This window comes from Erythrolamprus reginae, chromosome 1, assembly GCF_031021105.1.
Source record: "Erythrolamprus reginae isolate rEryReg1 chromosome 1, rEryReg1.hap1, whole genome shotgun sequence".
In the NCBI taxonomy this organism is placed as follows: Eukaryota; Metazoa; Chordata; class Lepidosauria; order Squamata; family Dipsadidae; genus Erythrolamprus; species Erythrolamprus reginae.
Genome location: NC_091950.1, coordinates 182314373 through 182434097, shown reverse-complemented (window position 1 = coordinate 182434097; position 119725 = coordinate 182314373). Strand labels below are relative to the sequence as shown.

The 119725-nt window shown below is 42.2% G+C and overlaps 1 protein-coding gene across 1 annotated transcript; it reads left to right on the top strand.

The window, feature by feature from the left end:
- The first annotated feature begins 664 nt into the window (after positions 1-664).
- On the top strand, positions 665-104809 carry LY75 (lymphocyte antigen 75). The gene is made up of 35 exons (XM_070731605.1): positions 665-875; positions 23763-24134; positions 31326-31499; positions 32076-32240; positions 35879-35989; positions 37150-37293; positions 39167-39355; positions 40313-40470; positions 41719-41829; positions 45043-45131; positions 47053-47222; positions 47329-47525; positions 48569-48711; positions 51479-51557; positions 52186-52257; positions 53837-53960; positions 57006-57041; positions 58082-58257; positions 60069-60133; positions 61974-62044; positions 63620-63756; positions 64574-64679; positions 69620-69780; positions 74873-74999; positions 75816-76042; positions 79378-79546; positions 82924-83091; positions 84885-85007; positions 85493-85690; positions 85786-86006; positions 88699-88873; positions 96383-96547; positions 96681-96797; positions 100405-100572; positions 101093-104809. Exons 1-35 carry the CDS (start codon positions 779-781, stop codon positions 101275-101277), a joined length of 5190 nt encoding a protein of 1729 aa, XP_070587706.1. The 5' UTR covers positions 665-778; the 3' UTR covers positions 101278-104809.
- Positions 104810-119725: the final 14916 nt, after the last annotated feature.

Genomic DNA, 119725 nt, shown 5'->3' with positions numbered 1-119725 from the left:
AGCCAGCAGATTGCCCCACAATCCGTGTCCTCATTTAACCCACCTTGGAAGGATGGACGGCTGAGTCAAGTTAAGTTTGAGTTAAGTTAAATTAGTTGAAAGCAACAAAGAATACCCTTGAGCAACTTTTAGGATAGGTGGACTACACCTGACAGGGGGAATTGTGGGAGTGGATTCAGTGGAAGTTCACACACCTCAAAAGCGGCTGAGGCAAGAACCGCCGTTCTAACGAATTCCACAGTTTCCTTCCTGTCTTAAAAATTTCCGGGGCCGGTTGCCCTGTTTTTAAATGCTGTTTTACCGCCCCTTGAAAAGGAGCACAAATGGTAACCTAAAGAGTGCAATTGCCTCAAGAAATACGAGACGTGACTTATTCCGGGGGGAAATTCTACTTCGGGGTTATTCTACCTCGGTGGGAAAAAAAGTCCCGTCCCCCCCGCTGGTTCAAAAGGTCGCAGCCACACCGGGCGTGTTTCTCTTTCGTTTTCTCTCTCGCCCTTCGCACCACTTTCTTCCTCGGGATTTCCCAGCCCGCGCCTGCTTTCTCCCAACCAGAACCGCCCGTCAGAGAGACAGGAGAGGCGGAAAAAACCCGGATTGGCCTGTCGCCTCCGCCAATCTTCGCCCGACGACCCAGAAGCTCAGCCAGCGGGGAATGTAACTCAGAGTTCGGGAAGCGCCCGCGGGGGACACTTTGCCCCGGGAGAAGTGAAAAGTAGCTGCCGCCGTCGCCTTCCCATTCGCGCCTGCCATTGAAGCCCACCTGCTCTTCTTCAGAATGAAGGGGCTGCTCCCAGGCTCCGTTTCCACCTGCGGGGCGATTCTCCTGACGGTCGCCGTCCTGTGCTGCTGCGCTAAGGGAGCGGCTTCTTTAGGTAAACCAACCTGGGCGGGTCGCTGCGCCCCTCCACCAGCTCTTTCCCCACAAGGGAGAGGCGGCTGAAGGAACAACCTTCGGTCTTAAACGGCCGAGCCGCCGCGCAAGCCGGGAGGGTCTCTGGCGTCGATTGCACACCCAAAGGGGAGAGGGTTTTTGTGGGGGTTAGGGAAATAATGGGAAATGCCCGTTGAAACACGGTTGGTCTGAAGGTGAGCGGAACTCCGTGGAGGATGCTCCCACACCTCTCGCTTCTCTGGGTGGGTGTTCAGGACGGGGGCTGCCCGGGGACAGGTGGGAACTGCGCCGCAAAACTCTCGAGCTTGCAAATTTTCCCTTGCCGGCATTGCGCGCGCGCAAAAGAGCTCTCCAGGTCTCCGGTGTGCGCCAAGGCCCCGGGTTTAGAGGCGTGACTTGACAACGGTTGTGTTTTGAGCCTCCGGCGCTTTGGTTATTCCAGAGACTTTAACCTGAAAGGCCATAGTAGGAATAACCTCGGAATAGCCGTTTCCGCCGACGAAGTAGTCGACGGGGGGCCACAGCCCTTAGAAACCCCGACCTAATTTCCCACCGAGCGGCGCCTTCGATGACTATTTATGTACGCTGTTTGCAAGCCGCGCTCTGGGAATGAGCTTCTGTCTGAGGCAGAACCGGCGGCGTTGGCTCTTCGCCCGCGCTTCCTCCACCAGGCTCCTTTCGCTTTCCCAGTTATTTATAGCAGTTTCCCAACCTTGGCCAATTGAAGATGTCTGGACTTCAACTCCCAGAATTCCCCAGCCAGCGAACTCTGGGTGGGGAATTCTGGGAGTTAAAGTCCAGATATCTTCAAGTGGCCAAGGTTGGGAAACACTGATTTATACTGATAGATTCCTTACGTGCTTTGATTATTTTTTTTAGGAGTTAAAAACTTGGCTTCAGTGTAAAGCAGAAATGAAGGCGGGGATTTTGGAGCTAGGTGAGGAACCGGAGCAAGGAGACTTTTGGTTTTCTATTTGAGACAGGGCCTGCTCTTTTCTCCTGCTCCAGCTCTGGTGGCAACTCTTCTTATTTCTTTCCAATTTGACTGGTGAACTTGAAAAAAAAATGTACACCAAAACGTGACACGACATAAAATACAGGGTTAGGAATCTTAGTTCCTATCTTAGTTATAGCTCAAGATCAGTCCACAAAATTTTTATTTACACTGCTCAAGAAAATAAAGGGAACACTTAAACAACGCAATATAACTCCAAGTAAATCAAACTTCTGTGAAATCAAACTGTCCACTTAGGAAGCAACACTGATTGACAATCAACTTCACATGCTGTTGTGCACATTCAACTTTGTACAGAACAAAGTATTCAATGAGAATATTTCATCCATTCAGATCTAGGATGTGTTATTTTGAGTGTTCCCTTTTTTGAGCAGTATACATATAATATAAATATTTTCAAGTATGTTTGTCATTCTTTTCTATATCTATTCCGTATGCATGTATGTATAACATTTTTGCTGATAATGAAAATGAAGGGAGACTAGTATAGATCTACTGTATTTTTCAGCGTATCAAACGCACCAGAATATAAGATGCACCTTAATTTGGGGGGAGGAAAATGAGGGGAAAAAAATTCTGTCTCTACCTACCTGCATTGGGATTAGTTGAAGTTAATTAATGAATCCGCCTTTCATTGTTACTCTTTCTGAATAAGGTTTTTTTTAACCCCTAATCAGGGGATAATGTGCTTAAGGTGACCAAACTAAGGACGCTAGCCAGATGAATACCCGATAGGCAGATTTTCCTCCCCCAAAACTAATGTGCACCTTATACTCAGGTATATTTTATACTCTGAAAAATGTGGTATTATCTCTTCTTTTCCAATATATATATTCATTTACATATATGTCTGTTCCATTTTGTTTTATTATATAGTGGTACCTCTACTTAAGAACTTAATTTGTTCCGTAACCAGGTTCTTAAGTAGAAACGTTCTTAAGTAGAAGCAATTTTTCCCATAGGAATCAATGTAAAAGCAAATAATGCGTGAATCCAAAATTTTAAGGCTGAAAAAAAAAAGAAGAGGAACTCTGAGGCCGTGAAGAGGAGCATGCGTCTCCCATACACCCGGCGCGATGCAGCCTCCCATACACTGTGCCAGAGAGAGAAACCCAGGCAGGCAAGAGGGGGGAAGCTCCCGCTCCTTTGACCAAAATGTGGCGGCTGCTGCTACCTGCTTCCTTTTCCTTCCCATGCTGAAGGGCTCCCCTCTCTCTTGCTCACTCACTTTGTAGCCTGCGCCTTTCCTTCACTGTGGTGACTCCTCGGTTTGGCTGAAACCAAGTTGATTCGGCCGGGGCGAAGCGCCCCTTTTGCGTTTCTGCGCCCAGACGCTCCAGAAGACAACCTCATGCCAGATGTATGGCAGGCACCGCGAAGGAGTCACCACAGCGGTTTATTCCTTCTCCAGGGGCCCAGAGAAAGGAAAACGCTTTGTTCGCTCTGGACTGCCAAAGCCTCCTTAAGCACCACCTAAAGGCTCCTCTAGCAGCCCAGAAAAGCCCGAGATTGCTGGGATTAAAGGGGGAATGGTAGGAAACTGGCCGGGCCTTCGTGCCACCCTCAGATTTCCTGGGAATTTTTTCCAGGCTCGGGTTCTTAAGTAGAAAATGATTTTTAAGAGGCAAAAAAATCTTGAACACCCAGTTCTTATTTAGAAAAGTTCTTAAGTAGTGGCGTTCTTGGGTAAAAGTACCACTGTATCCCTATTTTTTAACCTTTCATAAAATCTGTTTCAAGTTAGATAGTATTCTGTTTCTTCCTTATTCGGTAGTTCTTTATTCATCTTATCCATTTCAGCACAGTCAAAGATCTTACAATTTCATCTTCATTTTAACGCATATACAATCCTGGCTGCTGTCACGATGTAAATTCTTAAATAATTTACAGTACATCTTTTACGTAGTTTCCCGATATAATTCCTAATTTTAAAAAATCTGGTTGTCAATCAATGTGTTCTTTTATTATTTCTTCTATTATTTTCCTAATCCTAGTCCAATTTTTTTTTGTTTTTTCACATGGCCACCATTGGTGATAATATGTGCCATATGCTTTTTGACATTTCCAACCAACACACTGACGATATTTTTTTGACATTTTTGCAAGCTGTGCTGGGGGAAGATGTCTGTAAAACATCTTGCATTGATTTTTTCTATATGTCGTGGCTACAGTTAATTTCAAATTTCTCTTCCACATTTTTTCCCATTTAACTAATTTGATATTGTAACCAGTGTTCTCTCTAAATTTTTTTTGGGGTGGGCGGAAAAGTATAGTGTCTGAGCGGCAGTCCCTTCGGGACTGGGCGACACAGTAATAATAATAAAATTTCCCTCTCGGCTTCTGGGCAGGTTTGGAAAACTCTGAGTTGATGATGATTTTTAAGTGAGCGATTGCTCACCTGCTCAGCTTAGAGGGAACTATGATTGTAACCCAAATTTTGTGCCCATCTATTCAAGGTTTCTTTCACTGTTTCTTCTTCCAATTCAAAACACAATACACATTTATAAAATGTACTGATTAATTTATAATTCCCCGATATCATAATCTTGTTCAATTCTTGGTGCTCTGTTTGGAATTCATATTGTTTCTTATCCATATTGTATCTTTTTTGAATCTGGGTGTATGTATACTATTCTAAAATTATATCTTGTTATAATTGTTGCCTAGTTTTTAATGCTCCCTCCTGCATTAATAGATCTTTGTATCTTGTAATATTTGCTAGGGTTGTTAATGTTGGATTTTTTATTGCTTCAGTGGAATTTTTGTGCAATGTTTTCTTTTTGATTTTTGTCCATGTTTGTAGTAGGGCTTTCCTTATTAAGTGACTTTGAAAGTATTTATGAGCTTTGTATTTGTCGTCCCGGATTATGGCATGCCATCCTACTTTTATATCATGTCTTTAAAGAGTTAATATTCTTTTGCCTTCTAGCATTATCCATGCTTTTATCCATGTCATTATTATTGCCTAATCATACAATTCCCAATTAGGTAATGCAAAACCACCTCTTTCTTTTAAGTCTTGTAGGGACTTTAATTTGATCCTAGGTTTCTTTCCTTGCCAGATAAAATTTGACATTGATTTATTTAAATTTTGAAAGAATGACTTTTCTAAACTTATTGGGGGCCACCTGAAACAAGAATAAAATTTTGGGTAGTATAGTCATTTTTATAACCAAAATCCATCCCCTTAGTGAAATTTGAAGTTTATTCCAATTTAGAAAATTAATTAATTATCCTCTTTTATTGAATAGTACTTTGCTGTCAACCATATCTCTAGATCTTTTATCTTTTTAACTGTTTGCATATTTGTTGATTGTTCTAATTCTTGTTTTTAGTCATATTTTTAGTAATTATTTTTGTCCTGCTACATTACCAAATTCTTCAATTGTTTTAATTAAATTTGATCCGAACTCTAAAGGCTCGTCTAAAATGTATACCAGGTCATCGGAAAATGCTTGTAATTTGTATTCTTCTCCTGGTGGACTTTCTAAATTGTATACATGCGCGCATGTGCAATATTGAAAAGTGTTGAAGTTCTGGCAGAACAAAAACTAGCAACCAAATCATCCTGATGAATTGAAATTTCAGTTTGATTTCACAGATTTGTTTATCTGAAACCTTTAAGACTGTTAAGGTATTTTGCAGGTCCGTGCAAGATTATACTGGGCTCTGCTGATAAGGATTTATTGGTGTTTTTCTTTTAAGTTTTTAAAATTGCTTTAAAAGAGATTGTGAGTTGAAATTTGGACCTACATTAATTCTTAATTACTGTTTAGATATCACAAAGTCTTTGGGCTTAAACATTTGAAGGGAAAAATTAAATTGTTATTTCATGTGGATTAAATTGTTATATGCTAATGTTTGAAAACTTTCCTGTTTACCACTTTCACTGGAACTATATGAAAATACTTTCAAGCACAACTGTTCAATAGTTCACAAGCTCTTTTATGTATAAACAGTGTAACTAAGGTTTACCTAATTTACTTTTACATACATTATTCTATAATTGTTTACGAGAGATTGTGTGAGTCTGTGTATATAGTACAGTCTTGCATTACGGTATTTACAAAAGAGCTTCTCTCAAAGCAGATTATTTCCATTGCTAATGCAATTATTCTAAAACTTTCCCATACACCCTATTACTGGAATATATGTAAATACTTTCAAGCCTGACAGTTCAACATCCTCTTATGTGTAAACAGAGTAACTAGGATTTATCTGACATTGACTCACATACATTATAATTGCTACTTGTGTGTGAAAGATTGAGTGAGTGTGTGTGTGTGTGTAGTTTTATATTATGTAGAAAGGACTTCTTTCTAACTACAGGTAATCCTTAAGTTATGACAGTTCACTTAGTAACTGTTCAAAGTTGAGACATCCCCTCCCCCCACTTTCTTGCCAGAAAAGGCTTTTTGCAAAAACAACTTGAACCTACAGCAATGTTCCTGTAGGCTTTGGCAAGGCTTTGCCAGCAAGAATGGAGCCTGAGAGGGGCTGACGCATCCCTCCCAAACTCTGTTCTTGCCAGCAAAGTCCAGCAAAGTGTTTGCAAGCCGATGGGAGGCTTTGAGACAGCACAATTTCACTGCCCCAGATCCTCCCATCAGCTTGCAAACAGAACAGAAACTCCTGGGGGCTATGATGTTGCTTAACTTCAGGCATTTGTCTGCTTTTGCAGAGAAGGAGTGCATGAAGTCACATGAGATCACAGCCCCCAGAAGCTTCTAGTCTCGGTATCCGAATTGTTTGCAAGCCGATCGGATGCTTCACACTGCTTGAAAATCTCCCATCAGCATGCAGACGTTTTGTGCGCTGATACTGGAAGTTCTGTGATCTTGCTCAGTAGAGAGGCTGGAGGGAGACAGTTCACTAGATCTTCTCAAAGTAAGTAACCCAATACAGCAGGAAATGGGGGTTGAAGCAATTGTGTGGAGCATGAGGCGTCTTAGTGGGTCAGGGGAGGCCTTGGGTGATATTAAGCTGGTGGCCTATTCCATCACTAGGGAGTTCTCATGCTCGTTTTACGTGATTCACTCCAGCGAATCCTCGAGTTACAAATGTCATTGGCAGGCTCCATTACATTCCTAACTCGAGGACTCCCTGTAGTGTATTATTTCTCTTGCTAATTGTTTATGGAGATTTTCTATTAAGTTTTATTTCTATTCAGTTCATTTCTAAACTGAACTGAAAAAGTTTCTTGGATGAAAAGCGAAACATTCAGTGGCTATTAAAAAAGTGTCATGACTATTTTTCAGGCATAGGACAATTGAAACATCCCCATGGTCAGTCTCATGATCAGTATTTGGATGTTTGACAACTGTGTTATGATATTGCACTGTCCCGAGGTCATGTGTGATCATAATTTGTAACCTTCCCAACCAGCTTTCCACAAGCAAAGTCAATGATGGAAGCCAGATTCACTTAATGACCACATCACTCACTTAACAACTGCAGAGATTTACTTACCAACTGTATCAAAAAGGTCGTAAAATGGGGCAAAACTCACTTAACAATTGGCTTGCTTAGCAATGGTCGTAAGTCAAGGACCTAGACTCCCAACAGTTTGTTTTAAAGCAGAATAATGTCTTTACGGTTAAGGGATACAGACTCATGAGAAGTAAACTGAAAGCAGGAAAGATTAGGTTATAACTCATTTGCATGGGTATAATTTATTTGGCTTTTCTGAATTATTCTATACAATAACCCTGTGATTTAGTTCTGACAGATAAGTTGCTAGTAGATAATTATGGACCACTTGAGCTAAAGAGTATTCCACTCAGAATTGCTCTGCAGGTGAGATAGGCATTCTCTAAATTAGACAGAGAGAGAGACACACACACACACATACACCTAAAATGTAATTTTATCCTGTTGATAAATTGGTACTTTCAGTGGCTTTTTCTTTATAGAGATACAGGGAAATGCTATTTAACTGGATTCTGTGAAAGTGTCATACTTTTTGGCAGACCATCATGAGAGTTTTAGGATGATTTCACTGGTTTTTAATGAAAGAGAAGCTGTGGATTGACAAATTCAGAGAAGGAACGAAGAGTGCAACACATTTTGCCAACACTCATGGTGGCTGCTTAGCTCCAACAACTGCTTCCTATTGGGGCTCTAAGGAGCCCAGGCAGACAGGTGAGGAGTGGCCGTGATGGGAGGGGCGAGATTGGCAAGACTCCCCTTGATGTGAGTGACATCAAGTTGGTCACACCCACCCAATCAAATGACCACCAAGCCATGCCCATCAAGGCAGTAATTAGTCAGATCATATTAGTGGTCCGTGGGATTTAAAATTGTGAATTTAGTGGTCCCTGAGTTTCAAAAGGTTGGGGACCCCTCTTCTAGATGTTTGATAGATGCAATGGATGTACAGTGCATTCAGAAAATATTCACAACCCCCTTCACCTTTGTCAATTTTGTTATGTTGCAACCTGATTCTACAGTTGTTGAAATTCATTTTTTTCTCATTAATCGACACTCAGTACCCCATAGGGACAAAATGAAAATAGAATATTGTCCTATAATTGAAGGAGGTCTGAATATTTTCTGAATGCACTGTAAGCTAGAAGACTAATAAAATTTTTATATTAAAGAATAACAATGAACCAATGTGCTACAATGGTTAAGTAGTTCCATCTTCCGCTTGTATTTCTAGTCTCCAGATCCTCTACAGGTTATAACCAGAGTCCTCAACCACAGACTTGTAAGAAAGTGACTGTGCATTTCTTTTACCAACCAGGATCTGAGAGGTACAATGTGGTTAAACAGGTGCAACTTGGAAGAAACGGAATCGCAGTAAAGAATTTTTCCCCTGGTTTTTAAAAAAATGTCATTTATTGCAATGGTCCCTAATCCTTTGGGTGCCATGAACCAGTTCCATGGAAAAAGGTGTTTCTGCGGACCAGTGAGGGTGTGGTTTTGCATGCTGCTTCCCTCCCTGAAATGGAGTTTTGTGCAGCCCAGTTGCTAGCTTGCCGTGGACCAGTGTTGTTCCATGGACTGAGTGTTGGGGGACCCCTGATCTAGTGGTCAGCCAGATATTTGAAGCTCAGAAATTAGTATTGGAAGTAGTATTGGAAGACTTTAAAAGTCAACAATGGTGAGAGGAGGTTTTTATTTTTATCTTTTTTTAAAAAGCTTGATACATAGTTGTACAAAAGCGAACCTTACAAAGAGATGTAGCATCTTATGTACAGTGTGTGTTAGGATACGCAGAAGCTTGAAATGAAAACTCATATATTTCACCCTCAGAAAATTTCTTTTGGCTAGAATTGATTCCCACATTTGCAGAACACTTCAGCTAGAATGGAATAGAATGGAATAAGAAGAATTAGAATAGAATAGAATTCTTTATTGGCCAAATGTGACTGGACACCACAAGGAATTTGTCTTCGATGCGTAAACTTTCAGTGCACATAAGCGCTATAATTGTTAAATCATGATCATTGTTATCATAAGGGTACAGTCATACCTCGTCTTACGAACCTAATTGGTTCCAGGGGGAGGTTCGTAAGACGAACGGTTCGTAAGACGAAACATTGTTTCCCATAGGAAACAATGTAAAGTCAATTAATCCGTGCAACCAAAAAAACCCCCCGCAAAAAAACCGCTGCCGCCCGGCCGTCACCTTTTAAAACAGCCTGGGGGCTTCTCAGCGACCTCCCGAACGCCGAACGCCAAACCCGAACTTATGCGTTCGGCGTTCGGAGACAGCTGGGAAACCACGTGGCTGTTTTAAAAGGTCACAGCCGGGCTGGGGGGCTTCCCAGCACCCCCCAACCCCGAACCCGGAAGTTCGGCAAAAGTTCGGGGTTCGGGGGGGTGCTGGGAAGCCCCCCAGCCCGGCTGTGACCTTTTAAAACAGCCGCGTGGCTTCCCAGCTGTCTCCCGAAGCTGAACGCCAAACCCGAACTTCGGCGTTCGGAGACAGCTGGGAAGCTGCGCGGCTGTTTTAAAAGGTCACAGCCGGGCTGGGGGGCTTCCCAGCACCCCCGCCGAACCTGGAAGTTCGGCAAAAGTTCGTGGTTCGGGGGGGGTGCTGGGAAGCCCCCCAGCCCGGCTGTGACCTTTGAAAACAGCCGTGCGGCTTCCCAGCTGTCTCCCGAAGCCGAACGCCAAACCCGAACTTCCGCGTTCGGCGTTCGGAGACAGCTGGGAAGCCGCGCGGCTGTTTTAAAAGGTCACAGCCGGGCTGGGGGGGCTTCCCAGCACCCCTGAACCCCGAACCCGGAAGTTCGGCAAAAGTTCGGGGTTCGGGAGGTTGCTGGGAAGCCCCCCAGCCCGGCTGTGACCTTTTAAAACAGCCGCGCGGCTTCCCAGCTGTCTCCCGAAGCCGAACGCCAAACCCGAACTTCCGCATTCGGCGTTCGGAGACAGCTGGGAAGCCGCGCGGCTGTTTTAAAAGGTCACAGCCGGGCTGGGGGGCTTCCCAGCACCCCCCGAACCCTGAACCCGGAAGTTCGGCAAAAGTTCGGGGTTCGGGAGGTTGCTTGGAAGCCCCCCAGCCCGGCTGTGACCTTTTAAAACAGCCGCGCGGCTTCCCAGCAGCTTCCCGAAGCCGAACGCCAAACCCAAACTTCCGCGTTCGCCGTTCGGAGAAGGCTGGGAAGCCGCGCGGCTGTTTTAAAAGGTCACAGCCGGGCTGGGGCGCTTCCCAGCAACCTCCTGAACCGAACCCGGGGTTCAGAAAAATTTTGCCTCTTCTTACGAACTTTTTTCGAGTTACGAACCGGCGTTCGGGAGGCTGCTGGGAAGCCCCGCCACCCGGCTGTCACCTTTTAAAACAGCCGGGGGGCTTCCCAGCAGCCTCCCGAATGCCGGTTGGTAACTCGAAAAAAGTTCATAAGAAGAGGCAAAATTTTTCTGAACCCCGGGTTCGTATCACAAGTTGTTCGTAAGACGAGGGGTTCGTATCTTGAGGTACCACGTACATTCATCATAAATCATAAGATAGACACTTAGCACTTTTTATTAGCTGCTGCGGACCGGATTTCCTAAATGAACTGAATTATTCATTTTTACCTATATTTGTATTTTCTACATTCTTTATTTTTATATTTAGCTTTAATGGTGTTTTAATATTGATATTTCTAATTTTTAATATATTTTTTATACTTTTATATTAACTTATTAGTCTAATTAATCTATTTTAAATCAACTGGGGGGGGTTAAATTGATGTATAACTGGGGTGGGTGCAACAATGTGTATGGGAGGAGTGATTGGTATGAGTGGGATGATTGGAGTGGGTGGGGTTATGGGATGAATGGGAATAGTATGAATGATTTATTTGGCCCACCTGACGCTGGAGAGGCGGGAGGGAAGGGGGCATCGATCTCTGGGGTGGCAGAGGGTCGGAATATCCCGGTGTTGCTGGGGAGAGGTAGATATGGCGGGAGCCACGGAGTTAGCCGTTCCAGGGGAACGAGGGATCGCTGTTTAATAACTATTCCTTGTTCCGGCTCCGTGAGCTCAACCCAGGGCACTGGTGATGAGTGTAACTCTGGCCCTGGGCTCAGGTTGCTGCTGCTCAATGCCAGGTCGGTGGTAAATAAAGCTCTCCTCATCCGGGATTTAATCCTGGATGAGGAGGCCGACCTGGCATGTGTAACCGAAACCTGGCTGGGCCCGGAGGGAGGAGTTCCTCTCTCGGAAATCTGCCCAGCTGGGTTTCAGATATGGCATCAACCTCGACCCCAGGGAAGGGGGGGAGGAGTGGCTATTGTAGCCAGGGAGAGCCTTGGCCTGCGTGGGCTCGTTGCTCCGGAGATTGCGGGTTGCGAGTCCCTCCTTGTGAAGTTGGACTTAGGGGTTCAGGTGGGCTTGTTTCTCACGTACCTGCCTCCCAGCTGCGTGTCAAAAGCCCTGCCTGTGCTGCTCGAGGAGGTAGCCGGGTTGGCGGTGGAGTTCCCCGGACTCATCGTCCTGGGGGACTTCAACCTGCCGTCGCTCGGCGAAACCTCTGGGTTGGCACAGGAGTTCATGGCCACCATGACAGCCATGGACCTGACTCAAGTAGTACAGGGTCCGACTCACGAGGGAGGGCACGCACCTGACATGGTATTCCTTTCCGAGCAATTGAGTAATGGTCTGAGACTAAGGGGCTTAGAAGTGTTGCCTTTGTCATGGTCAGACCATTTCCTACTACGGCTTGACTTCCTGGCTCCAATCCTTCCCCGCAGGGATGCGGAACCAATTAAGATGTTCCGCCCCAGACGCCTGATGGACCCAGAGGGCTTTCAGATGGCGCTTGGGGTTATTCCAGAGGCACTCGTCCACAGTTCGGCGGAGTCTCTTGCGGAGGCCTGGAACAAGGCTGCAGCGGAGGCTCTTGACCGGATTGCGCCTTTGCGACCTCTCCGTGGCGCTAGACCCCGTAGAGCTCCATGGTTCAACGAGGAGCTCCGGGAGTTGAAACGCCAGAAGAGACGTCTAGAGAAGCGATGGAGGAAGAGTAACTCTGAATCTGATCGAACACTTGTAAGAGCTTTTATTAAGACTTACAAAGTGGCGCTCAAGGCGGCAAGATGCGCGTACCATGCCGCCTTGATTGCATCAGCGGAATCCCGCCCGGCCGCTCTGTTTAGGGTGACCCGCTCCCTTCTTAACCAGGGGGGAGTTGGGGAGCCCTTGCAGAGCAGTGCCGAGGATTTTAACACGTTTTTCGCTGATAAAATCGCCCAGATCCGGGCTGACCTTGACTCCAATTGGAAAACAGAGTTGACTGACAATGAGTCAGTCGAGGTGACTGGGGCACGTACTTGTCCACCTGTCTGGGAAGAGTTTGATCTGGTGACACCTGATGAAGTGGACAAGGCCATTGGAGCTGTGAGTTCCGCCACCTGCTTACTGGATCCGTGTCCCTCCTGGCTGATCTCGGCCAGCAGGGAGGTGACACGGAGCTGGGTCCAGGAGATTACCAACGCTTCCTTGGGGAGGGGAGTTTTTCCATCACTCTATAAAGAAGCGCTTGTGCGCCCCCTCCTCAAGAAGCCTTCCCTGGACCCAGCCGTACTTAACAACTATCGTCCAGTCTCCAACCTTCCCTTTATGGGGAAGGTTGTCGAGAAGGTGGTGGCACTCCAGCTCCAACGGTCCTTGGAAGAAGCTGATTATCTAGGTCCCCAGCAGTCGGGTTTCAGGCCCGGTTACAGCACGGAAACTGCTTTGGTCGCGTTGATGGATGATCTCTGGCGGGCCCGGGACAGGGGTTTATCCTCTGTCCTGGTGCTTCTTGACCTCTCAGCGGCTTTCGATACCATCGACCATGGTATCCTTCTGCACCGGCTGGGGGGGTTGGGGGTGGGAGGCACTGTTCTCCAGTGGTTCTCCTCCTACCTCTCCGGTCGGTCACAGTCGGTGTTAGTGGGGGGTCAGAGGTCGACTCCGAGGTTTCTCCCTTGTGGGATGCCTCAGGGGTCGGTCCTCTCCCCCCTGCTATTTAATATCTACATGAAACCGCTGGGTGAGATCATCCAAGGGCATGGGGTGAGGTATCATCAGTACGCTGATGATACCCAGCTTTACATCTCCACCCCATGTCCAGTCAATGAAGCAGTGGAAGTGATGTGCCGGTGTCTGGAGGCTGTTGGGGCCTGGATGGGTGTCAACAGACTCAAACTCAACCCGGATAAGACGGAGTGGCTGTGGGTTTTGCCTCCCAAGGACAATTCCATCTGTCCGTCCATTACCCTGGGGGGGGAATCATTGACCCCCTCGGAGAGGGTCCGCAACTTGGGCGTCCTCCTCGATGCACAGCTCACATTAGAGAACCATCTTTCAGCTGTGGCGAGGGGGGCGTTTGCCCAGGTTCGCCTGGTGCACCAGTTGCGGCCCTATCTGGACCGGGACTCATTGCTCACAGTCACTCATGCCCTCATCACCTCGAGGTTCGACTACTGTAATGCTCTCTACATGGGGCTACCTTTGAAAAGTGTTCGGAAACTTCAGATCGTGCAGAATGCAGCTGCGAGAGCAGTCATGGGCCTACCTAGGTATGCCCATGTTTCAACATCACTCCGCAGCTTGCATTGGCTGCCGATTAATTTCCGGTCACAATTCAAAGTGTTGGTCATGACCTTTAAAGCCCTTCATGGCACTGGACCAGAATATCTCCGAGACCGCCTTCTACCGCACGAATCCCAGCGACCAATTAGGTCCCACAGAGTGGGCCTTCTCCGGGTCCCGTCAACTAAACAATGTCGGTTGGCGGGCCCCAGGGGAAGAGCCTTCTCTGTGGCGGCCCCGACCCTCTGGAACCAACTCCCCCCGAAGATTAGAACTGCCCCTACTCTCCCTGCCTTCCGTAAACTTCTTAAAACCCACCTCTGTCGTCAGGCATGGGGGAACTGAAACACCTCCCCCGGGCATGCACATTTTATGTATGGGATGTTTGAGTGTATGCTTGTTAACAAAATGGGGTTCTTTTAAATGTTTTAAATTATATTTGGATTTGTTACAAACTGTTGTGTTGTGCTGTGAGCCGCCCCGAGTCTGCATAAATAAAGCCGCCCCGAGTCTAAATAAATAAATAAATAAATAAATAAATAGTGATAGTCATACTAGGAAACTAAATAAAATAATATAAATTGTAAAGATTACAAGCAACAAAGTTATAGTCATAAGGAGATCAGTAATAGGAAAGATGAGAAGAATGTAATACAGCCTTACTAAATACAGTATTGTGGGAATTAGTTGTTTAGCAGAGTGATAACATGGGGGGGGAACTGCCCTTGTGTCTAATCGTTCTGATGTGCAATGCCCTAAACCCGTGATGGCCATATCGTAGGGCACACTAGACTTTGCCATGTTTCAGCTTCAGCGCGCCTTAGGAAAGGCCGTTTCATCCTCTGGACGCTTCAGGCAAGCTTCCCAAAAGCCCCGGAAGCAAAATAATCCCCCACAGGGGGGGTGCACATGTAGGGATGGATGGGGGGTGTTGAGGGCATGTGCACACATGCTAGTACACCCACCCACACCCCTTTTGGCATGCAAACCAAAAAAGATTTCCCATCACTCCCCTATGTTATCGTTTTGAGAGTAGAAGTTTAAACAATTTATGTCCAAGATGTAAGGGGTCTGTAAATATTTTCACAGCACTTTTTTTACTTGTGCAGTATACAGGTTCTCAGTAGAAGGCAGGTTGGTAGCAATTGTTTTTTCTGCAGTTCTGATTATCCATTGAAGTCTGTGTCTTGTTTGGTTGCAGAGCCAAATCAGACAAAATTTATCTTAGGACACATCCCACATCTGTCTGGAAAGATTGAGGCATGTGATGAATGTTCCTGTTGAACTGAAATTAGATACTATATATAAAAAGAAGTCTCCCTAATTAGACTTCAGTTTTCTTCTGCTTTTTGCAATAGTGTCTACGGTCTGTGGAATGCCTTCATTCATTCTGTTACCCCTGCTGTCTTTCCTGAAGCTACTACCACACTTTATTTGATAGTTTTGCAAATAACTTTTGCATTCAATATCTTTTGTAAGCTGAAAAGTAACTGTCTCATAAAAGAACAAAACTACTGTAGGGTACAGGCATATAATAATATTTATTGCATTTCCCCAAAGAACAAAAAATGGCAATCAACATTAACTAAGGCTAAGACAGTCCTATCACAATGTTTAGGACTTTTTAGGATCCCTTCTGAGCAGTGATTGACTGCTACTGGAATGGTAAGGTGCTATTTCCGGTAGCGATTTTCAGGATTTGTGCACAGCTGTGCGCTCCTGACGTGTGCACGCATACCCCCCGCATGAGTTTTGGTGTCTGCGCATGCACAGCAAGTGAAATTTTGTGTAAAAACGCTCGCGCGAGCAAGATTTTAGCAGCTTTTGCTGATTTTTTGCTTCTGTGCATGCAGAACATTGCCAAAATCTTGCCCACACATCCTAACAAGATTTCGCTTGCTGTGACGGCCTTGGAGGGCGCACCAGTAGCGCCGAAGGTGGCAAGCCTTCACTGCTTCTGACCCTTTTGAAATAAAATACTTTTACAATGCTAAAAGGAAGTACTAATTGAAATCCGGAAAAAAATAGAACAAATAAATGCAAAAACAAAAGTGAAAAGTAATACAAAGTACATTTAAAGAAATACCTTTCTTTTTGGGAGTATAAGACGCATTTAAATTTTAGAAGAGGAAAACAAGAAAAAAAATATTCTGAACCAAATGGTGTAGTAATATATTATTTAATGAAATACCAGTGTGGCAGAGTACTTTTTACTATCATGTACATTTTTTACAACCATGTACATTTTTTACAAACTCCAAACTTGACAGCTTTAAGACTAGTGGACTGCAGTTCCCAGAATTCCTCCTCCAGTCATGCTAGATGGGGTTATCACAAGGATCGACAAACCCAGGCGCCTGGTCGCCAGTGGCGCCTAGAAAATGTTGTCTGGCGCCTAGAAAATGTTGCCTGCTGTACTGTATGTATACAGCAGTGTTTTTCAACCAGTGTGCCGCGAGACATGGCCAGGTGTGCCGCGAGGTGGCTCCTGCAAGTGGGAGCTCCAGGGCTGAGGCTTCAGCCCTGGAGCTCCCACTTGCAGAAGCCGCCCCCCGGCTATTGCCCCGCCGCCGCCGCTACCCGCGCACCCCAAAATACCCCCCCTGCGTGCCCTTTTCCATGGGCGCGCAGTCCCCATTCCCCTGCCTGCCTGGGGGGGGGGGCGGGGAGGCGCCGGCAGTAGAAGGCGCAGCCCCCGCCCGCCCGATCCGCTCCCTCTCCTCCTCTTCCGCTGAAAGAAACGCGCGGAAGCTGCCTGCTTGAGCCTCGCGTTGCTCCACCCCGCTTCATCCTGCTTGTCATCCTCCGTTGCCAGGAAAGCCGGGTTTGTTTTCCGTGAAAGCAGCGCGCCTTTTAACACGCTGCTTTCCTGCACCAGCGACGTTTGGCTGCCGGGGGGGGGCGGGGAGGAGAAAATCCTCCCCCCCCCAGGAGCAGCAAAAGCCTAAGCGGCGGGGTGCGCCGTTTGCCTTCCGGCTCAGTCGCAGAGGCTTTTGCTGCTTGTGGAGGGGGGGGGGTTGGCGGTGCCGATGCCAAATGCTTTCCCTCCGCGGTGGGGGGTGCAGGGCAGGCGCAGTCAGCCCCAGGAGACAAAGATGGAATGAGAGAAAGGAAAGAGAGAGAAAGGGAGGGAGAGAAAGAAAAAGTGAGAGATAGAAAGGAGAGAGAGAAAGGGAATGAGAGAAAGGAAAGAGAGAGAAAGAGAGGGGGAGAAGGAAAGAGTGAGAGATAGAAAGGATAGAGAGAAAGAGGGAATGGAAAGAGAGAGAAAGGGAGGGAGAGAAGGAAAGAGTGAGAGATAGAAAGGATAGAGAGAAAGAGGGAATGAGAGAAAGGAAAGAGAGAGAGAGAAAATAAGAGAGAGAGAGCAGCAGAGAGAGAAAGAACAAGAGAGAGAAAGCATGAGAGAGAGAAAGAACAAGAGAGAGAGAGAAAATAAGAGAACAAGAGAGAGAAAAAGATAGCAAGAGAGAGAGAAAGCAAGACAGATAGGGAGAGGAAAGGAGAGTGAGAGAAATGAGAACAAAAAGGGGAGAAAAAAGGAGAAATGAGAAAATGATTGAGGCAGAGAATGAGAGGAGAGTGAAACAAAAGAGAGAGAGAGGTGATTCTTGAAGCATATGGTAAAAAGCACCCAAATAATAAGAAAACCCCCCCAGCCCACACCTGTTTTTAAAAAGGATAAAAGAGAAAAAAACCCCAGCCCTCAACTGGTTTTGGAAATGGTTGGAGTGTGTATACATACACACACATAAGGGGGGGAGAGAGACAGGGATGGAAAAAGAGGAGAAGTGAGAGGGAGAAGGAATGAGGGAAAAAGGGAGGAAGAGAGAGAAATGAGAAACACGAGAGAGAAAAGGGGGAAAGACAGGAGAAGTACCCAGAAATGAGACAGTGGTATAAATTTCAGGAGGGATGATTGATGATTGACTGTATTTATAAGGGGATGTTACATGGGATTGTATATATGAGGGGGTTATTTATGTATGTATGTATGTATGTATGTATGTATGTATGTATGTATGTATTTATTTATTATTTATTTATTTATTAGATTTGTGTCATTTTGGTTGGTGGTGTGCCCCAGGATTTTGTAAATGTAAAAAATGTGCCGCGGCTCAAAAAAGGTTGAAAATCACTGGTATACAGTATATTTTTCCCGCCTTGTGTTTACGCCCAGAAATGGTACATCTTGGCTTCCGTAGCTCCGCCCATCAACCTCGGAGCGAGCTGCTTTCCCAGCGTCCCCTGCGCTTGCGTGCGTCTCTCCCTCCCCCCCTTGCCTCCATTCCGCCTCCTACTCGAACCCCTTCACTCCCCCCCACCGCACACAGACGCTCCGATCTTGGCCGCTCACCCGCCTTCGGAGAGAAGCGGAAGCCCCTCCCCTCCCGGCGTGAGGTTTTGTTCATTCCTCCTCCGGCCGCGTGCGCGGTGACTTCCGACCAGTAACCCCTCCTCCCCCCTCCCCCCCTCACCCGCGTCCCCGGCCCGGTCTCCCTTTCCTTCTTCTCTGTTTCGGTTTCTGACTAACGGTCTCCCCTCGGATCCCGACGGGAGTACAGCAGAGCCGGCTCGGCGGAGCCAGGCCTGCGCCGGGGGGGAGGGGGTGAAAGCGATGTCAGGTGGAGACTCGGCAAAAAACCAAGTTTGCTTAAAAAAAATTCTGGCTCCTAAATTTTTTGGCTGGCTCCTAGATTCTGAACAACTTTGTCGACCCCTGGGTTATCAGAAGGCAAAAACACCTCTATTTTTGCAAAAAGTGGCCTGTTTTTCGCCGTTTTTTTGTTTTTGTTTTTTTGCATAAACGGGACATGCAGAGGGTTTGGGAAGCCTACAGAGCGCTCCTGTGGGGGAAGGCAAAAACACCCTCTGCATGTCCCGTTTTGCAAAAAATGGTCCATTTTTTGCACTTTAAAAAAAAATCGGGGTGTTTTTGCCTTCCCCCACCCCCTAGGAGCACTCTGCAGGCTTCCCAAACCCTCTGTGCACCCCAAAATGGGACACGTGTGGGGCTATGGGAGGCCAAAAATGGCTGTATAAGACCATCTTTTGGGGAGCAAAAGGATGCGTTTTATACTCTGAAAAATACGATAAATCCAGATATTTCTTGTTACAAATACAGATAGTTCTCGACCATTCAAAGTTACTCATCATTGAAAAAAATGACTTATGACTGTTTTTCACATTTACAACCAACATAGCATCCCCATGGTCATGTGATAAAAATTCAGACTGCTGGCACTGACTCATTTTTATGACGTTTGCAGTATCCCAGAGTCTAGTGATCACCTTTTGCAACCCTCTGACAAAGAAAGTCAATGGGGAAGCCAGATTCACTTAACAACCATGTTACTAATTTAAGAAGTGCAATAATTTATTTAACCACCATGGCAAGAAAGGTCGTTAAATGGGGTCAAACTTAAAAAAATGTCTTACTTAGCAACATAAATTTTGAGCTCAATTGTGGTCATAGATCAAGGATTACTGGTATAAGCAACTTTTTCCACCCCATATCAGATTACATACAATGTTTATTTCTTATCATAAACCCCTTCCCATTATCCATTCACAAATCCAAAACTTGTCATTAGTATCTACATATTGGCAAAAAGTCCATAAATGGTTTCCAGTAGTTTTTAAAAATATTCCATATTTTAGCCCTAATTAATCCGGCCAGCTTTACATTCCTCTCTTTCACTTCTATCAATTTTAATCTTTAGTTCATGAAATTGCTATGGTAGGAACTCTTTGACCCCAAGCACTGTTCTCGGAGATTGTACATTGGACTTAGGTGAAGGCATACTGGTAATTTGTTCAGCACCATCGTAACTTTAAATGGGCACTGACTGAATGGTCATAGGTTGAGAACTACCTATTTAGTAAACACTTGTTGGAGATGGAAAAACATTAACATAAAAAATAAGCAAAACTACTTAGCACTTATTTTCACTCAGCACTTATTTTCACTTAGTGTTTTTCAGTAAAATGTGTACTTCCAGACAACTATGAAATGTAAGATGAAAGCACAAAATTAAAGTTAGGATTAATAGATACTTCCTGATCATGTTTCTATTTCCTCTGAAAAAGTTGTCATTTCCAAGGCCAAATTAGTGGCCTTCTAGGATAGTGATGGATTGGGCATGAAGGATTCTGTTGAATGAATGAAATGCTAAACTGGAGGCTCAATATTATTATTTATATTTTCAAAAAGTAGAGAAAGGATGATCTAGGAACTAGATACTGAAACTTAAGATTTTACAGCAGTTATTCAAGTTACTGATCTATAAATAGTTGGGAAATAATGTCAATTACCAGAAGTCAGTATGGTTTTCTCAAGAACAAATAATTCCAGATTAATTTCATTTCTTTAATTCATACGTAGTTTCCTTAATAGTTTATGGGAAAGCTACAGACATGCAGTAATTTTAGAAAACATTTGACATGCGATATTCTGATTGGAAATCTGGATTACAGGAATATTGAATGAGTAGAAAGCTATCCTGAAAGCCATGGAAAGGAATGTGACTTTTTTTAAAATAAAAAAAATATTTTTGGGCCTTTACTTTCCAGCATTTTATTTATGATTTGTAAGAAGTCATGGAATGAATCATAACAAAGTGTGCATAATGGATGTATGGAATTTGGTGGGATTACCTTGTAGAGAGAAAGAATTCAACCCTATCTTAAGAAATTAAAGCAATTTAACTGTTATTAAAACAAAATACAATTTAACAGAGAGGCAAATTTCTTCACTTAAGCCAATAAAAATCAACTGTACAGACACAGCAGGGCATAGTTGGATTAACCATTGTGTTTGTGAAAAACATTTTAGAAATATTGATTACCAACTGAGTCAGAAATATGAGTCATTGCAAACACTATTTTAAGCTGCATTAATAGCATGGTTTTCAATTTGTGAGAAGTGATGGTTACTCTTTGATTTGGATCAGTCAAACCTCACTTAAAGTATTGTGATCAATTTGAAAACATTTAAGGAAAATTTAGTTTTGCTTCCTGATCTGATCTTCTTCAAAAGGCTGATTACAGTACTGTATATGCATCTCAAGAATCTTTAGAAGTGTTAATGAAATTCACTACCTGTATTTCTGACTCATTTATCGAAAACTGTTATAAATAACTTGCACCACAAAATTTATAATTCACACTTGTGTGATGTTCTGTTCATTAATTGGGAAAATTATTGGTTTAGTTCATATTTTACTTCTAGCAACCAGTAATCAAATACATAAAAGGAGCAGTCTATTTGTTGCCTCATCCTGCTACAAATTTTCTGTAGTGATCTGTTTCTCAGAACCTTTTTCTAAATTCATAGAGATTTAGAATTCATTGTGATTATTATATTTTTAACATTTTCAACATTTGACTTGAAATAGAGCATCTGTTGGTGGTAAGGGGAGCAAATGACAAGCGTTGAATTGTCACAACATGGATACAAGGGTGAAATGTACAAATTTTCCTTACCGGTTCTGGGGGCGTGGCTTGGTGGGGGTCATGTGACTGGGTGGACGTGGCCAACTTGACATCACTCACGTCACTTACCGTTGGAGCCAGAAGCTTCACATTCTGAAGCACATTCTGCCCTTCTGAAGCCCCCAACGCTTTAAGTTTCCCTCCACCATCTAGCTTGACTGCCCAAGCGAACCTCAGAACATTTTCTTGACCCGCTCTCCATCCCGGAAGGCCACACATAGCCCCCCCCCTGCCAATCCTCTATACAAATTGCTCACCCCATTTCTGCACAGGCAGAGCTCTCCCTGCAGGGTGATCTAAAGAGGGGAGGGGGATGCTGTACAAACCCATGCCTCCCGTGCTGGCTCCAAGAGCTGTTAACATATATTATTAACATTGTCAGCTATATAAAAGGTAGTAATTCTAAATGGATTTGCAAGATGAATCCAAACTAAAAGCTCAAGCACCAGAAAAGAAACCCCATCTGCAAGACTACATTTCAGGTTTCAATTCACAAAATCAAAGCAATGAAGCTGGAACAAGACACAGGACAGCACAAAACACTAGACAGAATCGCAACAATTTTTCATTTAAAAGGAGCTCTACTTCCGCTGATAGACCCTCCCGCCACAGTCATCCTCCTGCAGAAAACAGTTGTTCTCTGAGCTAAGATGGCAAGAAGCTGTATCTCGGCTCACCCAATTCCCAGGACTACCCTGAATGGTCCCAATTCGGTGTGGAGAGGGTGGCTCCCCCTGGCAATCAGATGTTTCAATATTTCTATTGAAGATCTATTTACATAGCAGTAATACCTGTTGGTTCAATGGAACAAGCTTCTAATTAATGGGTTAGACTGCAAATACTGTATTTAGGATAATAGCCATAAAGATTGACTAAAGACTAATAAATTGTGGATTAATCTAAACAGTACTGGGAATGCAATAAAAGATTAATAATAAAATAAAAACAGTATTGGGCATTAAACTAGAAAAGTTCACGAGTTCTTCATTGTACTACTATGAAGAAAATCAAATTGACACATACATCAATGAATTCACCTAAACTAAAAAGCAGGGTGAAATGCTACCAGTTCAGCTTGGTTCTCCTGAACTGGTAGTAACAAATGCTTCTGGTTCAACGAACCTGTAGTAAAAAATACTTTTAAAAAGTAAAAAAAAGATTCCGAAAATTGGGCGGCACAGCTGATTGTTAAAGCATTTTTCACTGGCGCTCACATGACTACAGAATATTGCAAAGTCATAATTGAAAGCTGATTGTCTGGATTGTGACTACGTGAATGCTCGTTCAGCAAAATTATGAATTTGAAAAGTCAATTGAACGAGGTGTTGTTAAATGAGGACCACCTGTTTAGCTTTATCTAATCATCTTTATTAGCTTCCACTCCATTTTTGGATTTTCATAAAATGCTCCATTCAACTGATGTTGGGGTAGATACAGTGGTGGGCTGCTGCCGGAATGGCTAATTGCAAACAGCTCCACGACTCTGGTGCGCGAATGCGGGATCAAGCGCAATTTTGCTTCCTGCACCTGTGCAGGTAGCAAAATCTCGCATGGGGACCTTTCGGCAAGGTTTTTTGCTTCCCCACAAGCAAAATACCTCGCTGAAATGCACACGCTCGTGCGTCCCTGTGCAAAATTCTGCTACATGCACAGATGAGGGAAGCAAAATTGCGCTCGATCCTGCACTTGCGCACCAGAGCTGCAGAGCTACGCACAATTAGCCATTCCAGCACCAACCCACTAATGGGATAGTACACAAGATTCTACCAATTTTAGCCTTCAAATATCCAGGTTACCTCTAGTGGGGAAATAGCTAAAATGCCACTTTACTTCCATCTATTGATGGATGGATGAATTTTTGCAAGGGAAAAGGGCAGAGGCATTAGCCCATTTATGAAACACCTTTCAGGGAGATGCTAATATTATTCTTATTATCTTGTTGTTGTTGTTGTTAATGATGATGATGAAGTTGTTATTCCATGCCTCCTAAACATTGAGCATTCAGTGATACTATAATTGATGCTGCCTGTCTTTAAATATTGCTTTATTTGCTTCTAAGCTCATGTTGCTCTTTTAATCTTCCAGAAACTATATGTAATGCTGCTGTGGCTTAGAGAATGCTGTTTCTAAAGTATATAGACAGCCACAGGTATTTTCAGTAATAATTAAGATGTTCTGTCATTGAATGTTAACAGTGTTTTCCAGTGATACAACATAATCTAGCCGCTCAGAGTCCTTTTGGAGTGAGTGGCATATAAATACAATAAATAAAATCTTTCAGTATTATCGTTGTTTCTATTGAAAGTTAGAGCAGATAAATCACTAAAATATGTTTTTTCTCCATACAGATAACAATCTTTTCACCATCCGGCATGAAAACTCTAATAAGTGCATCCAAGTTAAAAACCAGCGCCTAATATTAGGAGATTGTAAGGAGACAGATGAGAACTTATGGACCTGGGTCTCTGAACATCGCCTTTTTAATTTGGGATCCCAAAAGTGCCTTGGACTCGAGACTGTGAAGTCTACAAATACCTTAAAAATGTTTGCTTGTGACTCGAATATCAATCTGTGGTGGCGCTGTGTTGGCGATTCCATTCTTTCCACATCTCAGAACAAACTAGCATTAAAGAATGAAATCCTCGTTGTAAGCCTAAACTCTTCTGATGCTTGGAGAAGAAGCAATTCCAGCGATACAATTTGTAAATTTCCATATAGTGGTATGTATTTCCTTTGATTTATAGAAAGGGAAAGAAGGGTTTCAGCCGGAATATGGTTAAATGCTGACTTCTAAGGCATTCAAAAGAAAGGGAGCATTTCCAGTTGAATGTGGCATCAAATGATGATTAGTCACCAGTAATCTTAATTAACACTCATGTGATGAACTCGAATTCAGACAATCCTGTGTATGATCTAACTTACATTGTTTCCAGATATAGGGACTGCAAGTACCAGCATTCTCAGTTTGCTGAGACTATGCTGGTTTAAATTTTGGGAAGTTGAAATCCATACTTGGGGATAGCCAATGGTGGGATCCTGCCCTGCTAGGTGACCGGCTAGGTGGACGGTCAGGCAGCACTCAGTCTCCTACACATTCCTGGCTGTGAGGGAGGAATATGCTACCCTGTGCTTCATTTTAGGCCTAGTAGGCCTCCCTGCAGCCTCCTGGGAGCGAAAACAGGCTTCAGGGGGCCATGCCATACATCCACACACCATTTTGAACCCAGGTGGCCTCCCTGCAGCCTCCTGGGAGTGAAAATGGGCTGGAGGGGGGCTTCGCTGCACCACTGCATGCCCCATTTTGGGCTAGGAGGCTTCCCTGCACTTATCTGGGAGCCTAAATGAGGTGTGTGGGGACTCCTGGAAGGAGTGGGGGGCAGCCAGCAATTTTAACTTCTGGCTCAAACCGGCTGAATCCCACCACTGGGAATATCTAATACAGTAGAATGTTAATTTGGAGGATGCCAGAATGTATTTTGGAATGCATTTGGAGGAGCACTAAGACCATTAATGTAGTGATTAAGGTGCTGACCCAGAAACCAGGAGGCTGTGGGTTTTAGCCCCATTTTAGGCATGAAGGCTAGTTGGATGATTTTGAGCCAGTCACCCTCAAGGTGGTTGTGGGGAGAATAGGAGGAGGAAGGAATATTTGACATGTTCACCTCCTTTGAGTTATTAATAAAGCAAAAAAGGCAGGATAAAAAAAATTCTAAATGAATAAATAAAATCTTTAATAAATAAATTAAGGAAAAAAGCATTGCAAATAACTGATGTTCCTTTTGGAAAACATGCAGAATTCCCATGATTTTAAAAAGGGCTCAGATTATTATGGTGATGATTTTGCAGGATGAAACAGTTTATTTCCAGAAGAAAATATTATGTGGAAAAATCAGTGAAATATTAGACATTATGCTGGATTTGGAGGTGGAGAGACATACAATTGTTTGATAATGGTCTTTGCATTTAAATCTTTATACATTTGGCATTTATAAATAATACATAATTTATTTCCTCTGTAGTGGACTGTTGATATTACATTAAATCATGTTTTAGCATAAGGGTAGATTATCCATAGGTTCAAGTGCTCCCCTGCACAATTTCTCTACTTCTCAAGATCCTTCACATTCATGTAGTTAATTTATAAAAGTAAAGTGCTGGTTTTCAATGGTGGGTTGGTTTATTTTTGCCCTTTTATTGTATAGAATAAGCCCTAAAAATATATTAAAACCTCTACTTTGACTAAGTTGTTTCCTCCCCCAAAATCAGACCCTGAGGTTTGCTTCCTCAATGTCCTTTTAGAGAGGAAAAAAAGTCATGTATGGTGGGGAGAACAAAATTGTAGTTCTTTTTTTATCGACCAGGTGAAATGGTCGTAGTGTTGGGCGAACCGAACCTGCACAATTCGGGTCCGTACCAAATTTTGTGGTGTTTGGCATGCCGGACCCGAACTCGATTTTTTTAAAAAAATCGTGCTTTGGTTCCATGGAATCCAGGAAGTGATCACCTTGGCGTCCTTAGCAACCTGCTAATGGAGGGATTCCCAGCTCCTTCAAAGGGAGGTCTTTTCATGTAAATTTTTTAAAAAATTTTACGAGAAAGGACACCACAGCAGCGCTGCAAGCAAAGGGAGGTCTTTTCACGTAAAAATAAAAAAAAATATTTTTATGTGAAAGGACCTTCCTTTGCTTGCGCCGCCGCTGCGGCATCTATTTCGTAAAAATAAAACTAAATAAAAATAAAAAATCTGTTAAAATAAAAAACGATGGGATTCCGGGGGTGGAGCTGTGGTGCCATGGACTGTTCGGGTTCGCCCGAACTTGCCGAACCCGAACACCGTTGGGTTTGCCCATCACTAGTCAGAGGTTGATTTCTCCTGGTTCTGACCAGTTTGCCCGAACCTGGTAGCAAACTGCTGGTGATGTCATGATGATGTCACAGAACCGATTCGGTCGGTGCCAGTCTGTGGGTGCCACCATCTTTTTGTGTTTGTGTGTGAATTTTTTGGGTGATTTTTTTCCCTTCTACACATGCACAAAGCCAGGTTTCCAGCACTGCACATGCGTCACCATATTGGTTTTGGATTTTTGGGGGAGGGGATGACTTTTTTTGGCACTGTGCATAGGCACACAAAGCAAGCGTGCACCCACAAGGCATCACCACGCGGCACAGTAGGAAGCGAACCAGCAGTGAGGCAATTTAGAACCCACCCCTCCCTGAAAATGGTGACGTAAGAGGCCAGAGTTAATCCAGGGTTAAGTGAAAGAAGTGAAAGTTTCTGAACTTCTCTTTTGATTAAACTGGTGGATTTTTTTTTTCCAGTTTTGGAGTAGGCTTTGAACTTCAATCATTTTTAAGAAATGGGGAATTGGCCAAAACAATGAAACCAGTGCTCGCGCTGCCTCTAATTTGAATGCCAATACAGTATTTTCAAATTGAAAGAACTCTGGGGAAGTCCTACAAACTCATTTTTAACTATCCTTTTCCTGTGGTTACTGCATAGAAAACAGGGAGCTCCAGTAGCACAAAACCATTCTGCCTTCTACTCGCTCTACTAAATATTGGGCATGTCTAAACAAGCAAATGGAAATTATCTCAAGGCATTTCTGCCTTGTTCTGTGGAGCTACTTGAGCGAGGTTTTATCGCTGTATCACACAGTTGTTTCTAGCCAGATTTGTGTTTACATAATTATGAATGAACGTATTTCTTTTTCTCTTTTTCCTTTCTTCCACCTCGCCCTGTAGACCTTTATTATAAAGTTTATAAAATTATAAGATCACGGACAGGAACTGTCTTGTTTTTTTATTTCTGTTTAACAGATCTAAATAGATTTAAACAGCTATACAAATTAATTATAATTATTACAACAAAGTCACCAGAGATCCCATATTCACAGGCCTTTTCTCCTGATCTAACCTAACCCTCAGCCAGTTCAGGCTATTTTTATCTACAGGGGCTGAAGTCCTCTTAGTACAATTACTTAGTACAATATTCTTCCTGGTTCCTTTCTGAGCTTTCAAAACCAGCCCCAATGTCTTCTCAGCAAGGCAGTGGAGTAATGTATTTATTTTACTTGTGTTTATTAAATGTGTTGCGGTACATCTAGCCGAGGTATTATTAATAATCTCTGTTGGGATTATCAGAGCACAGTCTTTAATTTCTCAGGGATTTGGTTTGTTCGTTCACTTCATATGAGAAGATTGTGCAATCTTTCACTGCTGGTATGAAGAGACGCCTGTTCTCCAACCCAACAAAGGCAGCTTTCATCAGTATCATGTGCAGCCTTTGGAGTCAGAAAGTTTGCCCTGTATCTGCTCAATATTCACAACAGTAATAGCAAAAGAATCAGGGACAATTAAAATACTAATAACCACACACATAATTTTGAATTGTCATATACAGTACCTCCTATATTTTGTATTTAATCATTCTGGAGATTGCCCTTCTTCTATTAGAAAGCCAGCAAGGATAACCAAACAAATCTTGAAACATTCAGTTTTATTTTGACTATGTCCTTTGAAAGCTATTTTGCTGAAAATTATGATGATATCTCATTAGCCAACTTGGTTGTTTAATGCAGTGTTTTTCAACCAGTGTGCCGCGGCACACTAGTGTGCCGTGAGACATGGTCAGGTATGTCGCAAAGATCAGAGAGAGAAAAAAAAACAAGAGAGAGAGAAAGAAAGCAAGAGAGAAAGAATGAGAGAGAAAGAGAGAAAGAAAGAGCAAGAGAAAGAAAGCAAGCAAGCGAGAGAAAGAGAGAGAGAGAAAGAGAGAGAGAGAAAGAAAGCAAGAGAGAGAGAGAAAGAAAGAAAGGGAGAGAAAAAGAAAGAGAACGAGAGAGAGAAAGAAAGCAAGAGAGAGAAAGAGAACAAGAGAGAGAAAGCAAGCAAGAGAGAGAGAAAGAAAGAAAGAGAGAGAGAAAGAGAGGGAGGAAAGGTGGGAGAGAGAAAGACAGAGGGAGGTAGGGAGGGAGACAGAAAGAGCAAAAAAGAGGAAGGAAGAAAGAGAAAGAAAGAGGGATGGAGAGAGAAAAAAAGGAAGGGAGAGAAAGAGGGAGGGAGAGAGAAATAGAGCGAAAGGAAGGAAAAGAGAGAGAGATTTTTTTTTGTCCAAACTTTTTTTAGCTGCCCCCCCTCCTCACTCAATGTGCCCCATGGTTTTGTAAATGTAAAAAATGTGCCGCGGCTCAAAAAAGGTTGAAAATCACTGGTTTAATGGCCCTCCTGTCAACAATTGCTTCAACCACAACAACACACAAGCACACAATCGATACAAACTAAAAGTAAACCTCTCCAAACTCGACTGCAGGAAATACGACTTTAATAACCGAGTAGTTAATGAATGGAACTCACTACCTGACTCTGTAGTATCATCTCCTAACCCCCCAAAACTTTACCCTTAGACTATCCACTGTTGACCTCTCCCAATTCCTAAGAGGTCAGTAAGGGGTGTGCATAAGTGCACCAGTGTGCCTTCCGTCCCCTGTCCTAATCTCTCTCTCTCTTACTAGTATCATATGTATAAACATCATTATATCTTTGTATACTACCAATACATACTAGAGAGAGAGAGAGAGAGAGAGAGAGAGAGAGAGAGAGAGAGAGAGAGATGTCAACTGTAAAAGCTGAAACTTAAAGGGAACTTAAGATCCTCCAGATTACCTATCATCATCTAGTGATAGTGTTTCCTAGCTATCCAGTACTTTGGAAGTTACCTACTATCTAGTGATCAGATTTATATACTGTAGTTGTCCAGCTGTCATGACAATCATTAAGTGTTGTACCTTATGATTCTTGACAAATGTATCTTTTCTTTTATGTACACTGACAGCAAATACACCAATGACAAATAGCTTGTATGTCCAATCACGCTTGGCCAATAAAGAATTCTATGCTATTCCATTCCATTCTATTCTATTCAGTGAATTCCAAGCAGTGAACACAAGAAAGAACATAATATACAAATCAATTAAGATGTAGCTGAATTAGCTTCTGTTGCTGGATCTGTAGTTTAGCAGCATCTGAAGAGACTCAGGTTGCTCTCCCAGTGCTATGATTTTGAAATCACTTTTTTTCTTGGCAAGAATTTTTTTTCACTCTCTGCATGGGTGAGAAATGTGGCTACATGTTTTTACTTATTACTTATATTACTTTGAATATTACTTTGAGCAAAGTAGATACAGAAAAAAATAAATGAATTTATATCTGAATGTATTGACCACATTGAAAACAAGCAACCTCATTTTTCCATTTTTTAATAAAAAGAATTTCCAGCACAAAATTTTCATTTCAATAACAGGTAGCTCTTTAAAATATATCAGTATATGCTAATTAGCATGAGAACAGTTTTGAAAGCTTGGTACGCAAGTAAGTTATGAAAGCTGTGCAGGCAAGATGTTTGTTTCAACATATTGCTTTGGCATTAAAAATGTGGAGACAACTTGCTTTTGCTAGTAATTTCGAAGCCAGGTTTTTTTTCTTTCTACTTTCCCTTGTGGGTAAGGCATATTCTCTTTGCAAAGTCAATCTACTAGCTTATGCATTGACTGTTATAAAAATCCTCTTCCAAACTTGAAGCAAGATCCTTTTAAAACCAGAAATTCAAACATCTGTAGAAAATGACAGGTTGAAACACTTAATCTAAGACAAGAAATCATGCACCCAAGTTTCATACCATAGATCGGCAGCCCCCAATCTTTTGGGAATCAGGAGCCGTTTCAGCGGGGAAAGGGTTTTCTGTGAACCCGAGGGGGCAGAGTTTCTCATGCTGCCTGCATCCCACAGAAGAGGTTCACCTGTTTCCGTGGACTAGTTGCTGCCATGCTATGGACCGGTGCCAGTCCACGGACCAGGGGCTGGGAAACTCTGCCCTAGATCAAGGATGAACCACTTATGGTTCATGGAAGTCCTGTTTTCACAATACAGCCACTACAATACAATGCTACCCAGCTATTTGAGCCATTTGAAGCTATTTAGGAAGATGATAATGTTTCCTTTGGAAAAACCATGAGAAAGCCTCTTCTGTAAACACTCTGATACTCGATTGAAAAGCCTGCTGGTCTCTAGAAAGCCTGTTGTAGCATGTCCTACTACTTTTCACTGAAGACTCAGTCCTACTTTGGCCTTTTGTATTGTTCTTTATATTGTGTAGGTCAGATAATCATCTTGTGATTTTGATACTAGGTTGTTTTTTTGTTAACCATATATGACCTCTGACTCTATTGTTGGCTCTGCCCAATGTAACGTACGATATGTGCGTGCATCATTCTTCCTGCAGTCATACCATTGCATTGGTTGCCGATCAGTTTCCGGTCACAATTCAAAGTGTTGGTTATGACCTTCATGGCACCGGACCAGAATATCTCCGGGACCGCCTTCTGACGCACGAATCCCAGTGACTGGTTAGGTCCCACAGAGTTGGCCTTCTCCGGGTCCCGTCGACTAAACAATGTCGTCTGGCGGGACCCAGGGGAAGAGCCTTCTCTGTGGTGGCTCCAACCCCCTGGAACCCCCAGAGATTAGGATTGCCCCCACCCTCCTTGCCTTTCGTAAACTCCTTAAAACCCACCTCTGCCGTCAGGCATGGGGGAATTGAAACATCTCCCCCTTGCCAATGTTGTTTTGGTGTATGAATGATTGTGTGCTTGTTTTTTATATATATTGGGGTTGCTATTATGAATTTTTTAACCTAAAACTGTAATTAGATTGGTAAATATTAGATTTGTCACTATGTACTGTTTTTGCCATTGTTGTGAGGCGCCCCGCGTCTGCGGAGAGGGGCGGCATATAAATCCAATAAATCTAATCTAATCATACAGGTCTTAAAGTAATATTTTAAAAATATGTTTATTTTACACCAAATAAACTCATTTCCGTATTTTTTCAATCCCTTTTTGGTTTCTTTTATGCAGAAAGTTATACCAGGGAAGGTAATGCCAATGGAAAACCTTGTGTGTTTCCTTTCTTACTTAATAATACATGGTATCATGATTGTATTCACATTGAGAAGCATGCAGGAAGTAAATGGTGTTCCACAACCACTTACTTCAATCAAGACGGACAATGGGGCTTGTGCTTACAAAGAGGCAAGTGACTTTCCTAAAATAGTATCCTGAAAAATTAATGTTGCATTAATGCATATTGTATACTTTGGTATTTCACGAGAAAAGGGATGAACAGAGCTTCACATCTCATAATAGCTTTCTACTGACTAAACAGTGTTGTTGTATCATAACCAATTAGAATTTTCTATAAATTAAGGTATTAAAATTTATTTGCCTGAGGTTCTAGTTTGTGTTATAAAAACCTGTTCAAAAAATGTAGTTTCATCTTAAACCTAGAACCTAATTGATATATGTTTGTTCCTTGTGAATTCTTGTCCTCACAATTTTAGTGGATCCTGGTTTTTCTCACTTGTTCTACAAACATGTTACAGGCAGCACAAGGAGAAATATGGGGTAGGCGGGGGATTGGAAGACTAGACCTAGATCCCAGTCTCTCTCTTTTGGAGTCTGGATGGCAAAGATGATGGAAATTGAATGGAGATGAAGATAATATGTGTATATGTATGTTTGCTCTCATATTAAGGCAACATATTCACGAATTCTATATTATGGTTATGATACCTGTAAATCTCAGATATGAATACTTGTCTTCCACAGAGGATGGCTGTCAAAACACATGGGAACAGTTTAACGATACTGGAAATTGTTACCAGTTCAATTCACAGTCTGCCCTTTCTTGGAAAGCAGCATATCTCTCATGTAAGAAGCAAGGCAGTGATTTGATCAGCATCGCAAGTGCATCTGAATTAAATGATATCAAAGGTAAGTAAAACTTTATACTGCATTCTAGAGGAAAGCTGTCAGTGGCTAATGAGAAGTAAGTGGATTGATTACAAGATAGATGCTGCTGACTCAGTTAAAACAAGCCCATGCAGAGACAATTGCCACTTAAAAGCAGATGATAGTGCCAGAGAGGTAGATCCTAATTTGGAACCTAAAAAGAGAGTGAGGAACAAGCTAAGAGATCTAAGTCTATATCCAAAGGACTGTGCAGTCAGCTTCTATTGTGAAAGGTAGTTGGTTGATCTGCAAAAGTTGAATGGCTCCTATCCACAAGAGTCTTTTAAATCGAATGCTTTCATTCAAACATCCTACTATTGTCAGCATGTTGTTCAAAATAAACCCTTTTTTGAGCAGATTTGAGATTTTCCCATTATACAGTGAGGGGTGGGGGAAGTATTTAGTCAGACACCAATTGTGCAAGTTCTCCCACTTAAAAAGATGAGAGAGGCCTGTAAATGACATCATAGGTAGACCTCAACCATGAGAGACAACATGAGAAAACACATCCAGAAAATCACATTGTCTGATTTTTAATGAATTTATTTGCAAATTATGGTGGAAAATAAGTATTTGGTCACCTACAAACAAGCAAGATTTCTGGCTCTCACAGACCTGTAACTTCTTTAAGAGGCTCCTCTGTCCTCCACTCATTATCTGTAGTAATGGCACCTGTTTGAATTTGTTATCAGTATAAAAGACACCAGTCCAGAACCTCCAAACTCCACTATGGTGAAGACCAAAGAGCTGTCAAAGGGCACCAGAAACAAAATTGTAGCCCTGCACCAGGCTGGGAAGACTGAATCTGCAATAGGCAAGCGGGTTGGTGTGAAGAAATAAACTCTGGGAGCAATAATTAGAAAATAAAAGACATATAAGACCACTGATAATCTTCCTCAATCTGGAGCTCCACGCAACATCTCATCCTGTGGGGTCAAAATGATCACAAGAACGGTGAGCAGAAATCCCAGACCCACACAGGGGAACCTAGTGAATGACCTTCAGAGAGCTGGGACCAACATAACAAAGGCTGCCATCAGTAACACATTACGCCGCCAGGGACTCAAGATTCTGCAGTGCCAGACATGTCCCCCTGCTTAAGCCAGTACATGTCCAGGCCCATCTGAAGTTTTCTGAAGATCATTTGGATGATCCAGAAGAGTATTGGGAGAATGTCATATGGTCAGATGAAACCAAAGTAGAACTGTTTGGTAGAAACACAACATGTCGTGTTTGGAGGAGGAAGAATGCTGAGTTGCATCCAAAGAGCACCATACCTACTGTGAAGCATGGGGGTGGCAACATCATGTTTTGGGGTGGTTTCTCTGCAAAGGGACCAGGACGACTGATCCGTGTACATGAAAGAATAAATGGGGCCATGTATTGTGAGATTTTGAGTGCAAACCTCCTTCCATCAGCAAGGGCACTGAAGATGAAACGTGGCTGGATTTTTCAGCATGACAATGTTCCCAAATACACTGCCAGGGCAACGAAGGAGTGCCTTCGTAAGAAGCATTTTAAGGTCCTAGAATGGCCTAGCCAGTCTCCAGATCTCAACCTTATAAAAAACTTGAAGGGAGTTGAAAGTCTGTGTTGCCCAGCAACAGCCCCAAGACATCACTGCTCTTGAGGAGATCTGCATGGAGGAATGGGTCAACATACCAGCCACAGTGTGTGCCAACCTTGTGAGGACCTACAGAAAATGTTTGACCTCTATCATTGCCAACAAAGGATATATAACAGTATTGAGATGAACTTTTGTTAATTGACCAAATACTTATTTTCCACCATAATTTGGAAATAAATTCGTTAAAATCAGAGTCATGTTGTCTCTTATGGTTGAGGTCTACTTATGATGTCAATTAAAGGCCTCTCTCACCTTTTTAAGTGGGAGAACTTGCACAATTGGTGTCTGACTAAATACTTTTTTTCTCCACTGCATATGCTTCATACAAAGGGAGTTAGCCCATTAAATAACTTCATCTTGGCAGTAGGAGAGCTTTTACTTTAAAATTAATTATAGCATAAAAGTTGGTAACTCCAAGGACTTTTTATCACAGTCCCTGAGAAGAGAGAGCCTAAATAAATAATCTGTACCTCCCATATCAAGTCAGTTTTCTGAAGACGCTTTAGAGATAAATTTGATTAACACATTAAAAGCAGCACGTTGAACCATTTCCTGCCCTACCCCACATACTTCATTATCTAGAAAGGATGTTTAAGCAAACTACAAATTTGCAAAGAATAACAGTAGTGCAAAGGTTGAGTAGATATTAAATCTACAAAATGCAGCATTGGAAAAGGCCATTTAAGATTTGAGTCCAGCTGTGGTCAGTCCATGAATCCTAATTAAAGCATTCTAGACAAATGGCTGTCCAACCCCTGCTTGAACCTGTTTGCTGAAGCAAAGCCCATCATATCTCTGCCAAACTGCTCCCACAATTAGAAAGATTTCTCCCCCCTAAAATTCCTCTAGAATGTGTCTTACTGTAACTTTAAATCCATTCTGCACTATGGAATGGTAAACAGCAGATCATAACCTTTTACTGTCTTGGAGGTAGTTGAAAAATATTATTATATCTTCCTTCCCCGGTCTCTGCGAAATTAAATATCCCCAGTCCCCCTTTGTAAGAAATTTGCTTTTAGTTCCTTGATTGTTCCCTTTTCTTTCTCTGAAAAAATAATATGTTATAAAAAGAAAATGTCATTTAAAATAAGTCTTCAAAATGTAGTATCTGGACCATTACAGTTCTATTATTTCCACTGGACATTAATCCCCACTAAGATCACACTGGAGACATACATGGTACTGATTATATTTAAATAAAATTAACATTGTTTGCATACCATATAACCATGTTGGCAAACGTATGGCACGTGTGTCAGAGGTAGCACGCAGAACCCTCTGTGTGTGCACACGGGCCGTTATCAGCTGCTCTTCTGGATTCCGGCGTGCATGTACATACTGATCTTTGCACATGCCAGAGCACCGGAAACCCGAAGAGCAGCTTGCCTAGGTGCACGCGAATGGTTTCCGGGTTTCCGGCATGCGCTAAGACAAGCTGACCACCATGCATGTGCGCACCAGAAACCAGGTGGCTGGCATGCACATGTGGCCAGCTGGTCTTTCGTTTTCCAGGACTCTTGCACGCATATGTGTGCACACCAGCACACACGTTCCAGTTTGGACACTTGGTGCCTAAAACGTTCACCATCACTGCCATATAACAAGCTGTGTTAAGCAAGTTATTTGCAATTTTAGACATTCATTCTAAGCCAAAAAACAAGTGAGCTGCATTTTATTGTAGTTTTCGGGGATGTGAAATTTTTTTAAAGTGGTGTTTTTAATCTTTTTTTAAAATAGAAACATATACATTTGCTTGTTTGTGCAAGCACATTCTACATACCATACACAAACAATGAAAATATAGGTTGTTGTCTTGAAGCATAATATTGCAATTGAATGCTAAAATATTACAGATGACCTCAAAGGATAAAGATTTATTTGGTTTGGTTTTTGTCTGGTTTTACTGTAGTAGATAAATCCCAGCTATGTATTGATTGAATTGAATGGAAAATGTTCTGTTCTATTGTCATCATCTTTATTTAAAACTCTCTAGTTAAACGTGGTATTGCAGAAATATTTTGGATTGGATTAAATCAGTTGGATGTTTCTGGAGGCTGGCAGTGGTCAGATCATACTCCATTGAACTTTGTGAACTGGAATTCAGGTAATTGCATTTTTCTTTCTCTTCTTCTTTCTCAAAATATTCCTTAGTTTGTTAATTTTTTTCAATCCAGGAGTCCAGGTTTCACCCTTGGTGCTCTGTGGCCAAATTGCCCAGGTGCTATGAATTATCCCTTAAAGAATGAAAGACTCTTCTGGCATGGAGTACCTTCCAATGTTCTTGTTTGTTGGGATGGCAGGCTTCCATGTATCTGCTTCTACCAACTGAACCTCTGCTGTCTTGGTATTCATTTGTCCACTTTTCCTGGAGAGCTTTAGTTGTCCTGTCCAGGAAATCTTGTCTCTTCTCAAGGCCTTTTATTTTTTAAAGTTTGTTCATAATTCACAGTCTAGAACAGATATGTCAAACTGGATTTCTTCAAGAGCCAGATCAGCATTGTAGTTCTCTGCTGGGGAGCGGGGGCGGTGGATGCCTCCTGCATACCCTGCTAGCCAAAATGGGGTGTGGGGGCCCCTGCATGCAGTCCCCTGTTGCCTGTTTTAGGCTTGGACAGCCTCCTGCAGCACCCTACTGGCCAAAACGGCATGGGGGATTATGTGCAGGTTCTCCCGTACCCCATTTCCGTCCTGGATGGCCTCCTGCACCACTTTGCCAGCCAAAGCGGCATGCCTTATTTTGTCCAGGCCGACAACGGGGGTTGGGGAATCTTGTTTTTTCCAGGCTGGCACTGCGACCTAGATTTAAGCACCCTGGGGGCTGCATCCAGCCCACGGCCCTTGAGTTTGACATCCCTGATCTAAAACAACGGTCTCTAATCCCTCCAACTTTGTGGACCAATGAGGGGAAGAGGAGATGGTTCCAGGCGATCAGCTGTGAGGGGGGGGAGCGCACACACAATTCCATTTGCACAAGCAGCTGCCTCTTACATAAATTAAGCTGCATGGGTGCTCACCCATCTGCTCCATGCATAAGTAGAGCTGCACCTCTGTGCTCATCTGTTGTTTCTGCGGCCCAGCTCTGAACAGGCCCCCTGGTCTAGAATGCAGTGTAAAATCAACAATGGAACTGACTGTGTTGAAATTTTTGAAATAAAAAGAATACTAATTCTATGATTTTAATCTCGGGCTTTGCATTCCAATGCCTATTATAATCCATGATATGATGTATTATTAGCCTAATAACGAATCATTACTCTTCCGCAGAGATGCAGGATATAACGCCACTAGAGGGTACTGATTGTGCAGCGATGAATGCTGACACAGGTGATTGGAAGAGTTATCCATGTGATACTCCACTTCCTTATGTCTGCATGAAACAAGTTAATGACAGTCAATTAGATTTCCCAGGTGAGTCTGAAATGCATTGTGAATTTAATTGTGGTTTGGTTTTTGCAGCTAAAATGCCAAATCTTTACATAATGGCAAATGCAGTGATACCTCGTCTTACAAACCCCTCATCATACAAACTTTTCGAGATACAAACCCGGGGTTTAAGATTTTTTTGCCTCTTCTTCCAAACTATTTTCACCTTATAAATCCAAGCCACCGCCACTGGGATGCCCCGCCTCCGGACTTCTGTTGCCAGCAAAGCGCCCATTTTTGCGCTGCTGGGATTCCCCTGAGGCTCCCCTCCATGGGAAACACCACCTCCGGACTTCCGTGTTTTTGCGATGCTGCAATTTCGCTGAGGCTTCCCTCGCTGGGAAACCCCACCTCCGGACGTCCCTTGCCAGCGAAGCAACCATTTATGCGCTGCTGGGATTCCCCTGCAGCATCACAAAAACACGGAAGTCCGGAGGTGGTATTTCCCATGGAGGGGAGCCTCAGGGGAATCCCTGCAGCACCGCAAAAACGGGTGCTTCGTCTAGCAAAAGGGGTGAGTTTTGGGCTTGCACTCATTAATCGCTTTTCAATTGATTCCTATGGGAAACATTGTTTCGTCTTAAAAACTTTTCACCTTACAAACCTCGTCCCGGAACCAATTAAGTTCGTAAGACGAAGTATCACTGTATATCAACTTCAGAACTATTATAGACTTTCCAAATACTTAGTTATGTTTACACCAGTGTTTTTCAACCAGTGTGCCGCGGCACACTAGTGTGCCGCGAGACATGGTCAGGTGTGCCGTGGGGAAATTAAACATGGGTCCCCAAACTACCATTCCTGCCAGGATATCCCTTTTGTGTTCATTAAAACAGGCCCAGGTTTCACACTAAGTGAGTATAAATATATTTAGAAACTATATTATTAACTATATGTATGATATGTACTGCGTCAGAGTGTCATTTTGTGTAATTTTGGTTGGTGGTGTGCCCCAGGATTTTGTAAGTGTAAAAAATATACCGCGGCTCAAAAAAGGTTGAAAATCACTGGTTTACACAACATACCTAAAGTGATTACTACATTGAACCTTTATTAGGGCTCACACTATACTCTGAAGCATAAGAGCTAGTTCAGAATGTTTGTAAACTTTATATAATTTTTTCCTCAGATTAAAACTACAAGTTAAGCATAGGTTCAGCCATTAATTTTTATTTAAATACTTAAAGCCGCCCAAAGTTACCTTATTTAATAAATAAATGAATAAATAAATATGCTTATGAACACAAGCATATATGCTTTTAGAGAGTAATGTGTACTAGAATTTGGACTGAATTACATTTCAGGTACAAAAATAAAGTTTTGCAGAAAAATAATAATTTTCTTTAATTACACATAGAAGGTTTCAGGGATTTTTTTTTATAATTTCCACTCAAAAGGATCTCAGCAAAAAAATAATTTAAGGGTTCAATTAAACTTGTTCCCTGTGTAAATATGGTGCTTGCAGGGTTTTTTTTTTCTGATTTGAATGTGAGTAGGGGCAGTTGCAGAAGTAATCAAGAATATAAAACCATTCTGGCATTAAAAGAATTTATTCTGCATCATTTTAAAAAATATCTTGAAAGCAAATGCTGTAAGAAGGACAATTCATGCAGGCTAATTGTGTCTTCTATTAGCTGAGCCCTTTGGTCCACCTGATTCAGTATTGTGTACTGTGACAACTCTGATTATTATTATTTTTAACCAGAGATGCCAATATTTGAACTTTAAATCTATTTCATCCAAACTTTGTTCCTTTTGAACTATGATCCTTTTCCTATGGTATCAGTTCTGTATCATTGCTTTTAGAAATTATCCTGTTTTCTAGCAAAATCTTTTCAAGGTCTTTTTTTTTTTTAAGATATTCAGAACAATGTTGAGACTCAGTGTGAATCTGGCTGGTATGCGAACAATGGATTTTGCTATATGCTGAAGAACAACATTGCTTCGTTGAATGATTCATATCAGTTATGCAATGAACTCAATAGTAGCCTGATCAGTATACACTCCTTAGCAGATGTTGAATTAGTTATTACAAAACTCCATAATGGTAAGTTGGAATAAACCTGGATAAGAGTTGCTCCTGTTTTTCTGTTTAAACATTACTCTCAATTTGAGGTTGGAATGTACAGTAAAAATTATTTGGCTAAAGATTAATTTAAATATTTGATATTACTACATCTGTAACCACATGTTCATTAACTTAGAGATAGATGTTGCTTAATGACCACAATTGGGAACCAGCAACTCAGTCGCTAAGCAACATGGTTGTTAAGCAAAATATTCCATGACCATGATAGACTTCAACTGAGTCTCACTTCCACTACAGTCACTAAGCAAATCAACCATAGTTGTTAAGCAAGACTTCATATGACTTTGACTTGCAGTTTTATGTCTGACTTCTCCATTTACTCTGCTGGTCAGAAGCCAGCTGTGAATTAAATGGCTTTTGTGTGATTGCAGTGATACTGCAACCGTTGCAAGTGTGAAAATCCAAAATTTTCAGAACAATCATAACTTTGAACAATTGTTAAATTGTTAAGTGAGGACTATCTGTCCTATTTGCTCTTTAGTGTGGTGAATACAGCAACCAAAAACCCCCCAGTATATGCTGTTACTCTGGGTAAAAGTCTGTCTGCTAGCCAAACCTCTTTAATTCCATTATTATTATGACATGAATGAAAAGTGGCTACAGAAAAAGTCCTATTTTTTCTTAGTTGGCTTCTATTTTATCAGAGAGAGGCTGGTTCAAGGGGAGGAGTCAAGCAAGGAATTAGTTTGGAATCCTTAGGTAGGCATAAGACGGCAAGGTCTGCCACCTTCTTGAATGCGTTGAATCTTATCTAATCTGGTCCATGTGCAAATTGTCAGTCTGGGAAGATTTCTATGAAATAGGCATGAATAACAAAGTGGCTAATTAAACTCCATACATGTGGCTCTGGTTGTCCGTGTCTAATACTTTTGCCTCATGATTTTTGAACTGCTTGAATTTGTGCTTTCTTTGTAGATACAAAAGACCAAGTATGGATAGGTTTAATAAATAAAGACATTCCAGCCTCGTTTAAGTGGTCAGATGATTCCAAAGTAGTATTTACGTACTGGGAGCAGAATGAGCCAAAGGTTTCCTTCAAAAGCCTTCCAAACTGTGTCTCCTATTCTGGAAAAGTAAGGATCTTTTAGGATGTTTTTTATTATTTGACTTAAAGTGTTTCATAAACATCATAATGGGCAAAGTATATGACTCATTTTATCAAAGAAAGCTAGTATTTCTTTGCACTGAAAATTTAATAATTACAATTAATTAATTAATTAAACCGAGGCTGCAAAGTTCTGAAAGATGATGTGATGGTGAACTTGAGGTTGTTAACATACCGTATTTTTCAAAGTATAAGACGCACCTTTTTTCTCCCTAAAAGAAGCTGATTGTTTTGGTGTGTCATATACTCTGAATGTAGCTTTTTTTTCTAGCCCTAACTAGCTGCTAATGATCTTCCCAGCTCTTACCTTGCAGACTCTTTCATTGTTTCTCTCTGCGAATAATGTTTTCCAAACTCTAAGTCTTTGCAGGGTTTTTTTCATTGCTTCAACTTGCTCCAAATAAGTTTCTTTCCAGCCCTAACCAGGTGCTAATGTTCCCAGCTCTTACCCACTTGCAAGCTCTTTCATTGTTACTCTCTCTGGAAAAAAAATTTTTAAGCTCTTAACCAGGGGATAAAATAAAGTGCGGAAATTGACCAGACTAAGGACGCTAGCTAGATGAATACCCGGTAGGCAGATTCTTTTCCCTATTTTCCTCCCCAAAAACCAAGGTGTGTCTTATACTCCGGTGCATCTTATACTCTGAAAAATACGGTATATTCTTTGGCTATTTGTAATCGAGTGCGATGATGTAACTTTCCACTTACTGGAATTTCACCAAAATGATTTACTTCTTTGAAAGAAATTTCAGATTCAAATGATCTTTTATGAGATTGAATGAAAAGTGTTTAAAAACTGCAGGTGGGGTTTTTTTCTGTTTAGCAATCCTAGCCATGTTCACTCAGAATTAAACCTCTCTGATTTCAACGGAACTTAACATTCATTATTGCATATTTAAATTTGGTGCCATTTTCCAGTCCAGAAAAAGAGGTGAGATTTTCTATAACTCTTGTTCACAGGAGTAAGCAGAAGAAATAATTAAGTTCAATTATATATTAACCTCAGTTATGCTATCTTATTTTAATTCAAAGTTCTATGAGATATATAAAATACAGTTACATTGCAAGAATTTTAGTATGGAAATAGTTCTTTACTATGTATTTTTATAACTTATGAAAAATAAGTGCAAATGTACATGAACAATTGAAAAATAATTCATGCTGATGATTATATCTTGGAGAATTCTAAAATTATTTGGTTTCCTTTTCTTTATAGTTTGGCCGATGGAGCATTCAACCTTGTAACAATAAACTTAAGTTTGTGTGTATGAAAAAAGGAAAAGTGTTAGAGGAACAAATATCTGATAAAGGCTGTTCCACAAGTAAGGTAAGGACAGAACAAAAAATTATGTTCTAAATGAAAGTCAGCATACTGCCCTCAACAATCTGTGTCCTCATTTTGCCAAGCTCTTAAGCATCTACCTTTGAAAAGTGTTCGGAAACTTCAGATCATGCAGAATGCAGCTGCGAGAGCAATCATGGGCTTCCCAAGGTATGCCCATGTTACACCAACACTCCGCAGTCTGCAATGGTTGCCGATCAATTTCCGGTCACAATTCAAAGTGTTGGTTTTGGCCTATAAAGCCCTTCATGGCATCGGACCAGAATATATCCGGGACCGCCTTCTGCCGCACGAATCCCAGCGACCGATTAGGTCCCACAGAGTGGGCCTTCTCCGGGTCCCGTCGACTAAACAATGTTGTTTGGCGGATCCCAGGGGAAGAGCCTTCTCTGTGGCGGCCCCGACCCTCTGGAACCAGCTCCCCCCTGAGATTAGAACTGCCCCCACCCTCCTTGCCTTTTATAAACTCCTTAAAACCCACCTCTGCCGTCAGGCATGGGGGAACTGAGATAACTTCCTCAGGCCTATACTGTTTATGTATGGTATGTTGTGTGCATGTTTTTTAAATTATGGGTTTTTAGCTTTTTAATTATTGAATTTGTATTATATATTGTTTTCTGTTGTTGTGAGCCGCCCCGAGTCTGCAGAGAGGGGCGACATACAAATTTAATAAATAATAATAATAATAATAATCTGAGAATCAAATTGCCGAACTGCTGGCGAGTGGCAGTCAGCAGAAGTAGCCTGCGGTACTGTATTCCAATCACTGCACCACCGTGGCTGTTATATATACAACTCAGATATTTCAGAGAAAATATTATTTGGCAGCCAAATTCCTCCAATAGAAAATTATTTTCTTTCTGTATTAAATCTCATGTATTTTTTTAACATGGATTTTATATGCAGATAATTCCCCAAAGCCTTAGAATATTTTCAACAACTATTTTATTGTATTTCATGGTTCTGTGATATTTTTTTTTTACTCTCATTAGTTTTTGTAGGTGTTCATGTTTTGACTTGGATATCACTAGTTTAGAAACCTACAGGAGGATTCAGGAAATGGGTATTACACACAGATGTAGCCATAGCACCATTGGAAGACTTAAAGGATCAAATTAGGGACAGATCATCCGGGAGGAAAGCTATCTCTCTGGTCACTCAGAGTTGATACCAACTTTACCATTCACAACCAATCAATGTTGATACTGCCAAAAAAAAAAAGAATCTACAAAGCTAGGAGGATAACCATCCTCTGACAATTTTTTCAATTATCTTTCTATATTTGAAAAAGCATTGTACCACTGGAAATTCCAGTTGAAAGTCTGTCTTGAAATTTTTCTTGTGTTTATTATCGAAGAACCTCACAGCTCAGGGCATAACTATTGCAGGAGATAGAGAAGTTTGGCAAAATTGCTGGTTTAAAGATAAACAAAGACAAAACAATAACAAAAAATCTTACACAACAACAGGAGAAGAAACTAGAAAACATATTGGGAATTCAAGTAGCAAAAAAAGTTAAATAATAGGAATATGGATGACAGCAAAATGCTCTTTGATAAAAGATGGCAATTATACTAAATTGATAAAAAAATTCAGATTTGGAAAATTGGACTAAATTACATATTTCTTTAATTGGGAGAATAGCTACTATAAAAAGGAATGTACTGTACTACCAAAGATTCTTTACTTATTTCAAACGGCTCCAATAAAATTAGGGGGGGAAATTTATACAGATTTAAATAAAACAATTTTGAAAATTATTTGGAATGGGAAGCAGACAAGGATAAAAATAAGACTAAATAAAAAAAGTAGAGTTTGGATTACAGACTGGAAATTATACCAGCCGCCCTGAGTACTTCAGAATTGGGAAGCATAGAGTTCAAATTAATTAATTAATTAAATAAATAAATAAATAAAGGCAGCGGCGGTAACATGGCTAAAGGAATAGATAATGCTTACTAATAAAATATTATTAACCATAGAAGGCCATGACTTGCGAGCAGGCTGTAATAATTTCATCTGGGATGGGATACATAAAACGTATAAGTATTTTTGTAGACGCAATGTGAAGGGAACACTATTAGAAGATTGGGTGGAGATTAGGAAAAAATATTACATTAAAAAATCCCCAAATGGATATCTCCTGTGGAAGCGACAAAAGAACACAAAGAACTGGACAAAATTCTACTGGGAAATAAAGAGAAAATGATAACATAAACATAGAATTGTCTATTAAATGTCAAAATATTTGATAAAGATTCAGATATGGCTAGAAGAAATCATAGAACAACAATTAGAATTAAAACCGGAATTGTTTTTGTTAGAAATCATAAAGGAAAAGATAAAACAATCAATATCTTATATTGCATATAACGGCAGCAATTAGTTACACCCAACGTTGGAAAGCAGAAATAGGCTCGGTAAGCATAATGGTAATTCAAAAGATATTAGAATGTGCTGAAATGAATAAGCTAACTATGGAAATACACTTCAGAGAAGAAACAGAATTCTACAAAATATGGAACAAATGATACAATTACCTGGAACAAGAAAGCAAAATTAAATAGCTAAATATATGAAAATAAATAAAATAAAAACAGATATGGATAAATGTATTATGAAACCAGACATATAGAAACAAGATGTTAGATAGATAGAGTCAGGTAAGATGTTAGACATTAAGAAGAATGCAATAGGTTGGAATTAGGAAGTATATGATAATATATAAATTAATGACTAAGAGATATAAAAGTAGTCATTCTGTACAAATGAATATTTTGTGCTATATGGTGTTATGTTTTGTGATTTTATGTTATGTAATGTTTGTGTTATGTTGTGTTATGTTATTTTGGAACGTGTGGTTTCTATGTTTGTATATTTGTATTGAAATGTTTAATAAAAATATTTTTAAATGAAAGTCTCTTGCAATTTAGGCTGCATAATAAAGTGTATGTGTTTTAATTTTACATTTAGTTTTTGTTTTAAGTAAACTGTTAAGTAAAATTTATATTTTAATAATATGGCTCTATGACAGGATCTTAAAATGAGTTAAATTGCAAGCTGCCTGTGAAAAGTAAGAGGGCAGAAGCAGGTTGACTGTTTACACTAGCTTGCTATTCCCATTTTAGGATTAATGTAATCACTTTATTCACCTGTTGCCTTTACCTTTGAATAAATGATTATCATCCTTTAAATTAGGAATGGAAGAAACATGGAGATTATTGCTATAGGATTGACAAGCATGAAGTCTTCTTTGGAAATGTGTGCAATCTTACTATAGCAAACAGGTATTGTACAGTGTTACTCTTTGAATGCATAAAATTGTTCAGATTATGGCTGATTTGCCAAATATTTCTTATAATAATAATAAAATTTTATTTATGGTCAAATACCATCAATATAATATTAATAATAATTAAAAGGAAAAAGAACAGAAAACAGGACTTTTGGTTGAACAACCAAGATTGACCCATTGTAACTATACAAGAGATATACATATCTCGCTATGAAGGCACACATTTGCGACGAATTCCCGCTGCTGCTGCTGCGCAGAATCTGTCCACCTGTGCCGTAATCCTGGCCTGCTCATCCCCAAGCAACCACCGGAGATAGGCAACGTCCGAGCTGCCAGGAAATCCCTCAATAAGTGGTAGAATATGCTTTCTCCTAATGTCAGTGTAAAAGGAGCATCTCGGGAGCATGTGTCCCTCAGTCTCCACCTCTCCTGAGCCACAAGGGCAAAATCTTTCAGTGGCTGGAGTTCCCTTGTACTTGCCGTACAAAATGGTGGATGGAAGTGCACGGCACCGTACAAGAGCAAATGCCTTTCAATGGCTTGCTGACTCTAGCTGTCCCAGGTATCTTGCAGGAGCCACAACATATCTAGTGGCATCTGGGGCCAGAAACAGCGGAGCTCTACCCAAGTCCTCCTACCTCTTGATGTCCTCCACCCTTTGTCGCAAGGTCTGTCCTGCTAGATCATAGTTCATCTCAAGTATTAAATCTGGGGAGAAGCCTAATTTGTTAAGATTGAACTCGATGGCCTTAATCCATGAGGAAAAATCATCATGAAGGATTAATGGAGCAAGACCTTGCGGAAAAAAATTAAGCTTTAACAACATATTTAGAGACATTGTACAGATTCTTGCTTCGACTTTTATCAGTCCAGTCTCCAGGCACAGAAGTGCATTTGAGACGCAACGTGGCATCTGGAGAATTGCTCTAATAAATTTGGATTGAACTAATTCTAGTGATGTAAAGTGTAAAGCTGAAGCTGGCGGTCCAAGCAAGGACCCACAAAGCAGCTGAGCTAGCGACTTGGCCTTAAAAAGCTTGATAGCAGCAGGAACATAATAACCTCCCTTTGTGCAGAAAAAATTGAGAATGACACTCGCTGATCTTTGGCCCAAGGCAGCTGCATATTCTCCATGTGCTTTCCTTGAGCCATTGGCCTGAAAGACCACCCCCAGGTATTTAAAGGTGGTTACCTGCTCAATTTTGTGCCCATCAAGATACCATGAGTAAATTTTTGGCCTTTTTGCAAAGGCCATGATCTTTGCTTTTTCATAATTTATACTCAGGTTATTGTTATTACAGTACTGAAGAAGGGCTCGCAAGGCTCTTTTAAGGCCTACTGGCGTCCTGGAGAGGATCACGGCATCATCTACATAGAGCAAAAGGGCGATGTTTCGGTCGCCTATTTTGAGGGGGTGGAGATTTGGTTTGTTCAACCATTTTGCCATATCATTTATATAAAAGTTGAAAACTAGGGGGGCCAGGATGCACCCCTGTTTAACCCCTCTTTCAGTTTTAACTGGCTTTGAGAGGGACCCTTGCGTATTAAACCTCACCTTAAGGGACGTCTTGGTATGTAGGGCACGTAGTAAATGAAGAAGCCTTTGATCAATGGAGGCAGCGTCCAACTTCTCCCATAATTTAGTCCTAGTTACTGAATCAAAGGCTGCCTTGAGATCTATAAAGCCAGCATATATACAGGACTATTTGAGATGTATTTTTCTATAAGATGGCGGAGGACTAAGCACTGATCAATAGTGCCCCTTCCCTCTCTAAAGCCGGTTTGCTCTTCAGTTTCTTAAATTTTAAAATATTGTACTATATTTTGTAAAAATGTTCTCTTTAATCCTAGCTAAATACGTTTTATACATCTGATGGTAATTATTCTTTATATTGAATCTCTGACCTTTACAGATTTGAACAAGAATTTATAAATAATTTAATCAGAATGCATAATAAAATGGAAGAAAAGTACTTCTGGACTGGCTTACATGATATCAGCTCATCGGGAGAGTATAGATGGGGAAGTGTGGATGGAAATAATGACCTACTAACATACACAAATTGGGGTTTCTTTCAACCAGGTAAAATACTGAACTTAGTGAAGTGCTAATACTTCTTACATAATACAGCCTTCGGTGACGGTTCTCTTAAAATATCATATAAATAATTGAAACATCAACTTTTTAGAATTCCGTGGAGGATGTGTGGCGATGTCAGGTGGAAGATATCTTGGAAAGTGGGAAGTCAAGAATTGCCAAACATTTAAAGCTTATTCTATTTGCAAGAAATACATTGGACCAAAGAGAGAAGCAGAGATAGTGCCGAAAACCACTGACCCTTGCCCACAAGGGTGGTCTAGAGGTTCAGGTCTTGCTTGTTATAAGGTATTATATTAAGTCTATTAAATTATTATATCCTTTCTGTTGAATTACATTCTCTCGGATCTTAAGAAAATGTACTCTTGTGCTCTCCTTAATATATAAGATCCATTATATATTAATCAAAATAATATATATTTCCCTCCTTCTTTTCTTCTCTCACACTCTCTGTCTCAGATGGAAAAATGTTCACTAGTTGGACAGAAATGTTGGATATGGGATCAATTTTGTGATCCAATATTAACTCCGATGAATGTTTTTCTTAAAAAAGACTATTATTTTCTACATATTTTCCCAAACCATTTGGACCATAATTTGGCAATAAATTTGTTAAAAATCAGACAATGTGATTTTCTCGATATGTTTTCTCGTGTCTCTCATGGTTGAGGTCTACCTATGATGTCAATTACAGGCCTCTCTCATCTTTTTAAGCGGGTGAACTTGCACAATTGGTGTCTGACTAAATACTTTTTTTCCCCACTGTATTTTCTGTAAGCAAATAATTTTTGTGTTTATGGATCTTTGAGCAAAGGAAAATAGATGCTGGTGGGCTTTATTCATTGCTACCCTTTCCACTGCAACACAATCTATTATATCAAATGTTGTGAATATGCCCTAATTCAGATCCATGTTGAATTCCTTGGGCAACTTTAATCTTGAATTATTTTGAGATGCTCCGAGCAGTTCTGTTGGCATAAGTTGAAGAAAATCTATGGAGTTCCCATTTTTCTTGAAGCTGCCTCTCCCATTCCTTATGTTGGATTCTTCAGAGATCAAAGAAGCTGCATGAAAAAAAGAAATAAATCAAAAACCATTTCCTTCAGTTAGAACTTCAAATGAATGGAATATCAGTCTTGGGTCTTGATAACCAACCAAAGAAATGAAATGATTAAGTTTTGATAAATTTGAAATGAAACAAAATAGAAATGTAATAACTAGATTGGAAAGTTCGTTAATCTGTAAAAGTAGTAATCGTATATGTCTGAAAAAAATGAAATAGTAATATTGTACAGAGATAAAATGTTTTCTCCCCCTATTTTCTTACCAAGTTTTTTCATAAGGAAAGAGTGCTAAGAACCAGAACTTGGGAAGAAGCTGAGAGATTTTGTGAAGCTCTTGGAGGACATCTTCCTAGTTTTAGCCACTTAGAAGAAATTAAGGAACTCCATACAATACTGAGGGAGATCATCAGGTGACGTTCTAAAGAGTCTAGTATTTTAGTGAATTCAATTGATGTCTAAATATATCTTCATGTATTTTACCACAGCAGATGTGAAAGATAAAGTACCATTATAGCTTCTAAAATACTTGAATAGTCAAGCAATCTTAACCAGTCTCTTAAGAGCATCTTGAGAGGGAGGCAAATGGTTTCTATGTAATCCCTCTCATTGTGAAGGAAAAGATCCTCTGCTTTATTTTCCTCCTAATAAATTAATGTACTACAGTGTGGTTTCATTCCACTTCTGTTATAAACCAGAGAAAACTGTTTCAAGGATCAATTAAAGGAACTCTCAAGATTTTAATCTTTCCAACATTTATATATCGTCTCTTTTATATGCTGATTACCATTAGGAGTATGTGTGTCACCATCACCATCATTAAATCTTTCATGTAGTGGAAGACCAGCATAAGGAGATTGTGTGTATTTGAGATTACCGTATTTTTTGGAGTATAAAATGCATCAGAATATAAAACACACCTAGATTTTAGAGGTGCAAAGCAAAGAAAAAAGTATTCTGAACCAAATGGTGTAGTAATATATTATTTAATAAAATACCAGTGTAGCAGAATACTTTTTACAAACATGTATACTTTTAGAACCATGGACAATTTTACAAACTTTAAACTTGACAGCCTTAAGACCTGTGGACCAACTCCCAGAATTCCTCCTCCAGTCATGCTAGCTCAAGAATGGGAGTTGCAGTCCACAAGTCTTAAAGTTGCCAGATTTGGAGACCTTAATCCCTAACCCAGGTGTCTTCAAATTTGGCAACTTTAAGACTTGTGGACTTCAATTCCCAGAATCCTCCTCCAGTTATGATAGCTCAGGAATGGGAGTTGAAGTTCATTAGTCTTAAAGTTGTCAAGTTTGAAGAGCCCTGGGTTAGGGATTAGGGTGCACTGCAAGGGTATTCAAACTTCCTGAGCTTGTCCACCTTTTTAAACTTTCTAGATCTATTTACAAAGAGCCATAAAGATTATCACCAGAGATTCAGGAAGTGCAAGGGACAGTCTTTTGAGAAGGAGGGAGGGAAAGAGGAGCTGCTTATCTCAAACACCCCCCCCCCCCCACTTGCAGAAAAGGAAAAGATCGAAAATGATCTAACAGAAAGTGAAAAGAATCTCCTTCTGCAGTCAGGGCAAGGCTGGAGGTTGCTTTAGTCCAATCTCACCCTGGGAAAGGGAGACTGGAGTCCACATCGACCAGAGAGGTTGGTGAAAGAAACCACGTTGAATTCAGGTTTCTTTCCGTGTGATAACTGGAAAGGGAGGTGAAGTTTCTGTGCACACACGTTGTGTCTCTCTTTTCATTCTGCTTTGAGCAGCCAGAAACGTGGGCGGGGGAGGCTAGTCAGTGAGACAAATGAAGAGGGAAACGATGGAAATTTGCATTAGCTACCGTAGAAGGAGGCTTCTCAGAAGCACTGAGCAATTTTGCATGATACAAATTCTTCTTCTATCTTTCTCTTCTCTCTCACACACACATGCACACACACATACGGCAGTGTCTGGCACTCGGGTCATGCAGGGAGAGCACAGGGAGAGAAGCTTCTCCCGCCCTTCCAGAAAGCGTCTCTGCTGATTGGCTGCTTGGGAGCGTGGGGGTGGGGAGCATTCCCCAAAAGCCTTTCGTTGCAGCTGAGTGGCCTTTGAGGCTGCCTGCTTTCCTTCTCCACCTTGGGGGGTGCTTCCCCCACCCCCACTGCTCCTCCGTGTTGCTGTCATCAGAGGCTGATTAGAGCACACTAACCTCCACCCTAGGCACTGGAAATAGAGCCTTGCGTTTTCTCCAGTGAAGCTGCCATTTCAATCGCTTCTGCTCTGCCGATTCCAATAGGCGAAAGAAGTACTGTAACTTCGTTATCTCCCCCTTTGTTCTTCTTTTCTGATTGGCGGTTGGATCAATCTCCTGGAATACCGCCAATCAGCTGTCTCTTGCCACCAATTGTGGCTATTACCGTTGTCCCGCCAACTCCCTCCCCCCTCCCTGGATGCAGCATTCGGTGTATAAGACGCAGCCAGTTTTTGACCCTCTTTTGGGGGGTAAAAAGATGCATCTTATACTCCGAAAAATATGGTATTTCTAGAAGAAATAAAGAGTGTTAGAAACAATGATGATCTGACAGAAACTGATATACTTTGTGGCATAGAGGGAAGAGAGCAAACAACGTTGAGGGATAAGACTACAGATATTTCTGGAATGTCCCTGTTGCAGGTTGTTGCAGGTTTTTCAACAAGGCCAGACAAGTTAGTGGACATTTGTCTCTGTTGAGCCCAACTCAAGGGCAGCTGATTAACCAATCTGCTAAACAAAAGATTTGTGACTGCCAAAGGACATGCTGAGTTACTGTATTTTTTATTTACTGTATATACTTTGGATAAGCCAAAAATTGTAGGTGTCAAAATACATGCCAAAAATCAGGCTTGGCTTTTCTATAGATGGGCTCATCTAAGAATATACAGTATACATAATACTTTTTTTAAGTACTCCCAATTCCATATATTCTCCTGGATAACTCCATCTGTGAATAAATAGACCCACAAAATGTTTTTTTTAAATTGAAAAAAATGCAGGTTGTCTATCAGCAGAGAGCACATTTTTTATGGTATTTTGGTTAAAAATTCCAGGGTTGGTTATTACAGATAGATTTATTTGCAGGTATATATAGTACAGTACAGTATTTATTTATTTACTAGCATTCATTCATTCATTCATTCATTCATTCATTTATTTACAGTGATGACAGATGGGTCTGGATTGGGCTAAATAAGAGGAATCCTGATCTGGGTTCATGGCAATGGAGTGATGATAAGCCGGTAAGTTAAGCTGACCATACTACGATTGGACTATAAATGGTCCAATTGTAGCTGGAAGAATATGGGTGAAATTCTGACATTGAAAAGCTTTTAAAGAATCTTTTGCGCAGGAATAGTAAAAGAGGCTTTGAATAATAACTTTAAATAATGTACAATAGCTTAAATTGGCTATGAAAATGTTCAGAAAATCAAAGCCTGTGTCATTAGACTATTATTTTATATGAAAATTACTGGATGATTTGCTTTATTTAGACACAATTACATACATGGAAGTCCTCATTTAGTGATGTTGCTATGGTCATTTCCGAGGGAAGAAGGGAGAAAGGGAGGGAGGGAGGAGAAATACCTATATAGATTCAGGCTTTCATAGAATGAATATAACATTCTGGATTATGATCAATAACCAACTCATAATGTGACCTTTAACAAATTAGCAATGGCCTTGTCATGAAATTTCAAAAGATATCTGGTTTAGTTTGCTAAAAATATATATGTACTCCTGAAAGTACTCTTTCATTTTTTTTCAAGATTTGTGTTCCTATAGTACTGAGATATTGCAGTTATTGTTACTAAAGTATACAAATTAAAATTAATAACATACAGCTTTAAAACCATTCTTCCTCCGTAGGTCTCTACTGTTGTTATGCCCCTGGAATTTAGAGAAGATGACTATGATCTTCGAGATTGTGCAGCTTTCAAGGTGCATTGTGGCATTTTTTTATTACTAACCGCCTAAGGAGAAGGAAATACTGGAAGAATCTATGTTATTTTTTCTAAAATAACTCTGTTGACCTAATGCTTGCCAATACGTCTTGCAATTTATAAATTTGGACTGTCCTAAGGGATTTTTTTTTAGCCTGTGCTCTATTAAATTTTCTTTTTCCTGCGGAATTGCTTCATCATATTTAGCAGGAAATCAGATCTTACTGTCCAATCCTAAAAAATAAAAAGTGTGTGTGAGGGAATACTGTACTGCTTCCATAACCTAGGAGAAATATGTAGGAGGCGAGCTTGCATTAACTCATTCAGGACCTTCATGTTTTCTCACACACGGTCACCTTGATTTTGAATGGAGGAAATTAATATATCAGTTCCAGATGGAGCCAGAAATAGTCCTGGAATTTTTAAACGGAATGAATCCAAGGTTGCCTTTGTGGCTTTACTGTCTCATTCCCAGAACACCCTAATCTTATTTGTGTCAGGAACATAGATATAACTAAAATCTCCTGAATGCTTGCAGCCTTCTTGCAAATGCCCTGGCATGGCCATCTTATTCATCTCCCTATCTATCTAATTGGTTAGAGTTGCTGTCCTAACTTCAGAATAACACCACCTTTTTCAACTGTGTTAGTATGTCAATATTACATTGGAATGCAGTAATATACATAATATAATTTGTCTTGGAATGTATAGTAGCAGTGATCCTTTCAACAGGTTGTTTTGATTAGTTGGAAAAAGATTTTTTTTAAAGTAGATGTGTGCAGTTTTTGACAAATATTTCAAATACATTTCCTTATAAACATATCAAGCCTAGCATGGCAATTTCATACTTCAGTTCTGAGTAAGTACTGAATTGGCAATAGTGCAATTCTGTAAAAAGTAAATCCCGCTGGCTTTAGTGGGAAAATAGCTAAGGAAAACAAACATTTAGCCCTTATCTTTTTCTACTTCTGCAGTTACCATTTCATTTATTTTTTATTTTATTAATTGGATTTATATGCCGCCCCTCTCCGAGCATCCTTTTCTACTTCTCTCAAGATCAATTTATCTGTATCCTGCTTTTACCTATTGGAAATCCAGATATATGCCTGGAATATTGATTACCAGCTGAAAATAATATATTTCAAAACTTGTTTTTCCTCATCAAGTATTAAATAGAAGTATACTTCTGTAACAACAGTATTTGTTGTGGTGGTAGTGCAGAATAACTCTGCCCACTACCAGTTCAAGGTTGGCTCAACCTTCCATTCTTCCAAGGTCAGTAAACTATGGATCCAGATTGTTAGGGGCAAGATGCTGACTCTGTACACTGCTATAAAGCACAGTAAAGTGTCATATAAGTTTAATTGGCATTGTTATTTTTTTAGCTTGCAGCTAGAATTCCTTTTATATTTAAAAGAAAGTTTCATGGAACACAGATTTATTTCTAATAATTAAACGAGCTGATAAGGAAGGAAATCTTTTTAACAGAATTTAATTATGGACACTTACTTCATTGAGAGTTACTACAAAGAGAAATAATGCATATTATCATTGCTTTTTTTTTTGTAATTATATAGACTCTTGAACGAAAACGTCGGATGATGTGGCATAGGTACCTCTATGAAGATAGAGAAGATGATTTTTACTTAAAGCCATTCCAATGTGATGTAAAACTTGAATGGGTATGCCAGATCAGCAAAGGTAAGTTTGGGTTTCAACCACATATTGTTTCATTGTGTTGTGTGTGTGTGTTTTTAAAAAGAGATCTATTGTATTCAGCATGCCTCATTCCAGATAAAAATCTGCAGGATAAAAACATTAAAATTGGGATTTTCCTTCATTTTATTCAATATGCCAGCATTATGATTGGCCAATTTTTTGTAACTAAAAAAAATCTGAATCCTGAAAATGTTATCAGTTTTCACCCCCAAATGTTAAGTTATTTTTCATCTGACTATGGGTTGAATCAAATGTCGAAGTCCCATCTTTGGCATACATTATTTCAAGAATGTGTGTGTTACATAAAAGTATTTTCTTTCTTTTTCTGTCCTACTGTTAACCAGTATCCGTATCCCCAAACTAGAATTTGGCAATGCATCCCAGACTTCATGATTTTCCATGAGTAATCTTATTTCCTAGGCAAAGCTTGGCATAAGCCAGTTTGGTAAACCCAATTTGGCTGAATAAGAATCTTCAGTGCCAGCAACAACAAAACCAAACAAATATAGATAGAAAAGTACAGATGCCCCTCATTATTGTGGTAGTTCAGATCCAAGGCTTTTTCTTCCTACAAATTAACGAACTCGTAAGGTATCTTTGAAGCAGGGCAATTATTGAATATGTGCTTAATTGCCAACTCTTGATTTGAGAACCACGGGCTCACCGTATATACTTTCCAAATGTAAAACTACTGTTTGACTTTCCATCCAATTTAACAATGCTGTTAAACTAAACAAAAGCATAGCAAAATATGGATTTCGCTCAAGTTCAGAATTCAAAGACTATTTATTTATTTGTCTGTTTTGTCAAGTACATATTGGAGGTATGTAAAGATATAATAATATTTATATACATGATACTAGTAAAAAAGAAAAACAAGAAAAAACATTAGATATAATAATATTCATGTTCTGTCGGGCTCTATGGTAGACTTCTCCTGAAAATTCATAGGTACAAATTTCAGACACACACACGTTTGAAAATTCAAAACAATGTTCTTTATAATGAAAAGTCACTTAAACCAAGCCCCCTTTTGGTATAGCAAAGAGCACTTGTCTCCAAACAAACTGGTAATTTGTACCAGTCCCTTATCAGTTCTGTGATACTTAGATTGCAGCTGTGAGGCAATTCACAGTCCTTCTTCTTTCACAAAATGAAACACACTTTGCTCTGGTTTAGTTTCAAAGTGGGGAAAAATCAGCACACAAAAGGTCAAAGTCAGTAAAGCAGTCACGAAACACAATGATCAGATAATCCTCCACAATGGCCAAACCCACAGCAGCCTCACTAATCACTAATTACCAAAGCAGCCTCACTAATTGCCAAAGCCCCACCCAACCACAGGTGGCCTCATTTTCTTTGATAATAATCTCTCAGTTGTTGTTGCCTATGCATCGCTCTCCGCATGCGTGGCTGTATCATTAACTCTTGTTCTGAATCCAAGGAGGAGCTAGATAATTGATCTCCTTCTGAGCTGTCTGCCACACTCTCCTCCTCCCTGTCACTCTTGTCTTCTTGGTCAGAGGAGCCTTCATCAGCAGATTCCACCGGGGGCAAAACAGGCCTGCAGCATGTGGATGTCTCCCCCACATCTACAGTCCTTGGGGCAGGAGCTGGGCCAGAGCTAACCACAACATATTCATATACATGATACTGGTAAAAAAATATAAACAAACATTAGGACAGGGGACGGAAGGCACACTAGTGCACTTATGCACGCTTATGCTTTAGTTTCGTGTGCACCCCAGAATTTTTCAGTTAGAGATTTGCAGTATCCTAGCATTCTGCAAGAGTCACAAACGGTTCCCTGGGGGATCATAATTTATTTTGGGGGTTTTTAATGGAGAGACTGAACAAAACCCCTCCAACCTTTGATTGGTTCCATGGAGCCCGCATGAACTCCTGGTTGGGATAGGAATTACACACACACACACACACACACACATGCAAGTTGTTAAGTGCACAAAGTCCAGCTGAAGAGTGAATAAGGATGGAAGAGCAGCAGTTGGTGAATGAGCCTACAGGTGAAACTTCTTTGTGGGAGGTCTGCTTGCAAGCTCACCACCCTGCCTTTCTTCAGGTGTAGCAATCTGGGGAGCTATCTCCAAGCGGATGCAAGAGATCTGGGTCTGTTCTGGTCCAGGTATTAGCAGCAGCCACCCACAAAGACAGGGTGAGGGGAAGGAAGCAGGGGAAAGAGGGGGGGGGGAGATCATTATTTATTTTTAGTTTATGAACACTGTTACAAAAACACAGAACCTATGCATGAAATGAATATAATAATTTTGTAAGTTCTGCCCTGTATTTGAGGCTGAATATGCAGAGGTTCCCTGAGGGTTGAAAAATATTTCAAGGGTTCCTCCAGGCTCAAAAGATTGGAGGGAATAATCCAGTACAGGTGCTTAAATGCTGGGAGACATTGTTTTCAAATCATCAATTCTTTTTATGTTTTGGAACAAGATTTTACCAGAGAAATATGCCAATTGATAGAGCAGTGGAAAGTTTGCTTTCTCTCTGGCTGTTATTGGATATGCAATTAATTCCATTGTATAAAGTCATTGTTCTCTGAATAATGATATCTATTTTATTCCATTTGCTGCTATTTGCAGTACCCACTTGGAGTGTGATAATAATCACGCCTTTATACAACTCTTTCCAAGAACTCTTTATGGATTTTTGATCAGTTAAATGTCGGATTTTTTTTTAACCACTTGAGTTTGAAAGTGTAATATTAATAGCAAAAAAAGCTCTGCCTTACAACATGGATTCATGCCTCAATTAGATTACGTTTTTTAAAGTACGTCAAGAGACTTTATATGTATGGAAAATGTTAAATTATTGTTGAATTCAAGTTTGAACATTTCTGCTTTACTAGAAGGTTACACATTTCCAATTGCCAATAAAAACAGTGTCACGTAGCCTTTTTTTTCTAACCAAGGATATTCATTCATTCATTCGATTTCTATGCCGCCCTTCGCAGACTCATATATTAGTACATCCAGTGATAGGCTTTTCCTTTATCAACAGGTAGTACTCCAAAGGTACCTGAATGGTATAAACCAGGTAAGATTATTTCTTACTTTTCATACACTTCATTGCAGCTCAAGGACATTTCTTTCCACAGCCTCATTGGCAGTTTTAAAACAGATGGGATTGTTAGCTTAATCCCAATTCAAGTATTTCAGACAGCCAGAATGTGCATAAATATTTTGTAAAACTCTCAACATACAGTAGCGTTTGTGCGTATGTGTGTGCATGTGTGTGATTGAAACTTGAAATAAGATCTGAAAGTATTATGTTTATCCAGAAGGAACTTGGCCAGCTTCAGGAATAACTAGGAAGAATCCTTCCAACTCTTATTCTGTGATATTAAAGTGTTGACACGTTATAATGTCATTGCATAAAAGGTGCGCTTATGTTATGGTGCCTGATGCAAGTACATTATATTATTTGTTTGTGGATGGCATGAGACATATGTCACTTGCTTCTATTCCACACAAATGCCCATAATCATTAGAATGATAGATTTGTTTATTTACTCATTCAATGTTGGGTTGATTATAAATAATTAAATCATAAAGAAATGAAATGCAGAAGTTACAGACAGTAATAATTACCTTCCCAATATGACCATTCATGAAATAGTTTTTAGGTGTAATCTAGCCTTTCTTGTACTAGCGAGTTGATCAAAATATGTAATTACTAAGAAAATTGGTCTATTTTAACTCAAAGAATGTTAATAAACTTGTTGACTTTAGCAAAATTGTTGTGTAATGAAGTGAGTTGTAATGCTTTTGCTTGAAATCGGACTTGGAGGAATTGAAGTCAGATTCAGTCATTTAAGTCCAAGTTGGGGGTCCCCAATCTATGGTCCGTGGCCCACTATCAGGCTGCAGGTTAATAGCCACTGGGCGACATGGACCGGCCAGAGCACATGCTTCAGCCCCAGCCACGTTGCAGGCAAACTACTCTGTTCTAAATCAAAAACTCCCATTTTGTATTTTGATTCACATGGCCTCCTTGTTACATGGTGATTCAGATTGCATGGTTTATGTTAGGTTGTACTGAATGTAGGCATTGTATGTTATTTTCTTTCTTTGTAGATGAAGAAGGAATTCATGGGCCAACAGTGAATATTGATGGGTCAGAATTTTGGTTCGTGACAAATAAGCATCTGAGCTATCAAGAAGCTTCCTTGTATTGTTCTGAAAATGGAAGTGACTTGGCTTATGTGACCTCCTTCACTGCGCTGAATGGAATTCTAAGCACAATTTTAAAAGTAATGCATTCATTTATATTTTGGGTGATTGCTGTTGAAGGAAATGACGGTCCACATCCCTTTTCCTTGTGGATTTTGATGGCGGATATCATTAAATCATTAGGAAATGAAATGCAGAAGTTGCAGGCAGTGAGGTACATTAAACCAGTGTTTCCCAAACTTGGCAACTTGAAGATATTTGGACTTCAACTCCCAGAATGCCCCAGCCAGCGAATGCTGGCTGGGGAATTCTGGGAGTTGAAGTCCAAATATCTTCAAGTTGCCAAGATTGGGAAACACTGCATTAAACCCATCAGAGTTTTCCATAAAAGTGAGCAGGAAATCATGCTGCTATTTGTTCAGTAATTTGTTGCTAAAATTCATCAGTGAGATCTGGGTGACTCTGGAGATCACGTGAAATCTTGGCTTGCTCATGCTTTGTGTTATGGCATTCTGTGTGCATCTCTACTGCTCTATCTACGAATAAATACAAAAACAAACAGTTAATTTTGCATTAATTTATTAAGATATTTTAATGGGGAATTTGGCTTGAGGTCAGAGAATGAAGCCAGTGGCCATAATTGTAGAAAACCATGACTACTTCTTTCTCTGGAGTTTTTTTCTGGATACAGGTAGGCCTCAGCTTACCATAATTTTTTTACATACATAAAAGAAAAGATACATTTGTCAAGAATCATATATGTATCTTTTGTATCTTTTCTTCTATGTACACAGAGCTTTTTCACCAAAGACAAATTCCTTGTGTGTCCAAACACATTTGGCCAATAAAGAATTCTATTCTATTCTATTCTATTCTATTCGTGACTGTTCAAAGTTACAACAGCACTGAAAAAAGTGACATGATTCTTTTTCCCACTTATTACTGTTGCTGCATCCATGTGGTCACATGATCAAAATTCAGTTGCTTGGCAACCGGCACATTTTTATGGTGGTTGCAGTGCCCCTGCAAACATTTTGGGATCTTCTGACAAGCAAAATCCACTGGGGATCCAGAATCACTTAACAACCATGTAACTAACTAAAACAACTGCAATAATTCACTTAACAACTGAAGCAAGAAAGATCGTAAAATGGGCCAGAAATTCACTTAACAACTGTCTCACTTAGCAACCGAAATTTTGTGCTCGGTTGTGGCCGTAAGTCAAGAACTACCTGTAATTAAGAGAATGTCCTTCACTGAACCAGTAGTTGACTGCTGGGAGATCCAGATTCCAGTGACACATTAGCCACAGAGGGTTGACTCTCTCAGCCCAATCTATCCGACAAATGGTTATTATGGATGGCAAAATAGGTCTTGCACTGCAAATGACTTATATGCACTGCAGATGACTTAAACCATCCAGGTAAGATTATAGAGTTTGGGAAATCATAGATGGTTTCTTGGTTGGATCAAATTATAGGTGAAGTCAGCATGAATCGCATTTACAATAAGACATTCTTAATTACTAGATTTAATTTCTCCCTTATTTATGATGTGCCTGCCCTAAATCTTGCTGAGTTTTTTAATTGTTTTGTAATTTCTTATATATTGTGATAAATTGTGTTACAGCACTAGCAGTATTAAAATGCTGATTGCAGATACCATGCTGCAGTAAACAGTTCTTTATTATTATGGTTGTAGAAGTGGACATTAGAGTTCCCTAAAAAGCAGTTGAGAAGAATATCTAACAAATCAACAGTCATTTAGGATTTTTGAGCTTTTCTCGAAGATTGCTACACTCTCATGCAACTAAGAAACATTTTTCAGTACTGCATGAAAGAGATTAACATTGGATATTGCATTTCATGCTAACAAAATCTGCTTTTTGCAGTTATCGGATGAGAATCAGAACTGGTGGTTCAAATACAGAATTCCAACAACTTACTATCATTTGCCGTAAGTAGAAACATCCATCTGTGTTGTTCTAAAGATTATTTATGTTATGAAAACTATTTGCAAAGTACAATGCTGACTCTGCCACTTAATGATTGAAGGGAAAGGGAAGAGAAATGGTGAATCTTGGGAAGCCAGGGAATTTTAACATTACATTTTGACTTTAAAACATATTTTTTACAATTGTTCAAATGGGAATTTAGTAACTGAATGGATTGGTTAAAGATTTCCTACCTTTATTCCATAAACAGTTGCATATGAGTTAGCGGGAGGCAGTATTTTACAAGATTAAGTACAAATGATACTACTAGTGCCCATGCTTTACCCTTTTTTGAAAAATTTGGTATTTGAAGGCTTGCCTTTGATTTTTGATTTTTAATTTTTTGGCTACATTAAGAAAAACCCTTCAACATATGTGGGACCATATCTCTGCACCAGGGTTAAGTTTTATTTGAAAATGAAAAAGAAAAATGTTAAAGCAAGTTTTGTGTATATATTTATATGGGGCAGTTCATCGCATTAGTTTTAGTGTCTATAACTAAATGAACAATATTTGTAACTGCGCCCATTCTCCCAGGTTCTCTAGTACCTTAAAAATAAAAAGTAAAATATTGTTGGAGTTGAACTCAACCTCTGTGACCTCAATAACAGTTTTCATGGCAATTAGACGGGAGCTATAGAAATTGTATAAATAAAATAAGTAATTGTCTTTTTCCAAGATCTAGCCTACAGTGCTGGTATGCCCTCAGTCTCCCATGACATCACAAGCGGGTTGCTACTGGTTTTGGCGAAGCAGGATGAACCCACTTCTGTTCCAAACCCGGAAGTAATACCATATATTGCACACACACAAAAAACCCTTCCAAAAGAGATTGAACTAAGACGTGTTTTGTCTAGAGGAATGTTATTTCATGAAAATAGAAGATGTACAGTTTTTTTATCTGGATTAAAATTGGAGCATCGGTTCATCCATCTTCACTCCTCCCATCAGTCTTGGCCTGGATTGGGCCTTTTTGCCTGTAGCATCTACCTGGGTGGGTTGGAAAGAGGAAAGTTGGTAGAAACATAGCTAATCCTCAACCTCAACAATTGGGACCAGAAGTTTTGTTGCTAAACAACATTGTTGAGTAAGCCATCATGTGACTGGACCTTATTTTATTATCATTTTTATCATGGTATTTATCAAATCACCATGATTTTTAAGCATATCATGTGGTTGTGAAGGAAATCCCAGCCATTAAGCGAATTGGTTGACTGATTGTCAGAAGCCATTTGGGAAGATTGCAAATAGTGATCACATAACAGCAAGATGTCGCAACTGTTGTAAATTGGAACTGGTTTCCAGGCACCCAAATCGTGATTATGTGTCCATGGTGCGACAGTTGTAATTTCAAGGACAGGTCATGAGTCATTTTTGTAAAGGCTATCTTAACTTTGAACCATCATTAAGAGAAGCACTGGTAAATAAAGACTACTTGTAGGATCATAATCCAACCGTTCCTGTTTTTCATATTTTGTGCAGTTCTCTGCGTAGGAGGTGCCAAGAAAAATTATGCTGCTGCTTCCTCTTAATTTTATCATATTAGCTTATCCTATTACCCTACCATAAATACCGCAATTATGTAACTTACATTTCATATTTTCATTATTTAAATATATTTGTTTTTATAAATATAATATCTACCAAATATATTTGATGTAAGTTGTAACATATGCATAAAATGTGATTGACCTTGGCCTATCATTGTATCCCTTACACTATTTGTATGCCACTCTATAGCTATATGATTCTTGTTTCCTTGTTTAAAAAATAATAATAATATTCTCTTTGTTTTTTCCTAAGCTTTTTATCACACTATTTTGATCACTATCCCAGAAAATGTTGGCATATCTCTTATCGATCCTGGTTAAGAGGTAATAGCTTTATTTCTTTTTTAATCAGCCTATATTTTTAGAAATGTTCTCAGTCTTTCTCCTAAATAAAAAGAGTATATTAATTTTCCTTCAGGCTTCTTTTTGTGGGATTCTTGTTTTCTACTCTATGATTTTTAATCTTAAATTCTGCCAACTCGAGGCAGCAAAGTAAGAAAATGTACTTGTTTCCTCTTCACCCTAATGGATCTTTTTGCTTCTGTTCTTGTCTTGATTGAAATTGACAAGAGGTAAACAGTTTAAAGTTTGCATTCTCCAAATAATTGTTCTGAAACTGTGAGTTTGTTTCCATCTATAGCACGGGTGTCAAACTCACCACATCATATTGCTGCCTTGAAATGGTCCTGGGTTGGGCCTAGAGGCAAAAAGGAGCTGTGACGTTCCTTCTATATACCAGGGTGATCCGACATAAAACACACACACACACACACACACACACACATATATATATATACACACACACACACACACAGAGTAAAATACATGATGAAGGTTATAGAGGAGATACTCATAGTAAAATATATCTATGAAAGAATATAAAAGAAGATATAGTAATAGAACATATCAATGAAAGAATAGAAGAAGAGATATAGGAATAGAAGAAAGGTATAGGAGATATAGGAGAGCAATAGGACAGGAGACGGAAGGCACTCTAGTGCACTTGTACTCGCCCCTTACTGACCGCTTAGGAATCTGGATAGGTCAACCATTGATAATCTAAGGGTAAAGTGTTGGGGGTTTGGGGATGACACTATGGAGTCCGGTAATGAGTTCCACGGTTCGACAACTCGGTTACTGAAGTCATATTTTTTACAGTCAAGTTTGGAGCGGTTAATATTAAGTTTAAATCTGTTGTGTGCTCTTGTGTTGTTGTGGTTGAAGCTGAAGTAGTCGCCGACAGGCAGGACATTGCAGCATATGATCCTGTGGGCAATACTTAGATCTTGTTTAAGGTGTCTTAGTTCTAGGCTTTCTAGGCCCAGGAAGTTTCTTGGGACTCTGAGATTGGTTGTTTTCTTGCAGATGTTTCATTATCCAAACTATGTAATACCATCAGTGCTAAACTTTAGATAGATGGTTACCGTGCTGACAGGAATGGAGGCAAGATGAAATTCTGAACAGGAATGTTTTATTTCTAACTTCAATACCACAAGCAGCACAAGTGAACAGAACAGCAACTCAGCGTTTGACAGCTCCTTTGATAGTCGAGCTGTCAAACTGGCAACCAATCAAGACGGCCCAATTTCCCGCTAGCCAGCTGCTTATGTCTTAGCCAATCAGGCTTCGACATGCAGCCGGCTTGGGTATGTTGGCGTCATCATAAGTCTGAATACTTAAGAGAAATATCAGCAAGGAACAACCAACCTCAGCACCATCCCTGAGGTACAAACTTCTGAGGGTTCTATTTGGTTTAAAGTATAAAACTAAATTTGAAACCAAAGGTATTAAAAACAGTCTTCAATTAAAACTATGTTATTCCTTACATTAAACTTAGCTAGAGGTCTGCAATAACAGGATATCAGCATAACAATTCTCTATTTATTCTCTATTCTGCAGGCAATTCATTAGATTGCAGTACAAAACTGCCTTTCATTTGTGAGAAATACAATGCATCATTACTGGAGACAGGAGAACCAGACTATAAACCACCTCAGGAAGGCTGCCCTGAAAATTGGATTTTTTTCCTAAATAAGGTAGCGTATAAATCATTTGGGATTCTGAATATTATATTTCAGTCCTCAGAAGCTGACTTGAAATGGTTATCAAACTAGTTTGATGAACATTTAAAGATCTGCAATAACTTGCAAACCCAACAGGCTTGAAGGGTTTAATCTGGGTTGGTCACTGTGACCAGAGGTTTAGTCATCCGAAATTTCAGACGTGCTGGGTCCAATCCTCAGGGACCTTCTCTCTATTAGAATATTGGTCTTCTCTCTACACATTCTGGTACAGAAAAGTTGCCTGAGGGTGAACTCCAGAACAAGTCCTAAAGCTCGGAAGAGTGACCCAGACCTTGCAACGTTATCCTGAAACATGTATATTTACCTTCATTTTTAACAAACATGACATTGGGATCTTGTATGAATATACAGTAGTCCCTCACCTATCGCTGGTGTTACGTTCCAGACCTGGCCGCAATAGGTGAAATCCGCGATGGGGAATTTATCAACTGATAGTACTTATTTAAGTATTTATATTGTAATTGTTTGGTAAGTTTTCATTGTTTTAAGTGTTTATAAATCCTTCCCACACAGTATTTATTTTAGATACAGTATTTAAATACAGTATTTATAATTTTAGATTTTTTTTAAAAAAAAACCTGCCGATCGAGTTCGGCGGGCTGTTTAAATCTGCCGATCAACTTCCTCAGAAACCCGCGATGAAGTAAAGCCGCAGTAGGTGAAGCGCGGTATAGCGAGGGACTACTGTAGTTTAAACAAATGTTTAATTCAAAACATTTGTGAAATATCTATGTCAGAGGTTATATATATTTTTTAAAATCTTTTACAGTGTTATCGAAAGGTGACCCCTCGGAACATGACATTTAAAAACGCAAATGAATATTGTAAAACTTTAGGAGGAATCCTTCTTACAATCAAAAGCCAGATTGAACAAGGTAAGAATGTACATGAGCCGTGGTGGCGCAGTGGTTAGAATGCAGTAGTGTAGACTCACTTCCCACAGCTAGGAGTTCTAGCCTCACCAGTTCAAGGTTGACTCAGCCTTCCATCCTTCTCAATAAAATGAGGACCCAAATTTTGGGGCCAATATGCTGGCATTGGTAAACCTCTATTCCATACATAGATCTTTATCCATTAATAGGCTGCTACTGAAACGGTCAGGATCGCCATTCTGGTAGTGGAAATGGTGATGCACACACATCTCCGATCCCTGATGTGCACACACATGCCCCCTTGTGAGATTTGGCTTCTGCGCATATGCGGCAAATGGAATCTTGCTTTAGAACACTTGCACGCATGAGATTTCAGCAATTTTGGGCCTTTTTTTTTGCTTCTCGGCATGTACAGAAGCAAAGAAATCTGTGAAAATTATCCGAACTCTCATGCGTGCAAGTGTCCTTGTGTGAGATTTTGCTTCTGCCAAATCTTGCACCGGGCACATGCACGCCCACTGCCAGTATGAACAGTGCCAGTGGCGGGCAGCCCCTTGCTGTCTATATCGCAAGATTCTTTCATATATGTATCGTACATGTAGTCATTTGATTCGTTCAAACTGAATGATATGGATCTGCTTCTGAGAAAGGCTTTGTGTATGAGATACTAATGCAAGTTCTGTTTGTGGACACGCATTGTGAGGAAGACAAATGACAAAACCTGAATCTGCCCTTTTTGCACATGTGTTTCATCATCACATGTACAGACATAACGGACAGAGCATTCTGGTGGCTCTGCTGAAAGTCTTCACCTTGCATATCTTCTTATGTACGCTTCCTCTTGGTGTAGTACAGTGGTTCTCAACCTGGGGGTCGGGACCCCTTTGGGGATCGAACAACCGTTTCACAGGGGTCGCCTAACACCTTGGAAAAAGACAAATTTGTTTTATACGTTTAGCGTCTTTCCGGCGCTTTGGAACATATTCTTACAATCTGACCAATCAGGTGTTTATAGAGGGGCTCTAGGCTCTTCCCCTAGGTCCCGCCAGCCAACATTGCTTGGTCGATGGGACCCTAAGGAGACCAACTCTGTAGGACCTCACTGGTCGCTGGGATTCATGCGGCAGAAGGCGGTCTCGGAGATAGTCTGGTCCTATTCCATGTAGGGCTTTCTGGTCATAACCAACACTTTGAATTGTGTCCAGAAACCGATCGGCAGCCAATGCAGTCCGCGGAACGATGACGAGATATGGGCATGTCTTGGAAGGCCCAAAACTGCTCACACAGCTGCACTGATATCTTAAGAAACTTCTCTATATATTTTATTTATATTACATGTTAGTAACTGGGTTATATTTTTTTGGTATGCACCTACCTAGATTTTGAAAGAATTTGGTACAAATGCTGAACTGATATATGACTGGGTACCCAATCATATATAGTTTCACCAATTGATAACTATTCTGTTTTGGACCAATTATTAGAGCTATTGGATTATTGTATATTGTTCATGATTGTTGTTAGCCGCCCCGAGTTTTCGGAGAGGGGCGGCATGTAAATCCAATAAACTTGAAACTACCTGCTATTTTATTGAATGCAGCTATCAATTGCATTAATCCTGGAATAGTAGTGGGAGGTTTAGAAATAAACAATGTAATTTACAACTAAAACCAATTTGCTGTATATTTGCCACACAGTTAGCCGTTCCAGGGGAACGAGGGACCGTTGCTTAATAACGGTCCCTTGTTCTGGCTCTGTGAGCCCAATCTTGGGTACTGGTGGTGAGTGTAACTCTGGCCCTGGGTTCAGATTGCTGCTGCTGAATGCCAGGTCGGTAGTAAATAAAGCTCTCCTCATCCGGGATTTGACCCTGGATGAGGAGGCCGACCTGGCATGTATTACTGAAACCTGGCTGGGCCCGGAGGGAGGTGTTCCTCTCTCTGAAATTTGCCCAGCCGGGTTTCAGATATGGCATCAACCTCGACCCCAGGGAAGGGGGGGAGGAGTGGCTATTGTAGCCAGGGAGAGCCTTTGCCTGTGTAGACTCATTGCTCCGGAAATTGCGGGTTGCGAGTCTCTCTTGATGAAGTTGGACTTAGGGGTTCAGGAGGGCTTATTTCTCACGTACCTGCCTCCCAGCTGCGTGTCAAAAGCCCTGCCTGTGCTACTCGAGGAGGTAGCCGGGTTGGCGGTGGAGTTCCCCGGACTCATCGTCCTGGGGGACTTCAACCTGCCGTCACTCGGCGAAACCTCTGGGTTGGCACAGGAGTTCATGGCCACCATGACAGCCGTGGACCTGACTCAAGTAGTACAGGGTCCGACTCACGAGGGAGGGCACGCACCTGACATGGTATTCCTTTCCGAGCAATTGAGTAATGGTCTGAGACTAAGGGGCTTAGAAGTATTGCCTTTGTCATGGTCAGACCATTTTCTACTACGGCTTGACTTCCTGGCTCCAATCCTCCCCCGCAGGGAGGCGGAACTAATGAAGATGTTCCGCCCCAGACGCCTGATGGACCCAGAGGGCTTTCAAACGGCGCTTGGGGTTATTCCAGAGGCACTCGTCCACAGTTCGGCGGAGTCTCTCGCGGAGGCCTGGAACAGGACTGCGGCGGGGGCTCTTGACCGGATTGCGCCTTTGCGACCTCTCTGTGGCGCTAGACCCCGTAGAGCCCCATGGTTCAACGAGGAGCTCCGGGAGTTGAAACGCCAAAAGAGACGTCTAGAGAAGCGATGGAGGAAGAGTAGGTCTGAATCCGACCGAACACTTGTAAGAGCTTTTATTAAGACTTACAAAGTGGCGCTCAAGGCGGCAAGATGCGCGTATCATGCCGCCTTGATTGCATCAGCGGAATCCCGCCCGGCCGCTCTGTTTAGGGTGACCCGCTCCCTTCTTAACCACGGGGGAGTTGGGGAGCCCTTACAGAGTAGTGCCGAGGATTTTAACACGTTTTTCGCTGATAAAGTCGCTCGGATCCGGGCCGACCTCGACTCCAATTGTAAAAGAGAGTCGACTGACAACGAGTCAGTCGAGGTGACTGGGGCACGTACTTGTCCACCTGTCTGGGAAGAGTTTGATCTGGTGACACCTGATGAAGTGGACAAGGCCATTGGAGCTGTGAGTTCCGCCACCTGTTTACTGGATCCGTGTCCCTCCTGGCTGGTTTCGGCCAGCAGGGAGGTGACGCGGAGCTGGGCCCAGGAGATTACCAACGCTTCCTTGGGGAGGGGAGTTTTTCCATCACTCTATATAGAAGCGCTCGTGCGCCCCCTCCTCAAGAAGCCCTCCCTGGACCCAGCTGTGCTTAACAACTATCGTCCAGTCTCCAACCTTCCCTTTATGGGGAAGGTTGTCGAGAAGGTGGTGGCGCTCCAGCTCCAGCGGTCCTTGGAAGAAGCCGATTATCTAGGTCCCCAGCAGTCGGGTTTCAGGCCCGGTTACAGCACGGAAACCGCTTTGGTCGCGTTGATGGATGATCTCTGGCGGGCCCGGGACAGGGGTTTATCCTCTGTCCTGGTGCTCCTTGACCTATCAGCGGCTTTCGATACCATCGACCATGGTATCCTTCTGCACCGGCTGGAGGGGTTGGGGGTGGGAGGCACTGTTCTTCAGTGGTTCTCCTCCTACCTCTCTGGCCGGTCGCAGTCGGTGTTAGTGGGGGGGTCAGAGGTCGACTCCTAGGTCTCTCCCTTGTGGGGTGCCTCAGGGGTCGGTCCTCTCCCCCCTGCTATTCAACATCTACATGAAACCGCTGGGCGAGATCATCCAAGGACATGGGGTGAGGTATCATCAATATGCGGATGATACCCAGCTTTACATCTCCACCCCATGCCCAGTCAACGAAGCGGTGGAAGTGATGTGCCGGTGCCTGGAGGCTGTTGGGGCCTGGATGGGTGTCAACAGACTCAAGCTCAACCCGGATAAGACGGAGTGGCTGTGGGTTTTGCCTCCCAAGGACAATCCCATCTGTCCGTCCATTACCCTGGGGGGGAATTATTGACCCCCTCAGAGAGGGTCCGCAACTTGGGCGTCCTCCTCGATCCACAGCTCACATTAGAAAAACATCTCTCAGCTGTGGCGAGGGGGGCGTTTGCCCAGGTTCGCCTGGTGCACCAGTTGCAGCCCTATCTGGACCGGGACTCATTACTCACAGTCACTCATGCCCTCATCACCTCGAGGTTCGACTACTGTAATGCTCTCTACATGGGGCTACCTTTGAAAAGTGTTCGGAAACTTCAGATCGTGCAGAATGCAGCTGCGAGAGCAGTCATGGGCTTATCTAGGTATGCCCATGTTTCACCATCACTCCGCAGTCTGCATTGGTTGCCGATCAGTTTCCGGTCACAATTCAAAGTGTTGGTTATGACCTTTAAAGCCCTTCATGGCATTGGACCAGAATACCTCCGAGACCGCCTCCTGCCGCACGAATCCCAGCGACCGATTAGGTCCCACAGAGTGGGCCTTCTCCGGGTCCCGTCAACTAAACAATGTCGGTTGGCGGGCCCTAGGGGAAGAGCCTTCTCTGTGGCGGCACCGGCTCTCTGGAACCAACTCCCGCCGGAGATTAGAATTGCCCCTACTCTTCCTGCCTTCCGTAAACTCCTTAAAACCCACCTTTGCCGTCAGGCATGGGGGAACTGAAACATCTTCCCCTGGGCATGTTTAATTTATATATGGTATGCTTGTGTGTATGTCTGTTAGTATATGGGGTCTTTTAAATCTTTTAATTTTAAATTTGTTAGATTATTTATGATTTGTTTCCACGTGTTGTGAGCCGCCCCGAGTCTTCGGAGAGGGGCGGCATACAAATCTAAGTAATAAATAAATAAATAAAATATTGAGTTATTGTTGCCGTCTTGACTTTATGAACTGCCCTTGTCTGCAAGTGAATTCCTTTACCTGTTTAATCCTAATATTCAAATATTTATCTTCTTCCTTACAGACTTTATAACAACCTTACTCCCCAATCTGCCCCCAAAGATTTGGATTGGTTTACGTTCCCAATTGCATATGCGCATAAGCAAGTGGGTTGATGACAGTGGTTTAGATTATGTCAATTTCCATCCTTTGCTTCAGGGAAGCCTAAGAAGAATTGAATTTAATGTGAGTTGTTGATTACTGTTTTTCCACTGTAGGTTTTCCCTGTAATTTATTTAGAGCAGAAAAAAAGTTTTGCTTTTACTAATTTAAGATAGAGGAGAAATGGGAAGTTGAAAATAGAAAAGAACATCCCATCCATTTTGAATAAATTGTTTGTAGTTGGATGGCTTCTTCAGAAATTTAGGTATTTATATTATAAATTGGGTCATTTATATTATGCCAAATATTGCTTGTGATATAATTGTGACAACAGCATAAGGAACATGATTTTGGTAACAATCTTAATTATAAGACACAGTAGGTAGCATTACCTACTCCAGTGGTCCCCAGCCCACGGGCCACTATTGAGACCATGGCCCATTTGTAACTGAGCCATGCAAGTGGTGAGCAAGTGCACACACATGCAAAACTATTTGCACTAGTGGTGGACATGCATACATACTCATCACTCATATAAAACTATCCTTTCTGCCCCTGCTGGTCCTCCAAGCTGGAAAGTTTGGAGCCTGTTGATCTAGTCAACCGGGACTGATCTTGGAAAAGCTAACCAGAGTCAGTCTGCTGAGTGGGATTGGAGAATATTAGATTCAATTGAGAAAAATCAGAAAAAGGAGGTGATGGCACAACCTTCCACGTTTTTATCAAGGGAGTAATGTAGATCTTTCCTATACTCATTGGTTATCTGCCGCATGAATCACAGCGACTGGTTAGGTCCCACAGAGTTGGTCTCCTCCGGGTCCCGTCAACTAAACAATGTCGTTTGGCAGGACCCAGGGGAAGAGCCTTCTCTGTGGCGGCTCCGACCCTCTGGAATCAGCTCCCTCCAGAGATTAGAACTGCCCCCACCCTCCTTGCCTTTCGTAAACTCCTTAAAACCCACCTCTGTCGTCAAGCGTGGGGGAACTGAAACATCTCCCCCTGCCTATGTAGTTTTTTGTGTATGATATAGTCATATCATACACAAAATGTATGTATGTTTTTATATATTGGGGTTTCTTGTTTTTTAGACTTTTTAAATGTATTATTGTTATTTTAGATTGTAACTATTAGATTTGTCATTATACAGTGATCCCCCGGTTATTGCGTCCCCAACCATTGCGAACAGGGTAATTTGCGATTTTTGAACCCGGAAGTCAAAACACCATCTACGCATGCGTGCCCTTTTTTCTATGGGCACGCATGCGTAGATGGGGCCCGGCAGATCAGCTGCTGGGCGGCTTCCCTGGGTCTTCCCCCTCTTGCTGGCGGGAGGGCGAGCAGCGGGCATCAGCAAGGAGTTTCCCCACCGCCCACGCAAACTCCTCGCTGCCGCCCGCCCTTCGCCCGCCCACGCGGTTCATTCTCGCCGCTTTCGAGCTGAGTCCTGAAGCGAATTCGCTCCAGGACTCAGCTCGAAAGCGCCGAGAGCCAGCGGGGACAAACCGTTCGCTGGCGCTGGCTATCGGCGCTTTTGAGCTGAGTCCGGAAGCGAATTCGCTCCAGGACTCAGCTCGAAAGCGCCGAGAGCCAGCGTGGACAAGCCGTTCGCTGGCGCTGGCTATCGGCGCTTTTGAGCTGAGTCCTGGAGCGAATTCGCTCCCGGACTCAGCTCGAAAGCGCCGATAGCCAGCGTGGACAAGCCGTTCGCTGGCGCTGCCTATCGGCGCTTTTGAGCTGAGTCCTGGAGCGAATTCGCTCCCGGACTCAGCTCGAAAGCGCCGATAGCCAGCGTGGACAAGCCGTTCGCTGGCGCTGGCTATCGGCGCTTTTGAGCTGAGTCCTGGAGCGAATTCGCTCCCGGACTCAGCTCGAAAGCGCCGATAGCCAGCGTGGACAAGCCGTTCGCTGGCGCTGGCTATCGGCGCTTTTGAGCTGAGTCCTGGAGCGAATTCGCTCCCGGACTCAGCTCGAAAGCGCCGATAGCCAGCGTGGACAAGCCGTTCGCTGGCGCTGGCTATCGGCGCTTTTGAGCTGAGTCCTGGAGCGAATTCGCTCCCGGACTCAGCTCGAAAGCGCCGATAGCCAGCGTGGACAAGCCGTTCGCTGGCGCTGGCTATCGGCGCTTTTGAGCTGAGTCCGGAAGCGAATTCGCTCCAGGACTCAGCTCGAAAGCGCCGAGAGCCAGCGTGGACAAGCCGTTCGCTGGCGCTGGCTATCGGCGCTTTTGAGCTGAGTCCTGGAGCGAATTCGCTCCCGGACTCAGCTCGAAAGCGCCGATAGCCAGCGTGGACAAGCCGTTCGCTGGCGCTGGCTATCGGCGCTTTTGAGCTGAGTCCTGGAGCGAATTCGCTCCCGGACTCAGCTCGAAAGCGCCGATAGCCAGCGTGGACAAGCCGTTCGCTGGCGCTGGCTATCGGCGCTTTTGAGCTGAGTCCTGGAGCGAATTCGCTCCCGGACTCAGCTCAAAAGCGCCGATAGCCAGCGTGGACAAGCCGTTCGCTGGCGCTGGCTATCGGCGCTTTTGAGCTGAGTCCTGGAGCGAATTCGCTCCCGGACTCAGCTCGAAAGCGCCGATAGCCAGCGTGGACAAGCCGTTCGCTGGCGCTGGCTCTCGGCGCTTTTGAGCTGAGTCCTGGAGCGAATTCGCTCCCGGACTCAGCTCGAAAGCGCCGATAGCCAGCGTGGACAAGCCGTTCGCTGGCGCTGGCTCTCGGCGCTTTTGAGCTGAGTCCTGGAGCGAATTCGCTCCCGGACTCAGCTCGAAAGCGCCGAGAGCCAGCGTGGAGGAGCCGAAGATTGGGGGCGGCACGGCTATTTTAAAATGTCGCCGCCGGCATGGGGGGCTTGCCAGCACCCCCCGGACCCCCAACCCGGGTTTGGGGGTCTGCTAGGAAGCCCCCCATGCCGGCGGCAAACAGCCGCGCCGCCCCCAATCTTCGGTTCCTCGCTAGCGCTGTGGGAGTAAAAACACCATCTGCACATGCGCAGATGGTGTTTTTACTTCCACAGCGCTACTTCGTGAAAACCCGCTCGTTGCGGGGGGTCCTGGAACGGAACCCTCGCAACGAGCGGGGGATCACTGTATATTGTTTTTATCATTGCTGTAAGCCGCCCCGAGTCTACGGAGAGGGGCCGCATACAAATCTAATAAATAATAATAATAATAATAATTATTATTATTATTATATAATATAATAATATAATAATAATATCACATGGGCCTATAATTAGCAATTTTTATTTTCATCTCATTATAATGAAAATGAAGAAAGTGTAACTTAAACCAAAAGTAATAGTCATTTCTATGACTTCATATTTCTGGTTTAGATGAAATCCAAACAAAATCACTTATTATTATTATTATTATTATTATTATTATTATTATTATTATTATTTTGGCAACAAGATAGCTTTACAAATCATGGTTTCAAATGGATGCTTTCTATAAATAATAGTTAAGACTGAAGGTTTGGATTCAGATCCCAGTTCTGTGCAAGAAGGAAACAAAATTTATTCTGAAGTTAGAATTAAGCTCACATCATTCTGAGAGGTAAAATTGTGTGAGACTGCCAAATACATCTCTTGTGCCACTAAAATGGATGGAGCAATAGTCTAGTCCATCTACTCTACAACAAAATTGTAAATTTTAAATAATTCCATTATTGGAAGCAATAATGATTATTTTCCATTATTGGAAGCAGTAATTATTATTTTTTAATAAAGGAATATTTAATGAATGAATGTCATAGACCGTTCATACGGGCTTGGCAACCAAAGGATCTCAAGGATGATAGAAAGGGCTAGTCTTCAGCTAGCTTCCAATGGCTGGGTGGGAAAAGTCCAGCAGTTGGAGAGTGATTTGAAATCAGCTGTTCTGCCAAGTTAGTGTCCAATGTGAACACCTGGATGCCATCATACCACCTGTTGTAGATAAAACTTCATGCGTGACCCTGGTTATCAGGTGCATGATATATTGTCGTGCAACATTGCATAGTCAAAAGGAGTACATTTTGCGTCGTGACTTTTTCTTGGCTTGTAAGAACATACCAAGGATGCCCCTCTTCTCGCTGAGAAGGAGCCAGTTGAAGGAAGCAGAGGCTATATGTTTTTGCTTGATAAAGAAAAGTTGGAGCCAGGCCCCTGGTTCTGTTTCCTGCTTGTGGTTGCAGTTATACAATCAGCGTTTCATATCCTTTCAGGTTTTCAGTTGGTAAACTCTGCCAGTTCTCACTACATCAAAGCTTTTCCTTCCTAATCGTTGCCTACAGCAGGCAGGCAGGTCATTACCCTATTTCATTAATTTGTTAAAATTGTCCGGTAACGATGGGATGGTTCTAAAATATGGAGTGTGTTGTTTTGAATTTAAAATACTCAAATTTGCTGTTCATTTTGATTTCATGTTTTCCACACCACTACTAGGTAGAACATTAAGAACCACAATAACTTAAAAAAAAAAACCCAAGACCCTGATCTCATTCCAGTAGCTATGTTAGAATGCAGGAGGTGTGAGTATAGTTATAGTTATAGTTTATTAGATTTGTATGCTGCCCCTCTCCTAAGACTTGGGGCGGCTCCCAGCATAGCAATAATACAATACATTACAAATCTAACAATAAAAAAATTAGATCCATTTAAAAGATATTAATAATATAATAAAACCCCTAGCTATGCAGTCACACACATTCAACCTAATCTATCATGCAGTAAGGCCAAAAATATAAAAAAGGGAAAGATGGTAATTATCCCCATGCCTGGCGACAAAAGTGGGTTTTGAGCATTTTACGGAAGGCGAGGAGAGGGGGGGCTATTCGAATCTCTGGAGGGAGTTGATTCCAGAGGGCCAGGGCCGCCACAGAGAAGGCTCTTCCCCAGGGTCCCGCCAGCCGACATTGTTTAGTCGATGAGACCCAGAGAAGGCCAACTCTGTGGGACCTAATCAGCCGCTGGGATTCGTGCAGCAGGAGGCGGTCTCGGAGATATTCTGGTCCGATGCCATGTAGGGCTTTATAGAGTATGCTAACAAGCTCGTTTTACTCATGCAAGAGCTAGATGTATAATTTAGCAATACCTCCAAACATCACTGTTTAATATGATTGTATCAAGGATTTCAATCATATTTGTTTATAGCACATGCCATTGCTGATAATATAATGTCATATTTCTTTCCCGCTCTCAGATATTTAATGAGGAAGGAAGTAGCCAGTGTGGTATTTTGCTTAATAATCCCAAAGCTCATCTAGGAACTTGGAATTTTACTTCTTGTGCTGATACTTTGCCTGTGGCCATATGTGAGAAGGATCCAGGTACGTGAAGTGGAGAAATGCAGGTTTGAAATACCAACTTTTCATTAAGTGGCATTTTAGATGACCAGATAGTACAGTCAGCACATGAAATATTTAATATTAGAAGATCCACTTGTAAATCTCTAGACCTTGTTGGATCAGTAATAGGGAGGTGGATGGTAAAGATCTAAAAAAAATTAAAAATAGCTCACTTTCTGTAGTAAGATTTAATTACTTTTAAAGTAATTTCCAAATTAAATTTTATCTTGGCTAAGAACTATTAAGTAATACTATACTGTTGGCTTTTCATGCAATCTTTTACTTTTGAAAGCTTCCTGGTACAATCTTGAATGTCACCTTTTTGAAAGGAGAAATATTATTCTTCTTATGCCCAAAAGGAATGCTTTTTAGGATATGCTTGCCATTTGATATCCTTTATATGTATTTAAATTTGTTTTTAGGATAATTGGACTGATTAATCTGGTCCATTGGCTTTTGGATATCAGTTGGATTAATTAAAGTTATTCTTTGAGATTCAGCATTACAGTCCTAATCTTACTAAAATTCAATCACTCTTCAGTCAGAACTGAAGAAGCTTCTCGGATGAGAAGCAAAACAACTTCAAAGAAAAAGCTGTTGTCTTTGCACCTTTGGGACCTAGATGACTGAAAATCACCATAGACACTATTTTTATTAAGTTTCCCAAAATACAATGTGCTCCAAAATGTTTTTGGAAATTAAAGATCTATTATCTAAAGGGAAAATGCTGCTCTTGAAAATATTTTTTTTATTCGATATTACTTCATTCCTTCTCGACTGCTTATTCTTCTTCTGTAGGTTCTGTAGAAAACCAGACAATACAAGTGCCTGAACGTACCATAAAATACCAAAATGTCACTTATACCATAATTCTGAAGAACCTGACATGGTTTGATGCCCAGGAAGAATGCCTGAAGAGTAATATGAGGCTGGTTAGCATAACAGGACCGTATCAACAGGCTTTTCTTGGTTCTCAGGTGGCTCTCCGTAACTACCAGCTCTGGATTGGGCTTTCTAGCTATGATGTAAGGTTCTGCTTTCTCTTTTGAACTTATTCTTGAAATAGGAAAAAAATTGGACATTTGATATAATTATTGAATATATTATAAATAATATCTGCAAAGTGTGAAAACTATGGCTACTGAGAGTGCTGAAATATGTTGCAGATACATGTCTCATGAATACCTTTTTAGAATGTCTCAACAAAAGCGGTAAATTGTTTTTACTCCTTTAAATAGCATCTACAATGGTGTGGTGTTTTGTTTTGTTTTGTTTTAAGAACACACTTTCAAATCCAGCATTATGGGGATGTCCACATTGTTCAAGAACAATTTTACCGAAAATGCTACTAGTCAGATGTTTGTTTGTTTGTTTGTTTGTTTGTTTGTTTGTTTATTGAATTTGTATGCCGTCCCTCTCCGTAGACTCGGGGCGGCTAACAACAATAATAAAAACAGCATGTAAATCCAATACTACAACAACTAAAAAACCCTTATTTTAAAACCAATCATACCTACAAACAAACATACCATGCATTAATTGTAAAGGCCTAGGGGGAAAGAGTATCTCGGCTCCCCTGTGCCTGACGGCAGAGGTGGGTTTTAAGGAGCTTACGAAAGGCGAGGAGGGTGGGGGCAATTCTAATCTCCGGGGGGGAGTTGGTTCCAGAGGGCCGGGGCTGCCACAGAGAAGGCTCTTCCCCTGGCCCCCGCCAAACGACATTGTTTAGTTGACGGAACCCAGAGAAGGCCCACTCTGTGGGACCTAACTGGTCGCTGGGATTCGTGCAGCAGAAGGCGGTCCCTGAGATAATCTGGTCCGGTGCCATGGAGGGCTTTATATAATACTTCCTATCTCAACTCTCCTTTAATAGTTTGAGCTTTCCAACCAGCTTAACTGTTGGCCATGCTTCCCGAGTGGAGATTGGAATCCAGCCCTACTATAACTCATCAGGTGGAGAGGAGTGTACCTTTTTACATGAAGCTAATGGGTGAGGTTATCTGCCAGTTTGGGGTTCAATATCATTAATATGCTTATGACACCCAGTTATCTCCCTCAACCCCAGATCAGCCAAGTGAGTGTTGGAGCCCTATGTCAAATGCTTGGCTGTTCAGGGCTGGATGGGAAGAAGAAAACTCCAACTCAATCCTACAAGGCTCAATGGCTTGGATATTGGAGCCACTTTCCCATTTATACTCTTTGAATGGGGTAGCAGTTCCCCAGTGCTCAAACTGCTACTCCACTTGTGCTCATTCTGGATCAGGAAGCCCTCTAGACACCCAATGTCCGCACTGCCCCCACCCTGCTGGCCTTTCTTAAGGCCACGAAGACCTGGCTCTGCCGGGAGGCTTGGGAGCCATAAATGTTTATGTTTATTTAGATTTGTATGCCGCCCCTCTCCGCAGACTCGGGGCAGCTCACAACAAAGTGAAAAAACAGTTTACAACAAATCTAAATTTCTACTAAAAACATTTAAAAAACCCCATTTTCTAAACACACATACATACACACATACCATTCATAAATTGTATATGCCCGGGGGAGATGTCTCAGTTCCCCCATGCCTGACGACACAGGTGGGTCTTAAGGAGCTTACGAAAGGCAAGGAGAGTAGGGGCAGTTCTAATCTCTGGGGGGAGTTGGTTCCAGAGGGCCGGGGCCGCCACAGAGAAGGCTCTTCCCCTGGGGCCCGCCAACCGACATTGTTTAATAAATGTTACATTCCGGATGGCCAATTTTATGAATGGTGTGCATGTGTATGACGGTGACTGTTTTTATCTTTATGGGTTTTTTTTGTTTTACAATGTTTTAGTTTAGAAATGTTTGGCCTCTTTTATCTTTGTATCTATTTTATTGCATTTTATCACTGTTGTAAGCCACCCTGAATCCTTCGGGATTGGGCAGCATAGAAGTCGAATAAATACATTAAATAAATAAATAAATAACCGCAATGCACTGTGCAGAGGGCTGCCATTGAAAACTGTTCAAAAGCTTCACTTGTTCCAGAGTGCAGCAGCATGGACAGTGATGGGCATGTCTTTCTATGTCCATTTAATACTTTTGCTTCATGAATTGCAATGGTTGCCAGGATGCCTGGCAATATTATATCCTTATATTGGCTTCAGGATGCCAAAACAGTACAGTAGTACCTCTAAATACGAGTTTAATTCGTTCCAGAACCAAGCTCGTATGTCGATCAACTCAGATCTCGAACAAATGCCTTTAGACTTTGTTTTTCCCCGCCGAGATAACCAGAAGCAAGGATTCTTGCGCCACCTGGTGGAAGCTCAGCTCGTATCCCAAATTTGAGCTCAGGTGTCGAACAGAAATTTCGCTCCTGTCGTGGCTCGTAACTTGGAATACTCGCATGTGGAGCAGCTCGTATCTAGAGGTACTACTGTATTGGCCCCCTTGAAGTTCCTTGATTAAATAGTGCCATCTATGGTGACCTGGGAAGTAAACCTTCTCTGGGGTGAAATCTACACTATGGAATGAAATTCCACAAAAATTTGTGGGGTCCCATCCTGTTGTCAATCTGTAAACTCTTGGAGACTTGGTGGTTCTTTCAGGCTTGAGTTAAGATGGATAGAACCCTTGTCAGATGTGCGTTTCACTCTACCTTTTGCATTAAGAGACAGGATTCCAAACTTGTTTTGTGCATATTTTAGTGCATATTTTACTGTGAGTTGGTTTGAGTCAGCCATTGCCTAAACTGAAATAAATACCAATAATTACAATTTGGTATATATAGTAAGGATGTGCCAATCAGCTAAAATCTGGTTTTCTTCCAAGATTTGAGATTTAAGATTCAAAAGCAACACTATTTGATTTGAATTGTTTTGAGATTCTGTTCAGAATCTGCTCAGAGACTAAAATGGAGAAACACCGTGTGCATAGCAAAGAAAAGAGATGTTCAAAATTTATGCTGCATCGCTTTGAGGGTTTTAATATTGGGAATATTCCCACCCCCGCCTTTTTAAGGACAGATATCATAGGGAAGAGGACAAAATAACCAGCTTTCACATTATCCAGTAAAGGTCTATGTGAGAAAGTGTGTTGAACAATGCAGGAAATATCATATTCCAGCTTAAATATAAAAATTTCCAAAACCAGTAAGTTTTTACTGTTTACTTAGTGAGAGATTCTTACTAAGTTCACAGCGTCCACCGACCCCTGAGTTCTTGTTTTTCTAAGCAGCCAATTTAGCAAAATTGACCTCCACATTTTTGTTAAATTTTTCTTGGGTGCCCATTCTGAAAACCACTTGCTTAAATTTTAAGTTCATTATTTATTGTCATAGCTTCTGGATCAGGTTAATTGTTTTATGCAGCTAATGTTTTCTGCTTTCTGATGTTCCTAGGATGGAATACATTATCACTGGTCAGATAAAAAACACATTAGCTTCAGTCGCTGGTCTGAAGAAGACAGAGATTTGGTTGATGACTGTGTGTATTTGGACACGGATGGATTTTGGAAAACATCTGACTGTGATACAGAACAACCAGGAGCTATTTGCTACTTACCCGGAAGTAGGGCTTCTTCTGTTGCTATATGTCATGAGTCTACAGTTTTGCATTAAAAATGATTTTGGAAATATTTCAGGCCCGTAAAGTAGAAAATATACATAGCTATGCAAAAATACAGAAAATAAACTATTGTGTATTATATATGTATAGATAGTCCTCGACTTACGACCACAACTGAGCCCAAAATTTCTGTTTCTTAGTGAGATTTGCTCCACTTACGACCTTGTTTGCCTCACTTGTTAAATGAATCACTGCAGGTGTTAAGTTGGTAACACAGCTGTTAAGTGAATCTGGCTTCCCATTGACTTTGCTTGTCAGAAGGTCGCAAAAGGGAATCAGTCCAGGGGTGGGCAGCAGGCAGGATGGGGTGGAACACAGTTCCACCGGTGGAAATGAAGCTGTCTGCCCAGCTCCAATTGACTATCCCCCTCTCCCATCCTCCTCTTCGGAAAGCGGTAGGGAGACCAGCACCGGCAAGAGTTGCAGGGGGGCCATTTCCTCCCCCCTCTTTTCTCAACAGCTGATCGGCACCCATTCACCTAGCTACCCAGCCTGAGGCAGGGGGTGACCCAGGAAGGAGAGCACAGGAAACACGAAGCAAATTGTCACCCCAGAGAGCGACACTGGTGAGGTTGTAAGTCGAGGACTTAACAGTTCACTTGAACGATGATGATCGTTCAAGCCACTCCCACCTGGTTATATGGCCAGCAAGCCACTCCTACCTAGTCACATGACCATCAAGCCTCACCCACAAAATAAGCTACAGTGTGTCAGTAAAAATTTTGGCTGCCCATTACTGAATCAGTTGTATGACCTTTCAAATTTTGATAACACAATCCTGGAGCAACCTTGGAGTTGCTTCATTGGTTGTAAGTGTGGAAAAACTAGTCTTTTTTTTCACTGGCATTTTAACTTTGAATGATCACTAAAAGACTGGTTGTAAGTTAAGAAATACCTGTACAGTGGAACCCCGACATACGAGCTGCTCCACTTGCGAGCAACTCGAGATAAGAGCTTGGGAGGGAGCGTCATTTCCGTTCGCCTCCCGAGCTCACATCCGGGATACGAGCCACGCCTCCCTGACACTTTCGGCAGCGAAGGAAGGAAGGCAAGGAAGCGCCCGGCTCCTCTCTGCTCGTAGTATCCCACTTGGTAAGCATTCGCTTGGCTTCTGCTTGGGGGTGGGGGGGTCCTTGGCTTCTGCTTGGGGGTGGGGGGGGGCCGTCCCCGCTTTAGGAGTCAGCAAAGAAGCCGCGCGTGTGTTTTAAAACATCGGAGCCGGCATGGGGAGGCTTTCAATCAACCCCCGAGTCCGGGTTGGGGGCTCAGGGGCTGATTGAAAGCCTCCCCATGCCGGCTCCGATGTTTTAAAACACACGCGCGGCTTCTTTGCTGACTCCTGGCGAACTTCCCCGCTTTAGGAGTCAGCGAAGAAGCCGCGCGTGTGTTTTAAAACATCGGAGCCGGCATGGGGAGGCTTTCAATCAACCCCCGAGTCCGGGTTGGGGGCTCGGGGGCTGATTGAAAGCCTCCCCATGCTGGCTCCGATGTTTTAAAACACACGCGCGGCTTCTTCGCTGACTCCTGGCGAACTTCCCCGCTTTAGGAGTCAGCGAAGAAGCCGCGCGTGTGTTTTAAAAGATCGGAGCCGGCATGGGGAGGCTTTCAATCAGCCCCCGAGCCCGGGTTGGGGACTCGGGGGCTGATTGAAGGCCTCCCCATGCCGGCTCCGATGTTTTAAAACACACGCGCGGCTTCTTTGCTGACTCCTGGCGAACTTCCCCACTTTAGGAGTCAGCGAAGAAGCCGCGCGTGTGTTTTAAAAGATCAGAGCCGGCATGGGGAGGCTTTCAATCAGCCCCCGAGCCCGGGTTGGGGGCTCGGGGGCTGATTGAAAGCCTCCCCATGCCAGCTCCGATCTTTTAAAACACACGCGCGGCTTCTTTGCTGACTCCTGGCGAACTTCCCCGCTTCAGCCGACGTCTTTTCCCCTCAGCCCTCGGGCTTGCACGCATTAATCGCTTTTACATTGTTTCCTATGGGAAACAATGTTTCGACATACGAGCTTTTCGACGTGCGAGTCTCCTTCCGGAACCAATTAATTTCGTAAGTCGGGGTTCCACTGTACTTACAATTCCATAGCTATTCACCAGTGCTTTCATAATTCTTACCGACTGCAAACCACTCTTATTTTTTACTTTTGATTGTAAAATAAGCTTTATGGGGTCTACCTTCTCTGTAAAATAAATGTCTGCCCATTTTTTAAAAATCACCAGTTTCCTCATAAATCAGAAGTTGTAATGTTTTGAATGCTGTGAATGTGTGTATTTGTGTGTATTAATAAATAGAATAGATAGGGCTGCAATGGTGAATCATTTTTCAATATTTTGACACATTGTATTCCCAACCAGCCAGGTCATCTCTGCTCAGGCCTCTTTGTTCCCAAGATAAAAGTGTTGAGACTAGCTCAGCTAGCTATCAGGTTTAGGCGCCATATTGTAAATATATTCATGCTCAGAAGAAAAATGTACTTTGGGGGGAGAAGGGAGCCAGTACAACTGATTGTAATTTATCTGCTGTGTGTTCCAGCCAAGACCAATCTGAGTCTAACCTTCTCAGAAGGCCTTAAAAAGGAGCCTAAAGGACTCCTGTGAAGTAGGAAACCCAGCTGGTGGTGGATGGGAAAGGCAGAGGCAGCTATTCCAGGGAAAACAAATCTTATCTCCCACACAACCCCAAAGCAAAGGCTCCAGAGGGGATAAGTTAATCTTATTGGAGATCTTGGTCACACACATTTGTGAGCCACTTCATATAATGACCAATGAATCAGATCTAAGCTTAGCACTTCCTGGTGCTCGCTTGCTTTATTTATTTGTTTGTTGTTTGTTTTGGCCTCAGTTGTGGATGCACTTAAACTCATTGCCTACCTGAGAAATACAAAATGGTGGGGGGTGGGATGGGATTTGATTTCTTCAAAAGCTCCTAAAACTAAATCCTTAGTCCAGTCACATCAGTTAACCTTTATAGATGCCTAAAAAGAACAATATATACAAAAATCTTGCCAACTGTTAGATTCTAGTACATTTACCTCAAAACACTAACTTTTCCCCTTACTAGCAGGTGTTTGGGCTCCATTCCATCTATTGGCAAAGGATAAATATAATACTGATTACCTTTAATTTATATATTCTGACCCTTCTTATTTCGCATTCACATTCCTCATAGCCAAGTTTATTGGTTTTTTCCCCCATGACCACAAAAGGATATCATTAATGACCAGCATCCAGTAATTCTCAGCTGATTAAAGTTGTATTGTAATATTAAATACTGAATGTATTTTAGATATTAAGCACTGCCTATAAAAAGGGTTTATTTTTCAGATGATACTGAAACCCAAGAAGTATATCACGAATCAAGTAAATGTCCACACAAGATTAAGAATACACCATGGATAGCATATCGAAACAGTTGTTACACATTTTTAATACCACAAAATAGATGGTCAGGATTGAAAGCAGATGAAGCTCACAGGTTATGCAGGACAATGAGTAAGTTGTTCCTCTTTAAAATTCTGTTTTTTTGTGTGTGTTCAAAGACTTTTATGACGAACATTTTTTGGACTTGAGGCACCTTAATTTTACTGTATTTGTAACTTGCTGCATGCAAAACTGTCCATTTTCAACTGGGCAATACATGGAGAAAGATCTCCATATGATTTTTTTAATGTAACCGTTTAGAGAATGTATATTTGTATATTAGAATTACTCTGTGACCCATTGATTCATCCTTTGACATAATGTAAGTAATTGTTGATCAGCTTAATATATTTTGTTAATATTAACCTCAATCATGACTTTTTCTGGTTGGTTATGATGAAAAGAAATGACCTATTAAACACCCACTTTTCCTCTCTACTAAAGAAAGAAGCTTCTTTAAAAAGAGCTCCAAGTTGCAATATTTAATGAAATGTAATATTTGTATAATAAAAATGAAGCCCAAACTGCTGAACTGTAAGAATAATCATTTAGCTCAACGTCCTGTTTCCAAGACTGGCAGGACAGTCCCTGCAGCCAAATTATGCGCAGTTCAACAGCACCTCTGCTGTTGATTCACTTCTTTCAACCTGAGGAGATGTCTACCTATAATGAATAAAGTTGACAGCTATTTTCGGTGAATTTCCCCTTAACGGCCTTTTAAAATTCTATGAACTATTGCTCCACCTTCTGGCATAGAATTCCACATATTAATTACCTACAGAATTTGCTTCAATTCTTTCCCTACTGAATTCTATTAAATTGTGGAGGTTGGGAACAGAACATATTCTTTCTCGTGTTTGGAACTACAGTAATACCTCATGATACGAACTTAATTGGTGCAAGGAGGAGGTTCGTAAGACGAAAGGTTCGTAAGACGAAACATTGTTTCCCATAGGAAACAATGTAAAGTCAATTAATCCGTGCAACCAAAAAACCCCCCGCAAAAAAACGGCTTTCGGCGACTGCTGGGAAGCCATGCGGCTGTTTTAAAAGGTGACAGCTGGCCTGGGGAGCTTCCCAGCACCACCCCGAACCCCGAACCCGTGTTCGGGGAGGTGCTGGGAAGCCCCCCAGGCCGGCTGTCACCTTTTAAAACAGCCGCGCGGCTTCCCAGCTGTCTCCCAAAGCCGAACTTCCACGTTCGGCGTTCGGAGACAGCTGGGAAGCCACGCGGCTGTTTTAAAAGGTGACAGCCGGGCTGGGGGGTTTCCCAGCAACCTCCCGAACCGAACCTGGGGTTCGGAAAAATTTTGCCTCTTCTTACGAACTTTGTTCGAGTTACGAACCGGCGTTCGGGAGGCTTCTGGGAAGCCCCGCCGCCCGGCTGTCACCTTTTAAAACAACCGCGCGGCTTCCCAGCAGTCTCCGAACGCCGGTTCGTAACTCGAAAAAAGTTCGTAAGAAGAGGCAAAAATTTTCTGAACCCCGGGTTCGTATCACGAGTTGTTCGTAAGACGAGGGGTTCGTATCTTGAGGTACCACTGTATAGTCCTCTTTAATCATTGCTGAAAGCTCTATTATTTTTCTTAGGGAAGTTCCTATTCAAATGTTCCTTGTAAAACATTTCAGGTCTTTCCATTTTTTCCATTTTACATAACCATTTTACACATAATGGAGGGTCCTGGTTATTGTTTTTTAACTTTGTCTAGCATGAAATCTGTTATTCCCATTATTAAAGTGATGTTAAGACCTCTCTAATGGACAGTGTTCCTCAGATCTGATCCTTTGCTTAAATCTTTAAAAAGATGGTGTTATAAAGTTCTCTATATTCATTCCTTGATTTATTTTTTTAATTGTTTCAACAGATTCAAATGCATCTCTTTTGAGTGTCCGGGATGAAGATGAAAATGATTTTATTCTTGAACAGTTTGAGTCTTTCAGTGGTCTTGTTCAGTGGATGTGGTTGGGTTTGGTTTATGACACTAGTGGTATGTTGGAAGCTTATTATTGGCTCTTGGCTTTCTGAATTTACGTTAGTAGCAGAACAAAGAGTTCAATGTTTCTTTTATTATATTGTAATCAGAAAATATTAATTTTATTTTTAGTTGAAACTGTCAACTGGGAGTGAATGGAACAATTCTCCAAAGTCAAGTTATTTTAAAATGTTTACTCTTAATTATGACTATTTTAATGATTGCATACTACTGTATAATAGTGGCCTAAAAGGGAGGCAGATGGATAAATAGTAATTAAGTTGCATTTCTAAAAATAATTAACATTCTTATGTATTAGAAGTGCAATTTAATAATAGTTAAAATGTAATAATGCTCTATTTCCAAATCCTTGAGTATGCACTTAATATGAATTAAGCGGGGGGGGGGGGTTGTTTTTTCAGCCCTTTCAAGTTTTCAAATGCAGTGATGTCCCTGCGTATTGCTTATTTCCACTCCAAATCCTATATTTTCCGTTGCAGGTAACCAACTGAAGTGGTATGATAAAACATACGTGTCGTATAACAACTGGAGAAATGGACGACCTAACGTCAGGAGTAAATTCTTTCTTGCTGGTGTTAACCTGGATGGCTTCTGGGACCTTTACGATCATTCGCAAAATAACTGGTTATATTGGCAATTTGGTTTTCATACTATGCTGGTCTGCAAGCTAGACCTGGGTAAGAAACATCTCTTGGACTGAATTTCAGATTCCATTCATTTTTCTTTATGCATCAGGTTCAGCAAAGCAGCATGTAATTTATTCTTTCTTTAGAGCCCCAAATCAGCCAACCTCCGCTTCCTAAAAAGCTGCCTTACAAAAATAATGTTTACTGGATTCTTCAGAAACGGCTCAATTGGTATGATGCATGGAAAGAATGCAAACAGAAAGGAAGCGATTTAGCCAGCATTCACAATATTTCCGAACAAGTCTTTCTGGAAAATATTGTAAAGCGTGATGGATTTTCACTGTGGATTGGTTTATCTAATCATAATGTAAGTTGAATCAGATATTTCTAGCTTATTTTTCACATATGGCAAAGTCTTAGATATGTTTACCATATGGTGTTTTAGATTTTTGTACTTCCATCATTTATGCTTTGTTCTTCTATATTTGGTTTCTTATCATAGAATCAAACCACCAAATACTTTTGATTTTCTGACTTCAGGCTTCAAACTGTACCCAATTTTACCCAATACTTATCATGGTTCTATCCAAACGTGTTTCATAAACTGTAGTTTTTCTCAGAACTAATGTTCTATGCTCATACAGCTCGAGCTTCAATCTGTTCCAGAGTCTAGAGTATTTTTCCATATGCTACTAAAGCTACCCCCTTCCATTGACATCAATGGGGAGCTTTCACAAATTTGCCATACTCTAGGGCAGTGTCGGCGAACCTAACACTGCTAAAACGGAGCCCCATGCATTCGTGCGGGAAACCAGAAGAGCAGCTGCCCAGTGCACATGCGCATACTGGGAAGATGATCTTCCGGTTTCCAGTATGCACATGTGCACCAGCCACCTAATCTTCCAGTTTCTGGCACTCCCATATGCATGACAAACAGCTGGCCAGCGCACCAGAACCCGGAAGAGCAACAGGCAATGGCCCACATGCCCAGAGAGATGGCTCTAAGTGCCACTTGTAGCATGCATGCCATAGGTTCATCCTCATGGTTCTAAGGTGAACCATATCTGATGGGGGGGGGCAGTCATAGCTGGGAGAAAATGAGTTAAATTTTCCCACACCAGTCTTGATATATACAAACACCCAAACCCACAGACACACCCATGTGATAGGGAGTGCTTTACTCACAAAGACAGAAATGAGCAGAAGACAACTTGTTACTGTTTTTCAGAAAATTAACAAGCCATGGCATGGGCTTTGTATATTTGGTCAGAAGAGAATAATATACAGTATAACTGCTTAGTTCTGTATCTGAAGTATCAATCTGACTGACAGATAGAGACTATGCTGAGAAACCTTTTCATACAGGGTTGCCTAGTTAGTAAGTTCTCCAGAGGAGGCCTTACTCGCTGATCCACATTTGGAAAGGAGTCTGTTGCACTATTTGAAAATATTTTTCCTTAATTATTTTACGATGTTTGTATGTTCCTCACTTCACAGTCTCTTGACAAATCACAATAATAATCCAGCCTCGAAGGACTTCAGTATAAACATGTTTAATGAACACACGAAATGTATACAAATAAATGGGGACATAAGGAGAGGGACTGTAGGCATGATTCTGCATTTATGCATGCCCCTTACACACCTTTTAGGAATGGGGTGAGGTTGACAGTAGATAGTCTAAGGTTGAACTTGTGGGGGTTTGGGGAAGACACCATAGAGTCAGGTAGTGTATTCCAGGCAATGACCCCTCTGTTGCTAAAATAGTATTTTCTGCAGTTGAGTTTGGAGTGGTTTACATTAAGTTTGTACCTATTGTGTGCTTGTGAATTATTGTGTTAGAAGCTGAAGTAGTCATTGCCAGGACATTGTAGCAGATAATTTTATGTACTACACTTAGGTAAGACCAAAGGTGGCATAGTTCTAGAACTAAGTTGTCTAAGCCCAAGGTTAGGAGTGCAAGGGTCTTCAAACCTGGCAAGTTTAAGGCTTGTAGCCTTCACTCCCATTTCTGAGCTAGTATGACTGGTGGAGGAATTCTGGGAGTTGAAGTCCACAAGTCTTCGATCTGTCAAGTTTGAGGTTTGTAAAAAGTGTACATGGTTTTAAAAAGTATACATGGTTGTAAAAAGTATTCTGCTACACTGGTTTTTTATTAAACAATATAATACTACACCATTTGGTTTAGAATACATGTACTTTTTTCCTTGTTTTCCTCCTCTAAAATCTAGGTGTGTCTTATACACCGAAAAATACAGTATATACTGCTTCAGAGTGCTTTACAGCTATCTCCAAGCAGTTTACAGAATCAGTATATTGCCCCCAACAATCTGGGTCCTCATTTTACTGACCTCAGAAGGTCAGTAAATTAACCCGGAGCTGGTAAAGATAGACACCTACCTTCTATTAATATTACATGGGCTCATTATGGACTTTTTCTGCCCATACAAATATGGTATTTTGCTTGAGCATCCTTAGAATTTATTGACAGCCATCTTAAAGTTATTGTAATCTTTTATGATTAAAATGAATATATCTTGCTACTGTGTATGTGTTTAGGACTGCAATATCTCTGCTAGAGAAGCTAAGGTTTGCATGCTTCTACTCAAACTATGCCATTTTGCAGAGATTTACAAATTGGAGGAAAAAATATTTTCTGACCCAGGACTTAATCGGTAAGATAAGGAAATCTTTGGCCTACCCCATAAGACATACCTCAGCTAAGCATCTCCAATTTGTTGTCTGCCTTAGAAGGAGAGCAATGGGCTGGCTTTTCAGACCATGTAGGGCTGCTCTCAGTTGGGACCTTGAATCTCTGTGCTACTCATTGACATAATTGATAATTGCACTAGTATTGCCAAGTAAACTAAGTCCCTGAGTTCTTGGTTCTCAGAATACAGCCACACATAACTGAGTTCGTGTGTTACAGTGTATACTAGAAAAGAATGTTGAGAAAGAATCTGAATTTGTCATCTGTTCAAGTCATAACCATTTTCTCTTGCGTTTGCTTAAAACAAGTGTACCATCAGTACTGATCAACAAAGTTGCACCTTCCTTAGGCAAATGATTCTGATTTTGAGTGGTCCGATGGAAGCCAGTTTGACTACCAGCCTTGGGAATATAAGCATTCTCATTCTTTTGGAAATTGTTTTGCTATGGACACCAAAGGAATTTGGAATCGCAGGAAATGCACCACTCAAGGCGATGGTGCTATCTGCTACACTTCTTCAAATAGTAAGCGTTTTTCTTCCTGTATCATTTGAAACTATAAAACAAAAGAAACTATAAAACAAAAGAATGGGCATCTTTTCCCATGTTGAATAATAATTCCTTAGTGGCGAGCAGATCTTAACCAGATTACATTGCAAGATAATAGCATTCGGCTTGTAAAATGGCATAATTCCTCTGTCGGAAATCTGCCCAGCTGGGTTTCAGATATGGCCAGGGAGAGCCTTTGCCTGCGTAGGCTCGTTGCTCCGGAGATTGTGGGTTGCGAGTCCCTCCTTGTGAAGTTGGACTTAGGGGTTCAGGTGGGCTTGTTTCTCACGTACCTGCCTCCCAGCTGCGTGTCGAAAGCCCTGCCTGTGCTGCTCGGCGAAATCTCTGGGTTGGCACAGGAGTTCATGGCCACCATGACAGCCATGGACCTGACTCAAGTAGTACAGGGTCCGACTCACGAGGGAGGGCACGCACCTGACATGGTATTCCTTTCCGAGCAACTGAGTAATGGTCTGAGACTAAGGGGCTTAAAAGCATTGCCTTTGTCATGGTCAGACCATTTCCTACTACGGCTTGACTTCCTGGCTCCAATCCTTCCCCGCAAGGAGGCGGAACCAATTAAGATGTTCCGCCCCAGACGCCTGATGGACCCAGAGGGCTTTCAGATGGCGCTTGGGGTTATTCCAGAGGCACTCGTCCACAGTTCGGCGGAGTCTCTTGCGGAGGCCTGGAACAAGGCTGCAGCGGAGGCTCTTGACCGGATTGCGCCTTTGCGACCTCTCCGTGACGCTAGACCCCGTAGAGCTCCATGGTTCAACGAGGAGCTCCAGGAGTTGAAACGCCAGAAGAGACGTCTAGAGAAGCGATGGAGGAAGAGTAGGTCTGAATCTGATCGAACACTTGTAAGAGCTTTTATTAAGACTTACAAAGTGGCGCTCAAGGCGGCAAGATGCGCATACCATGCCGCCTTGATTGCATCAGCGGAATCCCGCCCGGCCGCTCTGTTTAGGGTGACCCGCTCCCTTCTCAACCAGGGGGGAGTTGGGGAGCCCTTGCAGAGCAGTGCCGAGGACTTTAACACGTTTTTCGCTGATAAAATTGCTCAGATCCGGGCCGATCTCGACTCCAATTGGAAAACAGAGTTGACTGACAACGAGTCAGTCGAGGTGACTGGGGCACGTACTTGTCCACCTGTCTGGGAAGAGTTTGATCTGGTGACACCTGATGAAGTGGACAAGGCCATTGGAGCTGTGAGTTCCGCCACCTGTTTACTGGATCCGTGTCCCTCCTGGCTGGTCTTGGCCAGCAGGGAGGTGACACGGAGCTGGGTCCAGGAGATTACCATCGCTTCCTTGGGGAGGGGAGTTTTTCCAACACTCTATAAAGAGGCGCTCATGCGCCCCCTCCTCAAGAGGCCTTCCCTGGACCCAGCCGTACTTAATAACTATCGTCCAGTCTCCGACCTTCCCTTTATGGGGAAGGTTGTTGAGAAGGTGGTGGCGCTCCAGCTCCAACGGTCCTTGAAAGAAGCCGATTATCTAGGTCCCCAGCAGTCGGGTTTCAGGCCCGGTTACAGCACGGAAACTGCTTTGGTCGCGTTGATGGATGATCTCTGGTGGGCCCGGGACAGGGGTTTATCCTCTATCCTGGTGCTTCTTGACCTCTCAGCGGCTTTCGATACCATCGACCATGGTATCCTTCTGCACCGGCTGGAGGGGTTGGGGGTGGGAGGCACTGTTCTCCAGTGGTTCTCCTCCTACCTCTCCGGTCGGTCGCAGTCGGTGTTAGTGGGGGGTCAGAGGTCGACTCCGAGGTCTCTCCCTTGTGGGGTGCCTCAGGGGTCGGTCCTCTCCCCCCTGCTATTTAATATCTACATGAAACCGCTGGGTGAGATCATCCAAGGGCATGGGGTGAGGTATCATCAGTATGCTGATGATACCCAGCTTTACATCTCCACCCCATGTCCAGTCATGGACCTGACTCAAGTAGTACAGGGTCCGACTCACGAGGGAGGGCACGCACCTGACATGGTATTCCTTTCCGAGCAACTGAGTAATGGTCTGAGACTAAGGGGCTTAAAAGCATTGCCTTTGTCATGGTCAGACCATTTCCTACTACGGCTTGACTTCCTGGCTCCAATCCTTCCCCGCAAGGAGGCGGAACCAATTAAGATGTTCCGCCCCAGACGCCTGATGGACCCAGAGGGCTTTCAGATGGCGCTTGGGGTTATTCCAGAGGCACTCGTCCACAGTTCGGCGGAGTCTCTTGCGGAGGCCTGGAACAAGGCTGCAGCGGAGGCTCTTGACCGGATTGCGCCTTTGCGACCTCTCCGTGACGCTAGACCCCGTAGAGCTCCATGGTTCAACGAGGAGCTCCAGGAGTTGAAACGCCAGAAGAGACGTCTAGAGAAGCGATGGAGGAAGAGTAGGTCTGAATCTGATCGAACACTTGTAAGAGCTTTTATTAAGACTTACAAAGTGGCGCTCAAGGCGGCAAGATGCGCATACCATGCCGCCTTGATTGCATCAGCGGAATCCCGCCCGGCCGCTCTGTTTAGGGTGACCCGCTCCCTTCTCAACCAGGGGGGAGTTGGGGAGCCCTTGCAGAGCAGTGCCGAGGACTTTAACACGTTTTTCGCTGATAAAATTGCTCAGATCCGGGCCGATCTCGACTCCAATTGGAAAACAGAGTTGACTGACAACGAGTCAGTCGAGGTGACTGGGGCACGTACTTGTCCACCTGTCTGGGAAGAGTTTGATCTGGTGACACCTGATGAAGTGGACAAGGCCATTGGAGCTGTGAGTTCCGCCACCTGTTTACTGGATCCGTGTCCCTCCTGGCTGGTCTTGGCCAGCAGGGAGGTGACACGGAGCTGGGTCCAGGAGATTACCATCGCTTCCTTGGGGAGGGGAGTTTTTCCAACACTCTATAAAGAGGCGCTCATGCGCCCCCTCCTCAAGAGGCCTTCCCTGGACCCAGCTGTACTTAATAACTATCGTCCAGTCTCCGACCTTCCCTTTATGGGGAAGGTTGTTGAGAAGGTGGTGGCGCTCCAGCTCCAACGGTCCTTGAAAGAAGCCAATTATCTAGGTCCCCAGCAGTCGGGTTTCAGGCCCGGTTACAGCACGGAAACTGCTTTGGTCGCGTTGATGGATGATCTCTGGCGGGCCCGGGACAGGGGTTTATCCTCTATCCTGGTGCTTCTTGACCTCTCAGCGGCTTTCGATACCATCGACCATGGTATCCTTCTGCACCGGCTGGAGGGGTTGGGGGTGGGAGGCACTGTTCTCCAGTGGTTCTCCTCCTACCTCTCCGGTCGGTCGCAGTCGGTGTTAGTGGGGGGTCAGAGGTCGACTCCGAGGTCTCTCCCTTGTGGGGTGCCTCAGGGGTCGGTCCTCTCCCCCCTGCTATTTAATATCTACATGAAACCGCTGGGTGAGATCATCCAAGGGCATGGGGTGAGGTATCATCAGTATGCTGATGATACCCAGCTTTACATCTCCACCCCATGTCCAGTCAACGAAGCAGTGGAAGTGATGTGCCGGTGTCTGGAGGCTGTTGGGGCCTGGATGGGTGCCAACAGACTCAAACTCAACCCGGATAAGACGGAGTGGCTGTGGGTTTTGCCTCCCAAGGACAATCCCATCTGTCTGTCCATTACTCTGGGGGGGGAATCATTGACCCCCTCGGAGAGGGTCCGCAACTTGGGCATACTCCTCGATCCACAGGTCACATTAGAGAACCATCTTTCAGCTGTGGCGAGGGGGGCGTTTGCCCAGGTTCGCCTGGTGCACCAGTTGCGGCCCTATCTGGACCGGGACTCATTGCTCACAGTCACTCATGCCCTCATCACCTCGAGGTTCGACTACTGTAATGCTCTCTACATGGGGCTACCTTTGAAAAGTGTTTGGAAACTTCAGATCGTGCAGAATGCAGCTGCGAGAGCAGTCATGGGCTTACCTAGGTATGCCCATGTTTCACCATCACTCCGCAGTCTGCATTGGCTGCCGATCAATTTCCGGTCACAATTCAAAGTGTTGGTTATGACCTTTAAAGCCCTTCATGGCACTGGACCAGAATATCTCCGAGACCACCTTCTGCCGCACGAATCCCAGCGACCGATTAGGTCCCACAGAGTGGGCCTTCTCCGGGTCCCGTCAACTAAACAATGTCGGTTGGCGGGCCCCAGGGGAAGAGCCTTCTCTGTGGCAGCCCCGACTCTCTGGAACCAACTCCCCCCAGAGATTAGAACTGCCCCTACTCTCCCTGCCTTGCGTAAACTCCTTAAAACCCACCTTTGTCGTCAGGCATGGGGGAACTGAAACACCTCCCCCGGGCATGTACAATTTATGTATGGTATGTTTCTGTGTGTGTTTGTTAGCAAAATGGGGTTCTGTTTTAAATATTTTAAATTATATTTGGATTTGTTATGAATTGTTGTGTCGTGCTGTGAGCCGCCCGAGTCTGCGGAGAGAGGCGGCATACAAATCTAAATAATAAATAAATAAATAAATAATAAAAACAAGGTGGCTCTTTTCAGGCTGCCTAAAAAGAAAATGGCACAGAATTTATTTAAAAATGGGGGGGGGGCACACAAAAAAGTTGGCTTTAATACTTAGGTTTTATTGAGATTTGCCAACGGTGATGGATTGTTCAAGTGGACAATTGCTTTCTTTTGCTCCTCAATAGTGGTGTTCCTGCTATTTTTCTTCAGAGATGGTCTTGCAGTGCTCTGTATGGAGATGGGGTTGCAAAGTTACCTCTGAGGCTTTCACGTAACCCCTTTTTCATGGTACAGTGGTACCTCACGATACGAACCCTTCGTCTTACGAACAACCCGAGATACGAACCCAGGGTTCAGAAAATTTTTGCCTCTTCTTACGAACTTTTTCCTTCTTACGAACCCGCCACCGCCGAGAAGCCCCGCCGCCCGGCTGTTTTAAAAGGTGACAGCCGGGCGGCAGGGCTTCTCGGCGGCCTCCCAAACGCCGAACCCAGAAGTTCGACAAAAGTTCGGGTTCGGGAGGCCGCCGAGAAGCCCCACCGCCCGGCTGTCACCTTTTGAAACAGCCGGGGGGCTTCTCGGCAGCCTCCCGAACGTCGAACCCGGAAGTTTGGGTTTGGCGTTCGGGTTCAGGAGGATGCTGAGAAGCCCCCTGGCTGTTTCAAAAGGTGACAGCCGGGCGGCGGCGGGTTTTTTGCGGGGGGTTTTTCATTGCACGGATTAATTGATTTTACTTTGTTTCCTATGGGAAACAATGTTTCATCTTACGAACTTTTTGTCTTACGAACCTCCCCCGGGAACAAATTAGGTTCGTAAGACGAGGTATTACTTTATTATGGTTCATTGCAGTCAGATTTTCAGATTGCATTTGGCATATCGACTCCTTCCCAAGGACCTCAGATAGGCAGATATTGTTGTTTGATGGTGTTATTTATTTGTTTATTCAAAAAAAATGTTTATTTGTTTGTTTATTCAAAAAAAATGTTTATGCCGCCCTTCTCCTTAGACTCAGGGCGGCTTACAACATGTTAGCAATAGCACTTCTTAACAGAGCCAGCCTATTGCCCCCACAATCCGGGTCCTCATTTTAACCGCTGACCTGCAGATCTAGCAGTCAGCTTCAGTGGCCTGCACTACGGCACTCTACCCACCGCGCCACCTTAGAGCATGGATGTCAAACTTGCAGCATCGCATTGCTATCACGTGACATTTTGCAACACTTTTTCCCTTCACGGAGCTGGGGTGGGTGTGGCTTGCACGTGACACATCCAGCCCGTGGGCCGCCAGTTTGACACTCCTGTGTTAGAGGGATCGTCACAGAATGTGAGCTGATCTGACTAAAACTGCTTTTTGCAATTGGCTGGTGGTGAGTTTGACAGTGATAATGGTGTTAAAGTGCTCCTGTTGTTTTGAGATTGCGCCCAAGGTGTCTTTTACTATCAGTGCTATTAACATTGTTTGCAGGATTACTTGCGAATAGTATGGACAGCTCCAGCCCCTTTTAGCAAGTAGGCGATCACCACCACCAGTACAGTGATGCCTCAACTTACAAACGCCTCGTCATACAAACTTTTCGAGATACAAACCCAGGGTTTAAGATTTTTTTGCCTCTTCTTACAAACTATTTTCATCTTACAAACCCACCACCACCGTTGGGATGCCCTGTCTCTGGACTTCCGTTGCCAGCGAAGCACCCGTTTTTCTCCTCCCAGCAAGGGGAGCCTCAGTGAAACCGCAGCATCGCAAAAACACAGAGGTCCGGAGGTGGGGTTTTGAAGACTTCGGTGTTTTTCCGATGCTGCGATTTCACTGATGCTCCCTTCGCTGGGAAACCCCACCTCTGGACTTCCGTTGCCAGCGAAGCACTCGTTTTTGCGATGCTGGGAATTCCCCTGCTGAGATTCCCCGGCAGCATTGCAAAAACACAGAAGTCCCATGGAGGGGAGCCCATGGGACTTCTGAAGTCCCATGGATGGGGTTTCCCATGGAGGGGAGCCTCAGGGGAATCCCAGCAGCGCAAAACTAGTGCTTCATATGGCAAAAGGGGTGAATTTTGGGCTTGCACGCATTAATCGCTTTTCCATTGATTCCTATGGGAAACATTGTTTTGTCTTACAAACTTTTCACCTTAAGAACCTCATCCCGGAACCAATTAAGTTTGTAAGACAAGGTATCACTGTACTCAGTTATACCTCATGCAATTCCATATTAGCTACATTTGCCTAACCTAGAGTCCGTTTTACTAACCATACATATTATTTTATGTATGCTGAGAGCATATGCACCAAGACAAATTCCTTGTGTGTCCAATCACACTTGGCCAATAAAGAATTCTATTCTATTCTATTCCTAAATATGGCTACGTATGAAGTATATCACAGTTTATTTGATTTCATGGGAATGTTTATAGTGCTGTTGCTAAAATCCTTACCATTTCAAATCTTCCCATGATTTTCACAGGTTGCCTTTTTGTAGCTATGGAAAAGATGAATCCACAAGGGATTCAGGCTAGATTTAGTTGTAATCTCCGATCCCTTTTTGTGCAAAGAATTTTGCGTAAATCCACTTCATGGGGGCTTAGTACAGACATTTATTAAGTCAAAGTGGTTGCACCGCCTTAACTGCCATTTAGAGTGTTCCCTAAATTGCTGTTTTCAAGTCACTTAGGAAAAAATACTCTACATTACTTAAGAAAAGATTTTCTTGGTTATTGGTATGATTCTCTCTCCCCCCATCCTCCGAGAGGGTAGATATATAACAATATAGTACCATCTGCTTTGTAAAAAGGGAGAGGAAAATCAGGATTAATGCAAGAATTTCATCCTTGGTATAGCTACTGTTTCCTAAGAATTAATACACTTTTTCCAGGGAGACGTGCTATTACTTGTTAGCAAACAAGTATTCAGAACCTTGTTTTATTTATATTTTGAATAGTTACAACAATACTAAAACCGTCAATTGACTGAGCAGGAAATGTTCATATTTGAATAAAGCTGATTATGCTATTTGTGTTCTCACAGAAGTGCAATTAAAGCAAACCGAAACATCATCAAAGTGTCCAGACTCTCCTAATGGAGCATCACAATGGCTACACCACAAAGATTATTGCTACGCATTTGATATGGAATTTTATAATTATTCCACATATACTGCAGACGCAGCTAGGAAAATTTGCAAGAAACTTGGTATGCCCAAATTATATGTTTCTTTTCTTGGTTTTAAAGAGTTACTGTTCAGTATTATTTTAGATAACGTCTTAAATAATTTCTTTTCAACATTTAATTAAATTAGATTTTTCTCCTATTTTTTTCTCATTAGATCCTTCTGCAGATCTTCTGACTATCAAGGATGGAGAGGAAAATATGTTTGTGAGCACACACTTGAAAGAATATAGTTTTGTCACTGGGAAAGTATGGCTTGGAATGCAATTTAATGGTAAGGAAAAGTTGGGTGTAATATTAAATAACTTTTGGAAATGACAAAAATTATACACTATGTGAAAAAGTTTTAGGTAAAAATGTCTAGAGTATATTTCTGTTCATAGAAAATCAAGACACTGATTTACAGTAAAGCCTATTTTTTTTCTCAATATATATATGGAATGGACTGTGCATAATATTTTTTATTTCTTAATAAACTTCCAATAATTTAAATTTAAGCACACATAGTAAGAGGTGCAATTAAAAGAAATGAGAGGCCAAAATATTCCGTATTTTAATTTTAACCTTTTCACATCCTGAATGTCCTTGCCTCATTTTCCCTCCTCCTTTATCCTCTTCCTCTTTCCTACCTATAGTTTCAAATTCACCTCTCTCTTCTGGTCCCTTCCTGTCCTCCTGCTTAGACCTCTCTGCCTCAAGGTACTTTTTCTGCCCAGTACCATTGGCTGCCAGGCAACCAGATAGCAATCTGAGTGCCTGCTCCAGTCTAATGATATAGAAACTCAGAACGTTTAGAAGCAAAGAATTATTTTTACCTATATCTAAAGAAGGCAACTATAGTGATAGCTCAGTATCATAGGGAGGGAAGCCAATGAAGAAGCCAGGCAAGCCACTAGCCAGATGCCCACTTGAGGCACTGCCTTTATTAAAGTCTGCTCTCCTTATGGCCTGCTTCCTTAGCCAGTCTTTTTGACTTGTGGAGCTCACTCCAGGGAGTCTTGGGAATTTGCTAAATAAACTTCATCTGGAATGGATTCACAGTAGGTTACGCCATATGTGGTCGCTCCAAGAATTCCAACTTGTGCTCACCACAACAAACATGCACAGTGGTGGTGAGATGAGGAGAATTGCAGTTCCAATAGCATTTGGAGGATCAGGCTTGGGTACACCTGTTCTACATGATAAAACTAGCTCAACCAATGACTCCCCAAAGATGATCTTGCCTTCCAGCCTCTCTGCTAACAAAGACAGTTGTGGTTTCAGTGCTGCATGGAACTTTCCTATCCTCTTTCTATGATCCTCTAATGGTATTTGCTGAAGGAGGACAGCAAAGATTCCTTCCAACTTGCCAGAGAAAATGAATGAAACCTGTAATTAAGCCTTAAAATAAGGAGGGGGGGGGGTTAACAAGGAAAATCTCTCAAAGTCTGCCTAAACATTTGGCTGCATCCATTGCAGCATTCAGTCCCTACCAGAGAGAAGTTGCCTTTCGTCCCCTGTCCAATTGTCTTTCCTTTCTCTCACTTATCATATATATTCTCTTACTTTCATATATCCTCTCCTCTAAGTTCACTTTACCCTTATATATATTACTACATGTCTATTTTTCTTCCTATGTATTTGTGTATTGGACAAATGAATAAATAATAAAATAAATAAATAAAATAAGTTCTAGAACAATGTCATTTTCAGGCAGTGTTCTCTTTCTGTCCCTGTGGCCTTCCTGAGATTCACTTCCTGGTCACATTAAGCCTCCAAAGTGACTTTGGAAAATGTTCTTCCATGGCGAAACAGCACAAAAGCATGTCCTGTTCTTGCATGATTTCTGAGGGGCACATAAGAGCACACTCCATTTTCACCTGGCCTCCAAAAATTGTGTGAGAACAGCCCTTGCTTTCAAGAATAGTTGTTGGGTATGGGGGAACACTGGTGTGTCATCCCAAACATCATAGCATGTTACCTTTGACCCTCATTTCATAGGTTCACCATCAGTGCTCTAGAAATACCAAGACAATCAGTATGGGTACAATATGAATGAAGAAGAATAGGTTTCTGTCAGGCCACTAGAGCAGGTCAAGGTCAGGAGCAGACCCCATAAGTAAGCCTGGTACTGTATTGATTTAGGCTATAATAACAAAATTCTGAAAGGCTGGCAGCATTTCCTTTCCCTCCCTCCCTCCTTCTTGAAAGATCGAGGTAGTTTGAGTTTTTTTCTAATGTTTTCTCCTGTTTTGGCTGTACTTAATGTTCTGTTATGCTTGCATTGTTTCTCTAAGGTAATCTCTTTAGTTCTTTTGTTTCATAATAGCCCTATGAAATCCTGTGGAGGACAATTTTCAAATGAACTACCAGAGCAGTTACACTCAAGCAGTCAGACTAATGTTAAGCTAATACACAATAGAGCTGATCACACTTGAAATACCAGTAATTTTTGAAAGAAATTCCTTGGGCCTTACAATAAGCACAGCATCTTCATTAAAATACACATTCTCCATGCGCGCACACGTTTACAAACAGGTGTGAAAAAAGAACCATGTTAAATAATAATTCAGTCTAATTATTACAACTAAATAAGGCAATAATTAAAGACATGCTACTTTAATTATTCAGTTCATTAAAGCAGTTGTATCTAGTTTCAGTCTTGTGGGGAAGCCTTAAAAAAATACACACTTTAACAAATGGAGAGAAGCCCATGGTCTAAAACTTTGTCTGAAACATTTTAAGAACATAAACCACTTTAATACATAGTTTCCTACATCTACTGGAAAGTGACAGCCACCTTTATTCTGTGGCAGTGCACCCTAAAAATTGTTGGGGGGCTGGGGTAATGACTACCACTGGCAAGCTTTACCATAATGGTAACGTGGGCTTTCCTCAGTCCTCGCATTGTATCCACGTCAGAAGTTCCAGAAAGAGGTCTCTAAAGCAAGTTTTGTTCTGCCTGTTGTTTGGCCTCAGATGCTAATCAGGAAATTTTTCCCTAAGATTTCCCACCACACAAGCAACTCAAGAGAATATGCGCTTAGCTCTATGCAGGCTGATGTTTTGATGTTTCTTGGAATAAACAGAGTATGTTTTTACAAAATTGGTATGATTCTTTCCTCCTTACCTGAACTAGTTTTAGTGCATTAATAATGCCGTAATAAAGGCATTATTAATAAAGGCCTATAAAGCCCTTCATGGCACCGGACCAGGGTATCTACGAGACCGCCTTCTGCCGCACGAATCCCAGCGACCAGTTAGGTCCCACAGAGTGGGCCTTCTCCAGGACCCGTCAACAAAGCAATGTCGTTTGGTGGGGCCCAGGGGAAGAGGCTTCTCTGTGGCGGCCCCGGCCCTCTGGAACCAACTCCCCCCAGAGATTAGAATTTCCCCCACCCCCCTTGCCTTTCGTAAACTCCTTAAAACCCACCTCTGTCGTCAAGCGTGGGGGAACTAAGACATCTCCCCCTGCCTATGTAGTTCTAGTACATGATATGACTGTATGTATGTTTGTTATATTGGGGTTTCTTGCTTTTAGATTTTAAATGTGTAATTGTTATCTTAGATTTTTTAATTATTAGATTTGTTAATATATATTGTTTTTGTTGTTGTTGTGAGCCACCCCGAGTCTGCGGAGAGGGGCGGCATACAAATCTAATAAATCAAATCAAATTTAGGAGAACAATTTGATGCTACTTTGGATTGTGAACATGGCAAATTGTGAATTGATAAAGTATTAAGACAGTTTTTAGATACTGAACCAGAGTAGAGCTCTGACTATTTAGTACCCATCAAACTCTTGATAGCCAAATATAGAATAAATTGTATATATACTGAGTAATAAGTGAAAGACATTTTTGTTCATAAATTAAATAAATGTTTTGGGCTTTTATTTACAGCTAAGTCCATGAACTGGCTTGATGGCTCTGAAGCTAAATATACAAATTGGGCCAATGAAACTGAAAAGGCTAATGGTCAGTGCAGCGTTATCTTTTCAGCCAAGGGGACATGGTCGAAAGCAAATTGCAACAATGAGCCAAACAGAGTTGTTTGCAAAACTCCTCAAGGTATGTAAATGATGGTTTAGTTTAGTCAGATGAAGATAAGCTATCTGGTCCTTTTCAGAGATTTTAAACTATGACTTGCAGATAAAGTGGAATAAAAATCTAATCATCATCATTATTATCATATTTTATTGTGACCAGGGGTAATGGTAATTGCTTATTCCACAAGAGAGTAACCTTTTTATAGTAGAGTATAACGGGTACCTGAGGTCCAAAAGGTTGGGGGCCATTGCAGTATAACCAGTAGAAGGACACTGATTTTTCTTCACCTGTGCATTTAAATGATAGGATAATCTTCATATTTAGTTTGATTGAAAAGAATAGGTAAATATTTTAATGTTTATTTACTTTGTTCATTCAGTACTTTTATGTTGTGACTGACATTGATCAATAGATCTGAATAGAAAGATAGGATATGAAATAACAACAACAATCATAACCAACAACAACGACCATAACCTAACGTGACTTGTAGTTCCACTGCTCTAGTTCAATAACTTTTTTCCCCTTCTTTTTCTTACAGTCTCTCGTCATTCAAAAGGAGCAATAGCAGTTTGTGTTATAATGGTTATAGCCCTCCTTGTTGGATTAGGATACTTCCTGTATAGAAAGATGCAACTACGCTCGTTTGGATTGACCTCTGTTCGCTATGAGAGGGGAATGCATGACGATGAAACTGATACCATGTTTTCTAGAAATGATGACTGATAATCCTTTTCTGCTTGGAGTAGTGAAGCCAATTTTCAACTCACCTCCTGAAGCATCTTCCAAAGATGCTATTGACTCCCATTCTTGGGGTTTATTGACACCTTCCCTTCTTTTCAAGTTTGGGGAGGGGTGGGGGCAAAAGGGATCTTTAACAACAATCAAACTTTGCACTTTTTGTGACCTGAGATTTGCACGTGGCTTGAAGTGTGGTGCACAGAATGATTCTGACATTAGAATATCCTGTACCATTCACCCAAATGAAGTAAGAGAGCAGAGGGCCAGAGAAATACTTGAAATATAACTTATTGAAAATGAAGTTGGTGATAGCTTATGGTGTTAAAAATATTATATTTTCAAAGTTAAAGATTACTTTGAGTCAATTTCAGCTTTTGATTGCCGTTTGCATGATTTACTTGGCACCAGAACGAGGAGATCTTGGATTTCTCATCCAAGCATGAGCAGGTCCAAACTTGCTTACCATTTCTGAGGGCAGCCAAGGTCAGAGAATTGCCATCTGCTCTGATCCTTTTTATTATCCTTCAGACTCTCAAAGATTCCTTCCATCTTTAAAACAAATGTATTAAGAATTTCTTTTAAATTACAGCCAGGTACACCTTTATTCCCTATCTCATCCCATTTTCTATAAACTCATTTTAAAATGTTCAGCTTTCCTTATTAATCAACAAAGATCCAGTAAAAATTAACAAAAATACCTATGGATATGAGTATATAATCCCCCTTTCTATTTAACCTAAATCTCTCTCATCCCGCTCTTAAACATTACAAAGATAAAAATAATAAAAGTTAAACTTTATCTTAGACAATAAACCTTTAATTATACTTCCAAAAATGATAATGTAAATATTACAAACTAATATTTAGTTTGTTTACAAACTATTATTATCACCAAAAATAACAACTTGATATTTAATTAAAAGTCAAATAAACCAATTTTGTATTTTTTCCTTTTTCCTCCCAGTCATCTCCGAATCCCATAAAGTTCTGATTCCTGTTTTCCTGTAGTCTCTGAGCCTTTCTTTGAAGTCCTTATTAATCCATTTGTATTTTCTATGAAGTGATTAGAGTTAGTCTTCTGTATTTCAATTTTAACAGACAGTCTACACCCTTTAGAACATTTTTGTATGAAGGTTTTTTAATTTTTAAATGATCATCCAAATCCATTTGTAAATTCAATCTCTCTCTCTCTCTCTCTCTCACTCTCACTCTCTCACACACACACACACACACAGAGTTGGGGATTGCAGGTCCACCTTAAACCCATTTTCAGTTATCTTGAACATAGTTCATCTTGGGCAACATTTTTCCCAGGAAATAATTAAAGCAGCTCAAGCACTACAGAACCTGTAGATCAAATACTCCTTTTAAAGTGGCCACCATGTATTTGTTTTGCTTTAAAATATAAACAACTCAGATTTTCCCACACACAAGGTCTTTCTAGTTAGTTTTGAAATCTATCTTAAATCAATTTAAATCCTTAGCCATTAAAACTGTTTCAAAACAACTCTAAAATTATTGTGTATATTGCAGAAAGTTACCCAAAAAAATAGCTATGGAAAAAAAGATGGTTTGTTTTAAACAGACTGAAAGGACATTTACCCATTGACTACCATAGTAGTCTTTGTAATTCTGAAGTCAGACAGTAAAAGCTCCACTGTGATTAAAAACATGATGTTTGATCAAGCCACGAGTCCTTAAGGTTTCATTTGAAGCTCAAAGGAGGGTAGAAACCAGAACTCCCAGCTGCTTGCAAGCAGCTTCAAAAACAACAGTTTCTACAGAATTCAGCTGACTGAAATATCTCTTTCTCTTCTGGGAGAGAATTTTGACAGCCTGGGTCTAGCATCTAAGTGCCTTTTCGACCAAAATGCCCTTGCATCCACGCAGAGTAGATAATATTGCAGGTATTGCCTTGCCATGCTGCATCAGAAACCCCAGAGTTTTTCATCTTGATCCAAATTACAAATTAGATTTGGATTCATTTATTGTATTAATTTTTAAAGCTTGACTCTTATATTTTCTGTAACAAAAGAATAGCAATAAGCTATTGTCAGATTTTATTTTTCTTAGATTTTTCTCCTGAATTTGCCTTATACACTGGAACAGATTAACCTCAGTTCAAGAGCTAAATGAAAATTTCAGAACCCTACTGTCCATTCACTATCCTAGATTCACGAATGCAATGTTCTACATAATGCAAAAGTTTTAACTTTGGTGGCTTTTTAAATTATTATTTAAGTTAGAATTTTTCAAAAGAGGTACTACTACTAAGTATTTTTCTTTATTTTTATTCAAAATATATTGACTGTAATCTAAAGTTTTATTCATGGTCAGAATGCTTTACTCATGCTTAAACTGGAGCATCAGTGATGTTTTTTTCTTGTCTGATTCCATAGCACTGTATTGGGGATTTTTCCTATCCATTCATACCATCAATTTCTTGTTCTTCACTCTTTGCTGTGGATGGCTTTTTCTGATGGTACTTGTAACATGGAACAATTGAACACAGAATAAACACGATATTTTTTCAGACCTTAATAAACTTTAGAAATATTACATTTATAAAAACCTTCTGATTTCAATAAGAGTTTCCAAAGAGGTGGTTCAGCTGATTTTAAAGCCAAAGCATTTCGTGGCATTAGAACGACTAGTAAAATTAGCCCTTAAGGTGCCAAGATCACATTCAATTTTATAATTTGATTTGTAGCATTTCTTAAAATGTTTCCTTTAATGAAACTCACCAGAGAGATAATTAACATCCACTTCTGAAAACTCAGAGGAATACAATCAGAGATTGCAGGGAAAAAATGTTGGTTTATTGCGAAGTTAGCACATTTTATTGCTAAGTAAGCTCTTTCAAAAGGTAGTAAATATGCATCTCTGGAATTAGTGATGTATACAGCTCTTCTTTTTTTGAAAAAAAGATCAAGCTTGTTTGCTATTTCATATAAAAGAGGAAATGTACTCCACAGCAATTATTAAACAAATGCTACATGTGCCCTTTATGAAAATAAGGATTTTTTTTGTGCCTTGAATTCTATATTCTATGGTTCCAATGTAATGGATGTACAATTTTATGCAGAAAGCTGGTTTTTGCTTTGCCTTGTAGCAAAACATAAACCCAAGCTTATCACTTATTTCTTTCCAATTTGCTTTTTCAAGACATTTTGTGTGGTCTTTATAAACATGTGCGTAAATACATCCTTTCCTCTAGAGGTGAACATTTTTTTTAATGTTTATAGTTTTAATATATTTTATGTTATTTTATTATTACTGATACTGTTTTAATTCTTGATTGAGAGCAGTCCAGATTTTGTTATAAGATGCGTGGTTATATAAATGTTTTAAAATGTGGACGGAAAGCCAACCTTTCTGCGGTTAATTGCACTGTTTTCTGTATGTTCATTTCTGCACTTGATTTTTGACAATTGGAGGATATTTTACTATGATCTTTCCAGGGACGTCACCACAATGTGTGAGGGCGTAATAAAGAAAAAATGTAGTTTGCACTAAAGACGTGATGGCTGGGTTTTATATATATATATATATATATATATCATTTGTAAAATAAATGCCTGGATGCTTGTATATGTGTTGTGTCAGGAGTCAAAGGGACAAGAACCCTTAACTAAAACCTAGGGATAGGAGAAGTGCATTAATGAGAAATAGGCCAGTGACCCTGCTCTTGTTGCAGTGTCTGATAGATAACATATTATCCTGGTGCAAGGGCACTCCAGAAAGCTTTTCTAGTTTCTGCTAGCTTAACTTGGGGATGAGTAGTCTACCAAATATTGCACCTTTTTTAACAAATTTATTTTATTTTCCTACAAAGATATAATTGTGTGAACAGTGTTGAATAATTAAGGAAAGATTATAATTCAGCAAAATATGTGTATTATTACTAAAAAATCTATACGATGGTTAATTGTATTAAATATGAAGAATATTGTTTTATTTGTACTAAAATGTAACTCTGGCTCCACACTGTTCACACAACGATCTGTCCAAATATTGCACCATTGAGTACATGGGGATTGGTGTAACTTTGCAACAAGAGCCATTTTTAAGGAACTACACTGGAGAAAATCCTAACCAAAAGTGCTGAAATGCCTGTGATGTAGTTCTTAAATTAACAAGCCTAGTTCAGTGCACTAAACAAGAGTGATAGATGGATACAGTCACAGGGGGGAAGGCCGCCTTAGGCTCTGTAAGGAAGCCTTGTTCAAAAAACCAAAATGCCTTTGTCAACGTTTATAGCTGATAACTACTTTTGCATACTGTTTAATCAACTTGTCAAGGAGGTACAGTAGTTGTTATTGTTATCTCGGTCAGACCACTGTCAGCCACTAAATAGCAGGACTGAAAAAGAGTCCCCGTAACACACCCCTGCAAGTCACAGTAAAGCAGGCTACGTACTGTATGTTAAGATCACACTTTCCCAAGGCTTGAATACAATGGTCAAGAGATAAAGAGTACGAGATAAAAGAGTTTAAAAGGAAGTAGTATTTTGTGTGTGTATATGTTCAGTTTAATAAGTTTGCGCAACCCTATTGATACAAGGTTATTTTGCACTCACAGGTTATTTTAATGTGAATGTATACATAGAATAGGGCTGCTCAATCATTCAGCATAAATAAACATGAACAAAATATTCCACTGTTTCTATGAAGGATTTACAATCTAAAACAGTGTTTTTCAACTAGTGTGCCGTGAGACATGGTCAGGTGTGCCGCGAAGCTCAGAAAGAAAGAGAGAAAGAGAGAGAGAAAGCAAGAGAGAAAGAAAGCGAGAAAAAGAGAGAGAAAGAACAAGAGAGAGAGAAAGAAAGCAAAAGAGAGAGAGAGAAAGAGACGGAGGGAAGGAGAGAGAGAAAGACATGGAGGGAGGGAGGGAGAGAGAAAGAGCAAAAAAGAGAAAGGGAGGGAGAAAAAATAGAGTGAAGGGGAGGAAGAGAGAGAGAGAGAATTTTTTTGTCCATACTTTTTTTAGCCGCCCCCCTCTTAATGTGCCCCAGGGTTTCGTAAATGTAAAAAATGTGCCGCGGCTCAAAAAAGGTTGAAAATCACTGATCTAAAACATACTTCGTAAATGGTTTTAATCCTGCTTGGACAAATGGAAAAAAAAGTGTGAACTAATACCGATGCCTCAATGTCATTAATTAGCTCTCTTAGATGGAGTTTGCAATGAAGCTTACCTGTGGTGATGATAAAAGAAACAGAAGATTTATAACAAGCTTCAATAATTGCTAGATTTGGAAGTGTAAGAAAATTACATTGATTCAGTTCTTCTCTCATTAAAATACTTTTTATGCTTCATTATTTTTTTAAAAATATCAATGTTAATAAAACTGTTTAAAAGTCATATTATCAATGAGTTTTTATTTATAGAGGGAAGAGGACATTGAAGTTGGGTTTATCATCTGAACTTCAAAAATCTAAATCCTTAGATGGCAGCAAAGGTTTTTTTTTTGGCTGTCATCTAGAAGTGATAACAGATTTGTGCAACATTAAACAGATCACAAAGACAAACATTTTACAATTTTTATTCAGAAGGTAGACCATTTGCCTGCCGAAATGCTGCCTTTCCTCTTATATACAATATTTATATTTTCAGATCAAAAGATAAAGGATATTTGATGGACCTAGGTTCTTATTTCTTCTAATGTTCCAACAGAAGCAAGCATGAATGATGCTTGGAGGCCATCAAGATGAGGAAGACACAAAAGTGACTGATCAGTCATGGGTGAAATCAAATGTAAGGGAGTGTCTCATGGCTATAAGGCAGGAGTCCCCAAACTTTTTACACAGGGGACCAGTTCACTGTCTCTCAGACTGTTGGAGGGCCGGACTATTAAAAAAAACTATGAACAAATCCCTATGCACACTGCACATACCTTATTTTAAAGTAAAAAACAATGGGAATGTACTATTTAGGGGGGGGGGGAGAAGTCTGAAATTCATATATGTTTATGTTTTGTTTTTAATTTTCTTTTGTTAACATCTGATTGTAGGTTTTCTTGGCTTATAGAAAAATGTATAAAGAAAGAAGGAAGCACTTTGGCATAATGGTTAATAAGTTAGAATATAATTGGTGTACTTTTTGAAGGAACATTAAGGAGGGAATTGAATTAAAAGAAAATGAATGTAACTGGATGATAAAATTAGAAAAAAAAAATTGCAACTTTTTTGATGATTGATATTAGTTACTAACAAAATACCGCATTTTATTCATAGAAAATTAGATGGAACACTGTTTTCTGTCACTCACCCACGAGCCGGATAAATGGCCTCAGCGGGCCACATGCGGCCCGCGGGCCTTAGTTTGGGGACCGCTGCTATAAGGGCAGCACACACTAATGGTCCTCCCTAGTGTTCACTGATAGATGTCCAAAGATCTTATACACTCAAATGTTGGGCTCTTGTGAGTATATTCACGCTTTCTGCAGATAAAGTAACTCATCCACTCCTCTCTTTGCAACAGAATACCTTATGCCACTAGACTTGAAATTTTGGCCTTAGACCAATTAGAACTACCATTATAGGTCTGACCTAAGTGTAGCACATAAAATTATGTGCTATAATGTCATACCCGTCAATGACTACTTCAGCTTCAATCACAACACCACATGAGCACAGAATAGATACAAAGGTAAGGTAAACCGCTTCAAACTCGATTGCAGAAAATATACTGCTCAAAAAAATAAAGGAAACATTCAAATAACACATCCTAGATCTGAATGAATGAAACATTCTCATTGAATACTTAGTTCTGTACAAAGTTGAATGTGCACAACAGCATGTGAAATTGTCAGTGTTGCTTCCTAAGTGGACAGTTTGATTTCACAGAAGTTTGATTTACTTGGAGTTACATTGTGTTGTTTAAGTGTTCCCTTTATCTTTTTGAGCAGTGTACAACTTGAACAACAGTGATCAATGCCTTAAATACACTACCTGACTGGTTTCTTCCCCAGATCTCCAAAACCTTAACCTTAGACTATCTACTGTTGACCTCACCCCACTCCCAAGAGAAGGGATGTGCATAAGTGCACCAATGTGCCTACTGTTCCTGTCCTAATGTAAATGTTACCATTTATTCATAACCATCTCATGTATACATTATTATACTTTTATTATGATCTTATATATGCTTGACTAAATAAATAAATAATAAAAACGGTTGATGATTGTAAATTATCTGTGTTGGAACCAGAATAGTAGCAGTGCATCCATTCAGCTGCTGCATGATCTGTTGATAGTTCTCAATAGTGTTGAAAAACGTACCTCTCATCTTTTTCTCTGCTGTCCTATTCTAAACTGCAGTCCTCAGTGAATTTGCTGCGGATTCTTCCATTAAAATATGTGTGGGCCAGTAAAGCAAATATTCAGCTATATAAATCCATTAATGAACAGTGTGAGGAAGAAAGTTGGAAAGGGGGCTTGCTTTTGAACAATATGTAAGTAACATAGTATCGGGCTGTTTTAGAAAGGAAATCCACTTAATTGTATACCTCTGTGTGTTAAGCAACTATAAAGTGTAGCTCCTAAACTTAATTTAGTTTGAGCAGATTTTATAATTATCCCAGAGTTGATAGCATATACTGTCTCTTCCAATCCCATTGAATATTCAGGCGGTATCTTACTGAAAGCAGCTTGGGGGAAAGTGTATTGCTTTCAGTCTAAAGCAAAAAGCCCTCCATCTAATGCACATTGAAAATTCATGAGCAAGGCATTAGCCACTTCACTAATGGCAGAGCAAAAAGAGAATGCCTAAGGAATGGGAGAGATGTGGGTAAAGAGAAGCAAGTAATTAGAAAGACTTGGATCCATGAAGCAAAGACATATCCGTTGTGTCCCAGTGCGGAGTCCCCTTAGAAATGACGCACACACCACTTTTGGCAAACAATTCTATTTACTACAAATAAATCATCTTATTGGCTATGATTGAAAGTTCATACAAAACAGAAAAGTTGTTTTCTCAGTAAGTCAAAATGTTACTTTCTCCTCTTAAGAGCTGGCCCGATATCAAACCCCCAAAGTAAACAGGCAATTATCTCCGCAGTTATCAAAACTCATAGAAGTTGGCCGACAGCCTGGTACTAATTATTTTCACAAAGCGATAATTCAGAGTTCAGAAAGCAGGAAAGTCAGAACACGGCAAAACTAGGTATAATGAATCGACCATGTTGTCTCCAGCAAGTGACTCTATGTGCTTACGCCTTAAATAGCCTCAGGACGTGGCCAATTAGCCTGCAGCTCTACTCACGAGGAGACCTCCTCCTCCAAAGCCAGTCACGCCTGCTAGTTGCCCTGCATGCCCCAGCGTCAAGCAGCGGCTCCTCTTTGTCTCCTGAGTCACTCAGCTCAAACTGAGAAGGTGCAGAAGGCTCTGGTTGGCTTTCAACCTCTGGCACCGAGCCCTCCTCACTATCAGACTCAGGTGCCAGGTGCATGGGATGAACTGGCCATGCCACAATCATCTCTAGGTCCTCTGGATCTGTGAGCAGCTGTGCAGGACACAGGCAGACCACAACACTATTTCATTATTCTCCCTTCACAAGAATGTTCAGAGTCAACTCGCCCAAGCAGAAGACCTGCAGCAGATTGCTGGATGTCCCTAATTTTGAGTGAGAATGGCAATTTGACAAAGCTATAACCACAAAGCTTTGTGCATACCACCCTATCCCAGGATGAGCTAAGGTAGCATGACAACAGACCATCTTCTAGTCATCTCTTGGAAAGAGCCAATGTAATGTGCACTACAGAGCATCGAAGCAAACTCTATTTGAGATTCATATTTATACAACAGTTCAGAAACTTGTTAATTCTATTATAAATGGTCATCCATTTAAGTATGACCAGGAGCAGACATAATGCTAAGCATTGTACTCTATAACTTCTGATCCTGTCTATTTACATGTAAATAAAATGTATTCAGTGCCATAACATCCAAAATTAAGGAGCCACAATATATGAGAGTGGCAGAATGATGTCTTCATCAAATCCTCTACAATTGTGAAAGAAACTAATGATTTCAAACATGGGGGAGGAAATGTGCCCATTTTTTCCACACAAACGAAGGCATATATATATATATACATACACACACACACACACACACACACACATTCTCCACATATTCCAGTAGAGAAGTTCTCGGAAATGGGATCCAGCACAAATCCAAAAGCTCAGAAGACTAAACCTCTGGTCCCAATGATTGGCCCAGATTGGATCCTGCAATATTTTTTTCTATGTAATAATCATGTCTAAGCTTAATGAACAAACATGGAGGCATCAAGAGACTAAAGTGTTTTGTTTGCATGCTTTATAAATAGAAACGTCGCTACAGAGCACTGCACACCAAGACAACTAGACACAAGAACAGTTTCTTCCCGAACGCCATCACTCTATTAAACAAATAATTCCCTCAACACTGTCAGACTTTTTACTAAATCTGCACTTCTATTCTACAAGTTTTTCTCATCATTCCTGTTGTGATTCAGCCTGAGGCTGCTCAGGGACCAGCTGTGTCTCTGCTGGCTCCATGCCCAGAGGAGGATGACAGCGCAGAGGAGGGGGGAGAGGAAAATCAGGAATGGGATGAAGGAGAACAGCATGAGAGCCCAGGGGTGGGCTCTCCCCAGCCAATAGCTTGGAGTCATTAGGTGATGACGCACAAGCTGTCATTGACATGAGACAGCGACGTTCAGAGCAACGAAAGAAGCAGTTAAAGAGATATTCTCCAATGCACTTGCAAGGAGACTCCAAGATGGGTTATACTTCAGTCTGATTGGTAGGGACTGAGTTTTAATTTAAATAATTACTAGGCAGGCACCGCCTCCCCCCCTTAGCCCTCCAGTCTAAAAAACTCAGTCGCAGTAAAGGGACTCATGAGTTACTTCTCTTGTAAAATTATGTTTATCTTTGTATTACACTAACACCTTTTCCTTTTTCTTCTTTTTCCTTTTCCTTTAGGTGCAGATGGGGGAATCTTGCCTCGGGCGGGCCTGGGTTCAAAACCTCCCGCGGGTTTAACCCAGTTGCCTGCAGCTCCTCCCTGCCCAAACCCACACAGCACGGAGAGGACTCAGCAGGGCTGCCCTTGTGGGTTCGGGAGTGAGCGCCTGGGTAGCCTACCTCCGAGGTGGCACCCGGAGGTCGAGGAGGTGGTTGACGCCTCGGGGGGTCCGCCCTCCCCCTGGCGAATACACCACGGGCCGAGAGGTGGCGCCTCTCACCAGCGGCCGTGGGGGAGGCCGTTGCCCCCCCCAACGAAGGCAGGCGAGAGCCGATCCACGCCCCAGTTCGCCCGAAACAGCCGCGGATCGGCTCTGGAGAAGAATTACGGACATTGCAGGGCGATCGCAGAAGGCGGGAATCGTCGGCTTCCCGCCCGCGGATAATGTTGCAATCAGTTGCCATAGCGACGGCCCGTGGCCATCTTGGTGGCATTGACGCGGCAAGGAGCGGCAGCCATCTTGGGAAGGTCCAGAGCCTCCCGGATGCCGATTCTCGCCCAGGCTGCCCCGGTTGCCATGGAAACCAGCCGGCAGCCATGTTGGTGAGGTCACCGGCTCGGAACTGTGCTCGGCCACAACCTGTGCTGAGGCTGGCAGGGAGAGTGCGCAGGCGCAGTGAGGGAAAATTCCTGGCCTTTCACTTTCGTTTCTGGGAGACTGCCCTAGATCGCACGGGGCTCCGTGGACAACGCAGCAGCTTCAGCCACTATTCTAAAATCGTGAGTTGTTTCCTTTGGGGCATGGCCGACCAGGCAGCACCGGTTGGGGAGGAGACCACCCCTTCCAAGCCTAGTACCCCCAAAGAAAAAGCCTCAAAATCAAAATCAAAATCTGCACAGAGCTCCTCACTAAGGGATGCAGAGAAGCGCATCAGAGCTCTTGAACAGCAACTGGAGGCTTCCCAGAGGGCATCAGGGCCGGCTGTGCCTCCCACTCAGCAATCACCTGCCAATCCTTCCATTTCCCCCCCCCCATGTTTTACCCGGGGGCAGCAACCTCAGTCTCAGAGAGGGATTGGTCCCCAGAGAGAGGGAGCCAGGCCTGGCTACCACCCAGGACCGAACCATATGGCCTGGGGAGGCAAGCTGCGGGGTGGTCTTCCAATTACCCCCCTCCACAAGCCGCGCAATATGCCCAGACAGCCACCTTCACCCCTACGGCGGCAGGCCTTCGCAATACCCATGATGCTTGGCAGAGCATGCCCCAGGCCCTGCAAGAGCTGATTACCACCACGTATAACCAGGGCCTTGTCACGGGGGCGCAACAACACCAGCAGGCTCCAGTGGGACTCCCTCCAATGAGGTCCAGAGACCCCTGGACGGCCCCTGCCACGCAGTCCCTAATGGAATCCATGGAGGAGGAAGATGCCTACCGAGATGACTTCAGCGCAGCTGAGGATGACCTGTCTGGGGATGACCAACTGCCAGAACAACCCACCTACACGGGCCTGTTCAAGTCTTCCCTCTTCAAGGTGCTCCTGAATAAGGCCAAACTGACTATCGATCAGGCTGGTGAGAGCGGCCAGGCGGCATCTCCGGAGGCATCTCAGCCAGCAGGAGGCCTGTTTGTCTTCCCTAAGCAGGAGACAGTAAACATCCCTTCTTCCCACCTGTTCCTGGAGACCATCCAGCGCCCGTGGGAAAACCCAGCAGCAGCCCAGGGACCCTCCAATCTTGACCGCAGATTCTACACCTTCGACCAGCAGATGGAGGAGTTGCTGGAATTCCCAGCCGTGGACAAGCCCGTAACGAGCCTGGTATCTAATGCCCTAGTGCCTTCTGAGTCGCAGGAAGGCCTGAAGGCTGAGGACAAGCGGCCGGAGAACGTGGCTCGCAGGACCCACCAGATGGCGGCCTGGGCCGTACGAGCCGCTTCGGCGGCCTCGTTTTTCAATAGGGCCATGATCCTTTGGATTAAGGAAATCCAGGCTAGAGCTGACCCAGAGGACGGAAGACTTCGTCAGGACCTCAACAAACTGTTGGCGGCCACCGAGTTTTCAGCGGATGCCACTGTCAACGCCGCCAAGTTTGCTTCACGAGCAATGGCTTCCTCGGTGGCCTCGCGCAGACTCATTTGGCTCCGCAACTGGCAGGCGGATGTCAAATCCAAATGGAGTCTGGCCTCCTCCTCGTTCAAGGGAAAGAAGTTGTTCCGGGAAGTCCTTGATGATGTCCTGATCGAGGACAAGGACAAGAAGAAGGTGATGCCCAGGGCTAACAGACGGCAGGATAGACGTTCCACTCCCTATCAGCGACGTCAGCCCTTTCGAGCAGAGCCCTCCTCGACCAACTCCCAGACGACGAGGCCGTACTTCCAGGGCTCCTTCAACCAGGGAGCCTTCAGGTCGGACAGGTCCTACCAGACGGACTGAGGTAGATCGTACCAAGGTCGCCGCCCCTTCAGAGGAGGCAACAGGGGCTTTAGAAAAAACAAGTGACTTTCAGAGAGACGCCCCCTTAGGCGGCAAGCTGCGGCTTTTCCCGGACATCTGGGAGACCACAGCCTCAGACGCGTGGGCGACATCTACGGTTTCCCAGGGCCTGAGGATCGAATTCATTCGACCTCCCCCCCAACGCTTCCTACCTTGTCGTATCCCGTCAGACCCACAAAAGAGGAAACTTCTGTACCAAGAGGTATCTCACCTCATAGAGATAGGGGCCATAGAGGAGGTACCCTTGGTTCATCAAGGCAGGGGATTTTACTCGGCAATTTTTCTCGTGCCAAAATCCTCAGGAGGAGTGCGAATGATCCTCAATCTTCGACAATTGAATCTCTACGTGAAATACAGGAGATTCAGAATGCACTCACTAAAAACCATCCTGGCCTCCATAAGACAAAACGATTTTATGACGTCTATAGACCTGAAAGAAGCCTACCTGCACATGCCCATCCTTCCATATCACAGGCAATTCCTGAGATTCTGCCTAGACGGCAGGCATTTCCAATACAAGGCGATGCCCTTTGGACTGTCTTCCGCCCCCAGGACATTCACAAAAATACTGGATGTCCTCACGGCCAGTCTCAGGCACCAGTCGGTACGCGTGATGGCGTATCTCGACGATATCGTCATTCTGGCAAGGACCAGAGAACAGGCACACAGAGACTCGCAACTGACAATCCAGACACTACAGGACCATGGCTTTACAGTCAACTGGTCCAAGAGTCACCTAACACCTACACACCGCCTTGTCCACCTGGGCACCACTATAGACTCCGACCTGGGTATGGTCTTTCTGTCCCAGGAAAGACAAGGAACAATCAGGACTCTAATAAGAGAACTGGGGCCTCAGCGATACCCCACTCTTGCCCTTCTGTCAAAGATCCTAGGAACTTTAGTCTCCTGTATAGATATAGTGCCATGGGCGAGACACCATCTGCGCCCACTCCAGTGGTTCCTGCTCCCATATCAGAGACAAAAGACCAGTCACTCTCTCAGGAGAGTCCCCCTCAGTACCAGGGTACGCAATTCCCTACAGTGGTGGAGGTCCCCTTCACTGACCAAGGGCTCCTTATTTCTGGACAAGGAGCTTATTACGATAACAACGGATGCCAGTTTGATAGGGTGGGGAGCACACCTCTCTTCGCACATGGTTCAGGGACTCTGGGATCCTCAGGACTTGCAAGAAATCAATATAAATTTCCTAGAACTGAAGGCTGTTTCATTGGCCCTCCACAGCCTTGCTCATCTAGTACGGGGTCATCATGTACGCATCCTGACCGACAACGTCTCCACGCGTTCCCACATCAACCAACAGGGGGGAACACGGTCAAGGAGGTTAATGAAGGAATCGACATCACTCCTCAGATGGGCAGAGACGAATCTGGCCTCACTTTCAGCGGAACATATTTCGGGAGTGGAGAATGTGTGGGCGGACTGGCTCAGCCGCCAGACACTCGACCCGGGCGAATGGCGACTGGACCCCGAGATTTTTCAGGAGGCGGTGAGGAGATTCGGGGAACCGGTGATAGACTTGTTTGCAACCAACCTAAACACCCAATTTCCTCGTTTCTTCGCTCGTTACCCAACCCCGGGCGCGGAAGGAGTGGATGCCCTAACCCTTCGATGGCCTCGGGGTCTTCTTTATGCGTTCCCGCCTCTGTCCATCCTTCCCAGGGTGATTCGGAAGATCCTGGAGGAGAGAGCAGAGGTGATACTGATAGCCCCATTTTGGCCCCGGCGCATCTGGTTCGCGGACCTAGTGCAGCTATCGAAGTCACCCAGTTGGAGAATACCGGACCAACGGATCTCCCTAACACAGGGGTCCTTCTCTCACCCGGAACCACAGTGGTGGCATCTAACCGTGTGGCGCTTGAGCGGGAATATCTAAAACGCCAGGCCTTACCTGACACGGTCATCGACACCATACAAGCTGCCCGTAGACCATCTACAAGGCGAATCTACCAGGCAACTTGGGCTACTTTCCACAAATTCTGTGAGCAGAAGGAGATAGATCCTTGGACGGCGTCACTACACGTGGTCCTAACTTTTCTACAGGCTGGACTAGAGAAGGGCCTTGCCCCTAATACCTTACGCCGTCATGTTGCCGCTCTGGACACCATTCTTTCGACAGACAGTTACCGTTCCCTTACCAGACATCCATAGATCAGGGATTTCCTGAAGGCAGCGACCAATCTTAAACCACCAGTGATTCATCGTTTTCCTTCTTGGGACCTTCCCTTGGTGTTGCACGCACTGTCAGGTCCTCCCTTTGAACCCATATGCCAGATCTCGTTACGGTTGCTGACCCTAAAGACCGCTTTCCTGGTTGCAATCACTTCAGCCAGGAGGGTTTCTGAGATAGCCGCTTTGTCAACAAGACCAGATCTTTGTCGCTTTGACCCAAACAGAGTAGTCCTTAGGCTGGATCCGGCGTTTATCCCCAAAGTAAACACGTCCTTTCACAGGACTCAGGATATCATACTTCCGGACTTCTGTGCTCGTGGGACTCATCCATCTGAATTAAGATGGCATAAACTGGACGTGAGACGAGCCCTAAAAATTTATGTTAGGAGGACTCAGACTGTTAGGACGTCAGAAGCCCTGTTCGTGTCCTTTGCCACTAGGACCATGGGCACCAAGGTGTCCTCTCAAACTATCAGCCGATGGTTGAGGGAATGTATTTCAGAGGCATACAGGACTAAAGGATCCCCAATTCCACCGGGGATAACGGGACGTTCTACTCGAAGTGCGGCGGCTTCTTCGGCCTGGAGAACCCAGGCTTCTTTAGAGGACATATGTAGAGCAGCCACGTGGGCAGCTCCATCAACTTTTATCAAACATTATAGGATTGACTCCTTTGCTTCGGAGGAAGCAGCGTTTGGGAGGAGAGTGCTGCAAGGGGTCTGTTCCTATGTGGAACCCCTGGTCCAGTCTTGTCCCTCCCTGTGATCACAACTTGGGCATATCCCATCTTGGACTCTCCAAGTGCATTGGAGAAAGACCGTTGAACTTACCTGAACGGTCTTCTCGATGCACTGCAAGGAGAGTCCAAACCCTCCCGACTCTGGGACCAGGGTTACTGTGGGGGGTTTGAGTTATATGGTTACAGTTTGGTGTTTGGAAGTTCAATTGTTAATAAATGGTTTTGGCTTTACTGCTCCTTCGCCTTACTTTAGACTGGAGGGCTAAGGGGGGGGAGGCGGTGCCTGCCTAGTAATTATTTAAATTAAAACTCAGTCCCTACCAATCAGACTGAAGTATAACCCATCTTGGACTCTCCTTGCAGTGCATCGAGAAGACCGTTCAGGTAAGTTCAACGGTCTTTTTCACCATTGAATTAGAAACAACTGGGTTTGGGTGTGGTCCTCATCAGCAGGGTTTAAAAGGCAGGCAAGGCCTTGAAGCCATGTGGAGTGTTATGAGCTTGGCGTGGCGTTATCCTGTCTTGTTTCTCGGCGTCTCTGTTCCTGGCTTGTGGCCCAGCAGCTTTGGAAGATCCGTGGGAGGTGTAGGTCTGCTATCTACAGCCTTGGCTTGGCAGCAAGAATTCTGTATTGCTGCATGGACTTTTGGCCTTCGTGAATATATCTGAAGATACAGCATTTTCCTGTTTGTAAGGACATTTTCTGTTACCAGTGTTTTTCTTGAATTTTATAAAACTGCCTTTGCCTTTTACCAGTGTGTCTGGATTCTCTTTTTGGGTTGGTATTGGCTTCTGGAGTGACCCAGACAGAACACATTCCTATCATCCTTTTCCTCCCACTTATGACTGTATGACTGTAACTTGTTGCTTGTATCCTAAGATTTTTATTAATATTGTTTCTTCATTGCTTATTTGACCCCTATGACAATCATTAAGTGTTGTACCACATGGTTCTTGACAAATGTATCTTTTTCTTTTATGTACGCTGAGAGCATATGCACCAAAACAAATTCCTTGTGTGTCCAATCACACTTGGCCAATAAAATTCTACTCTATTCTATTCTATTCTAAAATAAGGCTCTCCCCCTCACCCCGCCCATCCTCACAATTATATTCTAGACTGCACAGAAATATACTTATGGATGTTATTCATCACATTAATGGCAGATGGTGCTGGGGTTGTCATACCTTTACTAATCTTTTTGCTAGGATCGGAGAAAAACTACCTTTAATGTGTAATTCTTTGGAAACGTGATCCAGATGCAAAACTAGTGAGGAAGAATTTCATTTTTAATATGATTACATCTGGATCAGGGCCAGTATAAAATATTCAAGCACTTTCCAGTCCTGTTGATTTCAGCAGAACAATTTCTGCTCATGTAAAACAATGGCAATAAAAAGAAGCTAAATTATTATAATAACTATACAGTGATCCCTCTATTATCGCGAGGGTTCCGTTCCAAGACCCCTCGCGATAATCGATTTTTCGCGATGTAGGGTTGCGGAAGTAAAAACACCATCTGCGCATGCGCGCCCTTTTTTTTCTATGGCCGTGCATGCGTAGATGGTGGAGTTTGCATTCCCCGCCGCCCACGCAAAGGGGAAACCCTGATTTGGCTCCTCGCTGCTGCTGCGCTACTAAGCAGATCAGCTGCTGGGCGGCCGAAGGAACCTTCCCTGGGTCTTCCCCCTCTTGCTGGCGGGCGGGCGAGCGGCGGGCATCAGCGAGGAGCCGGGGTTTCCCCTTTGTGTGGGCGGCCGGGAAGACCCAGGTTGGGGGTTCGGGGGGTGCTGGGAAGCCCCCCAGGCCGGCTGCGACCTTTTAAAACAGCCGCGCCGCTTCCCAGCTGACTCCCGAAGTCAAACGCGGAAGTGGTTTTTTTTTTAATTAATATTTTTTTTAAAATCGCGATATAGCGTTTCGCGAAGATCGAGATCGCGAAACTCGAGGGATCACTGTATTCAGTTATATTTAGGAAAATGCCTGATGCCCTCTACTGGTCAAACTCTAGATACCTATTAATTGGAGAAGCACGGTTTAAAACAACCTCTCCAAATCCAGTAGGATCTAAGAGAAAAATATTTAATAATTGTATTTTCAGATTTTAAAATAAATGTCAATGTTGTAAGATAATGAATGATGATGAGGAGAGAAGGAGGGAAGACAGACAGGCAGACAGATGATAGATAGATAGATAGATAGATAGATAGATAGATAGATAGATAGATAGATAGATAGATAGATAGATACTGTGGATGGATGGATGGATGGATGGATGGAAGGATGGATGGATGGACGGATGGATAGATTACATAGCTAGATAAGAAGATAGATGAGAGAGAGAGAGGGAGATAATCAGACAGACAGATCAAAGTGCTCCAGACCTAATAGGCATTAAGAGTATAGTTTGACTTTAAAGAGTAGTTTGAAATAGTAAAGTGATCTGAAAAGAGAACACTCTCAACCTATTTTAGACTTTTAAAAAAAGATGAGTAAAAGAATGACTTTCCAGTACAGCCCCCGTGATCTAGTGGTTTAGGCACCAGGCTAGAAAACTGGAGATCCTGCATTAAAGTCCCATCTTAGCCATGAAAGTGATCACTCACTTTCTCTCAGCCCAAACCACCTCACAGTGAGGAAAATGGGGTGGGTGGGATATTAAGTAATAAATAATATTTTTATTAGAATCACAGATTACCATTACAAATATGAAGCATTAAAAAAATTAAAAGGTAAGATAGGTATAGGACAGTGGTTGATGGTCAGTGGGCAAAGTCTGCCTAGTTTTGCTGAGGATATATCAACATTTAGCAACATGCAAAAAACCCACCCTCCTACATCACAGTCCTCCAATAACAGCAATTGTACATGAGATTGGCTTTCCCCGGACAATTGTATCAGGTAGTACAATTATGAGAGGAATCCCTGAGTCCTTATTATAGAACCAACTCCCCCAGAGATCAGAATTGTCCCCACCCTCCTCGCCTTTCACAAGCTCCTTAAAACCCACCTCTGTCGTCAGGCATGAGGGAACTGAGATATGCCCTTCCC

Coding starts and splice junctions, on each gene's coding strand:
- LY75 (XM_070731605.1), top strand. CDS start 779: ATGAAGGGGCTGCTCCCAGGCTCCGTTTCCACCTGCGGGGCGATTCTC. Junction 37,294..39,166: donor CAGTCAATTAGATTTCCCAG/GTGAGTCTGAAA, acceptor TTTTTTTTTAAG/ATATTCAGAACAATGTTGAG. Junction 85,691..85,785: donor GGTCTGCAAGCTAGACCTGG/GTAAGAAACATC, acceptor TTCTTTCTTTAG/AGCCCCAAATCAGCCAACCT.